General features: G+C 35.2%; 12 protein-coding genes across 17 annotated transcripts in view; 10 read left to right on the top strand and 2 right to left on the bottom strand.

Moving 5' to 3' along the window:
* LOC133284890 (amidase 1-like) overlaps positions 1–3,708 on the top strand; it is a 4,585-nt gene extending 877 nt beyond the window's left edge. For all 3 annotated transcript variants that reach the window (XM_061482021.1, XM_061482022.1, XM_061482023.1), the window contains exons 3-10: positions 1–125; positions 231–356; positions 957–1,139; positions 1,374–1,521; positions 1,640–1,808; positions 2,737–2,871; positions 2,991–3,165; positions 3,419–3,708. In XM_061482021.1, the coding sequence (XP_061338005.1) occupies positions 1–125; positions 231–356; positions 957–1,139; positions 1,374–1,521; positions 1,640–1,808; positions 2,737–2,871; positions 2,991–3,125 (1,021 nt within the window). In that variant the 3' untranslated portion in view covers positions 3,126–3,165; positions 3,419–3,708. The remainder of the gene's footprint in view (positions 126–230; positions 357–956; positions 1,140–1,373; positions 1,522–1,639; positions 1,809–2,736; positions 2,872–2,990; positions 3,166–3,418) is intronic.
* Positions 3,709–20,064: 16,356 nt separating this feature from the next.
* LOC133284900 (uncharacterized) lies at positions 20,065–25,715 on the top strand. Its single transcript, XM_061482035.1, has 9 exons — positions 20,065–20,676; positions 21,195–21,452; positions 21,552–21,866; positions 22,059–22,862; positions 22,944–23,012; positions 23,403–23,570; positions 23,829–24,045; positions 24,150–24,488; positions 25,141–25,715. Exons 1-9 carry the CDS (start codon positions 20,080–20,082, stop codon positions 25,233–25,235), a joined length of 2,862 nt encoding a protein of 953 aa, XP_061338019.1. The 5' UTR covers positions 20,065–20,079; the 3' UTR covers positions 25,236–25,715.
* Positions 25,716–27,755: 2,040 nt separating this feature from the next.
* On the top strand, positions 27,756–35,075 carry LOC133284888 (serine--tRNA ligase). 2 transcript variants are annotated; one of them, XM_061482016.1, is made up of 11 exons: positions 27,756–27,877; positions 27,968–28,040; positions 31,279–31,433; positions 31,531–31,601; positions 31,680–31,841; positions 31,921–32,026; positions 32,533–32,726; positions 33,218–33,321; positions 33,405–33,588; positions 34,037–34,216; positions 34,633–35,075. In XM_061482016.1, the coding sequence occupies exons 3-11, from the start codon at positions 31,301–31,303 to the stop codon at positions 34,840–34,842; spliced, it is 1,344 nt and encodes a 447-aa protein (XP_061338000.1). In that variant the 5' UTR covers positions 27,756–27,877; positions 27,968–28,040; positions 31,279–31,300; the 3' UTR covers positions 34,843–35,075. The 2 variants fall into 2 exon arrangements, with proteins under 2 accessions (XP_061338000.1, XP_061338001.1); XM_061482017.1 differs by lacking the exons at positions 27,756–27,877; positions 27,968–28,040 and adding an exon at positions 30,300–30,453.
* Positions 35,076–38,533: 3,458 nt separating this feature from the next.
* LOC133284930 (uncharacterized) lies at positions 38,534–41,327 on the bottom strand. Its single transcript, XM_061482067.1, has 6 exons — positions 41,255–41,327; positions 41,125–41,164; positions 40,014–40,094; positions 39,710–39,896; positions 38,986–39,253; positions 38,534–38,891 (listed from the first exon to the last, which is right to left on the bottom strand). Exons 1-6 carry the CDS (start codon positions 41,309–41,311, stop codon positions 38,685–38,687), a joined length of 840 nt encoding a protein of 279 aa, XP_061338051.1. The 5' UTR covers positions 41,312–41,327; the 3' UTR covers positions 38,534–38,684.
* Positions 41,328–56,040: 14,713 nt separating this feature from the next.
* On the top strand, positions 56,041–66,716 carry LOC133284887 (mitochondrial Rho GTPase 1-like). Of its 2 annotated transcripts, none has more exons than XM_061482014.1 (15): positions 56,041–56,169; positions 56,288–56,510; positions 57,024–57,156; positions 57,512–57,661; positions 57,782–57,958; positions 58,136–58,384; positions 61,711–61,779; positions 62,084–62,139; positions 62,453–62,534; positions 62,810–63,021; positions 63,116–63,185; positions 63,346–63,458; positions 64,094–64,244; positions 65,469–65,655; positions 66,403–66,716. In XM_061482014.1, the coding sequence occupies exons 2-15, from the start codon at positions 56,293–56,295 to the stop codon at positions 66,474–66,476; spliced, it is 1,941 nt and encodes a 646-aa protein (XP_061337998.1). In that variant the 5' UTR covers positions 56,041–56,169; positions 56,288–56,292; the 3' UTR covers positions 66,477–66,716. The 2 variants fall into 2 exon arrangements, with proteins under 2 accessions (XP_061337998.1, XP_061337999.1); XM_061482015.1 differs by having other exon boundaries at positions 56,079–56,185.
* Positions 66,717–70,039: 3,323 nt separating this feature from the next.
* LOC133284918 (putative UDP-glucuronate:xylan alpha-glucuronosyltransferase 4) lies at positions 70,040–72,412 on the top strand. Its single transcript, XM_061482053.1, has 2 exons — positions 70,040–70,796; positions 71,436–72,412. Exons 1-2 carry the CDS (start codon positions 70,040–70,042, stop codon positions 72,410–72,412), a joined length of 1,734 nt encoding a protein of 577 aa, XP_061338037.1.
* Positions 72,413–82,452: 10,040 nt separating this feature from the next.
* LOC133284901 (mannosylglycoprotein endo-beta-mannosidase-like) lies at positions 82,453–88,710 on the top strand. The gene is made up of 11 exons (XM_061482036.1): positions 82,453–82,683; positions 82,812–82,950; positions 83,264–83,491; positions 83,691–83,749; positions 84,307–84,355; positions 84,801–85,031; positions 85,432–85,601; positions 85,727–85,931; positions 86,450–87,118; positions 87,224–87,451; positions 87,705–88,710. Exons 1-11 carry the CDS (start codon positions 82,535–82,537, stop codon positions 88,506–88,508), a joined length of 2,931 nt encoding a protein of 976 aa, XP_061338020.1. The 5' UTR covers positions 82,453–82,534; the 3' UTR covers positions 88,509–88,710.
* A 397-nt stretch (positions 88,711–89,107) lies between these two features.
* Positions 89,108–93,765, bottom strand: LOC133284902 (uncharacterized). 2 transcript variants are annotated; one of them, XM_061482037.1, is made up of 9 exons: positions 93,404–93,765; positions 93,101–93,188; positions 92,498–92,611; positions 91,750–91,832; positions 91,420–91,534; positions 90,945–91,036; positions 90,173–90,238; positions 89,668–89,761; positions 89,108–89,370 (listed from the first exon to the last, which is right to left on the bottom strand). In XM_061482037.1, exons 1-9 carry the CDS (start codon positions 93,661–93,663, stop codon positions 89,266–89,268), a joined length of 1,017 nt encoding a protein of 338 aa, XP_061338021.1. In that variant the 5' UTR covers positions 93,664–93,765; the 3' UTR covers positions 89,108–89,265. The 2 variants fall into 2 exon arrangements, with proteins under 2 accessions (XP_061338021.1, XP_061338022.1); XM_061482038.1 differs by lacking the exon at positions 90,173–90,238.
* Positions 93,766–95,809: 2,044 nt separating this feature from the next.
* Positions 95,810–99,733, top strand: LOC133284917 (kinesin-like protein KIN-14S). Its single transcript, XM_061482052.1, has 13 exons — positions 95,810–95,816; positions 95,891–95,983; positions 96,136–96,278; positions 96,390–96,486; positions 96,599–96,862; positions 96,954–97,233; positions 97,558–97,719; positions 97,942–98,157; positions 98,235–98,272; positions 98,381–98,544; positions 98,634–98,747; positions 98,864–99,319; positions 99,443–99,733. The coding sequence occupies exons 1-13, from the start codon at positions 95,810–95,812 to the stop codon at positions 99,731–99,733; spliced, it is 2,325 nt and encodes a 774-aa protein (XP_061338036.1).
* Positions 99,734–101,534: 1,801 nt separating this feature from the next.
* LOC133284916 (microtubule-binding protein TANGLED) lies at positions 101,535–103,079 on the top strand. The gene is made up of 5 exons (XM_061482051.1): positions 101,535–101,615; positions 101,707–101,849; positions 101,978–102,039; positions 102,166–102,696; positions 102,859–103,079. Exons 1-5 carry the CDS (start codon positions 101,535–101,537, stop codon positions 103,077–103,079), a joined length of 1,038 nt encoding a protein of 345 aa, XP_061338035.1.
* A 5,139-nt stretch (positions 103,080–108,218) lies between these two features.
* On the top strand, positions 108,219–109,593 carry LOC133284926 (F-box protein At1g55000). The gene is made up of 2 exons (XM_061482062.1): positions 108,219–108,675; positions 108,885–109,593. Exons 1-2 carry the CDS (start codon positions 108,265–108,267, stop codon positions 109,257–109,259), a joined length of 786 nt encoding a protein of 261 aa, XP_061338046.1. The 5' UTR covers positions 108,219–108,264; the 3' UTR covers positions 109,260–109,593.
* Positions 109,594–118,254: 8,661 nt separating this feature from the next.
* On the top strand, positions 118,255–125,172 carry LOC133284931 (probable linoleate 9S-lipoxygenase 5). Its single transcript, XM_061482068.1, has 9 exons — positions 118,255–118,534; positions 120,972–121,261; positions 121,428–121,668; positions 122,297–122,635; positions 122,740–122,825; positions 122,978–123,085; positions 123,216–123,520; positions 123,721–123,984; positions 124,214–125,172. The coding sequence occupies exons 1-9, from the start codon at positions 118,342–118,344 to the stop codon at positions 124,965–124,967; spliced, it is 2,580 nt and encodes an 859-aa protein (XP_061338052.1). The 5' UTR covers positions 118,255–118,341; the 3' UTR covers positions 124,968–125,172.
* The last annotated feature ends 16,463 nt before the right edge of the window (positions 125,173–141,635 follow it).

Below are 141,635 nucleotides of genomic sequence, written 5' to 3'. Positions count from 1 at the left end.
TATAAACGGAGAAAACAAACATTATGGGACACCCAGAAATCCCTGTGCGGCAGATCGGGTTCCTGGAGGATCTTCTAGTGGCTCTGCTGTTGCAGTTGCTGCAAAGCTTGTGGATTTCTCATTAGGTGAGATATTAATCTTCCGTTCCATTACTTATTTTGGGGCACCATTATGTTAATAATTTGAAGTGTTTTTTTTCTTCTTTTATATATATATTATCTAAATGATAGGAACTGATACCGGAGGAAGTGTAAGAGTGCCTGCATCATACTGTGGGATTTTTGGTTTTCGTCCATCTTATGGTGCTATCTCAACATCAGGAGTTATTCCTATGGCACAAAGTTTTGATACTGTGGGTAATAATCCATCAGCTTGGTAGCTCTGTTAAATCCCTATTTTTGGGTGAATGCATCATAACATAAAAACAAACACATTAACATTGATGGCTATGATTATAGTACTTTTCATAATTTTAATTTTTAAAAATTTATTTTAAGTATTGTTCATAATAACATTGGAATTAGATAATCACTGGAGGAACATACAGGTTAGTTTTCAGTTTCTCTTAAACTTAACAACGCATGAGATAATTTTTTCTGCAGTCCAATGCATTGAAACTCACATATAATTAAATGTACGCATTGTCCTTCATGGTTGTAATCTGCTTGCATTGCATGTTCTTGTTCTGAATCAAATATGTATCTTAAAATTACAGTTTATGCATGAGGGAGTACTTGTTTTCTCTAGTTAACTGGTTAAAAAAGTATTTATGATCTTTAACAAGGTGCAGCTTTCTCTGAATTTCTTTTCTCCGGATTTTAGGTATGAATTTTCCATTTGCAGATTTTGTCTCCTAGTGGCATGGTGTACATCTAGTGGTCTTGAAATTATACCTTCAAAAGTTGTTAAACTCTTCTTTTGGAGATTCATTTTCTTGATTTCATCTTCACATCCAGGATGGTTTGCTAGGGATCCATTGATTTTGAGTAGAGTTGGACGTGTGCTTCTACAATTGCCAGACGTAGCACCTGTTAGACCTACTTGCATTATCATTGCGGAGGACTGTTTCCAGCTTTCAAGTATTCCATACGATCAAGTTACAGGAGCTGTCATCAAAGCAATAGACAAGTTATATGGAGGTGAACAATTGATCAGATAGATCTATTTCATCAATTTGATGTAGTTGTATGTTATTTATCAAACAGAAAATTTCAGAATTTAAATTTTAAAAGATCATGGATTCTTTTTTTCTCCCCTTTTAATATAGTTATAAATTTGTCTGTTGTTTTATCCTGATAATGATATTTGATATGTATTTGAGACTATTTGATGTTACTGAGTGAGAATTTTTTTTGTTGTATCCATCGTTGCAGGTGATGTATTAAAGCACAAAATCCTTGGTGACTATGTGAAGGCCAATGTTCCAAGTTTGAAGCATTTAATGAGTAAAGAGAATACTGACCAAGTATATAACATTGCATCACTGGCTGCACTTTCAAGTGCTATGCGATTGCTTCAGAGGTGTAGCTCACCAGTCAATCCCTGGTTTTCAGCAAAGATGACTGTAATTTTCTAGTGGGTTGTGGATTACATTGAATTGAAATTTGATTTCTTGCTTTGTGTACTATTTGAAACATAGGTATGAATTCAAGAATAACCATGGTGAATGGGTTAGTGCTGTGAAACCTGATTTAGGTCCTGGAATTTCCGAACGTGTATCAGAAGCCCTAAGGACAACAGGGGAGAACATTGATATGTGTCATTCTATAAAAGGGGAACTGCGTGATGCCCTTACTTCTCTTCTTGGGGTATTCTTTTTTCTCTTTCTCTCACAAACAGGCATGCTCGCAGGCCATACTAAGATCTTTGGAATCCCCAAAACCTATCGATAAACATTGGATTTCAAAAGATGAACATATCATAGTTATATCTTCATCAGACCATAAATATGTGATTATATGCACAAATCTTTCCTCCTAATACAGATTCTCTTCTTAGTCTTCATAAAAGGAAACCTCCTTTCTTCCTGTCCATGAAGAAATAATTTTCAAACATGCTTGTCATTTATCATCGATCAATCTCACTTATTAAGTAATTATTTGACTCTTCCCATCTGTACATTTGTTTCAGCAAGCGTTTTCATATTCAAGAAGTAACAATTAAATTATTCTCTTTTTTCATTATCTAACTTGACTATGCTTGCTTTTTAAATAATCTAATTCCATAAATGAAAATTATAGATTCTCTGAATGAATAGACTAAATATACTATTTACATGTTAAAAATAGAAGTATTGTCAATGAAGAGAATCTCATTTAATTTAGAACAGAAAAGGAACAAGTATTCTTTTAGGTTGCTGCTTAAATGGCAGTAATCTGTTTTCTTTATTTGTTGGTCATTTTTTTCCTCTGCTATCTTTCTTGCTCAGGTGCCAAATGACATTTATACTAACCATTGTAACTTCTTTTCATACAGAGAAGTCAGACTAGTAACTAGTAAGAGTGCTTCTTGTTACATAGATTTTTATTATGATTATTATTATTATTTTTGGGAGGGGTAGTGGTAGTGGTGTAAAATTGTTACCAAGATATTACTTTGTCTGGATTTGGAACAATTTGATGGCCATCTCATTTAGACTTCTGATTTGCACTTCTGGCATATTTGAAGGAACCAAATTATTTTCTCTGAGTTCGCCTTTTCTAAGTCAGTCTGACAGTTTGTGTATGAAAATTTCAGGATTTTGGTGTTCTCATGATCCCCACACTTCCAGGGCCTCCACCAAAACTGCAAACAAATACATCTGAATTAGAAATTTTTCGTGCAAGGGCTTTTAGCCTGCTGTCCATTGTTGGAGTATCTGGATTTTGCCAGGTTGTCCCCTGTGTTTGTTTTTTGTGTGATTGTGAAACACTTACTCCTATATTTTCTTTAATCAATCAAACTTCAGTTCAGAACGTTATAACAACGTGGTTTGTCATGACACTTTGCAGGTAAACATACCACTGGGGATGTATAACAATCTTCCTATATCAATTTCTCTGGTGGCCAGACATGGTGCAGATGGATTCTTGCTTCACCTTGTTGAGGTTCTTTATGACAGCATTAAAGGAGAGGAATCAGCTTAGTCAGCCTAAGTTACTTTAATCTGACTGCAAGGATGTCACTGTAAGTTATATATCCTACTCAAATCTAGGGAAAGAAATTTATGGAAATTGAGAAAGCTTCAGTGCAATACACATATTTTAGTCCCTCATCTTATGTGCATGTTATAGTAGTTAATTTTGTGACTTGTGAGCAAACAAGAAAGGCGTGTTATTTCAAAGAAGCAATCCATGATTTTTAGCACATGGAAAGGAAAGTCATAGATAAACTATATGCTTTCTGCTTCTTCATGTCTAGTCATGCTTTTCTTTTGCAGGTGTTATGAGTATGCATACTGTGCCAAAGCTAGGAGAGAAGCACAACATCAAAAGAGGGGAAATAGTGTAAAGGAAATTCTTGCTTCTCTGACGCATCCTCTTCACTCCAAACATGATAGATGACAATGAGTCATTAAGTCATACAATAGAGATTATGCTTGCTTGGTTAAGAAAACATAGAAGCCACACTGAAAGTGATAGCACTTACTTTAATACTTTGTTATATTACCAAGTGGTTTGTTAACGAATTAGATATTAAACTGTGTCGGTTACACATAAATTAGTTTTATAGGAACCTTATAGAGGGATATGTGGAAAAGCACCATCCATTTATCACTCCAACCTACTTTTCTTTTTGTATAGCAGGGCATACACTGCACTCCTACTTGCATTAATATTTTCTTTTTGTGAAAGTGGGCTTTTGCTTTTTTAAATAAAAATAAATAAACTTAACTAATGTAATTTATGTTTTTACGTGACAACTGATAAATGTTTCATTTAGGTTTTCACAATGATAGGAAAAGAGAAAAGATCATATATCCTTGAGTAAATAAGAAGTAAAATTTGAAAAAGAAAAAAAAAAGTCACCTAACTATATATATATATATGGGTCCGTCGTTTCTCATGTGACTGCTGATGAAAAAAGTTGCAGCAAATTTTTAACACTAGGATACACGTGCGGATCCTAGGATACACGTGCGGATTCTATCAAAAAAAAAAATCAGGATTCAGACGCGTATCCTGTGTTGCTGCACTTTTTCTCTTCTGCAGTCACATAAGAAGTATTTTCCCCTATATATATATATATGGAAAAAAACATATCTCAAGCTGGTTGAGATAAATTTATCTTCGGCCACTCTAAAACTACGTCGTTTTGATTATTTATTTCCTCATATGTATTGATTTACATTTGAATGGTTATGATTCTTCTTTTTTCTCTCTCTTTTCTCTCTCTCTCAATATATACAGAGAGATATAAGATCCTTTGACACCGATAATATATAATTATAATATTAAAGTTATATTTTTTTCTCTCCTGCATTACACGACAATTATATGAAAAGTTACTGAAGAGAGGGAAAAAAACAAACAAGTTCAAACAAGTGCATCTGAATTAAAAGATTTCAATGCAAAGGCTTTTAGCCTGCAGCCCGTTGCTCCATTATCTGGATGTTGCCAGGTTGTGTGTGTGTGTGTATTATGAGTGTTTATGAAACACTTAAGACTTATATTTTCCTAATCAATTAAACTTAAAAATGTTATAACAATGTGGTTTCGTGACACTGTTCAGGTTAGCATTCCTTTGAGGATGTATGATAACCTTCCCATATCAATTTCTTGGGTAGGCCTAGACATGGGGCAGATGGATTCTTACTTCCCCTTGTTGAGAGTATTTATGAACTCATTAAAGAAGAGGAAGCAACATGCCCAACGGCATAAGTTTGTTGGAAAAAGTGTGTATCATTTTAAAGGATACAAAGTTGTGTCATTCTAAGTGAGAAAAAGAAATAAATTATAAGAGAAAAAGTGAATGGAAAAATTTTTAAAGATGTGGATCTCATCTCTTTGTGAGAGTGAAAAGATGCAAGATGTGTCGTTTAAAATGACACACCTTTTTCTCAAATTTGTTACATAAAGAAAAAAGGAGATTGTAGCTTAATGCTCCAGTCGTCAATAACAAAATAAAAGGCGGGAATGAGACTATTTACACTTTGTATTATGTTTGCTCTATAATTTTTTGTGTAATAATGGCTTTTTTTAACGGAGATTTCGTTCATACAATTTATGCTTTTCTGTGATAGTGGACAAAACTTTTAAATTTAATTTATACTTCATTTAGGATTTCACAATGATAGGGAAAAAGAAAAAAGAAAAAAGATCACCTAACTTTGAGTAATTCAGATGTGAAGTTTGAAAAAGGAAAAATCAATTTCCTTAATTTTAATCTATCCCTTGTTATTTTTGAGTTATGCAATGAAATTTTACCACCCTATTCCTTTCTATCTTCGTGCCATATGATTTTCGCCGGGACTTTAGTTTAAGAACATTTGTCTTATGTAAGTTATTATTGTGCACCATTTTAATTATTAAATTTAACCTTTGAGAATTTTAAAACAGAAAAAAAAAATATAATAAAACATTAAGCATGATCTTTCCACTAAGATTTTAGAAAAGGTAGGTCATACTGGCAAATATCTCCCTGACCACATATCATTCCACTTATGGTGTAATTGTTCTTTTTCTCTGCATTGTTTGCCCAATACCCATCTTAGTAGGATAGCTTAGGGGGAATTTGACCATTTTATCTTTCATTAATTAATTAATAATTATTCTGCCCTTCGTTCAAAATTATTTACCAATCTGCTCCTCTTTAATCAATCAACTTGAAGATTTAATCGATTAAATAGTCAAAACTGACAAAAATGATTGACTTGAAGATTTAATCGATTAAATCTTCAACTTAATCGATTAAATCTCCAAAAAGTAACGAAAAGTAAATAAATAAGCTACTAAAACGCTTTTATACTCTTTTAAATGTTACGACTCAATTAGCTAAACAAAAACACAGCCAGCAGATCAACGCCTACCGGACTCAATGCCCACACTCTTCAATGTCTCAGCGGTTCGAGGACTGCAACAAATCTGACAATATGCCCGTCATTTGGCTTTTTGACCTCAAACTGACAAACTGCTTTAACTTTATAATTCCATTTAGTGTTGTCTTCAATGCCCACACTCTTCAATGTCTCAGCAGATTAGTAAGCTTATTTATTTACTTTTCGTTTCTTTTTGAAGATTTAACCGATTAAATCTTCAAGTCAATGATTTTTGTCAGTTTTGACCATTTAATCGATTAAATATTCGAGTTAATCGATTAAAAATGGATAGATTGATAGATAATTTTAAATGAGAGGCAAAATAATTATTAATTAATTAATAAAAGGTAAAAGGGTAAAAAAAAAAAAAAAAAAAACCTAGCTTAGAGGCTAAAAAAGTTTACACTATCTATGCATTCTTCTTCTCTTCTGTCGATTTTGGCCTTGCGAGTGGAATTCTAAAACTGAAGTGTTTCTTCATCAAAAAAAAAAATGAAGTGTTTTGGCATCAGTACTTCATACGAAACATATAAGATCTGACAATTCTTGTCTTTAAAAAGTAGAAACAACAAGTTAACAATTTTTTTTTTTGAAGTTTTCTTTTCATTATAATACAATTATTATGTTATATTAAAATTTTGATCTGATGTTGAAAACCAGTTTTATATTTGGATTTGGTCTATTAAATGTAAAATATAAATTTAATATGCGATAACAATATGAATTAAAAATTAAAAATATTAAAATAATAAGAAAGCTGATGATAAAGCAGACTTGGAATATGTTTGGATGAGCTTTTTTCTCTCCATAAACTGCTTTGTTTTAAGGGAAAAAAAATACTTCTCATTTAAATTCGTTTGGATGTTTAACTAAAAAAAACAGAAATGACAAAAAAAGAAGAGCCAAAAATTCACTTTTTTGAAAGCTAAAAATTATAGCTTTTACAAAAAAAAAGAAATTAAAAGTCAAATATTTTTTTTAAAAATTAAATATTTTTATAAAAATATAAATAATTTTAACTTTTGTAAAAAATACTTCTAAAATAAGAAAAAAATAAAAATTATTTTTTTTAGAAGCCCAAACAAACCGGCTGTGCCTTTAATGGAATTACCGCGTTCCTTGTTAGAAAATAAAACGAGTTTGATCTCCAAGTAAAGAAGGGCAAAAAAGAAAAAGAAATTTTTAAAACCACTATAACGATTTCCGAAAAAGGATCATATGTAGTTAAAAAATGACTGTCTGAGTTAGCAGTTTTCATTTATTTTTTATTTTTTATAATTATATTTTATAATAAATAAGATGAAATAATTTTTATGACCGAAATTGTATGCAGTTATTTCAAAATCGTAGAGAATCCAAATCCAGAGATCTTCTGTCAAATATTTGCGATATTTTTTAATTGTACGAAAAGGCAATGGTATCATTGAACAAGCTTAAATATTTACGAATGTAAATTGTGCGAAAAATAAAAGCAAAACATTAACCAATTTCGAGTCTTGAAAAGGAAAACAGAGAAGATGTTTATTGGGATGAAATGAAACCGGTAACCTTTTAAAAGTCACCATGCCTACCTTGTTCATACCACTTTTTCTAGAAGCAAAAGAATAATGGCATGGAAGTCCCTCTCTTCAGACAAGCAAGGCACCAATAAAGTGAGAAGTATCTCCCCCATGGAGGGAAGTTAATTTGCTCCCGGACCAAAAAAGATTTGGTGGGACTCATATGAGAGAAAAAGAAAAAAAAAAATTGAGGAGAGAAAAAAGAAAAAAAAATTTAATCCAGGTGTCAAATTTTAAGTGAAAGGATCATGATGGTCCTGGATCACATTAAAAAATTTCCTCCCCTGATAAGAAAGCAAGCATAAGGACTACACGTGTTAAACGAAGCAGGGCCTTTTCAGGGGTCTTAGACTCGGCTCGTGAAGGTTTGGGCTTACATGTTTAAAATTGGTTGTTGGAACTAGGTTTGAACTTGTATAAAAGCTCGTCTAATAAAAAGACATCAGGCTCTAATTTAAAAGCTCGGCTTCAAAGCCTTTTATGGCTTAGTATACTAACTTTTTTTTATTTTATTTTTTATACTATTCATAATAACTCTTTCTCTTTCCTCAACCCATTTCACCTCATTTTATTGGTTAAACAATTTTTTTTGAATGTTTTTGTTTTATATTATACTTTTTGGATATACATTGAATTTATGAATCTTTGTAAAGTTATTAGTATTGTTGATCATATATTTTGTTTGAATAAATTTTTGTTGTCTTATTTTTTTTTAACAGGCTAAATCAGGCTTTTATTTTTTATAAATAAGACAAGTCACATGCCGATAATTATATTTATAATAGGTAACAGGCTAGGTCAGATTGACACATTAACACAGACTTAGCCTTTTAAGATCAAAGTCCGGCTCGACTCGGTCCGTTAACACCCCTAATAAGGACACATCCAAGATGGACGCACACACCTTTACTTATCGTATTAATAAAATAAAAATTGTGAAAATCGAATTCATGAGATTTTGATCAATATTTTTCTACCATGCCTCGTAATGTAAAAATTCATTGGACTTCAAGAATGGACAATGCACAAGACCATTAACTTGTGCTGAGAAATTACATAATACTTAATTATTTATTAATAAAATGGAATGAAAAGAATTGAATTCTTGACATTTAGTCATAAAAATTCTAATACTGTATAAATAATGAATTCAACCTAAAATTATTAAGTGAAGGTGACAATAATAATTTTAAGGTTCGTTTTTTCTGCAGTAAGTCCAATATGACGTCGTTTTGGGAGTAAAGTCAAATAACTTATCTGCAGTAATTGCATAAATATTTTTTTGATAATTTTATACCTAAAATATCCGTTACTATTTCTTAAGGTATCTCTACAAAAATAATTTATATGAATTTACAAGTTTTGAAAATATTAAATTGTGTATTCAAAATAAAACATTTAAAATCTATATTGTTATATTTACTATTATTGAAAGGCTATTATTTCGCTTTGTATTCTTCAATTTTTTTACAAAAATATTCAACATTTTAGCACAACAAACATATTATCATTTTTGCTATTCATTTTTATTCTTACTCCATTCTCCTCGTCAATATTTCTTAATTCTTTGTAATTCTACAGTTTTCTGCTATTTCCTCCCCCGGGGTCTTGTATATATGGTGATGGTCTATAACATTCATATGAGCATATTGGTTTTGTATGAGTCTATAACAAGAGTTCTTTTTTTACCTCTTGTTGCACTCCATTAATTAAACCATGGCCTCCTTCAAAATTGGTCTCTACCTTATTGTATCTGTCTTAGCCTTCCACCTGCTTACTAGTCCAGTAATCTGTTGAGGTAATAATCCCTCTTTGCCTCCCTCCCATGTCCCAAGATACAATACAATGTCTATATATGCTTGTTTAATATTTGCCATATTTTCTCTCTTTAAATGACACTCTTTGTATTATCAAGTATGCAAATCAATTGATAAGAAATTGTTACAACTTAATTAGTGATTTCAAGTTCGAGGATATGAGAATGCAACTATGTTAAAACTTAGTAGGAAGAGCTTTAGTGCTCATATGGTCATATTTGACTCAAATTAGACTAATCGAATAACCGATAAAGGATGGTAATATATAAATAATGGGTTTTATTAATCTCATGTTAAAGGAGATAGTTATCTCATGTCATAGAGATAAATTTGTGGGCTCCACCACCTGAAAAAATAAAATAAAAGAAAAGAAAAAGGTGGCACAGTTATCGAAGGGTGTGTAGGAGAGAAAATATATCTTATGTAACATAAGAATAGTTTTTCCCATAAATAATTCTCTGTTAGTGACTAACATATATCCATTTTAGATATGATGTTATGTGCATGCTTTTGTTATCTGTGCAGAAGAGGAGAATAATCTACTTCATGACATCAACTCCTACAGAAAAGTTCTGAACCTTCCTGTCCTCGAGAAACGTGGCAAGCCATCTTGCTTAGCTGAGAAGATCGCAGATGACATAGAGGACAAGAACTGCGAAGACTTTCGTGACTACTACCCTGTGCCTGGTACCAACCCCAAAATTCCTAACTTTGAAAAGAGCGTAGAGAAATGCAAGATCAATATCAACCTATGATGCACGGACACCGACACGGGACACGACACGATACGCCGACACGTTAATTCTAAAAAATGTCATATTTGGACACGTTGAGACACGTTTTGATATTAAATAAAATTTTTAATATATAATATAATTTATATTTAATACATATAAGAGTCCATAATAAGTCATATAACCAATCAAATATTTAAATTTCATAACATAAATATAAATATAAATAATTTTTTGTACTTTGTTAATTTTTCATGTCAAATTTCATAACAGAAAAAAATTAATTTATAAATTATTTCTTTTATATTTAGGTAACAAAAAAAAATTAAAATTAAAAAAAAAAAAAACGTGTCCGAGCGTGTCCTAACGTTGACTGCGTGTCCTAAAAAGTTGACCGCGTGTCCGAAAAACGTGTCGGAGAGTTGACCGCGTGTCCGAGCGTGTCGAAGCGTGTCCGTGTCGGACATGTGTCCGACACGCAAAAAAAATTTCAAAGCGTGTGTCCGTGCTTCGGTGATATCAACACCACACAAGGTAGTGTTTGGTTGAAGGTTTATTTTGAGATTGATGGGAAAGTGTAAGTGGATATTGAAAAATATCACGTTTGGTTCAGTTTTTTCAAGAAATACTAGGCAAATAGGATAGATGGGAAAATGATTTTTGTGTTGATTTTTGGATGAAATTCCTTGTTACAGAATATTGAGATGTGGTATTTTGAGATAACTGGAGAAGTGAAAAAACAGGTGCAAAGTTTCTTCCGAACATAGATTTTGCATATTTAAATAAATTTTCCTGGTAATATTTCGGTCAACCAAACAACTTTTTTTACATTTTCCTACCAAACTCACTTTCCAACCATTTTCCTATCAATTATATTTTTCTAGTAAAAAAAAATTTCTCCCGAACCAAACACTACCCAAGAGATGGGGTCATTATGCCTGTTTGTGTGCACAAGTTGGACCCCGATGCTTTGTTTTCCAATTATACTAAATCTAATCGCTATACAAAGTATCTTAATAAATCAAAGTATAGACAATAAAAATATCATGGGTTAGGCGCGTCGACTCACACACGCGATAATTTCTCTTACGATAGGGTTTCGGATTTTTGGTTTTTTCGTGGACGGCGATGGAGGAAGCTGCTGAATCAAGTGATGAGGCGTTATCATTGGCAAGGAAGAGTACTAAAAGAACTAAGAGTGGGGAAGAGATTCCGTCGGAGGTTCGTTTGAGGGAAGCAATGAAGGATTTTCAGTCTGGAAGTCCTTTGAAAGCCAAACATCGATCATTTGCTGATGTTACTGGCGTGGAGAATGGGGTAACAGGGGATTCAAATCCATGGATGACCGAGGAAGAAGACGTAGATCTAGAGCCTCTTGACCCAAGCTTGGGTGAAATTTCTGTGTGGGGGTTTCAGACGATCTACAGGGAGGATGGCTCAGTGGAAATTAGGAGTAATAAGGAAGCAAGGGCGAGGATGAGGCAGCGGTGGAGAAATGCCCTTATAGTCAAGTTATTGGGAAGGAGAATCGAAGTGGGTTTCATGAAGAAGAAGCTTGAATCCCTTTGGGCCAAAGCTGGCAGCATAACGGTGGCGGATCTAGGAAATGAATTCTTCTCGGTGAGGTTCAGCTCCTTGGAGGATCTTAACCTGGCTATCACTGGTGACCCTTGGATCATTCTTGGGCACTATCTTGCCACTAGGAAATGGGAACCATGCTTTGATCCTGACAAAGCAAACATCCACAAGGTGGCTGCATGGGTTCGTCTCCCTGGAGTGCCTCAAGAGTACTGTGAGTTTCCTTTTCTTAATCAATTGGGTGCTGTAATAGGAAAAGTACTGAAAGTGGATAGAACTACATCAATAGGAGACAGGGCAAGGTTTGCTAGGGTGTGCATTGAAGTGGATTTGTCTAAGCCACTAAGAGGAGAATACATCCTTGATGGATGCAGGAAAAGAGTGGAGTACGAAGGTTTATTTTTAATATGTCTTAAGTGTGGGAAATATGGGCATAATGCTGACTCTTGCCCTGATTATATTAAGCCTGTCATGCTACCAAAGAGGAGGGGGTACCTGTTCCACCCATGAAGGACCAATGCACTCAAGGTATATAGGTCTTTGGATGGTGGTCCAGAGAAGAAAAAGAAACCAGCAATTTTATCAGAAAAAGGAGGCTGCCAGTGATCGAAAATTTGGAGAAGACATTTCTAACTTGAAGGAACCAGAGGAGAATGGTAGGTCTTCTAAGACTACCCAAGAAGTAAAACAAGTGAATGTCACATCAAGTCAACAAGCCAAAGACTCTACTAGGCATGATAACTGGTCTAAGGAGAATGAAGGATCAAAGAAGAGGGACAAGTCTAGTGCTAGTGGGATGAACTTTTCAGCTGCTGCATCAAGTCAGCCTAGGAAAAATACAGGAGGCAAAACTCTTGTGTCTTCAAGCAGGAAGCAAGTTCCTAAGAAAACTCTCAGTAAAGGTAAAGGGGTTCTGTCTCAATCTCCTATTATTACCTCAGCACCCAATAAGCTGGAGGGGCAGAAGCTTTCAGTTGTGCACAGCCAGACCAGTGGGGAGCAGTATAAAGGAAAGCTTTGGGGGGACCTGATGATGGCAGTTGATTCCTCAATGGAAGAGCATAGGGATGGGCTTCCCGAGGGGTTTGTTGTAGAAGAAAATGTGGATTTTGATGATCTTGTGAAAGAACCGGAGCCTCCTGATCTGGATGTGATAAAAGAGAGTAAAATAAGTGAGAACCAGTCAGGTATGGAGATTGATAGATCTTCAGGTATTCCTATTAATCATCCTTTGGTTGTTGACTGTAATATTGGTTGTAGTCAAGAAGTTTCTGCAGCTAAGGGAGTTATTTCTGTTAATCATGATTTAAGCAGCAAGTGCTTTGAAAACTTGCATATCAACCAACCTTTGATATGAATTGTATCACTTGGAACTGTAGGGGAGCTGCAAAAAAACAGTTCAAGAGCACTTTTTCTAGTTTTTGTAGAAAGCATAATGTAGGGATGGCTGCTGTTCTAGAACCTAGAGTTAGTGGGTCCAAAGCTAATAAAATTATTCATAGTTTGGGTTTTTCTAATCATATTGTTGCTGAGGCACATGGATTTTCTGGTGGAATTTGGTTGTTGTGGAATAATAGTGATGTCAAGATCACTCTCTTATCTAAGCATGAACAGTTTATTCATGTTTGGGTAGAAACCCCTGAGAGGAAAGGATTTTTCTGGACTGCAGTCTATGCTAGTCCCCTTTTTATGAATCGGCAAATGCTTTGGGAGGAACTTAAATGCATTGGCATGAACATGGATGATCCTTGGTTGGTGACTGGCGACTTTAATGAGATAGCATTGGCTTCTGAAAAAAGGGGAGGGGGTCCTGTGGATAGCAGTAGATGTCTTCAGTTTGCTAATGTGCTTAATGCTTGTGGAGTTATAGATTTGGGTGGTGGAGGCAACAGGTTTACATGGAGAGGGCCAAAATTTCTCCACCTAGAGAGAGTTTATAAAAGACTGGATAGAGCTGTGAGGAATGAGGCTTGGAGAGCTACTTATGAGGAAGCTGATGTTCTTGTTTTGCCTAGATTATTTTCGGATCATAATCCAATTCTTGTCAGATTGGTGAGAGATGATAATTGCTGGAGGGAAAGACCCTTTAGATATATGGCTGTGTGGCAGAATGATTCCAGATTTGTCCCTTTTCTGAAAGCTATTTGGATCCAGTCTAATGGGCTTCTGGATAATCTGAGTTCAATAGTTCCTCTTCTGAAGGATTGGAACAAAAATGTCTTTGGATTTACTCACTTAAGGAAAAACAGAATTATAGCTAGATTGGAGGGGATTCAAAGGAGGATCAATTCTTATAATAGCTATCAACTAGAGAAGTTGGAGGCTAAGTTGAAGAAGGAACTTTCTGATATCCTTAACAAGGAGGAGCAAATCTGGTTCCAAAAGTCTAGGGATATGTGGATAAGAGATGGAGATAGGAACACTAGATTCTATCACTCTAGTACTGTTATTCGCAGGAAAAGAAATAAAATCTTGAAACTTCAAGATGAGAGAGGCAATTGGGTGAATGAAGAGGGGAAGCTAATTAACCTTGCAAGAGATTTCTTCCTAAATCTGTTCAAGGATGATTCTGAAGGTGATAATTGGATCCAAACTATTAACACTTGGCCGAATTTGAGGGAGGATCAACTTGAGATGCTGAATTCAGGGCTAACTGTAGAGGAAGTAAAAAAGGCTTTCTTCCAAATGCCTCCTCTAAAAGCTCTTGGAGTTGATGGCTTTCCAGCTTTGTTCTTCCAAAGGAATTGGGAGATGCTAAAAGACCAAGTTTGTAGAAGCATGCAGCATTACTTGAAGTTCCCAAATAAGATTGGTGAGATGAATCATACTCTTCTGGTGGTAATTCCCAAAGTAGAAAGGCCTTGCTTGATGAAACAGTTTCGGCCTATAGCCCTTTGTAATTCCATTTATAAAGGGTTTAGCAAAATTCTGGAAAATAGAGTGAAGCCTTTTCTTGAAGATTTGGTTTCCCCCAATCAAGCTAATTTTGTGCCTAAGAGAAACATTCAGGATAACATAATTATTGTCCAAGAGCTCATTCACTCTATGCACAGATTGAAAGGTAAAAAGGGATTTTTTTTCTATCAAGATAGATCTTGAAAAGGCTTATGACAAGTTGAGCTGGAAGTTTATAAGATCAGTGTTGGGGGATTTGAATCTTCCTGGTTTTTTGGTGGAAGCTATCATGGGGTGTGTGACTAGCCCAACTCTAGAGGTGTTGTGGAATGGTGCTAGAACACCTAGTTTCTGTGCTCAGAGGGGAATTAGACAAGGGGATCCCCTGTCTCCCTACATCTTTGTTCTTTGTATGGAAAAATTAACACATCTGATTTTGGATGAAGTGGAAGGTAATTCCTGGTGCCCAATTAGAGCTGGTAGGTATGGCCCCCACATTTCACATATAATATTTGCTGATGAGATTATTTTGTTTGTTGAAGCCTCACTTGATCAACTCAGTTGCATCATTAACTGTCTTGATAAATTTTCCAAGATGTCAGGTCAATGTGTTAGCATTGAAATATCTTGTATATATTTCTCTAAAAATACTAAGCAGGAAATTGTGCAGTCAATTGCTGATGCTAGTGGTTTCAAGGTGGTTAAGAATCTTGGCAGGTACTTAGGTGCTTTGATGAGGCATGGGAGAATAAGGAGGGATCACTATGCTGAGGTCATATCCAGAGTTCAGGGAAGACTTCAGGGATGGAAATCCAAATGTCTGTCTATGGCAGGGAGGATTACCCTTGCAAAAAGTGTCATTTCGACTATTCCTTGCTATCATATGCAGAATAATATGATTCCAATTCATATCTGCAATGATATTGAAAAGATGCAAAGGAATTTTATATGGGGGGATGATGAGTCTAAGAGGAAAGCCCATTATGTGGCTTGGGAGATGATGTGTCAACCAAAGGAGTGTGGTGGATTGGGTATTATCAACTTGAGGATTCAAAATGAGGCTTTTATGCACAAGCTAGCCTGGAAGATTATTGAGGAGAAGAACAGCCTATGGGTTCAAGTATTGCTAGGAAAATATGGGAGGAATCTTGATCCTAACCGCAGTCTGGTAGCAAAGAGTAATGATTCTGCTCTTTGGAAAAACATTGTGTTGGCTAGAACCAAGTTAGATCAGAATCTGGAGTGGGTGATAGGGAATGGTAAATCCATTTTATTCTGGACAGACTTGTGGGGAGGATGGCAGGATTCCATGATGGAAAGGGCTTTGATTAAGCCTCCTATGACTGATATGGACCTCAAGGTGTGTGATGTGTATGACCTTAATCTTGAAGATTGGAATTGGAACTATCTGCATAAGTTCCTGGACTTGGCTACTTGCAGTAAGCTGAGTAAGCTAAGCATTCCTATTTCTGGTAGCAGTGAGGATAGGCTCAAGTTGAAGAATGTTGTCTCGGGTAGGTCAGTAGTGAGGAATGCCTATTGTTTGCTGCTGAAACCTATTCATGAGAAGGACAAAATTTGGGCTGCAGTGTGGCAGTGGAAGGGACCCTATAGACTAGCTGTATTTATATGGCTTGCTTGTCTTAATAAGTTACCAGTAAGAAGCATCACTTGCCTGTGGGGTGGAGGTGAGTTCCACTGCCCCACTTGTGGTCAGAATCAGGAGACCTTAATGCATATGCTTAGAGATTGTACAGCTGCTAGAAGAATTTGGGAAGTGTGGTTTTCTGGCAATATCCCCAAAAAATTCTTACAATTTGAAGGGCTGGAATGGTTCAGGTTGAATTTGTATAAGAATTTTTCTTCTCACCTTTGGCATTCATGGACAGAATTATTCTTTGTGACATGTTGGTTCATTTGGTTTTGGAGGAATTCTACCATTCATGAGGAGCTTTTCTCGAGACCTCAGGATCCTATTTTCAGAATTTTGTGCTATCTAAAGGAAATGAAGATGAGAGGAAGAGAAGATCCTGCTGCTGTGATGTCTGCCGCTTCTGTAATTCCCAGGTGGGATGGAAAGATGGGTTCTGGTGATGGGGTGAAAATCTTTGTTGATGGTGCAGTTAATTTGGCTACTCACAAAGGTGCGTGTGGTGATTTTGTTTACTCAAGTAATGGTGGCTGGTTGAGTGGTTTTTCCCTCAATATTGGAGCTTGTTCTCCTTTGGAAGCTGAGCTTATTGGTATACTTAATGGTCTTAAGATAGCAGAAAATCTTAAGGTATCCAATGTTTGGCTGGGAAGTGATTGTAAAGAGGCAATAGCTCTGTTAGAAGCTGGTAATGAAGACTGCAATTCTTTATCCTTGATAGCTAGCATCAGGAAGGCTATCAAGACTTTTAAGTTTTGTCACATGGAGTTTATTCCCAGAGCTTGTAATAGCATAGCTGATTCCTTAGCTAAGTTAGGACTTATTTGCAAGGGAGATGAGTTGAATCTGTATGCAACTCCACCTGAAAGTATAGAAGTCTTGTGGAACAGTTTTAGTTTGAATTCGCTGATAGAGCATGTGAGATTTAACATGCATCAGCTGTCTGTGTAGGTTTTGCTGGGCTAGGCCCTCCTTTTATACCAAAATAAATAAATAAATAAATCAAAGTATACAATAGCAGGGGTTGGTTCTGAGAATGACTGGATGGTTCTTATTCTCACCACCAACACATCTTCTGGAGATTTCTCTTATGCAACTTCTCTTCTTGCTCAGGTTTCGAAGGGCCACTTGTTGGTGCTGGCCTTCCTGAGTGCACTTACTGTTTTAATCAACTAAATTGATTGCTCTCTTTCTCCTATGCTTCTTAATTTTGATGGGATTTTCTTTTTCCATTTGTTCATTTCCTCTTCTTCTTTTTCGTGTAAATTTGTGCATATGGGAATGTACTACCATTTTGTCAAGTTGTTGATTCGGGATTGTCATGTGATAACATCACATTGTACCTGTAATGGATCGTGTTTATTGCGATTTGAGTGTTAATATATTTGAAAAATAAAATCTTAGCCCCTTGTGGATGATATGCATTTATCCCGGAATATTTATATAAAAAAAAAATAGAAAATCAATTTGCATCTTAAACTATGCAGAGTGTAATGTAGACCCTTTGTCTTCTTATGCTAGATCAAGTCTCTTTTCCTCGTTTTCTTCTGCAACACTTTGTCAGAATTGCTAAGAACTTTTTATTATGCTCGAAGTATCACTTGAAATGTCTGAAGGTATATTGTAAATGAGTTTTATAAGTGTTATGATGTAAGAAAAGTGATTGTGTTATATTATAGAGATTCGTTTTGCGTATGAGAGTTTTTTTTTTTTTTTTTTGGTTTCAAAAATTGCGGGCCCCACAAAATATTGTATGTGTAAAAAAATTGTTGTGGTCATGTTAAATGATAGATGCAAAACCCATTGTAAATATGATGTATTTTTTGAAATGGTCCACGTGACTTTCCATTACAGGTACTAAGTGTAAATTTGAGTCACTATAATACAAAGTTTCAACGTATGAACTTTTGTTAAGAAAGGTTGTGGTCAATTTCATCTATTCATCTATACTTTATTGAGCTTAGATTAGATATATCAGAAGTGAAAAAACTACTAACAGAAATAGATAATTTCCTTTAATGCCAAGAATCAGTTACAAGCTACCGCTTGAATGAAAACTAAATATCAACCTAGTCATTAACTCTAATCCATTACTATTCAGAGAATAATAATAATAATAATAATAATTGCAGAAAATCAAGGAAAAGTATATTGTAACAATCAAGTTGTGTTACTACCATGATTTCTCAAATTTAATACTTTATATTTATTTCCACCTTTGTATGGTTATGATTTCTCATATTTAATACTTTCACTTTAAACATAGGGAATCATAACCATACAAAGATGTAAATAAATATAACCGTTGGATCAACATAAGCAATCTAACGGTGAGATTGATTGGTAGTAACACAACTTGGTTGTTACAATATCCTTCCTCGAAAATCAATACAAAATTGTTAGGCGGGTCCAGAGGAAAGCCCGTGACGGGAGGCCACCACCAATGAGCTAAGGCTACACCAACCGTAGCAAGTAGATTCGACACCATGTCTCAACCAAAAACCTTAAGGCATTGGGTTCATGGGTCTCTTCCACTTATATGCTCTTCACTAAGCCCATTACCGACTAATGTAAGACTCATCACACTTGAATCGCAAAGTACTCGACCCGCCTCCTAGCCAATCACCAGGCTAGCTCAAGTCCAACCCGGCTCTGATACCAGAGTCAGGCGGGGGCCACCACTAATGGGTTAAGCTACTCCAAATATATCAAGTGGGTCCGACGTCATATCTCAATCCAAAACCTTAAGACATTTGGTTCATGGATCCTTCCACTTATATACTCTTCACTTAGCCCATTACCAACTAATACAAGACTCATCACATTTGAATAGCGAGTGAAAACGATGTTCTGTAGAGGAGGAAGATCAAATGTCTAGGAGCACGAAAAAAGTTAAGATGCAAAATAATTAGTAGTGTTCTTACGCTCTGTGGTTTGTTAGTTGGGCTTGATGCCCCGTTGAAAATAAAATAAAAAATAAAAAAACTCTGATCCATTATTAGAGTGTAAGAAAATTTTCATTAAATGTTGTTTCATATTTATTTATTTTAAAAGTTACGGCGTTGCAAATTTAACACTCACTTGTTCATGCTTTAGTAGTTTCACTAGGGAAAAAATTAAGCATAGTCATGATGAAATAATAAGCTTATTTACTTAATTTACTAAATTATATTATCTATCTACTCAAGTATTTTTTATAGAGAAATCTATTTCTCTTTTCAGCAACCGATTACAATTATGTAATACGGATATTACATAATTATAATTTTAAAAGTTATTTTTTTTTGTTTCTCCCTATAAGGCCATCGGCTGACGTGGCGGAGAAAGAAAAAATAATTTTAATATTACAATTATATAAATATAAAAGAATGTTATATTTACAATTTTTTTTCGTTTATAACCTCTTATAACTAAATTGTAATCATCAATTTCTGTCAATTTAATAATTTTAATTTATTGAATCATATTTATTAATTAATTATTAATTTTTAATAAATTATAAATATCAAATTACTAAAAATTAATAGTTAAAATTTGACTGTAAAAATTGGAAGTAAAAATAGATTATAAATATAATTTCTTCCAAGAATATATAATTGTAATTAATTGATACACAAAAATTTTCAAGTAGGAAGAAATTGGGGATATTCTATGATTAGCATTCATCATTCAGCTATATGTCATATATCATATAATAAATGTAGTGGTGCGATTACACGTGATAGTTGGCCTTGGCCATAACATTTTTTTTATTTTTTTTTTACAAACCGATGTTGGCACCGAAAGAAAGAACGCAATAGCCATAACAGAGACAGAGAGTCTCTCAGCTATGGCGGAGGAAGGACAGAACATCGCTGACCCGGAGTTCGGGTCTTTTCCAAATCAAACATTCGCTTCAACCTTAAAATCAAACTCAAACCACACCAATTACGTCGTCGAAGACGACGACGACGACTGGGGCGACTTCGTGAACCATTCCAATCAGATCAATGGTGGATTTTCAAAACCCTTTGAACCATTTGGGGTTTCCCCACATAAACATGCAAACGACAACAACGGCATCGCCGTTTTGGCAGAAAAGCCTCGGGGAGCTATTCCTCTTTCAATCTTTGGCGAGGAAGAGGAGGAGGAACCTGCTTCTGCCCATGTTTTCTCCAACAGTGATGCTGTGAAAAAGGGATCCGCTACGAACGGGTCCATTGGAATCAGTGATTTGATTTCGAATTTGTATTATCAGCGCCCACCTCAAATGAATTCTGACAAAAACGGATCAATTTCGATATCGAATGTTGCTGCTCCCAATCCAAACGCTGATGGACTAATGAACTCGAATGCAAGCAATTTGAATTCAGATACGGAGGATGAGGATGGATGGGAATTCAAGTCTGCAGAATGGGAAACTGGAATCAAAACCCAGAATATTAAGGTAATGGACCAGTTTTTTTTTTTTTAATGTCGTGAATGTTGAACTTGAAGCTGACGAGAATGCTGGAGTAAATATAGTATTCATTACTTGTATGCTTGATCTTTGTTTCCTTTAACTTCAAGAATGTTAATGGATCTTATCCTATAGTCCTATAGTTTTATCAATAGGAAACGAGCTTTAGGAAATGCACTGTAAGTGTTTATGTAATTATTTTCTGTAGATTCAGTTGGTGGAAATGAGAAAAGAAAGAAAGGGGGGGGGGGGTGGGGGTGGTAGGAAGAAATGCAAGTGGGTATGGATCAATTGTTACACATGCTTAACTTTTGTGCTGCTATAGTAGCATTTGTGACTTTAAGTCATTTTTTGGCATTGTCCATCTACATTAAGAGGCTTTTCTCTTGGGCGGAGATTGATTTCATCACGTAAACACGTGCTTGCTTAATATGTCATTAAAATTATACAGACTTATTTTTCATGAACGAATTTCATTTGCCTGATAATCTATCTTCTATTTGAAGGCTGAAGCGCTAAATCATGATAATGGTGCACTTGATGTTGGTGCTACGTTGGATTCATCTCCTGGGATTTCTGATAAAGCTGGCAAATGGCACTTGGGGTTTGAGTTCAGTCCAAGTTCTTCATCACAAGATCATATCGGCCCACAACTAGGTCCGAAAAGTGAGTCTAGTGAAAACGGAACTGGGTTTACTTTGTTCAATCAAAATTTTGGAGAGTTGAAGAATGTAAATTCAGGGTCAGGATCAAATCAAAATTTGGTGAGTTGTTTTAACATTATTTCCTCATTTTGTATGACATTGTTCAGATTATTGAGGTGTATGCATTAACACAATCTGATTGTGGATTTGTGGTATCAGGAAGCACCAAAGATGGCTGGCATATATCCTACTAATATAGAAGTACTCAAATTTGATGGTGGAGCTCCCCATGGCACTGTTGAACCATCTCTTGCGTCAGAATCTCATCAATCTGATGAATGGGACTTTAGCTTTAATCCCAGTTCTAGTTCTCTGGGTAAAGACAGTCATATTTCAGAGTCATACTTCAAAACCAAAAGCAAACAGGATGATAACAACAAAAACAATGCTTCCCCTACCAATACAAATGTTGATTTGGATGTCAATTTGTTTGAATCGAAGGGTGCCGTTACAGAAATTGGAACAAAACATGAGGTACTAAATCAGTTTGATGATATTTTATATATCATGTGGTATTGTCTCGGTTTAATTATTTATAAAAGGTATTCAAGACTCATGAATCAGTTTCATGAGTTTGTCATATGGCACATTGTTTTGTTTAAAAGTCAACTTAGTCTTCATTCTTTTTAAACATATTGTCCTTGTTACTATTCTTTCTATTTCCAGAAGCCCCAAATAAGCTCAGAGAATCGAAGGGAAGCCTTGCCTTTGTCAATTTTTGGTGATGAGACGCCAGATACTGATGAATATTCTGTGTCTAAAGATTTGTCTCCCTACACACCAACATCCCCAATAAGGAACAGCTTTAATAGCCCTGTTTCCAACATATCTATCAATGACTTGATATGGAATTTATATAGTCAAGCTGAAGACAAAACTTCTCCTAATGTGACGCCAAAAGCAAGTGAAAATCACATTCATGCCTCCCCTGAAGTATCGGGCTCCAATTTGGTTTCCGGTGATGATGACTTTTGGGACTTTAAGGATGCTTCACCTGGAACCAGATTTGCCCATGAATCTGCACAAAACACTTCTTTTAATCATACACCACGAGTCAACGAAAATGGGCAGTCTTCTCCAACAGTTTTAAATTCTGATTTCATAAATGATGATGATGGTTTTGAGGATGATTCATGGGAATTTAAGGATGCCAACCCTGGAACAAGAAGTCAAAATCAGGCATCTGCTATTGATCATGCACCACAAGTTAATGAAAATGGGTTGCAGTCTTCCCAAACTGTTTTAAATTCTGATTTGATCGATGGTGATGATGGTTTTGAGGATGATTCATGGGAATTTAAAGATGGCATCTCTGGAACAAGAAGTCAAGATCAGTCATCTGCTATTGAAAACAGAGATTTACCAATGCAGTTATCAACAGAATTAGAGCCAATTGATTATAGAGAGTTTTATAGCAAATTAAAGGATGAATTGTGCAATGCTGTCCTGTTCCATCTTCAGAATCTCAAGGTAGGTAACCTTTTGTGATCTTTCTTTGGTAGAAAATGCTAATACTTACTGGCATTGAAATTATTCATGAACTATTCTTAGAAAGCTCAATGTGTTGCTGCTCTTTCGGTTGAAGATGCAACAGCAAAAGCTCTTCAGGAGGAAATTCAGGTCAGTATACGAAGTTGCTTAGTGTTATCTATTTTTCCTATCTAATATTGTTGTTTTGGCTATTTATTTTTCCCTTACAATTGTAAGTGTACAACGTGGGGAAGGGGATAGGGGAATGGGATTCTATCTACCACAAGAGAAATGGTAAATCTCAAGGTAGGTCTGGATGTATTTGAGCACAAAAGTTAGCAGAACCCCTGCCCTGATGAAATGGTTTTGACTAATGTTCATTGAATCAAAGGCCCCTATCAAACATGATTGAGCCATTAGTAATATGTTATTGTGAAAATGGTTTTCTTCTGGTTGTGTATTTGTGTATGGCGTTTATCTCCTTTTTATTAAATGCATTAGTAAATAATAGTTTCAACCGTGTTCTCTTTTCTTTTACAGGAATTCTCTAAGATACTGAATCAGGATAAAATGAGCATCCCCCATGAATATCTCTCGGAAAATTATTCACCAAGAAATGTGCACTTCGATGAGCTTCGTGAAGTTCTGAAGGAACCTAAGTTCCAACCTCTTGAGTCAGAGTACAAGCTAGCATCAAGGTTGTCAATGGTATGTCTATTTCTTGAAAATGTTGAATGTTGTATTTTTCAAGTTTTATTTTCTTGCATGCGCAAATAGTACTGTGAACTACTGAAGGATTTTGATAGTTTTAAACAAAGTATATGATCATATAACTGATTTAGGTGCTTTTATCAGTAGTGTTATTTGTGATAGTTTTCCTCGAGATTAATTTGATGGAGTTTCTTAGTACGCCATTTAGCTTGACAGCACTTGTTATTGCATAATAATATTTTTGTATTTGAATAGGCCGAGAAGGATGTGAAATCTGCTATGGAACTTTTGAAAGATGCAGGATTGACATTAAGAATTCTCAAGTTGAGATCAAGAGAAGAACAACCTTATTATCATACCATATGGTCCAAAATAGCCTTTGTTTGTTCTCAAGAGCTGAAACATGGTGCTTATATTTGGAAGCAAGCAGTACAAAAGAATGTCCATGACCAGATATTATCTAACCCGAAAGGTAAGCCACGTGATTATATCATGCCTAATCAATGTGCTGCTGATGCAGATGAACTTAAGAGTCTGAGATAACCTTTTCTTTTTCTGGGTTGTGGGTTGACATAGGTGTTCAGTATATCCACGCACTCGGAGAAATTTATAGAGTGGCAAAAATTATTGAAACTTCGGCCAAGTTTTACAAACCATGGATGTTATCAGGTTCCCTAGATCCCACGAGTTTATTTGCCCTTTTGAAGGACTGTTACAGCACATGGTTGGGTTCGGGACTTGAAGAAGCTCTTTTCAGTATATCAAATAATTTTGAGCTAGATGACATTTCAAGGGAATTAATTAAATCCATTAAGTACATTCATGAGCTTGATGAGCATGCACTTCAGAGCCATGTAATCTCTGGAGAAGAATCTACTTGCCAGTTGTCAGCCTTGCCTGCTGGTTTCGTACCGGGTATGTCCACAATAATATTGGCTGTCTTTGAAATGCAAATGAAAAAATTTGAATTGAATTTTGTTTTTTCATAGAAACTTGGCCTATAATTTCTGACAAAGTATTAAGGTGTCCAAATGCTCATCATTAGGGATTAGGAAAAAAAAATCCTTTAAGCGTGAAAATTTCCATTTGTCAATTATTGATGTTTAGGAATTGGGATATCTCTACAACTTTGCTCCTTTGGCTATTTACCACCCTTCAGTGAAATCTTTTCCATGTTAGCTAAGCAGATATGATAGCAGTTGAGCAGTTGAACGCTCTCACATATTCTCAGGTGAATACTATAATGGAGAGTGGACCTGTGGGAGTAAACTACTGAAACACACCTAATCTAACCAAAAAGAAGTGAAACAAAATAAGGTGCACGTGCCTCAGGATCAATGTTGGAAATTGTCTTTCTTCATCATGTACAAGTAGTTGATATCTTTTTAACACCAATTTTTATTCTCTTTAGTATCTGTTGGATCGATAGCTTCAAGGCTATGCTTTCATTAAATGAAGTGGGAAAAGATGTGATGTTTTTCATTTAAAAGCAGAAAGTGGAAATCTCAACTACCCATCATCCAGTCCAGCCTTTTAACCTTTTTTCCGTGTGATTTTTATGAATCAGGATTAAATTTGGTGACATGGAATGGGAAGCACTACTTCGTCAAGCTTGCAAACTTGTGGGTCAATCTAATAAGTACAGATCCTCCCAATAAGTGACACCTGCCAAATTCAATTGTCTCTCTTAACAAGGAGACTCTTACATTATATTTTTCAATGTATCGATTTTTTTTTTTCTCTTCAAGAAAAATCAAATCAGTATGAGATTGTGGTAGGATCCATTTTTTTGTTAGTGGGGTGAGGCCTCTGGCTCACTTGCAGCAGCTGTTCAAGTTAAAGGAGATTGTGCATGGGTTGAAAATCATATGGTTGCACGGCTGTTGGGTCTGATCAGGCGAAGTCACTAATTAAGTAAATTCTTTCTTCAATAGGTTACCATTCTTTCGGGGGAAGCTTTAGAACGATAACCCGATGTGACAGGTGTAAGATGTATTACTAGTGATAACGAAGAATTATACTACAGAGTGGAATTCTGGACAAGATCCAGTTTTGCAGAGGGAATGATATTGCGGAGTTATCAAATGTTGTTGTAAAGTAACTGGGATTCTTCCCTTGACAATATTACACAAAAGTTTTTTTGGCATGATTTAAATTTATAAGTAATTTGATTTGAATTTGAAAATGTTGTAGCAATATTCGTGTCCAGTATGTTACTGCTCCTCAGCAGGAACCACCCCACTACTTGCCCATGACAAAGAAAATGCAAGAAGCTATGCTATGCTGCATTTGGGGATTGTTAAACAGCCTCTTATTATCTTATAGATAGATGTATATCTCAAAATAATTTGGTTTATACAAGGTTTTTACGAAGCACAAGGGACTTCAATTAATTTACGAGTCTTCAACGTTTCAACATTTGTCAAGATGCAGCTTCCGGTGCAACCATTATACCTTAGAACTAGTCAAGAACAACCACATTAACAATGGTGGATCTCCGGGAAGAAAGAGACAAGTATAGAATGTTACCCAAAAAGAAGGGATTAATAAAATTTCACGTTGCATTCGACGCATAATATTAACATATCAAACAAGAGCTCAGGTATGCCCCAGTTGTATTTAGGGTTTCTCTTTTCTCATGTCACATGAGATATCATCTCTCATGTCATAGATACAATAAGTGGTGGGGCTCACCACTTGTTAAAAAAGAAAAAAAAACAAAAAAGGACAGCACGATTTTCGATGTCTCGTAACATGAGAAAACTATCTTCTATTATATGAGAAAATGATTTCCCTTGTATTTATATAGATATCATATCCAACAATTTTTTTTTTTGGCTTAAACAAATGCAATGTACAAAATTTGATAAAACTTTCGTTTAAGCAATATTAATAGGAATAGGATATTGTGACACTCAAACACCCAGTCAATCTCACTGTTAGATTGTTTATGTTGATCCAACGGTTATATTTATTTCCATCTTTGTATGGTCATGATTTCCCAAATTTAAAGTGAAAGCATTAAATACGGGAAATCATAACCATACAAAGGTAGAAATAAATATAAAATATTAAATTTGGGAAATTATGACCATACAAAGATAAAAATAAATATAATCGTTGAATCAACATAAGCGATCTAACAGTGAGATTGACTAGGTGTCACATGGATATAACATAACTTGGGTGTCACAATATCTTATCCCATATTAATATATAAGAAAAGTCCAAATTACCTCCTCTAAGTTAAGATTATGGATACTTTAATCTTAAAAGTTAAAAATTATAACATACGAGAGAAAAACAAGTAAAGTATTAGGTGAGAGAAATTCATATGAGAGAAATCAAATAAAAATTAGAGAGCAAATTAGAGAGAAACTCAAGTCAAGAAGAAAATGGAAAAATGTGTTCAGAACAAAATCCAATTTCATTAACATGGTACTTATATATAAGATTACAAATTTAAATGATAATTATACTAGGAGAAAGGTTATGCTTACAATTTATTTTTATTTACAACATTTTATAACCATATCTTAACCTTTGATTTTCGTCAATCAATGATTATCATTTATTATCAATTAATAATTAATTAATAAATTTAATTTGCGAAGATAATAATCGTTGACTGACAGAAATTAACAATTATGATATGATCATAAAAAGTACTCTAACATAGCCATATATACCAGAATAGGATACTTATTTTCTCGTAATATTAATTTTATACATTTCGGTTTTTGTTTGATTTATAATGATAATTGCTCTACGCCTCTGACAAAAAGATTAAAATGTGGTCGTTAAAAAGTTAAAAAAAAAAAAAAAAAGTTGTTACAAAATATTGTTGGATAACTTTAATTTGTATTTTAAAACGGTAATCGTTGGCATTTATTCTCTCGTCTATTATTGTTTAATACTAGTTTAAGAGGAAATTATACTTATGTGTAGGGTTGGCAAAAACGAGCTAACTCATCAGATTAACTCGCAATTCGTCAAAAAATGAGTCAGGTTGAATTGATAAAAATGAGCTGCGAACCCGAGTTAATCCGACCTGAGCCAATTCGTGAAAAAACGAGCCAACCCGCGGGTTAAACTAGCGAGCGGGTTCAGTTTTTTTTTTAATTAAAAAAAATAAAAATAAAAGAGACAGACACACGGGCCACACCCAACCCAACCCAGCTCCGTCACTTTCATTCTTGCTTCTCACTTTTTTTGTAACCCTAATCTTCTCACATCAGCACACACACCATTATCATTTCTCCATTATCAAGTCTTTTACTGAATCAAATTGGATCAACTCAAAGGTAAAGTGAAACTATTCTTCTTCTTTCTCTTTCTCTTTCTCTTTCTCCATTATCATTTCTTTTACTGAATCGTTGAGCTTGATTTTCTAGGTTTTGAATCAAGGCTTGATCTCTTCTCTTCCTCTCATTTTCATCTGATTCTGAATCTAGCAAGGAGCACAAGGTACCTCTCGTCGTTTCCTCTCCCAATCGTTTTGCTTCAATCTCCCAACAGCAGAGAGAACTGATGTGTGTAGTGTGTTTCCTCTTGATGATAATTTTAGCTAATAAAACAGTATGAAATCTCTATTAAGAGGAAAGAAGGAAAGTTAGCTAGTTAGCAGTAACAGATGCTGATGCTTGATATAGTTGAATTGTAATTTATATCATACGTGAACTCTATCCTTCACTATATTGTTGAGAAGATATAAGGACCTGAATGCCTTTTAGGCGCTGTGAACAAGGGGAGCTAATTGATATAATTTAATTGGTTCCTGTTCTTACAATGGTAAATGTTATTCATTTTGACTTAGTCGCTTAGTGGGTTGAGTTTGATGAATATAAATAATTTATTTCTATTCGTAAAGGGGATACTTTTCCAACTGTAGGAATCTGTTGTTGCTAAGTGCTGACAAAATAAGATGATTATTATGTGTTGATTTATATTTCTCATTTTTACAGTAGTACTCTGTGATTAGTGCTTCTGTCCAATTTGTGATTTGTGCTTCTCATTTTAATCAATCTGACTTGCTACTTCATCTCAGTATCTTTTAGATGTCAAGGAATGGAGTAAAAAGTAAGTAACCACATAAGAAACAGAGTCTAATGTAGAAAGTACTTGAATGGCATTTACGAGCATCTTTGTATTAGATAATTTCAACATAATCATGTTACACATGCTTTCTTAATCTCTTGAACGATGCCATGAACATCCTTTTTTTGTTTATATAACATGCCTGGATCTTACCCATCAACGTTTCTGCTCTCTTTAGCTATTTTGGCGGATATATAGGACATGATTCTTAGATATATATATATATCAATTGATACCCTTTTGATTCACTGATTAGTAAACAAATTAAAGGGGTTTCCCCTTTAGGCCAATATCTATTTCCTTTTCCCTTTCATTTGCAGAACAGTTGATAACTTGGTGATACATCCCCTTTTGTTGTTGAGTTCTAAACAAATTTTTTTCTAGGTGATAGATAATATTACCACCCGTTAGTGTTTCATGCTCTACTATGGTCCTACCTTTAAAAATCGAGGGAATGATAATTGATGATATAAGACTAATAGTTATTTTGGCAGCTTTCAAATCCTTTGTCGGCAGGATTGCCGTGGCCCGGGACAATAGTTATTTTGAGTATGTGAATATTTTTGTTTTATAATTTTCAAATGTATTTAATTGTTATAATACTACAATGTAATGGTTAATTGTTTTAGTTAAAAGTGCATGATGATTTTTTAAAAGGGTATCTAAATACAGGGTAGTTTATAATTTGCCCAAATTTTTTCACTACTATGTGATATTAACACTACCAGTTAGTTTTTGTGATATCAATAATAGAAACAATAAAAAGAAAAAGTAACACCAACTATCTTTGGTTCAAATGATAAGGAGTTAATTTGTTTCCTTGGTTTAACATATTTGGAAAAATATACTTTGCATGACTTGGACTTATTTGAAAGGCTTGTGTTTGTATTATCTTTGTATCAAAATTATCTTCTAAATTTTTTAAATATGATTGAAGGACTAAAATCGTAACGGACTGTCATTAATAAAGATTACTATTTAAAAAAGTCAGGTGTGAAGCATTTCGATGAATAAAAAAAGACTAATAAATAAAGACTAAAAAAGTCAGAACAGTTGATAACTCGTAAATTTCCCTTTCCCTTTTATTTAGGCCAATTATCATTTGCAAATCGAGCATGTACTTATTTCAGTTTCTTGTTTGTGTTACTGCAGGGCTTAGCAACACTTCATTTGAACTTTTGATGTTTAGTTTTTGATATTGTACTGTTTGTTGTTTAAAGTTATGATGATGAGTATGAAGTGACTCATTTAGCTGGTTTGGCTACGAGAGACTCTCATAGGACAGTTTGTAATGTGTGTGTCTACTCATTTATCCTATGAACAATATGTTAGGATCTCTTAATTTATTGGCTGTGTTTTATTAGTTAATATTTGTTAAAATCTTTACCATGAGTGTTTCAATGACAATATTTTTCATTTTTCATTAGCTACTCTCTTTACCATTATCATTTGTGATTCTTACACAGAGTTTTGTTGAAGAACAGATAAGACTAGCTCCACAGCAACCCATTTTTTCGAGCCAACCTGCGAGCTGTTTTTTGAGCCAACCCGCGAGCTGTTTTTCGAGCCAACCCGCGAGCTGTTTTTTTTGAGCCAACCCGCGAGCTGTTTTTCGAGCCAACCTGCGAGCCAACCCTAACCCGGGTCGAGTTGGGTTGGGTTTTCTGCCTCGTTTTTTTTTTTCGGGCCAACCCTAAACTAGTTCGTTTTTTTCGGATTGAATACGGGTTGGGCCAGGTCGAGCCGGGTTGGCCCGTTTTGTCAACCCTACTTATACGAATAGGTTATTCTACCTACCCTTATTTTGCCTATCTTTGTCTACTCCTTTCATTATTGTTCGATTACAATCTGATCCAACGGTCAATATTTGCGAAATAAAATAAATCCTTTTTTTTCCCTTTCTTTCTCCTCACTTCCTCCCACACCCTTTCTCTCTTCCTCTACGCCATACATATATTTTTTTTTTCCTTCATCGCTGGTGTCTGCCGCTGTGGACAATTTTTTTTATTGCTTGTGTAGCTTATTTTTTTTATTACTGGTGATAAAATTCCCCGTTAATCGCTTGTGTAGCTTCTTTTTTTGGAACTTATCAGGTGTTTTTTTTGGAGATTTTGCCAAATCCAAAGTGTGCATGCACATGCCCCTTTTTTGTGTGAAATTGAAAAATTGTGGACATTCCATCCCCTTGCTGACGACGACGACGATTTTTTATTTGAAGACAGATTTAGCATTGCATATCATCTTGTGGTGACAGTTGGGATCGTAAATGTTTTGTCTTAGTTTTGTAACCGAAAAATAAATCTCAGCATACGATGTAGGCATTAATATTTAGCAAAAGCCATTAAGAAAAGTAGAAAACCATAATCCTACTATTAACGAGTGAACAGATACGTTTTGTCAAATAATAATTGAGATTTTTAATTCATTGTTTTTCAGTAGTAGTAGTACATTTTTCCAAATTGTTTAGACTTTAGAAAAGTGAGGTCAAATTGGCAAATATTACAAAACAAAAATAGTTTAGGTGTATTGCAATAAATAAAAGAAACCCTCCTTTTAAATCGCAAAACCCTCTTCTCACTGTCTCTCATTCTTTGATCCATTCATTCAGAGGTTTGTTGGCGGCGTTAGGGATGTTGGACATCAACCTATTCAGGGAGGAAAAGGGCCACAACCCTGAGCTCATCCGCGAATCCCAACGCCGTCGTTTTGCCAGCGTCGACCTAGTCGACGACGTCATCAATCTCGACAAAGAATGGCGAAAGCGTACTCTCTCTCTCTCTCTCTCTCTCCACGCAGCTACAACAATGTCATGAATCTAATCTCACATTAACGCTATTTTTTTTTTTTTACTTCTTTTCAGGTCAATTTGAGCTGGAGAATCTCCGCAAAGACTTCAACAAGATCAATAAGGAAGTCTCCAAACTCAAGCGTGTCAGTATCTTCATTTCTGATCCATTTCTCGTATACTGAATCCATTCATTTGCTAAAAGTTGTTGTTGTGTGTGTTAGGCTGGTGAAGATGCAACCAAGTTTATTAGTGAATCAGAGGAGACCAAGAAATTGATAGCAGAGAAAGAGGTTGAAGTTGGGGAAACTCTAAAACTCTTGAATTCCAAATTGGAAACAATTGGAAACCTCGTGCACGATACCGTTCCAATCAGTAAAGATGAGGTCTTTTTTTTTTTTTTTCTATTTTTTTTTTGTTTATGCTAATGCAAGTCTTAAAATCATGGGGTATTGTATGCTTTAGGCCAACAATGCTGTTGTTAGGTCGTGGGGGGAGAAAAGAGTGGAGCCTAAACTAAAGAATCATGTGGATCTAGTTGAGCTTCTCGGGATAGCAGATACAAAGAAAGGTTTGAGTTTATTCATCTGGTGTTCAAGTGATGATTTTTATTTTTATTGGAATTGAAATTTGGTGTTGTGATTTGTTTATCATGGCGATCGTCTTGTTCTTGTAATTATAATAATGCTTCTGTTTTTTTTTTTTTTTTTTCCTTCACTGCACACTCTTTCTCTTCTTTATCTACTGCCTGAACCATTTCATTTGTATGATTGGATTAGCTATTGCACTAGTACATGTTTTGCATAATGTCCTTCTGCCGCTCTCTCATTCTAGATAGTATTCAGTATTTTGATTTGTAATCTCATTTTGCTTGTGGCACAATAATCTAACATCACACAATACAAGTTTCTTTAAAGTTCGTTGTGCATGCTGATTTTCACTGTATTTTCATCTATCACTGCCTGAAGCTTTTTATGTTAATCACCAGTCAAGTACAGGGAACATTATTGCATTTCTGATGCTATCTTCTCTGAATGTATCCTAATCATTTATGTCAAGTTGCTTGATACATAATAGGAGCTGATGTAGCTGGAGGTAGAGGTTTCTATCTCAAAGGAGATGGTGTTCTTCTGAATCAAGCTCTAATCAACTTTGGGCTTGATTTTTTGGACAAAAGGGGATATACTTTATTGCATACTCCTTTCTTCATGAGAAAAGATATAATGTCAAAGTGTGCTCAGTTAGCCCAGTTTGATGAAGAACTTTATAAGGTAAAATTCTTCAATTGATTCCATGATTTGTCTGGGTGTCCATATATAATTTGTGATGTTTGGACATATTAATTATTCCTCTATATATAGTTTATATTCTTTTACAGGTAAATATGTGCGTAGGTGTTTTGCTGATTAATATGGTTAACCTTTTAGTGCCAAACTGCCAATAGCTTTATTGTAGTGTGTCATTCAAAATTGTTAATGCTTAGGGGGTGTTTGATTTGTTCTCTTTTTTCATTTTTAGTTGGTATGTCTTCATTAATAATGAAAATATTGCCAACTTGTTTTCATTTTGTTTTCCATTTTCAAAGTTTGCAAACGGTGTTATCACCATTTTCTTCACAAAACTTTAAAAACTGGAAGCACAATGAAAAAGTGAAATTTTTGTTATTATTAATGATCATACTAGCTGAAAATTAAATTAGAAAACAAACAAAAGATCACCTTAATCTTTTCCTCTGAGCATATCTAAGGAGTTATTATACTAGGTAACTGGTGAAGGAGATGACAAATATCTGATTGCAACAGCAGAGCAGCCGCTTTGTGCATATCATTTAGATGATTGGATCCACCCTTCACAGCTGCCCATAAGGTAATATGAATTTGGTGTCACTTGTTAACTTTGGAACTTCGAAGACTATGTTGGCTTTAACTCTGGAAATAAGCTTTCTGCAGATATGCTGGATATTCATCATGTTTTCGTAAAGAAGCTGGATCACATGGTCGAGATACTCTAGGAATATTCCGAGTTCACCAATTTGAGAAAGTGGAGCAGTTTTGCCTTACTAGCCCAAATGGCAATGATTCTTGGGACATGCATGAGGAAATGCTAAAGAACTCTGAGGAGTTTTACAAAGCGGTGTGATATAGTCTCTCATTGAACAACCTAGAATATGTTTAAAGCCATTCTATATGAGTTCATATTTCCAATCAATATGTAGTATATAATTTTAAAATGGTTACTGAATCCCAGGGTATCATTAAACTATGGGGATATGCATGCTTTTTCTTTGACATGCCAAACATGTCTAACCAGGGGAATGTTTAGCACATCCCTATATTTGTTTGTATTTTTTATTTTTATTTTTTTTATCTAGGACTAAGACTTCATTTTATGCTTTTTGATGATTGTCTGTGCTCTGTATTGGCCAAGTACCCATAGGTTGGTTTTATCTCATTATATTTTTTGTGGTGGTTATCATTGCTTATAGATTGTATGTATTGGTTGTTTTCCAACCTAAATTGTCTGCTTTCTTTGCCCTCTTTATATTTTCCTTCCTTATATAATTAAATTTTGTTTAATGCAGTTAAACATTCCATATCAAGTTGTTTCAATTGTATCTGGTGCTTTGAATGATGCTGCAGCAAAGAAGTGTGATCTAGAAGCATGGTTTCCATCATCTCAAGCTTACAGAGAGCTTGTTTCCTGTTCTAACTGTACAGACTATCAGGCCAGAAGATTAGAAATTCGATATGGACAGAAGAAGGTCAGTGCTGCCTAATTTCATCATTTTGATGGCTTTATTAACATTATTCAATAACTTATGATTGAAAGTTTTCATTCCATTAAAAAAAATGAGACCTCCCCCTGTATATCCAAAATCTCACAATCTGGATTTATGAAATCGACTCTACATTGAAATTATTCGTAGCATTTCTATTTAGCAGGCAAGTAATTTTTATCTTTGTTAAACATTTGGAGAATAATCATAAGTGATTCTGGTGCTTACTTGTGTTAAAGGGCCCAAGATATTCCATGGTTAAACTTAGATAGTTCAGAGTTTGTTGTTGGGATTTTGCCATGAGCAATATTTTTCTTTTAGCCTTAACTGTTTCAACCCAATTCATGAATGTACTTTCATAATTTTAACTGTTGACCTTTGCATCTATTTTACTGTTGCAGAGCAATGAGCAGATGAAGCAATATGTTCACTTGCTGAACTCTACTCTCACGGCTACTGAGAGGACCATGTGCTGCATTCTAGAGAATTATCAGAAGGATGATGGAGTCGAGATACCAGAAGTCCTCAGGCCATTCATGGGTGGGAAGACATTCCTGCCTTTCAAGAACCAACCGGTTAATGAAGCCAAAGGGAAGAAATCGAAGGCCTAATTGCATTATTTATAGTCTGAGTGATATTTTTGAAGAGCTAGTTCAGAATTGTAGGTTATGACTTGTGTTCTCCACCTTAATCTGTTTCCAAACTACCACCACTCCCAACCCAACCCCTTTCTCTCTTTTTTATATGCTTAAATAGTAAATGATCTTTAAAAACATGCCCGATTTTGTGGGGAAAGGATACACGGCATATTCTGTAACTCAGTAAACTAAAAAATTTGTGCTTTCTTCTTTGTGTTGTGTGATTTTATTCATTGCGAAAGGTTAACACCCTGGATCTGATGTCCTAGTTTTGCTTGAAAGGAATAGAAATGTCAAAACGCGTTAATTTTTGTTGCTTTCTTACTGAAGTTAGGTTAACATTGAATAGAGGTTATTGTTTGGTTCGATATACGTCTGCTCCCCTCCCTCCCTTGTAGCAGGTTTAGTTGTGAACTCGTATCTGTACTGTATTACGGGTATAAATTGTTCGCCGTATTGAGCCCATGAAATATATTGCCAAAGTTCAAGTTGAGTGTAATTCAAGTGCATGGGAATTCTGGGTCATGGGTTTAAAATTCTGAAGTGTATTATTGGTTTCTGTCTTGCAGGGCATTGAAACATGTTCAATTTAATCAAGCTGCTCATTTACTAACTTCAATTACGAATTTCATTGGAAAGAGGAATGCGGTCTGGAAAATTGGAACTAGAATATTCAACCAACTATTGTTGTAGGGAGGGACTGTGGGGTTACTTGGTAGCCGACCTTTTTGCTGGTTCTTTACAGGGTCACTAACGAATTGCGATGATAGGTTTTACCCTGTGGGTCGCCCTGCATGTTTCTGAATAATTGTAATACGATCAAAGCGGATATTTTAAAAATAGTATTTTTGGTCAGAATCTTGTATGGTTCATTTCTTTCAGTTGTTCTTGTCAAATTTGGTACTATGACGAAATATTTTAATTCTTTTATGGAGAATCACGAGAGATGGGTTGCGATTTGCAAGCAAGTTATGTTTCTGCGAATGACAAGGCCTAATTAGCCTAAATCCATGTAGTTGTGTCAACAATAAAAAACGCAAGCCATCATGGTTAATTTCCATCACCAACACACAAAATTTGAACACTTGCAGTACACAACCCACCAGACCAGGTAAGTTGAGCAACCTTACTTTTAACTTCACTAGCCAAAAGATCTGATAACTGCTGCACATACCGTGCTTTAGGAGAAATATATATATATATATATATATATATATATATATATATATATATATATATATATATATATATATATATAAAAGAACTAATAGTGCTTCCAATCATGCAAAGCAATTTTATATGGCAGAATAGCTGTTGTAACTTGTAAGGACAGTGGATTCAGTCGCTTGAAGTAACTACCTACCTGTTATGTAAGGGGTCAGGAGAGGAAGGTACTTGTCTATTAATTGTAGCATAAGAGCCCCCATCTGTTTCATGGCTGAAGTTTTTCCTCCATAATGGAAACTTATGTACATATTCTTCTTGTTTTCCATATCGAGCACCAAATACTCCTTTGTTTAAACAAGAAGTGCTAAATAGTGCAAGTATGAGTACTAAGAGACACCCAACTTGAGTCCTTGAACTTGAAACTGACATGACTTTTTCCACAATCTTCAACGACCATTACTATTCCTCTTTTAGCTTCTCTGAGCCAAAGATGGAGAATAAAGATCAAAATTCAAGACACCTCTTGATGTCTGCGTCTATAATTAGTCTGTAGCACACCCCAGAAAAGGTAAAGGGGAGATCCGAGGAGGTCTTCTAAATTAAACTGAGAAGGGAAAGGATTGAAGGTGGAATTTCCTTGTTGTAGACTTAGGAAGATTATGGCTCATTTAATATGGCAAGTTTAAAACAGGGATAGTAGATTCTCATGCTTCCATGTGTAAAAACATAGGCTTATTCATCATGAAGAAGGACCCAGGAAGTTTAGCCAACAAATGGTCAAGCTCATGTCCCAGTCAATTAGTAATTTCATACAGTATAAAATAGGTATTCAAATCAACGATTGGCAGTTGTCAGATCATGTAGGTCCTATGAAGCACCGATACGCGTTTTCGATACGTTATTCGATGATACAGGATGTAGATTACCAAACAATACGTTTTCGATACGCGTTGGAAAAAAAATTTAAGGAATATCGGTGCTTCTTAGTGTAGGTCATGTTAAAAAAGTACTTATTTTTTAAATAATATCTCTGACACATGTAATAATCACTTTGAATCGCAGTTCATGTTTACAATCTTTCGATGCCTCACCGCTAATTTTAATGTAACTAAACCAGACATATAAGGACGATTCTGGCCTTGATTGTGAAATGTGTACATTATTGGATACCAACTAACCAATCCTTTATTTTAATGACAATTCTATTAGTCAATTTAACAACTCTTAAAATAAGTCCAAAGTTAACCTAACCCTGTCCATGTATAGAATCCCCAATTTCAGGATTCCTTTAGTTTGCTCTTTTTGCGCACCAAAAAAGTGTGAAGTGTTAGTGCCTCACAAAACTAACCTATTTGGCTGTTGAAGTCTTGAAGAAGCAAGAGATTCAATAAGAGGCATCCTTTAGCTTATGTATTGTTAGGTTTAAGGTTTCGAGCAATGTATTTTAATAGGGTTTGTTTCTTCCTTTGGACTAGCCTGTGGCATCTTTGCATTCCATATCCTCCTTTAATCCTCCTTGAGTTGGTATTCGTCTTGCTTCTTTCTTTGCTCGAGCAGTTGTATAAGATCTTTGTTTTTACTCTAATAAGTTGATCTTGTGATGTGACAATGAGTCTCCTTTCCAAATAATGTATTACTGCGTTTTGAGGGAGTAAATCTTTGCTGCAATGGATATAGGTATATTTTTATCAAAAATGGAAAAAATGGGGATATGAAAGAAAATAATCATAAAAATAAAAATAATGTAAATGTATTATTTTTTTTCATATTTAGTAAAAGATATACCGATTGATTGGTAGATCTGAAAATATTTTCCTTACAGGGTTGGAATGTATCTTATTACCAAAGTTCTCTGGGGCAAATGATTGTCTACGCCTACGGTCTGTAATTATAGTTGGCATTGTGCCAAAACAAAAATGGGTGGAACAGGGGCATTATATTAATATCTTTTTAGGTAAAGTTAAATGGCATGAATCTTCAAGTTTTAAATATTACAATTAGCTTTTTTACTGTTTTTTACATTATAAAAATCTGTAACGTTATATGTATTTAAATTTCATTTATAATACAGATAAATGGAATAAGATCAACTTATACGGGTATAATAATAACAAATCTTATATCAAATCTTAACTGTTAATTTATGTATATTTAATGATTAAAATTTATTAAATTATATTAATTAATTAAATAATATGACCCAATAAATTTTAACCATTAGATGTACGAAAATTAATTACTAAAATTTTATGTAAAACTTGTTATTTTTACACTGTTGTAATTATGTTGATATTTAGTACAATCGATGCCCTTAAAATTTTATTAGAGTTACATCATCTAATGTGTTGTATTGTTTATATTTAAACTTTATTTACTTTTTTATTTACTTTTCTCTCTTTTCCTTCAAATGAGATCTCTTGGACCGATATGACAGTGTGCAAATGCCAAGACAAATGACTGTAGTCATCAAACGAACAAGCTATTTTTATTCAACTCGATGTTGCCACAAATGAATGAATGAATGATGGTTTAATCTGATAATCACATTTCAGCTACAAATTGTTTTAATGAAAACCTAAAAAGACAAAAAGCTCTATCTTCGTTATCTATATTTTATTAATGCTGATTGAAGATAATTCAATTTCCTCTCAAACTGTTATTGTGAAGAGGTAGATCTTTAGTGCAAAGGCTAGAGCCAGCTGCAATAGAAAAATGCCAGCAACAATCAGGAACCACCTTTCACCTGCTGACAAGATATGTGCCCGGAGGTTAAGTGCCACAAATGTTGCTGACATGAACCCAGCCACACCTGCAATCACCCATCTGAATATCTCCCATGGCACAACGGACATACACTGCACCAAACAAGGGTTTGAGGATACAAAGGAAGAAGAAAATGTCAAATTTCATACTTTCAAAAAAGAGAAAATTTGAATAGTAGTAACTCACCAGAGCTGGAATAAAGACAAACAGGGAATATCCATAGAGACAGAGTAGTTGGACAAGGCCCGATGGTGCAGAGAAGTATTTGAGGATTACATACAAACAAAGAGGCACAATGGTGACATAGCCGTAAAACAAACCAGCAGACCAAGTCACCAGATTTATGTCATAGTTCCATTCCTCATTCTTCAGCTTGTGCGCTATATATGTCACAAATGTGCTAATAGATGCTGCTACAAATATTAAGGTAGTGCAAATCCAGAATGGTCCATACCTGTGTACATTTATAGTGAAATCCAAATTACATGCTGCCACAAAGCTAAAGCAAAATATTAAATATATGTCAATAGTAGCATGAATCCAATATCAGCTGGGTGTGAAAACATGAAACTCCTATGTGAAATTAGAGGCTATCTCCCCTTCAGAGCCTAACTTTCTCTGCATCACAAACAAATATAACTGACCATTGCTAATGCTAACCATTAAGTTTACTCCTCCCGTTAATACTATAGAGATCAACTAGACAAAGCCTCTTGGTTATACAAAGTCATCTCTTAGATAATAGATACACAACATAAGAACTATGAAAATGATGCAACTGACAATATTTAATATGTTTGCCATCTTTTAAAAACAAAAAATGTCGGAGTGCAGAACTATAGCATTGGTAATGTAATAACCACTAACCAGTGAGTTAGATGATCAATCAGAGAGAGTGAAGTGAACTTACAAATCAGGGTTGGTAGCAGTTTTTTCAGTGAAAGTTCCTCTGAATGGAAAGAGAGAGTCTTTAATCCTCTCTATTACATCTGAAGTGTCAACATCAAAGTATGGCTTGTAAGCAGCAACGGTGAAAGTCCGAAACCAACCACTCTGCTGGGGTTCATCAGAACCAGATACCGGTTTTGAAAATGTGTCTGCACAAATCGAATAAAAAAAATTTGACAACTCTTTATCATGGAAAAATGCCGTTGCAATGCAAGTAATTACCATATAACTAGACACAAAAAGAAATAAATGAGATGATCACACACCATCAGCATCGTGTGAAGGCCTGGATGCACCAGTAATCTTGCCCTGTGCCCCAGATGGAGGAAATGTCTGAAGATTTGAACCTACAAAATTTTTAAAATAAAAATAAAAAAGAGATTTGACAAATCAAATATGATAAAATCAGTGATTAACACTGGAAATCGAAGGGAACATCAAATAGTCACTCTTTAAAAAGAAGCGATATGATATTGTAACAAATCAATCAATGTTAATACCAATCAATTTGAATGTTAGATTGATCCAACGGTTATATTTATTTTCATCTTTGTATGGTTATTGTACTCTTAATGTACATAAGATGTGTCCCATGGAAGATAAAGTATGTTGATATAGAGGGTGTCCATAGTGGTCTTGGTAGAGACCAAGCCACTAGTGAAGCTTCCCATGGTGCATAGGGGGGGTGTGCTCTACCAATGGGCAGAGTGACAGCGTAGCTAGAACATGGAGAAGAAGAAGATCCCCTCTCCATGTATTTAGAGAGGAGGGCTTGAGCTGGTCAGCCCCTGAGCTGTCTCATCAAGGTGCCCACTGTCAGTGTACAGGGGCATCAGTGCAGGGATGAGAAATGTCCCAGTGGTGAGCCTCTATGGCTTGCTATGGGTGCCCTCTAGAAGATTCTAGATATGGACTTTAAACGATTGGGCCCATCTGGTGGGCCTTAGTAAGTAGCATCCGGAACAGTTATGATTCTCCATATTTAATATTTTATATTTATTTTCATCTTTGTATAGTTATGATTTCTTAATACTTTATATTTATTTTCAGCTTTGTATGGTTATAATTTCTCATATTTAATGTTTTCACATTAAGTATGAGGACATTAAATATGGGGAATCATAACCATGCAAAGATTAAAATAAATATAACCGTTGAATCAACATAATCGATCTAACATTGAAATTGATTGGTAATAACATTGTCAGTAATTGATTTGTTACAATATCATTCCCCAAACAACAATTAAGAATCAAGTAACGTGGCTTAATGATTTTGTTTTATCGAATAGGGGAGGCAACATTACAACTCATTGAAAATATAAATGAGCGTGGGATAGAATAATGAATGAAATTGAAGGAGATTAAATAATTGGACCTGTGAAATTGACGGTGAAAGGTGGGGGATCTGGAACTGCCTGCAAGATATTGAGAACGATATGTTATATGATAATCATAGAAATAGCAATAGAAATGGAAACTGAATTGAATTGAATGGTGACACTCACACGCACAGATCCTGAAACCTTTTGGTTATCAATGGAGGTGTAATGTCCTGACATCATTTTTATTTATTTTCAGTATCTTCCCTTAACAGTTAACAGGAACACAACTCATCCTCAAGCAACTACTTAATATTTTAATGTACTCGTTGGGCCCTTTAATTATCCATAGGCCCAATTACTTTTTTTTTATATATAACTACGTCCTTTAATCGGGCCTACCCTTTTTGACATTGCCTCGATCTTGGGAAGCCCCAGCATGACCCAACTTGCCAATTTCTAAACATTTGCCATAAGTATGAACCTTTTTTTTTTTTTTTTCACCATTAGTTACAGTCATGAATTAATGCCAATAACTTGAATTAGATATGTGTGAATTTGGGCTGTCTAAGGTTTGGTTTAGGAATTTCCAAATTTAAATATGTGTAAAACAAGGAATAGTCCTTCTAGACAATTTTGGTTGATAATTGATAAAACATGTGCCAAGTTTCCCTTTTCTTGTGTTTTATGTTTGCATTGTATGTTAAATTGGAATAAATTTGGAGGTCTTTGTTTGTGCACTAATACATCAATCAAATGAAATGAATGTCATGTAGATAATTAATCTTATGATTTTGCCACGTTAGATCAAAGGATGAGAATTTGCATGAATGCAGTATGATAGTCTTTTATTTTTTTGGTAAATGGGTATAATAGTATTGGATTTGAATTTTAAAAGATTTATTTTTAGCTAAATTTTTTTATAGATTTTAAAAGACTATTTAGAATTGAAGAGACTTTAAAGACTTTTTTAAAAGATTTTTTTTACAATCAAGATTTCATAAGATTGAATTTTAAAGAATTTTAATAGAATTTATAAGATTTGAAAGGACAATATGGATTTACAAGATTTTAAAAAACTATATGAATTTTTAACAAACATTCAAAATTACAAGAGTCAATATAAAAGGGAAAGGTTATACTTACAACATATTTTTGTTTACAATATTTTACAACCATATCTTAACCGTTGATTTTCGTCAATCAACGGTTATTATTCATTGCAAATTAAATATTAATCAATGAGTTTGATTTGCGAAAATAATAACCTTTGATTGACGGAAATCAACGGTTAAGATATGGTTGTAAAAGGTTGTAAACAAAATAGGTTGTAAGTATAATCTTTCCAATAAAAAAATAACAAAGAAATGCAATGAAATTAATAAAAAAAAATAAAACATAATATAATTTTCTCAATCAGTAAAACATAATATAATTTTTAACAAACATTCAAAATTACTAGACAACAGCTTTTTACATATCTAATTGGTTGAAAATTATCTTCTTCATTTGGTATCAAAGCTATGCATATATGATTATAAGACCCAATTTTTTTTAATTATAAAAATAATTCTAAATTTGCATATAAAACCTAAAGTGTATTATAAAATTTCGTTTGGAATTTTTTGCAATTGATCTTGAAAACCTTGAAATTTTTGTTTTACGTGATGAGAGTTTTCTAACCATATATCATATGCATATTTTCATTGAATATTCTAAGAAAATTTCGAATCTGAAATTTTGGATTTAATTACATGAAAGTTTAGAAAATTTCTCAAATGTTTTTCAATCGATACATTGAAACCTTAAATTGCTTTGGGCTTTTGAGAAACAAGCTTTTAGTTATCTATTGACACAAAAATTGTTTGAAATTGTTTCCTATAGTGAAAGAATTTCGTTCATGAATGTATTGTTACGAAATATAGGGTTCATATTATGAAAGTTTCAATCTTTCTTTAAATTGATATTATTTCATTGATGTAAAACGAAAATTGGTTTGAGGATTTTAGTTCCCCTGTTATTTTTTCACTGTTTTATGTTGTTTTTAATACAAAAATCACACATTTTGTGCAATGAAAAATCGCGACCCATAACTTGAAAAATCAATTTTTAAACTTCCAAAATTTCTCAAAAATGGCTAAAAAACATGTTACTTTTGAGATAGATTATATTAAAATCTCGAGCAGTCAACCTGCCAAAAGAAGAAGAAAACACTGCAATAGACGAATCTCAAGAAATCTCAGGGGTTAGGGTGAGATTGTGAGAGAGGCATCCTATTTATATTTTTCATTAAAAAGTTTCACGAAATCCACACAATAGAAAATCTATTAAAATCGTCGAATTTTTGAATATCACGAGATCATAGTTATCAAAATCGTGTTTTATATCGTACGATTGTAAGATCCTACGATTTTTGACCCAAAAACGATCCAAATCGGATGTAAGATCGAGATGAAGTGGGAATTATGAGATCGAAGTGGAAAATCGTAAAATCGATGAGATCGTGCGATCCCACAGTTCCAGTATTTCAAAGAAAAAACAAATCCAAAAAATCTAGCAACCAAACCAGCTAGATTTCTTAAAAAACTAATTTAATAAAAGTAGAAACCCTATTTTTGCGATTTCCCTTTCGTTTGAGATTTTCATTTCGTCACCAATGTGTGACCGATCTCTGCAATATGACCTTCTCTTACTTTATGTAACCGCTAGTTCTTCGACTGGTTATGCATGTTCTGCAACCTTCAACTGAGTTCATCTTTTGTTTGGCCATCTACTGGTAAAGTGCTTTTTCAAAAGTAGGTTATGTACTTTTATTTTTTTTATTCTTTTATTCTTCCACCTCTTGGTTTATGTGGTCTAGATTCACCGTATTAGTTTTTGTTTTTTCATACTAACTCACGTGTCGTCAAAAATGCTGATTATTTTTTCATTTTTCAATACAAATTTTGACTTTCAATCTTATTATCTTTCTTTTATTGGAATTGGCAGAGTATTTTTTTTATAATTAATAATAATAATAAATTAAATTATTCTTTATAATTTGAAATTTTTAATTAAATGCTGATTTGGATTAATGGTTATTGTATATATTTGATTTAATTATTAATGTATAATTTGGATTAATTATTATCATATATATGTATAAAATATAATTTTGTATTCATGTTATTTTAATATTGTATATGTACAAATACGATCTTACGATCCGTGTCGATCTTACGATTTACGATTTTTTTATCATCTCCCGATCTTATGTAAGATCTTGATCTTAACAACATTGCACGAGATTGTGATTCTATTATTTAAAATCTTGATTGAATACCAAAAGATTTGGACAGATTCTAAAATAATCCTTTAAAATCTTAATCGAATCCCACGTGATTTTTTCTCAATCCATTAAAATCCTAATCGAATACCAACGGATTTTTTGTCCAAAAACAATCCATTAAAATTCATTGTAATCTAAATCCAATACACCCCCTTAGTGTGCCTTTTCTTTTGTTTTAAGGGTAAAATGGCAAAATTAGTTTAATTTTTAACAATATTAAAGGTGGACTTGAATAGAAAAAAATTACAGAGATAATTGATAAAATAAAAAATTATAAAAATATAACTGATAAAAAATCAAACCATGCGAGCTTTATGAACTTTTCAATTCATTTTATTTTGTACACTTTAGTTGAAGGTGTTGGACAGGTGGCTTCAATACTCAAGAGGGGGTTAATTGAGTTTTACAAAATCTTTTCGCAAAGTGCCTCCTTTGATATTTTAAAGACTATTTCTTCAATAAAGTGATTTAATAAGGAAATGTCTAATTGTAAAAGCAAGTGTAGTGATCAACAAAGTAAGCAAGCGAATATATATAAAGACAATCTAAGATGCAATTTTAATACTTAAATAAAGAGATTAAGGTTAGAGAGATTGCAAACTAGATGTATCCTGGTTCGGTCACCACCACCGTGACCTACGTCCAGACTGAAGCCACTCGATCAATTCTTTTCACTAACTATCAAGCTTGAGGGTGCTTGACAAACCACTACAACTTTTCAAGACTTCGGGCTCTTGATGCCTTAGACTTTTTCACTCCAAATTTTCTTAGGAATTTGGTGACCTTTCAAGTGTGTAGGGTTCACTCCCCTAGCTACTCAAGTAATCAAGGAAGGTGTTTAATAATGGCTAAGTACTCTCGAAGTACAAATAACACAAGTTGAAGAACAATGGTATATGACACTCTCATAAGAATAAAGCTCAAATAGAATTTATGATCAAGAAGACAAGAATAATGCAAATAGGATGAGAATTAATGAGTAATGATGATCAATAAGTGTGTGCCATCAATGGGAACAGTAGTCTCTATTTATAGAGGGCCCACGTTATTTTTGTCTCTGTACAGTAGGTAATCGATTACCATGAAGGGTAATCGATTACCAACCTGTTGAAAGGTTGGTTTTCGCCCTAAAATGGTTTTCTCTTGATTCACATCATTTTCAAATATTGTTTAAACATTTTATGAACATTGAAAAGTATGTTTTCATGTTAAGAATGTATTTGAATGTCAAACGATGATTTAATGCATGTATTTAAAAAATACTTTGAGCTTCGTTCTTGTAAAGAATCAATTTACAAATAATCCTAAGTCCTACAATATATTACTCTGAGTTTGGACTTAGAGACTTCTCTTGAAGCTTGAGTCTTGATCTTGTTTAGACTTCTTTTTTATGGTTTCACCTTGAAGCTTTCTTTCCATGTTTGTTATCATCGAAATCGTTGAACCTTTATATTCTTTTCATAGAGTGCATTGGTTCCACAATCTCCCCCTTTTTGATGATGACAAACTCAAATTGAGAAAAGGATTAGTATAGCATGTATTTAGACAAGTATAGTATTGAAACTCCCCCTTAATATATGATTGATATACAAGGTGTCATCTAATCTTCCTTTTATATTTGAATTTTATTCTCCCCCTCTTTACCTTAATATATGCTTATGATTTTCTCAATTTATGTATCTTTCTCCCCCTTTGACAACATCAAAAAGCATGAGTGGATAAATAGAAATCTTGAAATAATTCATGCAAAAAGCGAGAAGAAAACATAATAATCCACAAGAGTTCATAATAGTCCATAATCTAAGCAACTATAGTCCATAAAGCTAGAGTCCTATGGATGCAAAATATCCAAAGTAGCATAGCAAAATAGAAGCATAAGATAAGTCCAAAAGCATAAAAAATAAATAGCAGGGACTAAAAGTCATCAGAGTCATGTGGAGGCGGTAGACACGGAAGAGGAGGAATGTGAAGGTAGTCCTCAATGTGCTTCAGACGAAGCTCCATATTAGCATGCCTAGAGTTCACAGTAGCAAAGCCGGATTCCACAGTAGTGTTTAACCGATTAAGAGATGTGAGAATGGAACCCAAAGTATGATCTGCGGAGGAAGAAGAGTTAGCAGGATGATCAGCGGCTGGAGGATCAGTGTCCTCGGCAATGTCAGCAAGGGCTGCTCCGGCTTCAGGAGCAGCAGTTGTTTTACACCATATACCATTAACTTTTTTGATTTGCTTTTGGGCCAGTAAATTCATGCCAAGGCTGTGAATTTCATCAGACAGAATCTCACCATCCATAAAGAGTTGCTGATGACGCAGAATCTCAATAATTGCAGTAGCATAAGGAAGTGCAGCAGAAGAGTTTTTAGATTTAATCATTTGTGGGAGAATATAATAGGGCCAGTTGAAACTAATTCCAGAACGGATAACCCACATCAGAAAGATATCAGCATCAAGCACCCGAGAGTAGTTAGAGGGTCGCGGCGACAGCATGTGAGTGACTACATAATGTAGAATCTGGTTGTCTATAGTCAACAAAGAGACACTGAACTTTGATTGAGTAACTATGATGCCGAGTTCCACAATTGACTGCGTGAAGGTGTTTTTGTTATATTCAGCAAAATCATACACACCATACTTTTGTCCATTGTAGGCAGGACCAAATATACAAGACCATTCCTCAGGAGGTACTGAAAAGAGCTTGCCTTTGATGTCGGCCTTGAGTGTGTCATTTGCAAAGCTGACTGTGCAGTAGAAGGCCCGAACCATATCTTCTGAATATCTCTCGTTGAAGAGAGTCAAGCCGACTCCAGCATGAGTCAGGAGATCACAAATTTCAAAGCCTTCATTACTCATGAATTGTATATCCAAGCATTTTGCAGCGATGACTTGGCGGGAGGCATAATGTTCTTTGAATGTGGCATACTTAGCAGCTGTAGAGAAGTATTTTCCATGAAGACATGAACCTCGGGGTCTCTTGCGAATAGATGATGAGGCCATCAGATTAAGCCCTACAAAGCAAAGTGATATTAAGTTAGAACCCAAAGGTAGGACCGAAAGGATCAAATTCAGCATACATGGAAGTGAGTAATATGAGGCATTATAAAGAGACTTATGAAATCAGATTGAAAGAGATAAAAAAAATAGTAGATGGATATGCATCAACTTGGACTAATCGAAATGACATTCCTTTCATCCAAAAAAAAAAATTAGCATGGCATTGGTGTCAAATAGACAAAATAAGAGTCATGACAGCAAAATAAGTGAAGAATTTAGCATCCAGCATGACAACATCTACTGAAAAGGAATATGAGATCAGCATATATGAAGAATGGGTGCAGCCAATTTTGCATAATATGTCAGTCACAAATAGATGGCCTAAAAAAAATTGAGCGTGAAAAAAGCATTCGATGGATCAGAGACAGAAAGAAATGGCAGCATATCATATATTGTGAATTGGTCACATATAAGATTTTCACAGAATAGGCATAAGTACATCTGACTTCATCTTATTTTAATATTCAATACATGTTTCATAAAAACCAAATGGCCTAAGTAATAAAGCACTCGCTAGTTCTTTATTCTAATTCTGGCATCTCATTGCTAAGCATATAGAATCAGCCAATAAACCAGAAAATCGAGAGTACCAAAAGAGGGCAAAAAAAGATTGTAGAGGCGTGCAATAAGCGCAAATGAAATCAGAGGCATATTCACTTAATAAAATCAGCGTGCAATTTGATAATACCAAAGGAAAATAATCAGCCATAGTGTATTCAGAATAACAGGAACCGATTCATAATTTCACACAGAGCAATTTCAGCCAAAGCAAAAAAAGGCATACAACAATCAGTGTTCATGATTCTGAGATATGTGATAAGGGACCAGCGTTTCAAACCAGCGAGTCAGATAAAAAATGTAAGATTGGAACCAAGAGTGAAAGGGACCAAGTGTGAAACCCTAAATAGTACAACGATTTGAAAAAGAAATAACTGCCTTCAGATTCATCAAACCATCGAGAAAAGAGAAAGAAAAAAAAGTTTGGGAGTTTAAAGCAAACGATCAGAAGCGTAGAAGAGGGAGACGAACATGTGTGTTGAAAGGGAGAGGTTCTCAAATGATCATAAGCAAAGAATGGAAATTCCCAAATCGAAGGGGATATAAGCTTCGAACCGGTCCTTAATATTGAGGGGATTTGAGAGTGTGCAAGGTTCCAAAGAGAGAAGAGACCATTTTCGTTTTGAAAGTAACGAGAAGAATAGACAGAAACGGCTCTTTGTGAGACTAAAAAGCTGCTGTAACGTGTGGTAATCGATTACCATGAATTGGTAATCGATTACCCTTCTAGGTAATCAGTTACCAATGCAGTGGTAATCGATTACCAAAGGGCTATTGGGCTGATTTGAGACACGAAACAGAGAAAAGGGAAGGAAGGGGTGTCATGTGACATATAACAGATATAATTCTATGAATTTTATATATGAAAAATGCTTTTTAGACACATGTATTAAAAAAATGAGAGGATTAAATCATGAGAATAAGTGAAGTAAATGATGATGTAATCATATATATGAGGGATCAATAAGGCCAATTTCTATTCTTAAGTTATAGAATACTTCCTTTGGTAGTGGTTTGGTGAAGATGTCAGCCAATTGCTTTGAAGAATCCACAAATTCCAAGATGCAGTCACCACTTTGCACATGATCTCTTATGAAATGATGTCTAATATCAATATGTTTAGTTCTAGAGTGCATTATGGGATTCTTTGTGAGGTTTATGGCACTAGTGTTATCACACCTTATGGGGATGTGATCCAGTTCAACCCCAAAGTCCTTGAGTTGTTGTTTCATCCAAATGATTTGAGCACAACAACTACCGGCCACCACGTATTCGGCTTCGGCCGTGGACAAAGCCACACTATTTTGTTTCTTGCTATGCCAAGACACTAAAGAGCAACCAAGAAAGTGGCAAGTGCTACTAGTGCTCTTCCTATCCAATTTGCATCCCGCAAAATCAGAATCGGAATAGCTTATTAACTCACATGATGCACCCTTGGGGTACCATAGTCTCATTTGTGAAGTGCCTACAAGATATCTCAAAATTCTTTTTACGGCACTTAAGTGTGATTCCTTAGGATTAGCTTGAAATCTAGCACATATACACACACTAAACATAATGTCGGGCCTACTTGCGGTTAAGTAAAGGAGTGAGCTAATCATACCTCGATATTTAGTAATTTCTATGAATTTACCTCCTTCATCCTTGTCTAAAGAACAAGATGTACCCATGGAAGTATCAATAGCCTTGGAGTTATCCATTCCAAATTTTTTGAATAACTCCTTGCAATATTTAGCTTGATTGATGAATATCCCATCCTTTTGTTGCTTTATTTGGAGACCAAGAAAGAAGTTTAGCTCTCCCATCATAGACATCTCAAATTCGCTTTACATAAGATTAGCAAACTCTTCACAAAGATAAACGTTAGTGGCACCAAAGATAATATCATCCACATAGATTTGTGCAAATAATAGATGATCATTTGTTTTCTTTATAAAGAGAGTTGTATCCACTTTTCCTCTTGAAAAACCTTTTCCTAAAAGAAATTTGCTTAATCTTTCATACCAAGCTCTTGGAGCTTGTTTCAAACCATATAAAGCCTTTTTGAGTTTAAAAACATGGTTAGGTAAATCATGATCTTCAAAATCGAGAGGTTGATCAACATATACTTCTTCTTGAATATATCCATTTAAAAAGGCAATTTTAACATCTATTTGAAAAAGTTTAAAATCCATTATACATGCAAATGCAAGTAGCAATCTAATAGCTTCTAATCTAGCAACGGGAGCATAAGTTTCATCATAATCAATACATTCCTCTTGATTATAACCTTTAGCAACAAGTCTAGCTTTATTTCTAGTAATTATGCCATTTTCATCAAGTTTATTCCTAAAGACCCATTTGGTTCCAATTATTGGATAATCATTTGGTTTTGGCACAAGTTCCCAAACCTGATTTCTTTCAAATTGATTTAGTTTTTCTTACATTGCCAAAAGCCAATGTTCATCAATAATTGCTTCATTTATGGTCTTAGGCTCAATTTGAGAAACAAATGCTAAGTGATTACAAATATTTCTAATTGAGTTTCTAGTAGTTACCACTTTGGATATATCACCAATTACCACATCAATGGGGTGTCCTCTAGCTACTCTCCAATCTTGTGGTAGATTGTTCTCGTCATTGATTTGTTGACTTGGTGTGTCTTCATTGTTTGCTTCATCTTCTTTTTGTCTTTCATTGTTCTCTTTGCCATCCAAGTTTATGTTTTCCATGCTTTCTATAAGATCATCATCACAAGGTTCCTTTCTAGGCAAGGCATTGTTAGTCTCATTAAATACAACATGAATAGACTCTTCAATGACCATTGTTCTTTTGTTATAGATTCTATAAGCTCTACTTGTAAGTGAATATCCTAGAAATATGCCTTCATCGGCTTTAGAGTCAAATTTGCCAAGGTTTTCTTTTTAATTATTTAAAACAAAACATTTGCAACCAAAGACATGAAAATATGAAATATTGGGTTTTCTTCCTTTGTAAAGTTCATAGGGAGTTTTCTTTAAAATAGGTCTAATTAAAGCATGGTTCATAACATAACACGCGGTGCCAACGGCTTCCGCCCAAAAATATTTTGGAAGATCATTTTCATTTAACATGGTTCTAGCAAGTTCTTCCAATACACGATTTTTTCTTTCTACAACTCCATTTAGTTGTGGAGTCCTATGAGCGGAAAAATTATGTTTAATACCGTTTTCTTCACAAAACATTTCAAATTCTTGATTTTCAAATTCTCCGCCGTGATCGGTTCTAATTGAAACAATATTTGAAGATTGTTCATTTTGAATAAGCTTGGCTAGTCTCTTGAATGATTTAAAAACATTGCTTTTATATGTAAGAAACAAAGTCCAAGTGTAGCGAGAATAATCATCCACAATGACCAAGGCATAGTAATTGCCACCAAAGCTCATGGTTCTAGTTGGTCCAAAAAGATCCATATGTAAAAGTTGTAAAGGCTTTGTGGTAGAAACAATATTTTTTGATTTAAAAGAAGCCTTTACTTGTTTTCCCATTTGACAAGCGTCACAAACTTTATCTTTTTCAAATTTGAGCTTTGGTAATCCAATAACTAAGTCTAAGGATATCAATTTGCTCAATTGACCCATGCCAATGTGTGCTATTCTTCTATGCCATAACCAAGAATCATATTCCTTACTAATCAAACATTTATCATCATTTGAAGGCATACCATCTAAGTCTATCATATAAATGTTATCCACTCTATGACCAAGAAACTTAACTTGCCCATCAATTAGACTCTCAATTTTACAAGAGGTTGAGTAAAAAATAATTTTATAATTTTTATCACATAATTGACTAATGCTAAGCAAGTTATGTCTAAGGCCCTCAACAAGCAAAACATTTTCTATAGAAACGGAGGAGGAATTACCAACTTTTCCAATACCGAAAATCTTTCCTTTGTTGTTATCTTCATGGGAAACGTGTCCATGTTCTTTTTTGGTGAATGATTGGAACTTAGTCACATCTCCCGTCATGTGACTTGAGCAACCACTATCCAAGTACCATTTAGAGCTTTTAGCCTTCAAGCAAACCTACATCACAAAGTCAAGATTTAATCTTTGGTACCCAAACCTTGTTGGGTCCTTGTGTGTTAGTCTTGGGCTTAGTTCCCTTAGGAACCCACACTTTCTTTTGCCCAATAATACCATTCTTTCTAACTTTACATGTGGATGCACTATGACCTTTTCCACCACAATGAAAACATTTAATGAATGGACTACTTGTCATGTAGGATGGAGAAATGAAAAAGTTTTTATATGATTTTTCTCGTGTGCTAGTGTCAAAGCCTAAACCGGATTTGTTGAACATGCATCTTTGTTTACCAAGCAACATATTTAAGTTATCTCTTCCACATGTGAATTTGCTTAGAATTTCATTTAAATCATCAATTTCATTGTTTAGATTTTTACATGAAGTACATGATGATGAAGATGCATTATCATTTGAAGATAGGCATTTGATACAACTAGTGCTAGCATCAAGTAATTTGAAAGTTTCATTTTCATCTTTCAAATCTTTCACTTCCTTTTCTAAAGATGCAATTTGTTTTTCCAAAGAACTAATAGTTTTCCTTGATTCTCTAAGAGTTTTACATGTTTTAGTGTTTCATTATGCATTTCTTCAAACATGTCAGACAACTCATCATATGAAGGGGAAATAGTAGAGCAAGACGAGTTTACCTCGGTTTTGGATTCATTTTCGCCTCATTTGCCATGAGACATATATGTTGAGTTCCTTTACTTGATTTCTCCGGTGGTCTCCCATCTTGCATGAAGCATAGGTTTGCTTCTTCCTTGGAGTCATAATTGGAAGAACTAGATTCGTCATCCCAAACAAGATAACCCTTCTTGAAGTTCCTTCTATCATTGCCTTGCTTCTTTTCATATTTGTCTTTCTTTTGAATATTTGGACAATCCGATTTGTAGTGACCAGTTTTTCCACATTCATAGCAAGTGATGGTGAGTTGTGAGGATCCTTCATCTTTAGATCTTCTTCTACGAGGAAATGCGGATTTCTTTGAAAAATTCTTCTTAAAGAATTTTCCATACTTCTTTACGAAGAGACTCATCTCATCTTCATTAAGGCCATTTTCGAAATCTTCATCTTCTTTTCCTTCATCCTTCTCCTTGCTTGGTGTTGAGGCTTTCAAGGCAATTCCCTTACTTTTCTTGATGGCTTGTTCCTTCAAGGTTATTCTAGTTAGCTCCATTTCATACTCTTGAAGTTTGCCGAACAAGGTTGCAAGATCCACGGTTTTTAAATCTTTTGATTTCGTAATAGCCGTTAACTTGGGTTGCCATTCCCTATTGTGCACACTTCTCATCATCTTAGCAATTAACTCAATGTTAGTAAAAGATTTATCTAAAGCATTTAGATGAGTGACAAGGTGTGTGAATCTCTTTTGCATACTTTGAATACTTTCATTCTCATGAATCTCAAACATTTCAAATTCTCTAGTGAGTGCATTTAATTTTGTAAATTTAACATCACTCGTTCCTTGATGGGTTATTTGAAGAGTATCCCACATTTCCTTAGCATTCTTACAATTTGAAACACGAAAGTATTCATCACGACCTAAGGCATTTGTGATCAAGTTTTGAGCTCTAGCATTCCAATTTCCTTTCTTAATTTCATCTTCAGTGTAATTATCTATATCTTTAGGAATATCTTCATCCTTCTCATTTTTTATAGTAGGTGGTGTGTACCCTTTTTCAACTACACTCCATACTCTTAAATCATTAGATTGAAGAAATATTTTCATCCGACTCTTCCAATAAGAATAATCGACACCATTAAAAAATGGAGGTCTAGTACTAGATGATCCTTCAAGGGGCATATCATGGTTCAAAGAAGCCATCCCTTCTCTTGAAGCGGTTAAGCTCTTTACACAAGAGCTCAAGCTCTGATACCACTTGTTGGACATGTGGCTTCAATACTCAAGAGGGGGGGTGAATTGAGTTTTACAAAATCTTTTCGCAAAGTACATCCTTTGATGTTTTAAAGACTATTTCTTCAATAAAGTAATTTAATAAGGAAATGTCTAATTGTAAAAGCAAGTGTAGTGATCAACAAAGTAAGCAAGCGAATATATATAAAGACAATCTAAGATGCAATTTTAATACTTAAATAAAGAGATTAAGGTTAAAGAGATTGAAAACTAGATGTATCCTGGTTCGGTCACCACCACCGTGACCTACGTCCAGACTGAAGCCGCTCGATCAATTCTTTTCACTAACTATCAAGTTTGAGGGTGCTTGACAAACCACTACAACTTTTCAAGACTTCGGGCTCTTGATGCCTTACACTTTTTCACTCCAAATTTTTTTAGGAATTTGGTGACCTTTCAAGTGTGTAGGGTTCACTCCCCTAGCTACTCAAGTAATCAAGGAAGGTGTTTAATAATGGCTAAGTACTCTCAAAGTACAAATAACACAAGTTGAAGAACAATGATATATGACACTCTCACAAGAATAAAGCTCAAATAGAATTTATGATCAAGAAAACAAGAATAATGCAAATAGGATGAGAATTAATGAGTAATGATGATCAATAAGTGTGTGCCATCAATGGGAACAATAGTCTCTATTTATAGAGGGCCTCTATGGCCTTTTTCCTACTCATTTTCGCAAACTAGCCGTTTTATAGCCGTTATTTTTGTCTCTGAACAGTAGGTACTCGATTACCATTGAGTGGGTAATCGATTACCATGCGGGGGTGTTTGTTGCAAGTTTTTGAAGAGGATTACCGGTAATCCTTCTTTGGTAAATGTAATTACCACGTTTGGTAGAAGGAGTAAATTAGGATTCCCGGATATCCAAGGATTACCGGTAATTTGATTTATAAAGAAAAGTCACTATTTAGATTACCAAAAATAATATGGTAATTCGAAATACCAATCAGAATACCAAGTAAAGGGAAAACACAACAATAAATTTTGAGAAAAAATACACCAATACACATAAAAATCTAGACCCAATCTATCAATTACAAAAGTAAAAATAGTTTGGGGTTATTTTTGTAAAATAACCTCATATTCGAAGTCATATTTCGTTCTAAACCAAATATGGAATCAGTAATTTTTACCCAATATTTCCGGTAATATTTTGGCGAACCAAACACCTCTTTCGTAAGATTCCAAGTAAACTCAATTTCTACTGTATTCCCATTAATCATGACTCCCGGTCACCAAAAAATTTCTCTTGTACCAAACACACCCAGGGTAATCGATTACCATTGTTTGGTGATCGATTACCAACCTGTTGAAAGGTTGGTTTTCGCCTTGAAATGGTTTTCTCTTGATTCACATCATTTTCAAATATTGTTTAAACATTTTATGATCATTGAAAAATATGTTTTCATGTTAAGAATGTATTTGAATGTCAAACGATGATTTAATGCATGTATTTAAAAAATAGTTTGAGCTTCGTTCTTGTAAAGAATCAATTTACAAATAATCCTAAGTCCTACAGTATATTACTCTGAGTTTGGACTTAGAGACTTCTCTTGAAGCTTGAGTCTTGATCTTGTTTAGACTTCTTTTTTATGGTTGCACCTTGAAGCTTTCTTTCCATGTTTGTCATTATCGAAATCGTTGAACCTTTATATTCTTTTCATAGAGTGCATTGGTTCCACAGAAGGGGTAGGATATTGTAAGTTGTAACAATTAATTAGTGTTACTACTAATCGATTTCACCTTCAAATTATGTTGATTTAACAGTTATATTTATTTTCATCTTTGTATGGTTAGTGAGAATAAATATAAAGTATCATCAAATATGAAAAATCATAATCATACAAAGATAAAAATAAATATAATCGTTGAATTAATATAATCGATTTAATGTGAAATTGATTGATATTTACAATATATTTTTTCTAAGTTGAATACCAAGGGGAAAAAATAAAATTATAATACGCGGCATATAAATCTATAAACGACTAAAAAGTTAATGGAGCGTAGACGACTGTCGTTTTATGAAAGCTCAATTCTGTGGTGCCCTGGGGCGCAAGACAAGTAACAGTGCTACAAAGGAAAAGGACTCTAAAGGCTTGACGGCCACCTACTAGCACCGGCAAGGTTACACACCTAGTGTTAGGGTTTTTACTTTACGCTGCTCTCACAACACAACACAGCACAGCACAGACACAGGTACTTACACTCCAACGTAATTCATCTCTCTCTCTCTCTCTCTCTCTCTCTCTCTCTCTCTCTCTCTCTCTCTGCTTTGTAATTGGGATTTTTAGGTTTTTGCTATGCGCTTTTGCAGCATCCATGGCAAAAGCCTCTGCTGGAACCGTCAATCCACACGGCAGGACTGGAGTTCGTATTGTTGTGGCCGGAGACCAGGGCACCGGAAAATCAAGCCTCATTATTACAGCTGCCGCCGACAACTTCCCGGTGAATGTGCCACCGGTGTTGCCTCCCACGAGGCTTCCTGAAGATCTGTATCCGGATCGCGTGCCTATCACAATTATTGACACCTCTTCCCGGTATCAAACTTTAACGTTCTTATCTTTTGGTTCACGAGGCATTCATAACTGAAGTAACACCGTTTCGAAAGTGACAGTAATGGCTTTTCCTTTTCAAGGTTCGCAGGCCTTAAAAATAGATAATAAAACTAGAATGTTTTGAGTAGCAGTACCTGTTGTTGTTGTGATTCGGCGGTTTTTTTTTTTTTTTTTTACTAAATATACAACATCTTCTGGTGTTTCGGAGTTGATGTTTCGTTTTGGAGCTAAGCTAAGCCTTATCTTGTACCTGAATGTTCTCCCTTTGAAACCAGTTTGGCTGTTTGGTTTCTGAGCTCTTTGCTGATCGAGGTCATGGAATTATGTTAAGTTGTTTGACATTATGTTTATCGTGTCCTATTCGCCAAATAAGAAATTTAAAGTATAAGTATACACTCTGCAATCTCTTAGAAAAATGCTATTTCCTGCTTGTACCTTTATCTATTGTTAGGGCAATGTTTACAGTTTGCTTTATTATTATTATTATTATTGCAGTCCTGAGGATAGTGTTAAAGTTGCTGAAGAATTGCAGCGGGCTGACACAGTTGTCCTCACTTATGCATGCGATCGGCCTGAGACACTTGAAAATCTGAGTATATTTTGGCTCCCACATCTTCGCAAATTAGAGGTTCTGATCTTATAGTATTATTATTATTATTATTATTATTATTATTATTATTATTACTTTACCTCTCCAAGGACTATATGTTCAATTACAGCTCCTTTTATCTTTTAAAAGTGAAGAGGAAAAAAAAAGGAGGGAGAAAATAAATATTCCTCAAGAATGGAAAGGGAGGTCCTAATAGATTATTGTAAATTGCTAAACCCATTCTGCTCTTCTTTCTTGTAAAAACATCTTCTATTCTTGTGCACATACTTGTTTACTGTTCATCATACAGCCTAATTAGATTCACACAATATATTTGTTCTTTTTATTTTAAGTGTATATATGCATGATATGGATATTTGAACTTAATGAACAGGTAAAAGTTCCAGTTATAGTGGTTGGCTGTAAGCTTGATTTGAGAGATGAAAATCAGCAGGTGAGCCTAGAACAGGTGATGTCCCCAATAATGCAACAGTTCCGAGAGATTGAAACTTGCATTGAGTGTTCAGCATCTAGGCATATTCAGGTATATTTTATTCATACCATTGCAATCAAACTCCTTGTTTTGACATCTGATTTTAAAGTTGCTGATCAATTATATCTGGATTTTGGTTCATACAATTGTAATGAAATTTTCTTATTGAAGGTCCCTGAAGTTTTCTACTATGCACAAAAGGCTGTTCTTCATCCAACGGCTCCCTTATTTGATCAGGAGTCACAGACTCTAAAGCCTCGATGTGTGCGGGCCTTGAAGCGGATTTTTATCCTCTGTGATCATGACAGAGATGGTGCCCTGAGTGATGCTGAGCTGAATGATTTTCAGGTTGTATTCTCCCCTTTTAAGAAGAATATATTAAATATCAAAATTGAGGCCTATTTATTATCCGAGTACTATAATCTGGCACCTTAGAGCTTGATTATAAACTTGTTTCTATTATGTTATGATGGTAAGGTAATTATTGCATATGATTTGTGAAAAAACTAACAAAACTATCGACAGGTTAAATGTTTCAATGCTCCTTTGCAACCATCTGAAATTGTGGGTGTAAAGAAGGTTGTACAAGAAAAATTGCCTGAAGGTGTGAATGAACGCGGACTTACTTTGACGGGATTTCTTTTTCTTCATGCCCTTTTCATAGAAAAAGGGCGTCTTGAGACAACATGGACTGTGCTCAGGAAGTTTGGATATAATGATGATATCAAGCTTGCTGATGATCTGATTCCACCTTTGAAACGTGCTCCTGATCAGGTATTTCTTTTGAGATGAATTGTGTCCTCATGTGTATTATATATGGTATACCTTTATGTGTTATACCTGCCTGAGATCAATCTGTGAACGTGATACGATACCACCTCCAAGGGCAATTTAGGGAAAGCAATATAGCTGACTCAGCAAAACAGAATGGAAGCACGGGATAGCAAGTTAGTTACGAAGGAATTGGTTTAAATATAGAGGAAGGGGTGCTTGTAGGAGGTATCTAGAATCTTAGTGGAATTACTTGGGCCCCTTGGGGATTGGGAGAGAGTGGAGCCTCTCCAATTGCTTCACACTATCTCTTACTTTATGCATTGTATTTCCTTTCCAGTAATGTATTTCTGTTGGCTATGTAATGAGTAGTTTGAGCTGCACAACTCTGTAATCTGCCATTGCATTTGTCTGTTATTAATCCTGAGATTAATACTGCTGTAATACGGGTTCAGACCAAGTTATATACATATAGATTTGTATTTCAGTTCCTATTTCCATTTTGTTTAGTGTAATTGCTGGTTGGTCTGTATCAAATTGGTATCAGAGCTATCCGATCCGGTAGCTTTGAACCACGCTGATAAAAAAAAAAAAAAATAAAAAAAAAAATAAAAAAAAATGGAAAACAGATCTGAAAATTGGAGGAAGAGCGAGTTGCAACTGGAATATAGATTTCAAGAATGGAAGAAAAGGGAGAGTCAAGTGGAGGAAAACCATAAGAAGATACTTAAGCTTCTTGATGAACTTCTTCAGAAGACCAAGCATCACTCACACAGAAGACAACCAGACAGAAAACGAGGCGGAACCAAGGAAACAGAGCGGCTACGTTCTAGTCCAGAAATGGAAATGCAGAGGGATCTTGTGGTGGAGAAACACAAGGTGGACAGGGAGGAAATTCAGAGTGAATCTCAACAAGAGGCATTAGACGATCCTTATAAAGTGTTATACTCGCTTAAACAGAGCGGAACGATGGCTGAGTTCAAACGTGAGTTCGAGAAGGTGATCGGAGATCTGCGATTTGAGGATGAGGAGCTACTTAAAAGGGCTTGGCTCAAAGGCGTTAAGAGTAGCATCCGCGAAGAGTTGATGATGTACCCTGCCATCAGTTTGTCGGAGATGATCAAATTCTCCTTGAAGATAGAGAAGAGGAGCGTGTGGATGGAGGAAAGGCTGAGTGCAGTAGGGAAGGATGGAACGAGTGGGCTCAACAGAGGGGTTCAGGCCCAACATAGTAGCAACAGCCCATATGAGAGTAAAATTTGGGGGTTTTCTGTTTTGGGCTCTTTCAACCCAACGACATATACGCAGCCCAATTCACTTAATACTAAAAATGCTAGTTCCTATAACGTTAGGGTTGCAAATAAAGATAATTCAAAGGCGGCAGCGACGAAGGTAACCGTAAACACCGTTAATCAAGCCTACGACGGTGGTCACACATCAGATAGCCAAGTGCACAACACTCGACGGCTCTCACAGGCGGAGCTCCGAGATCGTCTGCAAGTGTTAATAGTTAAAGACGAAGACGAAGAAGGAGGAGAACAAGTGACTAGCGCAACGGTGAACGGAGGTAAAGATCAGGAGAGGAAAGAAGAAGTAGAAACAGAGGTTGAAAAGAAGTCGCATAGTAAATCTATGTTAGGGAAATGGGAGATCATGGAAAAGAGTGAGGAAACTCAAAAGGAAGCTGTCATAGGAGGAGTACGTATAATTGAAGACTTTTTGGAAGTACAAAACAGAACAGAAATGATTGGCGTTAAGGAGATGGAAGCCAAGAAGAAAATGAAAATCCAAATGGAGAGGGTGATGATAGATGGCAACCTTTCACCATGTCACGTGGTGGAGGAGCAGAAGAAAAGAATGAGAGAAGAAAAGCTTGTAATGGCCATGAAGAGACCGACTGAGCCTCCATCATTAGGACCATCGAACCCATACGCTTGCATGGCAGCTGATGGCATCCCTGTGATTGAGATGCAGGTGGAAAAAAATGTTGCACCACCTCAAATCAAAAGTAGCGGCTACAAGGAGGAAGGAGCCAGCTTAATGAGGAAATTCCATACCTTGGGTCAATTTTTTGACCTAGAGGGCCAAACCCAAATAAGGAAGAAACAAAAATGGGTGTTTGAGATGAAAGAAAATGAAAAATTGCAAAGGCTGGGCTCTTCTTTTAATAACTCAAGAGGTCAGGCCCAACACCTAATACCCATCAATTGCTACCTGTCAAAGGACTTCTTTGGTCGTACAACTATGGGTACTCAAGAATATGGAGACCACGAAGGTGAGGCAATGATTTTCAACTATGGGTACACTTCTAAGGCATTTACGAAATCGATTGAGTTTAGAGACGATATACAATTTGGAAGAAGCAAAACTGCAGTATTTTTTAAAATGCCAGGTACAAGTTTCCATACACACACAAATTATGTGATGTTGCCATGCTATTGCAAAACACGATCTGTTGCTGTTGGTTGTTTAAATAAGGATATTTCTAATAATTTTAAGCATACTAATTTGGAAGTATATGAGAAGCATGTTCAAGATTTGAAAATGAATGTTGATCAGTGGTTGGAAGGTTGGCTTGAGGAGAAAAAAAATGGGGAAATGCTACAAAGATGGGAGAGCATGAAAGAATATTTAAGAGTTGCTAAGCATCATCTTGCAGAAGTTACAAACGAATGGGATAGGATTGAAGAACAAGCATGGGATCCCGGTGGAAATTGCCAAGCTTGGTGCATATGTAAGGTCCCACAATTCAAACAGTGGGATCCAGGAGGAGGGTTTTTATGGGTTGAACTGCACCTTGAGGACAAGGTGCTTAAAAGGGGTGGAGTATTGATACGATACCACCTCCAAGGGCAATTTAGGGAAAGCAATATAGCTGACTCAGCAAAACAGAATGGAAGCACGGGATAGCAAGTTAGTTACGAAGGAATTGGTTTAAATATAGAGGAAGGGGTGCTTGTAGGAGGTATCTAGAATCTTAGTGGAATTACTTGGGCCCCTTGGGGATTGGGAGAGAGTGGAGCCTCTCCAATTGCTTCACACTATCTCTTACTTTATGCATTGTATTTCCTTTCCAGTAATGTATTTCTGTTGGCTATGTAATGAGTAGTTTGAGCTGCACAACTCTGTAATCTGCCATTGCATTTGTCTCTGTTATTAATCCTGAGATTAATACTGCTGTAATACGGGTTCAGACCAAGTTATATACATATAGATTTGTATTTCAGTTCCTATTTCCATTTTGTTTAGTGTAATTGCTGGTTGGTCTGTATCAGAACGGCAGGGAATTTTTATCTTGTTCTGATCAAGATTGGTTTTAATTTCTGCAGAGTGTGGAGCTGACAAATGAAGCACTTGATTTTTTGAAGGCAATCTTTGATGCATTTGATGGTGATGGTGTATGTCATTTGAACAAATGACCTTGAATATTTACACTTTATCATGATGTTCTTTCATGACTGAAAGGTCATGGGTTCGAATCTAGGAAACAGCCTCTTTGCAATTATGCAAGGGTAAGGCTGCATACAAGGATTACCTCCGCCCCCACACTCGCTAGTCGGGTTTAACGGGGAGTGATTTTTATCATGCTGCCCATTATGTTATTTTCTAATATTTCTCAAACGACTTCATTGTGATTTCAGTAACAAATGAAAACTTGCCTAACTCTTCTTGAAATTTGACCATATCTTTTTGTTCCTCCAGGATGGGATGTTGCGATCCCGTGAACTTGAAGAATTATTTTCTACTGCCCCAGAAAGGTAGATTGCTTTCTCACATTTTGTGCTAGATATGCTTACTTTATTATCCACCACTCCACGGTATGTAGATTGCCTTGCATTGGTTTCTTCTTGAATTGGTAATGGGGTAGAATGATGTGGAGTTTATTATATGCTGTACTTTTCAAATGTAGAAATGCTATGAGGATCTTTTTTATATTTCTAGCTTTCCTTCTTCAATGTTTTTGAAAACTCTACCCATGGCAATTTTTTCTATGTATGCCTTTCCTGAGTCTGAATATCATTAAGAACTTGTGCCAATGTTATTTGATATTTTTTGGTTTTTTATTTGCAGTCCTTGGACTGGATCTCCATATGAGGATGCTGCGGAAAAAAGTGCATTTGGAGGACTATCTCTTGATGCATTTTTGTCAGAGGTGTGCAAGTCTTCTACCTTCTTTTCTATTCTCCCATTCCTGCATTTTGCTGAATAATGTTTTTAGAAGAGCGTGAGCGTCTTTTATCACTCAATTAATTTGGAATGTGCTTTGAGAATCAAGATTGCTTGAGTTTTATGTCTGTCATTACTGATATCTTTTCCTTAATTTAAATATGTATGTATGACTTTATATGTGGTGTGTATACTTTAGCATTTTATCTCCGTTGCCATTACTTATTATTGGTTTTTTAATATATTAATTTTTCTGGACAGTGGGCACTTATGACGCTTCTGAACCCAACTTTTAGTGTGGAGAATCTGATATACATTGGTTACCCTGGTGATCCATCATCTGCTATCCGTGTAACTAGGAAGCGACGTTTGGATCGCAAGAAGCAACATTCAGAAAGAAATGTTTTGCAGTGCTTTGTTTTTGGGCCTCGGAAGGCTGGAAAATCTGCATTGTTGAATTCTTTTATTGCTGGGTATTTTCACTGTACATGTTTTCTTGAAGCTGCCTGGTAATGTGACTTAAGTTAGTGTATAATATATCTTATTGTTGTTGAATTAATATTGCAGGAAATATTCTGAAAGTTACAATCCAACCACTGAGGATCGTTATGCAGTAAATGTTGTTGATATTTCTATGGTAAATGTTACTTGATTGATATTTGACAATAGCATCTACTTACTGTGCAAAACATTTGTCTCAGCTTTTCCAGAACTAGAGTCTTCTTTTGTTGTATTCATTTATTTTTCTTGGCATTTGTTTCTTCTCTAAGTATATGTTTTATCACTTCTTTTTGCAGGAAAACAAAAAATATCTTGTACTGAGAGAGATTCCTGAAGATGGAGTTAGAAAGCTGCTGTCCAATAAGGAGTCTTTGGCCTCATGTGACATCGCAGTTTTTGTTCATGACAGGTGACAGCTGATAGTAAAGACATTATACCATAGAAGTAATGGGTTATCTGTGTGAAAAGTACTTAGGTCATATTTTTTTCTGTTTGAATTGGTTTTATTGTTTCCAATATCCCAAAACCAGAAAAAAGTACGAAATGAAATATTTTTTTTCTAGAGAACACTCAACATCTCTCTCTCTCTCTCTCTTTAATTATAATATTGGAATCAGTATAGTATAAATTTCACTATTATATAACTTATTTAAAAGCGGTTTTTATAAAGTTCCAGAAATTTCTACTCAGTTTCCTTGAATTCAAGTTTTGATTAATTTTGTGTAGTCTGTTTAAATAAATTCATAAGCAATTGGAAAAATTCTGTTGTACCCTTGGATGAGCTTCCTAAAGCAATATCTGGGTTGTTTTTATAAACTAACATTTGCAACTTACAGGCATAAGTTGAAAATAATTTAAAAATAAGATTTTCAAGTCATTTTGAATTTGCATAGTATGATTTCAAAAGTACTGACTAAATTGGCAACTCATCCATGGGCTTAAGTTAACTATCATTTCATGACCATGTGCTGTTAGGTGTAGACAACTCATATTAAGTACTTGGAAAATGTTGGTTGTATATAGCTGACTTGATATTCATTATAGGTCTGATGAGTCCTCATGGAAGACATCATCGGAACTCCTGGTAGAAATCGCTGGTCATGGAGAAGATACTGGCTTTGAGGTGCCCTGCCTTATAGTTGCAGCTAAAGATGATCTGGATTCATTTCCAATGGCTATACAAGAGTCAACTAGGGTATTTTCGACTGGCTTATTTCTTTGCAATGATCGTGTGCATAATTTAGTGTGCATATTGATGTACATAATTATTAGATGGTCGGATAAAAATTTATTTAATGTGGTGAACATGACATGTTTTGGATTTATGATTTCATCCAAACTTTCTAAATATTGATACATATCAAGTACTAGTCTCTCTCTCTGTATTTTTTGTCCTTCAGATTGAAATTTGATTTAGAAAATTAGAAGTCAGTTTCAATTACCTTGTTTCCCTTTTTATATGTATTATGTTGGGGAACTTCTTCTTTTTTGACATTTGCATTTTACTTGGATGTTTATTTTATGTCATCTTTGAATGGAACAAATGAGAGATTGAGGATCTCACTCCTTCCCTATAGCCGTTGTACTAGATTCTGTACACCTGATGTTTGGTAACATTTTTAAGGTGATGCTTACAAAAGAAATGACTTCTAAATTAAATATTATCTTTATTCCGTTTTGAATTTTTGGATTTTTATTTTCAAAAATCTATATTAGAATTGGCTCAAGAAGAAAGACAAACAAGGCATTGGTTTGATTTTCCCATACTAGTGAAGTACAAGACTGGTAGCATAAGATGTTTCGTCTATCAATGTCTAGCTGGTATGCTGAAATTTTTTTGAAAAATAAAAACTAATAAAGCTAACTTACCACCAAGATACCCATTCCAAACAGAAGTTTGATTCCTTTCACTTTATATATTATCTTCGATTGATTTAAATGTGATTACTCTGTTGAGCTGTATAATTATTTAGTTTCCACTCTTTTGTTATAAGACTTTGTTTTCTTGCACATTTTAATAAAGGGGCTAGTTTTGATATATGTTCAATTAATCTATTAGTTGCATACTTGTAGCTAGAAACTTGATATTTTTGGAGTTCATCTTCTAGCTTTGTTTGCACTTGTTTCAATTTTATTTTGAAAATTATATTTGTCAACCTTTTCTACTGACTTTGCAAGCAAGAGTGAAGACTGAAAAGCATACTGTTAGCTTTTCAATTTAGGGTCATGTCTGTGTGAGTGATGGACAGATAAACATAGCCCTGAGATCTAGAACAGATTGTCGGGAAAATATTGTATTCTGATGTCATCCTTAGCATGTGCTATGTAAAACTTGTGCTTGATGCTGAGAAATATTCAAACAACTACTTTATCCTGAATCAACTGCAATGACAATTTTGACATGCCAATGTGTTTTTAGGTTAGTCAAGATATGGGAGTCGAGGCTCCTATACCAATCAGTGTGAAATTAGGGGATTTCAACAGTCTATTTCGCCGAGTTGTAACTGCTGCTGAGCACCCTCATTTAAGCATTCCAGAAACTGAAGCTGGAAGAAGCCGCAAGCAGTATCACAGACTTATAAATCGTTCTCTTATGTTTGTTTCAGGTATGGCAGTTTTTATTAGGTTGACTCTTTCATTCCATACATTTTGTGTCTTAAAGCTGTTTGATCTCTTATGCTAACTTAAATGAGCCTATAAACTTGTCTGAATTTAGGGTGATGTGATTATCTTGATTCAGATGTTCTGTGTCCTTTGGTTGGGTAGTTGTTTATTTTGATTTTCTATACGTTGTCTTATAACCTTGAGGTGTTGTGCAACTGTGGTCCATATTGGGTTTCCATTAAGCTTGTATCTACAGTATTATTATTATTATTATTTCCCTTTTATCTGATTTTTTTTCTTCATTATTCACCCGAGTTGTTCTGTTTTATGTTCTCTTTGATTTATAGTAGGGTGGACGATGCTTGGAATTTAGGGATTAGATAGCCAATATATTATCAGAAAAATCAAATGGTAGTAAATGAATAAATAATTGGGAGTTACTAAGTTCATACATTAGAGAGCTGCCTTCTTGGGAGCCATGTACTTGTTGCATGAAACAGCCACCCTTGTTTGGGCCTACCATATTATTGGATGTTAAATCTGCTGTTCTTTCGGGTTTTTGCTTCTACTTTTGATCATTTTTGCTCTGGAGTTTGGATGACTTTTAGTTTGAGCCTTGTATAGAGTTAACAAAAAAAATATAATAGGCCTCTTTAGACAATTGATTTAACAAAGTCATCTTTTTATTTTATGCTTCTGCTATTTTTGTTTCGGTATTTAATGATTTTATTACCTTCATCATATTGCAGTTGGGGCTGCGGTGGCCGTAGTTGGACTGGCAGCTTATAGGGTATATTCTGCAAGGAAGAGTACCTCTGGTTAAAAGACGGTGGTTCTGTGAATGGAGCAAGGTCTATTACCTTATAATGGGTTATACTGTCAGGTCCAGTTAATTACTTAATTACTGGAATCTTGAAAAGAATGAAAGCATCTCCTCTGTATTGAAGATTACATTTAAGATTTTTAGCTGTGCGCGAAGTTGACCTAAAATCGTAGAAATATTTAGCTTTTAAAAAGCTTCATTTCCTTTAAAAATAAAATAAAATAAAATGGAAGCGTATTAATGAACCAACTATTTTATGCGGGTTTGTCAATATTAAGTATTTAAAATTTTAAACATGTAGGTATCACAAATCTTGGTTTGTGTATGTAATACTATATTTAAAATTGAGTTGATTATAATAATTAAGGGGAAAAAGGAAGAAGTCAATATAATTCGTGTAATTGGATTGTAAGAATAGTTTCATTTAGTTCTGATGTCGACAAGTATGGAATAATTCGTGTCATTGGATTAGTATGGCTGGGTTAGATTGTTATGGTTCATTACACACGTCGAGGATGGAATTTTGGAATTGATTGGTTAGCAGGTCACTGTCAGCAATTTTGGGCGGGGTTAATGCATGTATTTTGCTCATCCTTATTACATGATATCCGACTAGTCTCCTTAACAAACACTTATGGGAGATTTTTTTTTTTTTTTTTGGAAATATTCCAATCAGTTCATTGGTTCGCAACTAATCCGATTCGGGGCGGGTCTAGAATTAAGGCTTTAAACCCCTCCTCAGCCTCGAATCGGATTAGTTGCGAAGCAATGAACCGATTGAAATATTTTATTTTTTTTTAAAAATCTCCCATAAAATGAGAATAGTTGGTAGATAAGAATACTTATTCACAATCAAACTATAAGTGCTAGTATAGATAGAAGTATTCATATCTCAACCAAAAACTTTTAAGATGTTAGGCTTATGAATCATTTAATTTATATGCTCTTTGCTTATATTCTTACCAATCTGGAATTTTATCGCTCAAGTTAAGTCGTACAATTTGTCAATTTTCCCTGGAGCGAAAATTTCTTTGATTATTTATAGTATTATTACCAACTAAGAGTGATCAAGTCTTGAGACAATAAGTTCTGAATAACACAAACCCAAATACTAATCATCATTTAAATATTCGGCTCAATCAATTACTTGATTGACACATGTCAAATCATTGGCTTTGATTTCATTTGTTACTATAGACAAGGAGCCCGTAATAGAGGAGATCAACAACAATGTACTTAGTAAGGAATTCAACAATCAATAAGTTAGATTTCTATATCTCGATTCGAAATTTAATGACATCAAGTTTATGGGTTATTTTATTTATTAAAAAAATATTTTTGCAGTTGTGGCATAAATATTTTTTTCAGCACACTATATACTGCCGGTAGTATATAGTGTGCTGCTTTCTTTTTTATATATTAGCGGGTCTCATTTTTTGTGTAGGTGGCAAACACTTTTTTTTCTACCATAGTGTGAGAAATTTAAAGCACTTTATTTATATGTTATTAGCCTAGTTCATTCTTATCAATGTAGGATGTTATTATCTAAGTGTGAGTTCTATAATTTGTCAGCTCCCCCTTGAGTGGAAATTGCTTTGAACATTCATAAAGTTAGTGACCATCTTCTCTCCCAATCAATTACTTGGAAACATATATAGGTCTAATCACTAGTTCTGATACCACTTTCTAGTAGGCAGTGAATCAAAACAAGAAAGATCAACAAGAATATACTAAGCAAGAAATCAACAAATAATAAGTTGAGTTGACATCACATCTCAACTCAAAACCTGAACACATTAAATTTATTAAGTCATTTAACCTCCAAGGGTAGCTCAGTTGGCAGCTGAGCTCCCAAGGGATTGCTTGGTGCAGGGATCAAACCCTGCCTCAAGCAGTTTCTTGGAAAATCTTTGGAGGCTAGAGGATAAGCTAAAAAATCTTCGGTTAGGCGATTAGTCTCTGTTACAATGAGGGGCTAGCCCAAACGGGCCGTACCCCAAGGGCATGGTGCCCGGAGAAGGTTGAATGGGGATACCTCCTGGCAATGTACCAAAAAAAAAAAAAAAATTTATTAAGTCATTTAACTTATATATTACTTGTGTTGTGTAGCCCATTCCTATCCAATTGAAGATTTTATCACTTACAATTAAATTCTCAACAATAATTATATTACTTGTTTGCATTATTTTCGGCCACTATATTTATGTTTATTACCTCTATGGATCCAGTTACCCACAATCAAACTATAATACGTAACTTGTTTGCATTTTTTCCGGCCACCATATTTTTACATTTTTTTACCTCATCATTATTGAATTTATGTATGTACTACGTACCGTGTTATTAGGGAGGAAAAACTAAATATAATGTTAAAAAAAATCTACATTTTTAGGTGGCCAAATTGACTTAGCATGGACAATTTCCTATCAGCAGTTGGCAGACAATGCAGGATATATCATATCCACTTATTAGTTAGATGCTAAAGATCTCACTCAACAATATCACAATAATAAATTGCTAAAAGAATATTTACAAAGGTACGGTAATATTCATTATTTAATTTGGTCTTAGAAAGATGTTTCATGTCTTCCAATAATGATTACTTAAAATGTAAAGGTGGAAACAAAAAGTTTTGTCAACAGAGATGTTCTGTGTCGCATGGTATACTATGATTAATTTAGAACATTTCACCAAGAATATATATATATATATATATATGCACCAAGAATTCATCTTAAAATTTATATTTGTATATGTCAAATAATGATATTTGAGTACCTAAAAAAGATGATATAATATATTTTGCTTACCTTAATGAAATTCAAATCACCTCTTCCCTTATTTATTTCTCCAATTCAAAATTGACACTTGAGCAGAAAATCTTTTCTTCCTTTTAAATGCCATTATTCTGTTTAGTTTTAAATTCTTTTGCTGAGGTGTAGCTTTTTTGATTAGAAGGACTGTAAAGAAAGATAAATTATTTGATTCGGGTTCTATGATGAACTCAGAGCATATAAAAGCTGGAGTCTGCGATTGGTTAAAATAATAATTTTGTGACTTGATAAACAATTTTTAAAATAAAAAATATAAAAAAAAACTGTATGCACTATCAATGGTGGAGCTAGAGAGGGCAGTTGCCCCTTTAAATTTATATAAGCCTTTAGTTGTGAGCATCATTGTTATTATTTTTGGTCATATAAACGATAAATGTTCCCCCTTCAAATTCTTAAAAATCTTTAATTATGAAAATTATTTTTGGTTACATAAATAATTATGATTTATAAAAAAAACACAACACTTGTTATTTTGCTCCCTTCCACAAAAAATTGCTGGCTCGGCCATTGTATAATATAAATGCATGCTACCTTAATTGGGACGTTGGAGCTTTTGATAGCAGCTCCTACCTAAGAATTTTTCTCACTAATGTTGTGAGCACGTCTGGATCACGAGCGTGACAAAAGGGCACCTGATCTAACATACCGTCATGCAAAACTTCATTTTAAAACCTTATGAATATGAATATATCTATAAAAAATTTGCACAAATACAAAACTTGGAATGAAATGGCTTCCAAGTCTTTCTCCCTTTCACATTTGTGTTCTAAGCAAACAACTTTTCTCATTTTCTTGCTTGTTTCCATAACCCTAGCACTCTTTGTACTTTCGGTGAAGCCCAAAAGAGTCCCTAATATTACCATCACACTTCAGGTGGATAAAAGAAAACCTGCTTGGTTTGATGTCATAGAAAAAAACTTTGATAACAGGAGGATTATGGTAGGTCTAGTTAATATTGATACTACAAGAATGGATGCAAATCTTTATGAGCAACTAGATGAACTGCACCCACAAGTAGAGAGTTTATCTATTGATTTTGATCATGTTGATGAGAACTTGAAATGGAAAGACTTTTTTCCTGTGTGGATTGATGAAGATGAGAAATGGGGTAAGCCAAAGTGCAAGGATTTGCCAATGCCAACATGGGAGGATTACCGAGATGTGAATGTGGTGGTTGCCAGAGTTCCATGTGGGAAGGGGTCAGGGATGGAAGGGGTTAGGGATGTGTTTAGGTTGCAAGTGAATTTGGTGGTGGCTAATTTGGCAGTGGAGAGTGGAAGGGTGATGAAGTTGGATGCTTATGAACCGGTTTATGTTGTGTTTATTGGGTCATGTGGTCCCATGGTAGATATTTTCAAATGTGATGACCTATTGTTTCATCAATTAGGTGAGTATTGGGTGTACAAGCCTGATTTAAGGAGCCTCAGGCAGAAGATGCTTATGCCTGTTGGTTCTTGCCAGATTGCTCCTGGTTATGCAGAAACAGGTATATTTTCATTCCAATTAAGGAACAATAAGATATCTAATTTTTTTTATTTTTTTTTAAGTATATGTGATCAATTAGATATGTGATTTACTTGTATCCAACTATTCGTATGTCTAATAAATTAAAATAGTTAGACATAAATAGAATCAACAGTTAAAAGTATGAGTGTAATTTAAAACAGTGTAAAATGATATGAACTCTTTTTTAATACATTAAAGTAGCTAGCATACACTTTAATTAAAAATTACTTATCTTTCAAAGACATAAATTCATAGTGAATTGAGGTTTTTTTTTTTTTTTTTTGGCATTTGATCAGCATGTAGGAGAAAGAAAAGCATAATTAAAGGAATGAAGATCCTCTTCTATGTGAGAGAGGGTTATGTTTTCTTTAAGTTCCTTTTTCTATAGTGAAGCTCACCACATAGTGAAGAAATATATAGATGACTTCTAACAATAAAAGTGTAATGAAACTTGATGCAGAAATATGTTATAAAGTGGGTTTTCCTCCAAACATGGATCCAGATCAGAAATTAAGTCATTTGTCATAAAACCAACCAGTGAAGTGACATTCTGCTCTGGAGTTACCAAAAAATAAGATGAAAAAAAAAAAAAGTAACATATTTTGGTTATCATGTGCAGGTAAAGAGGTATGGAGGGCCTATATATCACAATCACCAGCGACATTGAAGTACAATTACACCATGCGTGTCCTAAGATTAGCCTATGTGACAGTCCTCCACTCTTCAGAAGCTTATGTGTGTGGTGCAATAACTTTAGCACAAAGCATTCTTCAAACAGAGAAAAGCATCCTTCAATATAACAACAACTACACAAGAGACCTACTCCTCCTTGCTGATGAATCAATTGGTCCCAAATCCATAAGAGGTTTGAAAGCTTCAGGATGGAAGATCAAACGCATTCAACGTATCTTAAACCCCTTTGCCAAAAAAGGTTCATATAATGAGTGGAACTATAGCAAGCTACGAATATGGCAACTCACCATGTATGACAAAATCATCTTCCTAGATTCTGATCTTCTAGTCCTAAAGAACATTGATGCTTTCTTCGCTTACCCTCAATTATCTGCTTCACCTAATGATTTTACTTTGTTCAACTCCGGGTTGATGGTTATTGAGCCATCCCTATGCATGTTCGAGAACTCGATGCAGAAAACTTTGAAGGTTAAACCATATAATGGTGGTGATCAAGGTTTGGTCAACGAGATTTTCACATGGTGGCACCGGTTACCAAGGAAGCTAAACTACCTTAAAAGTTTTCAACAAGGGAAAGGGAATGATGAGAAGCATGAGATTCCTGAGGACTTGTATGTGATACATTACTTGGGTTTGAAGCCATGGATGTGTTATAGAGATTATGACTGTAACTGGGACATGAAGGAACTCCATGTTTTTGCGAGTGACTTAGCTCATAAGATGTGGTGGAAGGTTTATCATAACATGCCTAAAGAGTTGCAATCATATTGTGGGCTTATAAAGAAAATGGATGAAAGGATAAAACAACGAAGAAGAAGAGCAAGGAATGCTAGTTTGTGTGATGGACATTGGAAGATTGTGGTTAAGGATCCTAGAAGGAAACATTATGAGGATTTGGATTAATTAGACTAATATATTTTATTATTATTATTGTTTGAAATATTAATTTAATTATTATTTTTATATAGATATAAAATGAATTCTCACGTGTTGTTGAGATAGATAGTCCCACATTGGTTGCATGTGCAACTAATGTGGCCTTTACAAGGCCTTGGACACTCTCACCCTTAGAGTTAGCTTTTGGAGTGATGTATCTCAAGGTTCTTTAACATGGTATCAGAGCATTCGAAATCTCGTCGCCCCCCACTTTCTCTCTCTTGTGGCGTTTCTTAGCACAGGTAGGCTGGGCCTGTTGCATTGTCCACTCTTCAAGCCCAATGGGCTCTTGTGTGAGGGAGCGTGTTGAGATAGATAGTCTCATATTGGTTGCATGTGCAACTAATGTGGCCTTTATAAGGCCTTGGGCACTCCCACCCTTAGAGCTAGCTTTTGGGGTGGTGTATCTCAAGGTTCTTTAACACGTGTCTTAATTATTTATAATTTTTAGTGACAAATTAATGTCAGCCTCATGTTAGTTATTATAAAAATAAAAAAAAGTAAACATGAAGTAAAAGGAGTTAAAAATATGTTACGTGTGGGCTAAGGACTTTGTCTCTCATATGTGAAGTTAGCCCAGCATATTAAGGAGTCTATTAGGTGTCTGTTATATAGCTGTGTAGTTGTATATTAGTATAACAGTAGGGTACATTAGTAATAGCTGATACATTACAATAGTGAGGTGGCAATTAGTTAGTTACCCATGTGTTAATTGGTTTGGAGGGATGCATGTAGTGAGTTGAAGTGCCATTGTATAAAAGTGGCATCTGTAACCGAAGAAGACTATTCTGGAATAATAAAAGTGTCTTTGTATTCTTTCAATTTCTCTTCGTGTCTCTGTTAGGGTTCATATCCCTTAACATTGGTGCTTTCATCATTGTGGACTTTGTCATTTTTTCTGCAAACAAAAAAAAATCATGTTTTCATCTCGTTGAATCTTCATCCTTGTCGAACGTAGGAAGATATTCAAGATGCAAACGCGAATGGAGCAAGGTCTCATTGAAGATCAAGCTTTGTTCTCCAATATCAAGAATCTGTTGCAGCAAATTCACGTTGCACTTCTGAGTACTGATGCCTTGACAGCAAGAGCAACACAATTTTCTTTGAATCAAAGAACTATGCACCATGCTCCCAACAACGCTGCAATCTTGGTTAGAGAAAATTGTTCAGGGGAAAATGTGGTGCTGCAAAGTTGCTTCAAGAAAATCCACCATACTCCCAAGAAGGTGTCGGTTGATGTTGTGGACTCTCTAAATTTGGTGGATCTGCCGCGGTCGACTTTCGGCGAGGGTGTTCCGACGTTCGCGGTGCTGGCGAGGGACGCAACGGGAGGAGAAAGTAAGGTGAAAGAAAATGACGAAACCAAGAATAAAATGGCTGAATCGAGGGAAAAGAATTCAGTTTCAGAGAAAGAATCACCATCTCTCTTGCAAAATTCTCGTCTCTCTGTGGAACAATCACCGCGATCTGTGCATTCTAAGCTAGTGGGTAAGCGGAAATCACCGAGACCTACCTCCTCACCACCAGATACACAAATCCCAAGAGCTACAAAGAGTTCAGTATCGCAGATTCAGTTGAATCTCTCTCAAGAAGATCTAAAGAAAGCAAAGGAGCAGAAAATACATGGTTATGCACACCAGATGTTTGCTGAAATGGCGGACCATAATGATACCTCTAACTTCAAGGTCATATTTTCCCCCTCAGATAAATGCGTGAAAAATAATGCATGTTCTTTATTTGGTTGGGTGATCTTAGATTGCATGTTCTATTGGGACCCGGGAGGATTTCTAGTTCTCTTTTCGTTTTGGTCCTTCAAGGAGTTAGTTGGCAATCGACCTTTGTCAGAATTAAGGACTGTTAATGAAGCTGTTGTAGTAAGAGATGTTGTTTCAGAGGCTACCGGTATTAAGATTGAAGGAGAGGTTTGTTCTTATGGTGTAGAAAATTCTCCTAAGCTTGTTGGGAAATTTCTGTAGTTAGTAGCAACATTCTTTGGTGGCTTTGTGATAGCTTTTATCAAATGGTGGCTTATTACTGTTGTCATGTTGTCCACTCTTCCACCTCCTTGTGTTTCTGGCGTTGCTATGGTCCTTATCATTGGAAGGACGACTTCCAAAGGTCAAAACGTGAATTCTAAAGCTACACATGTAGTTGAACAAGCAATTGGCTCAATAAGAACTGTTGCATCCTTTAGTGGGGAAACAGAAGTAGTATCTAGTTATAGAAAATTTCTTGTAGATGTTTACAAATCAGGAGTTCACAATGGTTTTGTAGCTGTCATTGGTCTTGGCATAGATATGCTAGTTATTTTCTGTGGTTATGCTTTGGCTGTATGGTTTGGAGGAAAGATGATAATGGAAAAAGGGTATGATTCGAGTGCGGTGGTCATTGTGATTGTTGATGTGTTAACTGCTTCTATGCCACTTGGCCAAGCATCTCGTTTCGTGAGTGCTTTTGCCGCAGGTTAAGCTGCAATTTATAAATTGTTTCAGACAATTGAGAGGAGGCCAGAGATAGATGTTTATGACCCAAATGGATCATCAGTGTTTGTGGAGAACACTGGACTCTTAGCTTTGACACGAGTTGGTAGCCGAAGGGCTGTTCAAATATCAGCTGGATTCATGATCTTTTTCTCCATACTTGGACAATTTGGATCTGTCTTTGCTTCAATCCCAGGGCCAATAGTTGCAGCTTTATATTGCCTTTTCTTTGCCTATGTGGGTTTTGTAGGTCTCGAATTCCTTCAGTTTTGCAATTTAAACAGCTTTAGAACTAAATCCATCTTAGGATTCTCTATTTTCATGGGCTTCTCTATACCATAATACTTCAATGAGTACACAACATTTAAGGGCTATGGTCCTGTACACACCCACGCTAGATGGTTCAACGACATGATCAATGTCCCATTCTCGTCCAAAGCATTTGGCTGGTTCATTGACACTGTTCTTGGATGCCACATTGCACAAGAATTTTATGGTGAAGAAGTGCTGAAGAGTGGTAACAAAATCTATGAGATTATGGTGAAGGAGTTAGAATCACATGTTATACAGTACAAAGTCCTAGTTCTTTCTTTTTTTTTCGTTGGGACCTTGAGGACAAGGTCCGGTTTTGAGGGGAAGGTAATGTTACGTGTGGGCTAAGGACTTTGTCTCTCATATGTGAAGTTAGCCCAGCATATTAAGGAGTCTATTAGGTGTCTGTTATATAGCTGTGTAGTTGTATATCAGTATAACAGTAGGGTACATTAGTAATAGCTGATACATTACAATAGTGAGGTGGCAATTAGTTAGTTACCCATGTGTTAATTGGTTTGGAGGGATGCATGTAGTGAGTTGAAGTGCCATTGTATAAAAGTGGCATCTGTAACCGAAGAAGACTATTCTGGAATAATAAAAGTGTCTTTGTATTCTTTCAATTTCTCTTCGTGTCTCTGTTAGGGTTCATATCCCTTAACAAAATATTTTTAAAATAAACTTAAAAGTTTTATATGTGAATTAGACAAACTTAATAAATCACAACTAATATTATATGAGAACTGAGTAGTTGGTTTTATTTCTGTTCAATCATTCTCTTCATAAATTAAATCGTCTTAAATATAATATATAATGTGAGCATAAAAAAATTGTTATTTGTTTTCATTAGAATAGTATTGAGAAAGAAAGAAAAAAGAGAAAGCTATACGAACAGTAATGGAATAAAATAGAATAATTGTATAACCGTGGTAAAGTATATTAAATTTTTCACCAGAATTTCAGTCTCAACAATTGTAAAACCAAACATGTTTATTATTATGTTCAGTCTCATCAAGTTTTAAGTTACGGTTTTATCGGTTTAGCGAAAAGTTGGTGGTCGAATCGGATGATATAATATATATATCAAGGGTTCGCTTTTTTCAGCTTCTTCATAGATAAGTTATTTAGCAGAAATTAAGATATTTTTATAATTTTAATTTGTTTCAGGGTTATAATAGTTTTTATATTTATAATTTTTTAAAATTTTAATACCAAAACGACATCATTTTGACAATAAATACAGATAATTTATCTCCAGTAACTGCAGAAATATTTTTCCCATATAACAGAGCCCAACCAAACAAAAAATATAACAAAAAGAATTTTCTCGAATTTTTTTATTATTAATCCAAGGACAAAATTTAGATCAATTTATTAAGTATTGATGATAGTTTTTTCAAATGAAAATATGACATCTGTTACTTTTAATAAATAATCAATTTATCTAAAAAGAATTTAATTATATATTATGTGAAGCTCCCTTGAACGTCTATCAATAACTTTATATTATATCTATTTAACATACGTAATACCTTAACTATTGAAATTTAAAAAAATTAAGTTAAAAAATAATTCCAATGTTATATGTTTTTATTAGAAGGAAGACAACACCATAGAAGAAAAACTATAATATAATTTTAACCTAAAAAATGGGCCGAAGTATCTTTTTAACAAATTTCAAAATGAAGGTGAATGTAATTTTATCGTATATGTAATCTTTATGATTGCACAAAATGTTAAAGTTTTTATTCACGTGCACAAATTTTTTTTATCAAAAAACTCCTAAAAAAAACAGATATATAATTACGAAAACAAAAAAACTTATGTAGCTGAAATTTAAGTCGCAAACACAAGTATTACTTGACCATATCATTCGCTATTATATATACAATACTCACATAACGGAGCTGGAGGTAGTTCTATAATTAGCTCCTCTTCATCATCACTGAAAATCTGCAATACATGAGTAGTATACATGATAATAAATCACAAATACGTTTAATCAGGATTTTAACGTTTTCTTCAAAACTAATTAAAATGAATTAAGGAGGATATGAGAAGTTGGTTAGCAGTTAGTTGCAGTGGTTGCTGATAGTGTAAGCAGCACTGCTAGTTGTTGATGCAATGTCTAAGGGATTAATAATGGGAAGGTCTAACCAGTTTCACTGCTTGCTCATACAATGCCCACGTACCCTTGTTGATAAGTAAGATTAAGTAAGTTCATCATCCTTCACACAAAATGCAATATTAACACATTACAAGCAATGGGCTTAATTCCCATTGAGGGAAGGTGAATCACATAATCATACGCAAAATTTAAAGAACCATCTCAGAAATACACTACATAAATAGAGGTCTAAACAACTCTAGAAAGGAGTAATATGTTTTTGGAGACATAAAGGGAGATGCAATGGGAAGTATCACATCAAACGAGATAGGATTGCCATCCTTGTTACGGCTACTATACCTGTACGTAGTTAAATATCTAAAAACAATTATATAATAAGAGGAACGTTATATTTATAAAATTTTTGTTTACAAACTACACTATGTCTTACCGGTAAGACACTCTTGAGTGAAGTCTTACCGGTCAGACATAGTTTTAATTTGTAAGTTTGTAAAAAAAAAATTATCAATATAATCCTTCTCATATAATAATTGACTTTTAAATTCAGTTAATTTCTTGTAGAAGAATAAATCTATCCACACATTTATAGCTCCGAGTTTCGACTTTCACTGTCAAGTGTAATTTTTTTTTTTGGAGATATTACACTCGGCTTTAAATCTCTCCCAAAGATGATATTAGAGAGAATCGAAACATATTCTTACTTTCATCTGTTCAATTTTTTGACGCCAACTGAACTGTTATTATTTGATGTCAAGTGTAAATATTTGTACTATGATAAAGTAAAAGAAGGTTATACTTACAACTTTTTTTTTACAACCTCTTACAACCATATCTTAACACTGTTGATTTTTGCCAATCAACGGTTATCATTTATTGTGAATTAATAATTAATTAATTAGTTTAATTTGCGAAAATAATAATCGTTGATTGACGAAAATCAACAGTGTTAAGATATGATTGTAGGAGGTTATAAAAAAAAAGTTGTAAGTATGACCTCCCTCGATAGAGTAATAAAAACTACTTTGATTTGGGTGGAGTTTTTTTTTAAAAATAAGTTGCTAATATTTTTGTTCAATGTTTTATAATCAGAACTATTAATAATGGAGAAGGGTTATATTCATAAAAAAAAAAAATTATAAACTTACAAATTATACTATGTCTGACCAGTAAGAATTCATTCAAAAATATTCTACCGATAAGACATAGTATAATTTATAAATAAAAAATTTATAAATATAAGTACTTTTTTATAATGTATATTGAAGAAACTTTGCGACAGAAGTAACGGAAGCCACTTACTGTCTTGCAGGCTAGCTGTATAAACTATAAAGATCTCTGATCCAACAACATCCACAGAAAAGCGAGCTTGTCTCCGAATAATCAGGGCTTGAAATTGATGATTAAAGTAGCACTAGGGGTTATTTACTTATTTTAGTCGGGGGCGCTGTAAGTATTATGATTCCATAGAAATGGATCTTCTAATGTGAAAAAAAACATGACACGATCATGTGAGAAGATCACAACTATACAAAGTTAAATTAATGGTTGATTTTGTAACTACTTATTTTATTATTTTTTCTCTTTTCTCTTTTATTACCATTGATCCACCTTTGTATGGTTATGATTTACAACTTTACCATGTCATGTGATTTTTCACATCAGAGGATCCGGATTCATGATTCCATAGCTTTCTATATGTAGTGTATCTGGATCCTCTAATGTGAAAATTTACATGACCATATAATGTGGTAAATCATAACTATACAAAGGTGGATCAATGGTAAAAAAAAGAAGAGAGAAAAAAATGATAAAATAGATAGTTACGAAATCATAACCGTTGATTTACCTTTGTATGATTGTGACATTTCCACATGACCATATCATATTTTTTTGACACATTAGAGGATCCATTTCGATATGTAGTATAAAAATTCTTTTGCTATCACGTGAACTTTTTTTTTTAAAAAAAAAAACTATTTTTTGAAAATCTGATTAATTTATTACTTTCTATAGTTTTTATTGATTTCTTATTTACCTCACTTTTTGACATTATTTAATGCCATGTCATAATATCTAAAACTCCAAGTTATAAATAATCATATAACGTCTTAGAAGAAAGCACAGTGTAAAATAAACATGAATTATCAGTAAGTACTATTAGTTTAAGGGATATAAAGTTGTGAGAATAAATTTGTTTTTTAGAAAAGTCACTCTCAAACTGAATTAGTTCGATAAATTTATATTAATGAGCACACAAAAAATATGAAATCCATTTAGATACTCTCTTTAAAAAAGTTTAACATATAGTTTTTAATTTATATAATAATAATAAATTTACATGCCGGGTATTAAAATTTTATATTTTTGATGAGTCTATACTTTTTGTATTACTCAATCTATAATATTTGACATAAAATTCATAATTAAAAAATACAATACTCTATGACTCGTATTAACTTCTTCTTTTTTTTTGGTGGGCTCATATTAACTTCTCTATGTATTTATGAATCTGTCATACAATTTATATTTATTTATCAAAAGTATATATGAGTGGAGATATTTTTTGTTTTTGAACATTCGAATAAAAGTATATTTGAGTGTGTATAAATAATATTAACTTTTTAGATTATATGTATTCATTAATATTAGTTGAAACTTGAATAAGATTACAATATTGTGTATATTTTCTTTTCATGCACATTGCCATAGCCCATATGGTCTAAATCTGAAATAAGCTTTACGAATATCACCTATCGTATAACTGATAAAATGATATATTATATTTATTATATATTGCAAGGTTAATTTATTGTCTTCTCGTTAAAAATTGATATAATTCAAATCCTTTTAAATTGGATTAGATTGAAATTTTTTTTTTTGGTATCCTGTTTGGGAATGCCAAACAAGCTAAAGATTGAAAAAATTTAATTTACGTATAAAAATTTAATAATTTATATAATTCAAGCCGTTTTAAATTAGATTGCAATGAATTAATTTAAGTTTATAACAAAGTTGATCTGATTCTAAATAATTAGTTTATGAGTTCGATTTTTCTATAGTCGTATATAACTTATTTATATTGAGCTCAAAACGACGTTGTTTTGAGACAAAAATTAAGGTATTTTTATAATTATAATTTATTTCAGAGTTATAATAATTTATTTCATTATATTTTTTTTAATTTTTCAACCCAAAATGACATGAGCGAATATAGATAATTTATCCACATTTAGTATAGAAATATTAAAGCCTTAATTTATTATGATTGGATTATTTTTTATTTTTTTTCAAATTGATCACATCTAGACCTCTATAAAAATTAGACAATCAGAACCTTTTGACAAATTAACAATTCAAATAACCTAATTCAGTAATTATTATTCAGCAATTACATTCATGTCCAACGTCTTAATTTCGCCACTTACTTTTCCTCAGTTATCTCTTTTACTGCAAAACGTTACTATCAAGTGTAATGAAAGTCTATCCATGGGTACTCTTTTTAGTGGACAGACTTTGAACTTTGGAGCATAGACTTGAAATGAATGGCTATTAATTGAAATAGAAAGAGGGACTCCTTTTCTCCGTAGTTACCAAAGCACCCTTTCTTTGGAATGTAAGTATCAGGAAGAAAATCGGAGAACAGTGACCATTTTGTCATGTTTAGACAAAAAAATTATTAGACTATTACGCTAACAGTAAATTTTGTCAAAATGTCACGCGACATAATTCGCTACACAGTGTAGCAAATTATGCATGCAAGTAATTCGCTACACAGTGTAGCGAAATATGCCACGTCAGAACAAAAAATGACAAATGTCAAATTTTAAAAATTCGCTATCCTATGTAGGGAATTTCTCAAAATTTGGGTAGCGAATTTCTTAAAATTTGACATGTGGCATTTTTGGTTCTGTACATTCTGATGTGACATATTTTGTTATACTGTGTAGCGAATTATGCCACGTGATATTTTGACAATATTTACTGTTGGTGTGACAGTTTGATAATTTTTTTTGTCCAAACGTGACACTTTGGTCACTGTCCTGAAAATAGGCATGCAATTTTTTTCCTTTGAAAAAAATACAGCTGTACCGCAAACTGATCAATATTTTGTCAATAAAAATGAACCGCACCATTATTATTTTATCGTGGGTAATAAGAATTTGTTAATTTTATATAAAAGCAGTTTGTATAGAAAAATTTTAAGTTAACGACACTGATATTTAAAAGGGAAAAAATGTGACACATTGTGTTGTTTCACTCTCATAAAGAGATAAGATTCATATCTTTAAAAATTTTCTCACCCACTCTCTCTATCTTATGATCTATCTTTCTATTTTACATAATTTTATGTCCTTCAAAATAATACATATTTTTTCCATTTAAAAGAAATTAAAAGCATACAACCCAAAAAGGAAAATAGAGCCGATAATGGTAAACACAATTAGTTAAGGATTCGACTCATATTTCATAAGATTGTGAGTTCGAATTCCACTAATAGATGTAAGGATTTTATTGATGGATGATCTGTAATTCTTTTCAAAAATCGTAAAAAAGATAGGAGGATTTGCTCCCACCTTAATAGAATACCGATATCTAATTACTAAAAAATGAATAGAAGGTAATAAAGGATTTGAAAACAACTAATGTTCCTAGATTTAATAAATCATGCTCAACCAAAACTAGAATATGGGATTTCAAGTGTGTTGAGATATATAGTTTAACATTAGTTGTATGAACAACTAACGTAGAGTTTATAAGTTTTTGGACACTCCCACCTTTTGAGCTAGCTTTTGAGATGATGTATCCCAAAATTATTGTGAAAAGGCAGTAAATTGAAGCAATCTTGTGACTAAACCAAATGGTAAATTAAGAGAGATGCAATGTATTATGTATCTTTGGCGCTGGGTAATAACTTGCGAAGTAAGATGTACGGTACTTGTGCGGCAACGTGTTCAGTTGCACAGACAAAATCCACGTGCCTCACGTAACATAATTAAATTCAGCTCTGTCTCTTGTTGTTGCTAACCAACATTAAAGTTAATCTATCTGTCTGTCTATGAGTCATAAATCACTCGGAGGGAAAACAGTAACACACAGAGAAGAGAAGATAAGAGTCATTGCATTGCATTGCTTTGAACTCTCTCTCTCTGTTTGTTTTGCATTGCATTGATGGTGGAGTCACAAGGAAAGACCACACTCGATTCGGGATGGCTGGCTGCAAGGTTCACCGATGTGCATTTCACTGGAACTCAGCTCACCACCACTCACCCTCCCTCTGGCCCCACTTCACCATGGATGCAAGCTGTCATCCCTGGAACGTAATCTCTCTCTCTCTCTCTCTCTCTCTCTCTCTATTCTGTGTGTATAGTGTAGATGCTTGAGCTTTGCTACCTTTGGAAGTGACTATCCTTTGATCCTTTAAGTGTGACCTTTTTGTTGTTGACAGTGTTCTTGCAACCTTGGTGAAGAACAAAGTTGTGCCTGATCCTTTTTATGGACTTGGAAATGAGGCCATCTTAGACATTGCTGATTCTGGAAGAGAGTATTATACTTTCTGGTTCTTTACTACCTTTCAATGTAGCCTGGTGGGAATTGTGCTCTCTCTATTTATGTTGTACAATTTTAGGTTTTGAAGTAATATGATTTTTTATTTTTATTTCTTAGTATTGGATTTCAGTCTGATATTGTTCATTTTATTGGCAAATTTTGTGAGCTGTTAATTTGAGACAGATTCAAATATGATGCTTTGAAGTCTGTGGAATTGGTTTTCATCATAAGAGAAAGATATCTCATGGCCAAATAACTAATGTTATTATGAATATTGAAATGTGGTTTTCTGGTTCGATGATTCTTGTTTTAGAGTTTGATAGACATTGCTAATTGTTCGACCCCTTGCAGTCAAAAAATCAGCACTGTGATCTGAACTTCCGTGGAATCAATTACTCTGCCGATGTGTATTTAAACGGGCACAAAATGGTCCTCCCAAAAGGAATGTTTCGGAGGCATTGTCTTGATGTCACTAATATTGTTCATCCTGATGGTAGTAACCTGCTTGCTGTTCTTGTTCACCCTCCGGATCATCCTGGGAGAATTCCTCCTGAGGGTGGACAAGGTGGTGATCACGAGGTCAGAAAATTAAATTAATAAATCCTATCCATTAGTTTTGTCCTTCTCAATTATTTAACTTGTTATGTGAAACCGTGGCAAATATCAATTCAAGTGGTTAATGACATCTTATATGTGTTTAAGTTTCAAGAGAGTAAGAGGTGAGAGAGTGATGCTTGCAGAATATTCTAAAGTCTTGCTTTTTTGTTCTTTTGTGTAGATAGGAAAGGATGTGACCACACAATATGTTCAAGGTTGGGATTGGATTGCTCCTATAAGGTGACATTACTTTTACATGTGTGCTTATTAATTTTCTGTTTTCCTTGGATGAAAAACCTACCAATTTCTTTTGGTTAGCCAGTGTCTAGGTTATAGATTATTGTATGGTAACAAACTAGCAATCTCCTCATCATTCTACTATCAGTTAAGAATTAATGAATTTGATATTTTTATGTGATCAAATATTTAGAATGTTTATTCTTCTGACAACATGGAGACAATTTTACTTTTGTCATTAATTTCCAGTCACAATGAAAGTTGATGTAAAAGAGGACATAAAGTTTGGACTGAAAAAGCAAAATTAGACATCAAATTAGTAGAAGCATACATTAGTATATCATATGGCCCTGAATTTTTTTTTAGGAAATTTTGTTAAAATTTCCTTTGTTGACTTTATGATGTCGTCCTTCTATGCACAAAAAATGAAAAGGAAAATGAAACAAGATTTTGGGCATTGTTAGTTTAAAGTCTGAGTTTTGAAGAGTTTCTGAACTATTGAGAAGCAATATAAAGCAAGCTGTATCAATAGCTAATGCAAGTGTTAAATTTGATTGCAGAGATAGGAATACTGGAATATGGGATGAGGTTTCCATCTCTATTACTGGGGTGAGTTGTATGAAATACTTTAGTTCCTTCGAAAGTCTCAAGTCATTATTTTTATTTTTTTGTGGACTTAAGGATTTGGTATTGAGTCAATTATCAAAGCCTTTTTTTCCTCTTCCTCATCCTTCTCTTTTCAATGCACTATCTTTGCCTATTACCCGAGAAGAAAAAGAGTTTTATCTTTTTATCTATTCTTCTGTAATTCATATTTAAATATTACCGAACTCCTCTAGATCCAACCATATATTGCCATTATGAGATATAATTTGGGGAATCACTGACACATCTGGGAAACAAAATCACTGTTAGTTTTGCTTTTTATGCATTCCATTAATAGTATAAATCTGATCAAGCATTCTTTAGGGTTGATTTTTTTTATAGTTGATGCCTTGATGGTACTTCCAGCTGTTCTTTGGTGGGATGATTCCAGTGTCTGTGTTTGGTGCAGCCAGTAAAAATATTTGACCCCCACTTGGTGTCATCATTTTTTGACAATTATAAGAGAGCATATCTGCATGCCACAACTGAGTTGGAAAATAGGAGCTCCTGGACTGCTGAGTGCTCTTTGAGTATCCAAGTGACAACAGAACTTGAGGGGAACATCCACTTAGTAGAGCAGCTTCAGGCTCAAAATCTTTCAATTCCTGCAAGATCACGGGTGCAATATACATTTCCTGAGGTCAGTGACAGCATTCATTTTGCTTAAGACAAAGTTTAATCTACTGTCCATATTTGTCTGTCTAGACTTTCAAAACAAGTGAAGAACTTAATCATTAATTCAAGATATCTTCATCAACAGAATACATACTTAGAGTAAGTTTTTCCTTTTTCATAGCTTATTGTCTTGGTGTGTTCACCATCTGTTGGTATTGTGATTGGTTCTTGGACTGCTTTTGTGCACACATGTTTGTATGGCTTATGTCGCTTCTCTTTTTTATTTTTTAATACGTTGAGAAAATGTGTGATCCTGGATTGGGAATCTTTTGCTGTGTTTTTTTAATATTGATCCTGATAACTTGCATAATTTGGTGTTTAAATTTTAACACTTCTTTTCAAATGCTAATGGTTTGAATTGGCAGCTCTTCTTCTACAAGCCCAATTTATGGTGGCCCAATGGAATGGGGAAGCAATCTTTGTACAATGTTGTTATTAACATTGATGTTAAAGGATATGGTGAGTCTGATTCATGGAGCCATTACTTTGGGTTCCGCAAAATTGAGAGCCATATTGATGTTGCTACTGGTGGAAGGTATGGTGGTTTCTAATATTTCTTCAATGTTATAATATTTTACTTTTTTCTTAGTAGAACTAATTCAAGATTTAAAGTGTTTTTTTTTTTTTTTAATGTTTTGCTGCATGTATTTTATTTCATAGGTTGTTCAAAGTCAATGGAGAGCCAATTTTTATACGAGGGGGTAACTGGACATTGTCTGACGGGCTCCTACGACTTTCGAAGAAGCGGTATAATACAGATATCAAGTTTCATGCAGATATGAATTTTAACATGCTTCGTTGCTGGGGTGGTGGACTGGCTGAAAGGCCAGATTTTTATCATTATTGTGACTATTATGGCCTTTTGGTAAGATGTACCACCACACTTTCATTCTTGCATACATGTGCTGCTTATTATTCTTTTTCCTTTTTACGATTTCTCATGCATTTACTGCATTAGTGCGGCTCTGCAACGTGCCTATGTAGTTTACTTGTGTTCCTTTCCTTTTTAAGTATGTTTGCATGGATGTAGCATTTTGTATTAACTTGAATGACTCCATCATCATTATTAAAAGCAGGTTAGAATTATGCAGTTCATCCTCTCTATTGAAGTTATTGGCTTGTTTTTCTGGGTTTTTTCATTATGAGATCAGGTGGTCACGATATGGGGATATCCAGAGCCTGATATATGCTTTTTTATTTTCTGAAAAGCGCTTATAAGTGCTGCTACACTAGACCAAATGATCACTGTATATTTAACTGATTTTGAACTAACACATCTTCACCAGAGATCACCTCTGGTCCCATCCAACATGTTAGTTTCTTTATGTTTAGGGGTAGCTTTGGTTTTGATAATTGATCATATTGCTGGTTTAAATCTTGCAGGTATGGCAAGAGTTCTGGATTACTGGTGATGTTGATGGACGTGGTGTCCCAGTATCTAATCCAAAAGGTCCACTGGACCATGACCTTTTCTTATTTAGTGCAAGAGACACAGTCAAGCTTCTTAGAAATCATCCTAGTCTTGCCCTCTGGGTGGGTGGAAATGAACAAATTCCACCAGATGATATAAATGCTGCTCTGAAAAATGATCTGAAACTTCATCCTTATTTTGAACATGTAAATGAAAATGGCAAACCTGTAGGTAACTTGTCCCCAACGTTGGGGGATCCTAGCCAGTATCTTGATGGCACACGGATTTACATACAAGGATCATTATGGGATGGATTTGCAGATGGGAAGGGGAACTTCACTGATGGACCTTATGAAATTCAAAATCCTGAAGATTTCTTCAAGGATAGTTTTTGCAAATATGGATTTAACCCAGAGGTTGGTTCTGTAGGAATGCCAGTTGCTGCTACCATAAGAGCAACAATGCCTTCAGAGGGATGGCAGATACCATTGTTTAAGAAACTTTCCAATGGTTATGTTGAAGAAGTTCCAAATCCCATATGGAAATACCATAAATACATTCCATATTCTAAACCAACCAAGGTTCATGATCAGATTCAGCTTTATGGCACTGCAAAAGGTCTTGATGACTTCTGTTTAAAAGTAAGAAATTTTTATCCAGGTGGTCATTCATGATATATTTTCAATCCTCCTATATTTGCTGTTCTGTTGTTGATTTTGACTTTTTTTATACTATAATCTTCTCAGGCTCAACTTGCTAACTACGTACAATATAGAGCTCTTCTGGAGGGGTGGACTTCTCACATGTGGAGCAAATATACAGGTGTATTGATTTGGAAGACACAAAATCCTTGGACTGGTCTGAGAGGTCAATTTTATGACCATCTACTTGACCAAACAGCAGGTTTCTATGGCTGTCGATCTGCTGCAGAGCCAATACACGTACAGCTTAATCTGGCTACATATTCTATAGAGGTAAGTGTTTATATTAAACCTCTATTTTTATGAGTTGGGAATAAAAATAGACACATCATTTTACAATATGAAATACTATTTTGACTCTTTGCAAAGTGAAAATTGAGATAGGAAGCCAAAAGTAGCAAATTAAAAGGATTTCAAGTGTACTGAACTGGTTAGAATTGGAATAATCCCAAACTTCTCTGCAAATTATTTGATGGTCCAGTTTCTTAAAAGGTTTTGTGTCGTTTTATATTTCTTCTTTAACCAGGTTGTTAACACTACATCAGAAGAATTGTCTAATGTAGCTATTGAAGCCTCAGTATGGGATCTCGAAGGAACATGTCCATACTACAGAGCTCATGAAAACCTCTCTTTGCTGCCAAAAAAAGTAACACCTATTGTTGAGATGAAGTATCCAAAGTCAAAAAATCCCAAGCCAGTCTACTTTCTTCTTCTCAAACTCTACCACATGTCAGATTATAGAATTTTATCTAGAAACTTTTATTGGTTGCATCTTCCTGATGGAGACTACAAGCTATTAGAGCCATATAGGAAGAAGAAAATACCTCTCAAGATAACATCCGAGGTTTTCATTGAAGGATCCACTTATAAACTTCAAATGCATGTGCATAACACATCTAAAAGACCAGACTCTAAAAGTTTAAAATTTGAGCACAGGTCAACAGCTAGACTAAGCGAAAATTGCTTTGTTGAAGACTCACCAGAAACTGTACAAAGTGGGGCTGGAAAAGAACACGAAATTGGTTGGTTGAAGAGGATACATAGATGCATTGCCGGGAAAAGTGATGGTTTGAAGGTTTCTGAAATTAATGGGCACGATATAGGTGTTGCATTCTTTCTTCATTTTTCTGTTCATGCTTCAAATAAGGACCACAAGGAGGGGGAAGACACAAGAATTCTCCCTGTTCACTACTCAGATAACTATTTTTCACTGGTGCCAGGAGAGGCCATGACTATTAAAATATCTTTTGAGGTCCCTCCAGGTGTAACACCTCGAGTTACTCTGCATGGCTGGAATTACCATGGACAAACCATCCATGAAGCTCTTTAGGGATGTCACAGGCAACCTTGTGAAACTCTCTGTATTTTAAAGGTATCAGAGAGAACTTCATGAGCTTATTTTTGTTTACCTATGCCTTCAAAAGTCAACATTTTACAACAACATTTGAGTATTCATATTTCCACTAGTAAGTCACTGATAAGACCACCTTTAGTTTGATGTTTCCGGTGCTTTATTTTCCAATCAATGCAATAAAAAGGGTGAGATTATTCAGCCATGGTAGAAATAAAAAGAGAGACTTTTTTTTAAACGTTCTTTACGTTTTTAATGGTTTCATCGTTGCTTTTAAATAGCTTTATTTGCTCAAAAAAGAGTCTCACTCATGTGGCCTTCTTCGTCTATGCTCCTCCTCTTTTAGGTTTTGCTATTTTCCCATTTAGTTTGGCACAGAAAGACTGGATATCTTTTGAAAGCTAAGGCTCTTGAGAATGGAGCGACGGTTTTGCCTCAATCATTTGATAACTTATGATAATGATATACTTTTATGTGATTTGAAAATCTCCTCAACTATTTTTAAGAGTTTCGGGAAACAAAAATGTTTCTTCTGTACAAAGTAGGGATAACTACTTAACCAGTAGCAGTCAGGCACAAAGTGAAATATGGTAATATGTATATATGCATTATAGTATATGACACAAGCAGTAAGGTTTCTAAAATTAATTTTCAAGAAGCAAACATAATTTGACATGAATCACGAATGGAAGGGGGATGTTCTAATGATGAGAACAAGTATGTAATCAATCAATCATCACATAGCCTTCATGATCCTGTTAATCGAAGAGAAGATGCCTGCCGCTTTGTCAAGCAAATTTTGGCCTTGCTCTGACTTCTGTTCTTCATTTCCAAACATAATCTGCACCATATAGGAAAGGATACTCATCAAGAGATATTAATGGATTATGTACATCAAGGCCAGTGACACTCCCTCTTTTCTTTCCTTGGGTTTGGTTCAGGGTCTTTTCATTATGGGTTATTTACCAACAAATTTGCTGTTTTCTTTTTTTCTTTTTCTTTAATGATGTATTTCCTTCTATTTAATTTTTCTTTCAAAAAAATTAACAACAGGAATAATAGGTATATCCACAATATACATAAAAAATGGTTGTATCTGTAATATCTGGCAAGGTAGTTTAGAATTGAAGCTACCAACCTCGAGATCTTCAGCGTCAGGACGGCTTATGAAATCCTTGGCAAGCAAATATCTATTTGGCCTATCCTTGTCATCACTGAACACTTTCCACAATCTGAGTGTAGTCAACAAATCAGGAACCAAAATACAACAAATCATAAATGGATTGAACTTTACAATTAAAATTTGGAGCAGGCAATTATGGCAAGCCAAAATCATTTTCCATACTGTCATCAGTATGAAATTTAACCAACTTTTATCTTCATGGAAAAAGAATGCACGATATTGAATCATTTCCATATTGCACTCAACATCTAGAAATAAAGTGAACCTAATAATCCACTTTTAAATCCAAAAGTGATTTTTCTTATGGCAAGTTTTGGGTGCTCTAAGGTTGGACTAGGCTAGAGTTAACTATGGATGCAGACAATCTCAAAAATTGGGAGATATAAAAATCAAAACAGGATGCAAACATGCCTGGTATTTTTATACAATAATCCTTATGGGAGGGAATAAAAGACCTTACCCTGGATAACACCTAAAGATTGCACCAAATGGCATAGGTCGCATGAAATAGACAGTTGTAAAAGTTCTGTACAACAAAAGATCAAAATTTAGTGTTCTGATATGATCAGAATAAATTCATTCTTCAACATAAACTGAAGCTTGAAAACACAATAGAGGAACTTAACACAGACAGTAAATTGCTGACCCTTGACGTGAATCTTAAAATTTATCTAATGCTAGCTACTCTGATTCTTAACTTCAAAGAGGGCAACAAATATAAGATTTGGCTCAAAGAGATGACATATCACACCAGAAAATAACTGTAAAGAACCAATTCAACCCAAAAGCTTAAGCTGTTGGGTGAGGTTACATTAATAATTTTATATATCTCAACACGCTCCCTCACACGAGAGCCCACTGCTTGAAGGGTGGGGGGCGGTGAGGATCGAACTCGGTACACCGAGGCTGATACCATGTAAAGAACCAATTCAACCCAAAAGCTTAATGGTTTATATATCTCAACAATAACAAAAATATATATCTCAACAATAACAAAAACCCAAGTTGATTTAGATACTATTTCTTACAGTCAGTTGAAGTTTAAGAATTACACCTAATTTGAATGAAATAGCTCAAAAAGCTGATACAAACCTTGAGAGAACCTCATCTCAAAAGCTAGCTCAAGAGGTAAGAGTGCTCAAAGTCCATATAAACCCCACATTAGTCACCCATATAACCAATGTGGGACTCCAAGTCCCATACCTTGATGTAGGATCGTAATAAAATCATACCTTAGAAAGTAACGCCTTAACCTCCGAACATTAACTCCAACCCCAACGTCCTCACTAATCAAGCGTGGATTCCACATGATAAGGGGCCTTGGCTGCCAATATGCAAAGAGTTTTGTATGAAAATCCTAAATATTATAATACAAGCATACATGCAATTTCAAAACTTAATACAAGGTGCTGAAATGGCATGGCAAAATGGATATCTTGAAGTCTACGTCTGTGGTGGGCTCTCTAGAATAACAAATATGAGAATTATCATAAGTTCTGAATCCCTTGATATTGGGGGGGATTGACTTAGAATCTAATGAATAGAGTCAGACACCCATATAAGAAGCTTCCCCATATTGCTTTCCCTCTTAATGAGTAAAGTTCATCACATTGTCCAGAAGATGGATGTTTAAATTTCAGATATCACAAGAATTGCTGACAAAAAATGATCGCATTAAAGGTAGAACAGGAGAGTTTAGTGATTTACTGGATCATTTGAGAGATTGGATGCAATTCTCTCTACATATTCTAACATCTGATAATCAGGAACAACCATGACCACAATCTCATCATCACTCTCTACAGGCTTCCGGTCATTTAAGCTGGATAAACAGAAAATGGAGCGGTACATCATATAACTAAAGCATGACTATAAATACAGAAAAAATTAAAATATTATGGATGGAATTGCAACAGCATAGCCATTGTAAGTGCAATGCAAAAGTAAGATTCAAATTGTTAAAAATACCCTATAACTATTTTGCAAGGTAAACAACAGAATAAAACACAAAACATTAACCAATGTGGTGGCAGTCACCTTGCAAATCTAAATTGAGCATCTTTCCACCGATATTTTAGAAGAGCTTCTGCACCAGCATCTGGAAAAATGGCTTTAACTCTCTAACAATCAAACTCATGAAACTTAGTAACCGAGTTACAACTTACAACATAACTACATCAACACTCACATCGTCAAACCTTAACGAATTCATCATATGAAGCACTGTAGTCATTGAACATAACATGCAAGAAAGTTGGTATTTACACATGAGCATCTATTTTGTGGATACTTATGTCATGTGTTGTAAAGTCAGTAATTATAGCACAACCATCTTTTTGTGCATCCACATGTTGAATGAATTTCTGAGGCTGCTAGCATTTTGGTATAATATATGTAAGTTCTATTTTTGACCACTTGATAACCAAAAACTAAACAATTAATGATACAAGTCAAGTGACACATTAGTTGCCTCCTGTGTTACGAAGGAGACCATGGACTTGGTAGGAGTACAAGTAGGACTCTAAAGACGGCATAAATATGCTTGTACATCCAACAGTAGAGAAAATACAATGATGGGTTATGACTCATTGATGTCTATAATGTACATTACTTGCAAAAGAAACCAAATTAATGTAGCAATGTACATAACAACACAACCAATCACATCACGAAGAAATACACAAGTAGGTCTATAGGAAATAGAGAAAGCATTTTGAATTCAGCAAATCCTTCATATCCTTAATGTTCATTAAGTTTATAACTCCTTCAAATACACCCTACTAACCTGACATTCTGTTTCTTTAATAAGTGTATCCAAAAAAATCCTTGACAATTCCCAGAGCTCCACCTGTGCGCCTTCATTATCTAAAAATTGCAGCTGGGGGATTAAAAGTTCAACCTGTAAGACGGTTAAAAAATTTTAGTGCAAGAAGCATGTGGTGCTAAGCAAATGAAAGAAAATAATTATTAACCGACTGACAAAACAAGCCACCTATGAAACTGCATTTTACTTATAGAGCAATAATTTCTAACACTAAACCGCCTTTGCTTAAACATTTCAGTTATATGACATGAAAATATTAATGAAAATTTTCCAAAATTTAGAAAGTTGTCAATCTTAACAAGGTTAAGATTGGCTAGTCTCTTTCGAAAGATTGCAATACCAAAGTGGATCTTCAACACAATGGATTTAATTCAAAAAAACCTTAATCCATCGAATATATCCTGATAGAAGCATTTACAGACATTTGGTTCTATGAAATTACTCTTAGAGAAAATATTTAGATTAAGTATCCACCTAATAGTAACATACAGTGTCAAAATATGGAATTGTTTCACCCAAAAAATTAAAAAAATAATAATAATAACATGAAATTTTGGCACATACTATGGCTCTCATCCCTCCTGAAGATACAAATAAGGCGGCAGCCTCACTTGATTGCCGCACTGCGCCTTCCAAGTCTGAAGGCAAGCAACTGAAACACAAAGCAAAAAAGTTAACATCTTTTTTATACCCAATTGGACTTCATCATTGTACCAACTTCCTATCAACATATGACCTCAAAATATAGTGTGTGACTCAAAATTGAGGGACAGACTTTAAATGGCATTAGCTTTCTGAAGAAATGAGGTTTGATTTTCCAGAACACACTTCAGAAACAAAGCTCGAATTGTAAAGTAGTAGTAATACCTGTCATCTTCCTCCTCGTCCTCAATAAAGGTTTCTATATTTTCTAGTGAGGATGAAGGCTCTGCCTCTTGGGAAGGTTCACCCTGGAATTTCTCAAACTTTGCACAAACTCTGGAGGTGGAGGTTGCAGGGTGAAGGGAAATCCCATTGCAAAGTAGAGGGTGCGGAAAAGATAAGGAAGAGCGAGTGGCTGAGGTTGGAAGGAATATAGAAGGATGGTAGTTACAGTGGAAGTTGCAAGTTATGCTTGAAGATGCCATTTATGTTGTTGGCTTTTAATCTGATCCCAAGCTATAGGCCATGGATAAATGATTCATGAATGTGCAAATTGCTTCCAACTTCGTATAAACTGGTTTTGCTCTATGTCTAAACTGCATAGGATATTTATAAGGAGTGACGGTATATGCATACTATCAATTATTTCTATTATTATTTTTATTGAGTTTAGCGTGTGTCATTTAAAAGGACACAAGTTATGTTTTTTGAGTGATTTATATAAAGTATGACCCGTCATACTTTGTGTAAATATAAAAAGTTACTTTTTTCACTTTACACGTGAGCGGTATGACTAGTGAGAGAGAAAAAAAAATTAACTTTTTAGATTTACATAATATATGACTGATCATACTTTGTATAAAACAACTAAAAACACACGAGCCACTGTAGTCTGTAGTTTAAAAGGATACTTCTTTTTCCTTATTTTTATCACCGTTAGATTTATTTTTCAAAACCAATATTTTTTGAAAAGTTTATAAAAAGAAAAAAAAAATAACTTTTAATGTATTCTATAAGGGGTTTATTAATCTCATGTTACATGAGAGTACTATCTTACGTGGGTGATACAAATATGTGGGGTCCACAATTTAAAAAGAAAAGAAAAAAGAAAAAAAAAAGATTGGCACAAAATTCTATGGGTGTATGACATGAGATAGATATCTTATGTAGCATGAGACTATCATTTCCCATTCTATAAAGTACATAATTATATTAAATAGTAGTGGATTAATAGTAAAAATAATTAGTAATATGAATATTGCGCCTTATTTATATCCGATCATTTTATCGGATTTGATTTCATAACTTTACTATTAACTAAGTCGAGTCACAATTGACGTTGCCAAAATTGAATTTCTATATAAAAATAGAAGGGGGTAGAAACGTAATTCACAAAAACAACATGAAACATAAAGGCCTATTTAATTGTGTTCTATTTTTTATGTTCTTAAAACTATTTTATAAAATAGTTAATGAAATATGTGTTTTATATGTTTTTTGTGTTTTGAAAGTTAAAAATCTAAACACAAAACAAAAATAACTTAAATATGTTCTCTAAATTTGATCCTAAAAATTAAAAAACAGTTGCAATTTTTAAAATTATTTTTATAATATAAGCCTTTATCAAACTATTTTTTTATTTTGAAAATCAAAAAACTATTTTCTGGAACACAATTCAAATAGACCTTTTTTTTACAACTTAAGGTCAACGTACAAAATTATATGCATGGAAAAAAATCATATAAGTTACTACTCAAAATTCAATTAATAACTTCATATTTAAAATATATAAGTCACATAAACTATATATAAAAACACAAAAAGAAAAGCTTGAGTTTAAAAAAATGGAAAAAATGTTTTTTTAAAAAAATTAAAAAATTTGACTTTAAGTAAAAACTTAAAAATTTGTATTTTTACCATTTTTGTGTTTCTACGTGGTATTTTTATCTATTTTTGCCAAGAAGCATTTAAATATGTTTCTACCATTTCTATATTTTTACACTAGCTTTTGACAATAATTGCATATTTAAATAAAAAATACAAATATTAACATCATATAGAGTCAATTTATAAAATATCTGAAGCAAAAATCTAAAGTTAAATAGTTATTTCAAATTTTAACATTATCTTACTTTTTAAGACATGCTGATTTTTAAATTTATATTTCAAATTTTCAATAGTTATTTTAGTATTGTTTTTTTAATGCATGTCAAACCTGTTTTGAAGCCAACTAAATGTATTTATAAAGGCGTCAATTGAGCCATGTTAAAAAAATAAAATAAAATCCCAATCTATCCTATTCAAAATAAATAAAAAAATCATACCCAAGCCAACATTCAGATTAATTTTTTAGTTTTTAGTAATTTTGTCATTTGGGCTACCCATTAACCCCCGAGTCCCTGGCCTGGCCCAATTTCAAGTCGGTGCCGTGGACGCTCCGGCGAATTTGATAATATAGCCGTTACAATTTCAAACTTTGAAATCTTATTAGGAAAAAAAAAAAATACCTACATCTATTTCTTCATCAGCAAAAGAGACTCTCTCTCTCTCTCTCTCTCTCTCTCTCTCCCCCCTATTCTCTTTTCGCTCGGAAAGATTTTGGAATTGTTTATGTTTCTTCCTCCAGAAACCATGAACGGTACTCTCTCTTTCCCCACTCGTGAATCTTTTGAATTCGTCTTATTCTTTAATGCAACTCAACGTTTCTTGCAGATCAAACCATTCAAATCCAAATGCTCGCTGAAAAATTCCACCGCTTCGTTCTTGACTGCGATCTGAAGCCACCGTCAACCGCTAACTGCTCAGGTTCTCGCACTGTCTTATGTCTAATTTTCCATTTCGAAGGATGAACAAGAAAATAAATATTAATCGCACTCGGATCATTAATTTAATATTCTCAGCCAAAATTACATTATTAATTTTTGTTGGATGGTTTATTGAATTTGGAACACCATCAGATAATATATCAAAGCAAGTGAACGAGAACTCTGATTCCATGGATGAAAACAGTTTGTCTAACGGAGTACATGAAGTTTCTACGGATCAGGGTCATACGCTTCCGATATTGAAGAAAATATTTGATCTGAGTACCAAAATTCAGGTGAATCTTGATTTTTCCAGTTTAAAACGACATTTGATTCTATCTCTTTCTTTTCCTTAAAGTTCTGGATTCTCAGTTCCTATTACCTGAATTTTATGATTCATGCATCAGGATTTGAAGCAGCAGCATGTAACCTTAAGTGATCAAGTGAAACTTACAACTGAATCCTTTCCGGGCCTTGATGTTTTGAAGTCTGTTGAGCTTCTTGGTATGGCTCTAATATGAAAATGCAAAAAAATAAAAAAATAAAAATGAATATACTCTCGTTTTCTTTTTTATGGTTTGTTATAATAGGTTTTGGGATTTTTATCTGGTACAAGGTGCTGAATATGAACTCTTGAAAAGAAAGTACCTTGAAGAGTCCTCTGAGCGTAGGCGGCTTTACAATGAAGTGGTTGAACTCAAGGGAAACATCAGAGTTTTCTGCAGATGCAGACCATTAAATGAGAGTGAAATTGCAAACGGGTCTGTATCTGTTGTCAATTTTGAGTCTTCTTCTGATAATGAGCTTCAAGTCATTGGCTCAGATTCTTCCAAGAAGCAATTTAAATTTGATCACGTATTTAGGCCCGAAGATAACCAAGGTACAACACATATTACAACTTTTGATCGTGTTGCAGTGAAGAAATATATTTTTTCACAAACGTAACGTGAGTGTATTGTTTTATCCTGCAGAGGCGGTTTTTTCACAAACTAAGCCTATTGTTACATCAGTATTGGATGGCTTTAATGTCTGCATATTTGCCTATGGGCAAACTGGAACTGGTAAAACATTTACAATGGAGGGAACACCAGAACACAGGGGAGTTAACTACAGAACCTTGGAGGAATTGTTTCGGATAACTGAGGAGAGACATGGAGTAATGAAGTATGAATTGCGAGTTAGCATGTTGGAGGTTTACAATGAGAAGATAAGAGATCTCTTGGTTGAAAATTCTACCCAACCTACTAAGAAGTGAGTTTTCATTCTTCTTACTCTAATTGGTATTGTAGTTTAGACTAAACAGCCACTTTCATATGATTGATGTTAATACTAAAAACAAGATCTGAGAATACCAGTGACGTATTGCTTTTCTGGATATAGAGTCTGAAAAAAAAAAAAAAAAAACTGACATTCATGCGACCTTCTCCTTGTGAATTGCATTGTTCCCGTTAAACTAATTACTGTAGTCTCCAGTTTTTGTTCCCTCTATACACCCACCCACATGCATGAAATTTTGATGTATAAAATGTTTCTCGAACGATATCGCTGATGAAGAGAACAAATTTTAAACTTTAGATTGGAGATAAAGCAAACGGCAGAAGGAACCCAAGAAGTCCCAGGACTTGTTGAAGCTCGTGTTTATGGAACTGAAGATGTGTGGGAAATGCTTAAGACTGGAAACCGAGTAAGATCTGTTGGATCCACCTGTGCTAATGAGCTTAGCAGCCGTTCTCATTGGTATGATTCTTACAGATAAGCTTATTTCATGTTTGTACTTTATATTTTCTAAATTCTCAAATATTTCAATCATTTTAAATAATAGTTATTTTCCTTGAATATGTCATTTTTGAAGCTGAGACTGTCACTTTCTGTGTGTTAGTAGATGTAATTGAAACTATAGGTCTAGGTAGAAGCTATTGCACATTATTGATAATGACGAAGAGATGGTTTTGCATGCAGCTTGTTGCGAGTAACCGTTATGGGGGAGAATTTAATCAATGGTCTGAAAACTAAGAGTCATCTTTGGCTTGTAGACTTGGCTGGAAGTGAGCGAGTGGGAAAAACTGAAGCTGAAGGAGAAAGACTGAAGGAATCTCAATTCATAAATAAGTCTCTTTCAGCACTCGGTGATGTTATTTCTGCCCTTGCTTCCAAATCAGCCCATGTCCCTTACAGGTAGTTCTTTTTTCTTCTCTCAAAGACATTCTTATAGAATGATCCTATTTAATATTTCTATCTTCTGTTTGAGACAGGAACTCGAAACTCACTCATTTACTGCAGAGCTCTTTGGGTGAGATTTCATTTCTGCATTATGAATTTATGATCCTTTCGAAACGACTCCTTTGTGATTTGATTCCCTGCAAAGTCTGGTAACTTAATAACTAATAACGAAATGCAGGAGGAGATTGCAAAACGTTAATGTTTGTCCAGGTTAGTCCAAGCGCAGCAGACTTGGGAGAGACACTTTGTTCCCTGAATTTTGCCACCCGTGTCCGCGGAATCGAGAGTGGCCCAGCTCGCAAGCAAGTAGAACTCACCGAGCTGTTTAAGTACAAGCAAATGGTAAGCTAGAGTATAATTGTTCTTTTTTAATAAGAATAACCATTTTTTTTAATTCCTGAAAACTCAAGAAAGTTTTGTCATTATAAAAGGCAGAAAAGCTCAAACATGACGAGAAGGAAACTAAGAAATTACAGGATAACTTGCAAACCTTGCAACTCAGACTCGCTGCAAGAGAACACCATTGTAGAAACCTTCAGGAAAAGGTATAATCTTCAAAAATGGTAACTTAGAAAAGGTGTCTTTTTTTTTCCCGTAAGTGATGTTGCTAACTTAATACATTCATATATATTTCTCATCAACTCTGAATTAATTTTGACAGGTCCGGGACCTTGAGAACCAGATAGCAGAAGAAAGAAAAACCAGACTAAAACAAGAAAGCAGATCAATTGCTGCTGTTTCAGCTCAACCTTCATCATCAAAACACACAGCAGCTCATAAGAAGCCACCACTGAATCCAACGAAACTGAGACTCCCACTGAGAAGAATAACTAATTTCTTGCCTCCACCATCTTCTCTAACATCAAAGAGATATACCACTTCCATGAATGGAAAGGAAAACTCTGCCAGAAGGACCTCAATGACAACAATTACAGAAGGCTTTGCAAAACCAAGAAGCAGGGTATCCATAGCCATGAGACCACCTGCACAATCAACAACACAGCTCCTTCAGCCAAGGAGGAGGGTCTCCATTGCTACTCTCCGTCCTGACACAATTTCTGACCTGACAACTCCACTCCGTACCTCAGCCTCTCGAATTACCGGTCGGCAATCACCTGCACAATCAACAACACAGCTCCTTCAGCCAAGGAGGAGGGTCTCCATTGCTACTTTTCGTCCTGACACAATTTCTGACCTGACAACTCCGATCCGTACCTCAACCTCTCGAGTTACCGGTCAGCAATCACTAATAAGGAGCCAAAGGAAATCTCGGTATTCAAGTTTGTTCGCACCATTGCCAGAGTTGAGAACATCAATTGAGACAACACCAATGTCTGTCAGGAGCAGCAGCAAGTTTATGGGAAGTCCAGTAGCGGCACAGGCAGATTCGCGAGTGGGGGGTAGGCATCCAACAGTTCTTGCACTACAACGGAAACCTTTAGTATGGAGTCCTCTCAAGCTCAGAGCCTTGAGAACTAATCGAAAGTCATCATCATTCTTGCCATCTCGGCCTAACTCCGAAATGCAATAAACCTTGTTTTCTCAAACAATGACAAATGCTCGTGTTTGTAACTAATTCCAACGCCTATATAAATACTTTATGCTTTGGTTTGTAAGTCATTTTTGTTTACATTCAATTAAATTTCTTTCGTTATTTCATATTAACTCTTGTTAATGTTCATTTCACTCATTTTAACTTTAGATGTCAAGAAGTTCTTTGCTTTTTTGTGATGCCGCAGGCGGTATGACATCTGATCCGTTTGAGGGCTGCAGATTCTGCCTCTGTATTAATAGCCTTATCTCTTAATACCATTGGTTTACTTTTAAATTTTTAAATTGAAAATTAGCTATTCTAATTTTTAGATGTATAAAACTTGTCTCCAAAAACACTTGGGTACAAACGCTCAAACCCTTGCTACAGTTCAGCAAGTGTAGTAAGCTGCTTGCACACGCTGTGTCCCTCAACTTCATGGAGAATTAAAGGCATGCAAGAATCATTTTCTAAGAGACGGATTCTGCTGTCAAACACTCGAAATATATTGTTGGGAATGGATGATGTGTTTAAGATTTTGAATAATTCAAAATTTTCTTGATCAATCATGCTCTTAATTACTAAATATAGGAAGCAGGGGATACTGAATGCATTTAATATTTATTTAATATTGAGTATATCCTTTGGATTCTCTGTACAAATAAATCTTTGGTGTTATTGTTACACCAAAGATTCAGTGCATTTTATCAATGAAAACATTACATGTCAGTCAAAATTCATTTTTCTCTGTGAAGTTTTTTCTCTAATACTTTTATTGATGGAACGCACTGAATCTAGGTGCAACAGATACCTAAAATTTATTCCCTCTATACAAAACACTGAATCCATATTATTCCGTTTGTTTTAAAGTACTAACGTGGGTCTTTTTTGAATTTCTAAGAATTATAATTTCAAAGAATTGGAATTTCAGAGAATCACAAGTTAGACTTTTTTTTTCCTAAAAAATTTAAATGAGTTTCATATTTTTTGTTAAGGATCAAAAGGGTATTTATTTTTTAATATTTCTTTGTTAAATATTAAAAGAATTATTTAAAATATATTTTACGAGAATATATCAAAACTCTTTACCAAATGTTGTTAGCTGATGGTTGCGAATTTCAATCACGCAATGTTTTTCTTCATTTTTTTTTTATTTTTTTTGGAAATTTTTATTCAGTTTCTCTTCATCTTTTTGGACTACGTACTACATGGTTTGGGTGACACTAAAAAAATCTGAAATGATTAGTTTCTTGCAAAAATGTGTATGAGGAGGTCATCAATAATAATTGAGATAATTTTTTATATACTTATTTTTAAAATATTTCAAAGATATATAGCGTATTTTTTGTTTTGCTTAATTTATATATGTATATTTTTTTTGAAAATACAACTCTTCAACTAAAAAATCTGCTTTATAATATTTTAACCCATATTTTAATTAGAAACTTCTTTGACTAATCGCAACACGCCTCCTTAATCAACCCGGGGCCCAAGGAAAGGAAAAAGGACTTTCCATATAGCCGTTGCATATACTCCACGAGGTAGACATACGTTACATAGATTCATTCGACCGTTGGAAAACAAACGTTACTTAGAGTTCGTGTTTGTTTGACTTCAACTTGGGTGCCAAACTTTTGGAACAGAAAGTTTTGGGGTCCGTTTGTCAGAGAGGGAGAGGGAGAGGAAGGAGAGTTCAGATTCAATCTTTGGTTTAGGTACTAGTTGGAGACATCGTTTGGGTTTGTGACTGAAAATTCTGAGACCCACCTCGTGTTTTTTTCTTTCCTCGTATATTCAAAAGATGGTTGCGAGAACCCCACCAAAGCAGAAGAAAATGTTGGCTCCTCTCAATCCTGTTCTGATAAGAGAAACACTCAACAAGGTAACCTACGTTAGTGGTAGTGATCTTCCCTATTAAAATTTTGAAGTTTTGTTCTATTCCCTGATCATTGAATTGTAACGGGTCTTTGAAGGTGGATCGGTGCATGGCTAGGCTGCAGGAACTTCAGTACACTGTGACTGGTGGAACCAAGGTGGTGTCAGGGGTTAGTCTCAGCCCTCGCAGCACCAGAGGTTATCTGAGAACAAGTCTCAGGTGCAAGCAAGAATCAGCCAGGTACATTTTTTGGTTTGCTTTAGATATTGTTTGAATTTGATGATTACCATATTTTAGCTTTAACATTTTGTTAGTTATTATTGCAAGTTGTGAACTAAAATGGTTTGTGTATCATTGCAATTCTGAAGGATCAAGAATGGTGCCCCAAGGAGATCTCCAGTGGGGAAGTTTCCCTTTCAAGCAAACACAGGTCTTGCTCTTTCTTTCTCTCTCTCTGCCATCTTGCAAAAATGAAGTCAATTTAACTGCAAACAATTATTGGCAGATCCCTTTGAGTTAATATGATCTTCCTCTTCACTTGCAAACACTTATGCAGGTGAATGGAAGCGAATGTCATTGCCAGCAATGCTTTTAGGCGAAACAATTGGAGAAATTTTACAGGCAAGTCAATTTGCCAGAGAAATAGTTTCAGCAGCTGGTAGGAAAACTGCTGCTGAGGACCCAAAAACTCCAGTGTCTCAAAGGAAAAACCAGAAAGTACAACACCATGATGAAAACACACAACTCAAGGCTAGAAGGAAGAAAGAGAAGCAAACCAAACTACAGGATGATGATGATTCACCATCACTTCAAAGGGCTCGTTCGAGAATTATATTTAAGGTTTCACCTCCAAAAGTTAGAGAATTTCATAAAGAAGATAACAGGTATTTGGCAAATAGGGTATCTCCCAGGCATAGGCCATGGGCTAGAAAGACTGTGCTATTCCCCAACCCTTTGTTCCTGTCCACTCATTCTTCAAAGTCACAACAGCAACAGTTTTGCAAGACCAGGTCCCCTATCATATCAAGAAATAGAGGAACACCACACAAGTTTTTGATTAAGTCTCCACCTTCAGCTTCCAAATTTCAAGGCAGGATCAAAAGCCCACCAACTTTGTCTATTTCACCCACAAGACCTACATGTTTGAACAGGAATTCTCCAAAGAGATCGAATGCATCTAAATTCCGACAATCTTTTTCTCCTTCAAGACTAGCAACCAGATTAGTTTCACCATTGAAGAGCAAGAAAACTGTGTCAATTTTACCCACAAGACCAACAACCTTGGGCGGGAGTTCTCCCAAGAGATCCACTGCATCTAAATTTCGACGATCTTTCTCTCCTTCAAGACTGGCGTCCAGATTAGTTTCACCATTAAAGAGCAACAAAACTGTACAAAAAAATGATGGGTTTGTAAGTGGACTGAAACAGCGCCCAGCATCAACAGTACAATTCCCTGCCCGAAGAATTTAAGGAGGAACATATACATTCTCTTTACGTTGGTTTGATGTCCATAGTTTGTATTTTCTGTGGGTTCTTTTTTTTTTCTTTCAGGCGGGGTGAGGTTTTTTCTTTATGGTGTTGTGTCCATAGCAATTTTTTCCCCATTCATTCAAGGAAAATCAAACAGTCAATGCCAACTATTCTTTGTTCTGTTCAGTATAATCTCGTTCTTTAAAGATGCAAAAGGAGGATGTCATAAATCACAAATCCAACAACAGATCAGTTGCTCAACCGAAGGTACATTTTCACAAATGCAACTGCAATTACGTTGATAAACACCACATGAAAAGAAAAAAGACGAGTGATTAATAGCCATTCTCGCGCTACATAATTCTGATTTTCAATATTCATAATACAATTTAAGCACCAACTTGAGACTGCATCCATCTCTCACTTAAGCTTTACATTAAGACTTGTCAAATGACAAAACTGTAGCAACAACTGCGTTTGCAATCCCAGACTCATGACGGCAAGATGAATGTCTTGGGAGTTGTTCCTTCTTCAATGTTCGGCTCACGCGAGGTTGGAATTTTTTATTTTTGGTGCAAGGCTCAAGGGTCATATCATTAATATCTCTCCATAAATGAAGGTATAAGGCTCAAGTAGGGGTGGCAATATGGGTTGAACCCGGCTCAATGTTCGGGAGTTGTTCCTTGGGAGTTGTTCCTTCTTCAATGTTCGGCTCACGCGAGGTTGGAATTTTTTATTTTTGGTGCAAGGCTCAAGGGTCATATCACTAATATCTCTCCATAAATGAAGGTATAAGGCTCAAGTAGGGGTGGCAATATGGGTTGAACCCGGCGGGTCAACCCGCCAAAACGGGGCGGGTTGGGTTGAGGTTTTCAATCCACTAACCCACCTCGACCCGCCCCGCCTACAAGTGGGTTAAACCGCCTACAAGTGGGTTAAAATGGATTCAACCCGCCGCGGGACGGGTTGACCGGTCGGGTTATATATTTTTTTTTCTTACAATTAGGTAGTATTTCATTAGTCCTTAAATTTTTGTGATATCCAATTTTTTTTTTATCTTAGTACTACTTAGAAAAAATTAAGAATAACAATTTTATTTATGACAAATGTTATCTATATATAAGTTCTTAGAGAATGTTTGACAAATATTAATATACATTTAAGATTGAGACTAAAAAAATATATAGAAGTGTGAAATAAAATAAAGTAATATTAGAAATATTCATAAAATATAATTTATTTTTGAATTTTAATTCTTTTTTTTTAATTGGTGGGTTGACCCGCCAACCCACCATAAAACGGGGTGGGTTCATTTTTCCAACCCATATTTTTTGGCGGGTCAACCCGCCCCGCTCCGTTTTTGGCGGGTTGGTGGCGAGGCGGGGCGGGTCAACCCAAATTGTCACCCCTAGGCTCAAGGGACACATCTTTTGAGTGATTCAATGTATAAGATCATCTCTCTCCCCTATATAAGCTTAGTGTGTGAGGTTTAGAGATATGAGAAAAAGAATTTGAATACCTCTAGAGATAAGTTAGAGTGAGACCTCTTTAGGGAAGTTTGATATTATCATCATTGTAGGTGAAGTTTGATTGTACCTCTAGTGAAAGACTATGGAAGCTTGACTATTGTAACCCATTATTCTTATAGTGGAAGTTTGATTCTGGGCTAGTATCCCGTTGGTTTTTATTTCTTCACATTATAGAAGATTTTTTCACGTTAAACAAATTGACTGTGTTCGTTTCTATCTCTCTTCTCTTGCATTTTATTTTTTCGCTTCCTCAATTGACTTGAGGGTCCGACTTGACCTAACAGTGGTATCAGAGTCCGTGTTCGATGGGTTCTGAAGGAGACAAGATGGAGACCAGTGGTGTACCATCCCGTTACGTACCAGTATTGTTAACATTGATTATGATATTAAGCTTAGTTACAATCACAACTGTTTCGCTTCCGCAATTGACTTGAGGGTCCCGACTTGACCCAACAGTGGTATCAGAGCCCGTGTTCGACGAGTTATGAAGGAGACAAGATGGAGACCAGTGGTGTAACAGCCTGTTACGTACCGGTATTGTTAACATTGATTATGATATTAAGCGCAATTACAATCACAATAATTCATTTATAAAAAATGCGAGTAAACTTTTTTCATTTCATTACGCGAACATTTAAAACAATAATAAAGCGTAATGAATAAAAGTTGTGACCGTAACTGAAAACTAATTGCGAAATAATAATATAAATTGCCTAAATATCATATAATACTTCTCTCAAATCACTAAGGGGTTCCCATAAACCTACTTAGCCAAAATTTCTTTTTTATGGTTTTAACTATCCGAACATGGTTTTGTATTATGATTACTACGGAAAATTCACTTGTCGCGCGCCTCTCATCTTTTAGTATGTTATTTTAGACTTAATTATCTTTCCAACAAGCTATCACACGCTCCAAAAAGTACTCGTTTGCTCCGGATATCACCGTTTGAAGTTGGGCAAGATAAACTGTCAGCCAACCTCAAACAGGGCTCCAAATATCCCTCACTCTTTGAACGATTCCAAACAAACCACTCCACCAATTGCTCTCAAATTTTTATACAAAAAACTAGACACCTCAAGCTTCAATTTGACATATCATGCACCTAATTTGACCAATAATTGGAGCAAGAATAATTTTCCCAAAAGCCGGTCGAGACAGCCCCAAGTACAGGGGACTCCAGGGCAGTCTATGTTCAACGACTTCTACAGGACAGAATGCTACTCCTATGGTTCTCAAATTTTGACACAAGGTAGTTGACATCTCAAGATTTAAAATGGTGTATGGTACGTCCGTATTGAACTTTTATGGAGAGAGATATGCTCTCCCAAAGTTCACTCAAAATCTGTCATTTTATAAAAATTTCGCGAGAGTCTCCTTTGTTTTTCCAACATATCCCACTTTTAAAAGTGTGTTATCTATCCTCAAATAGTACCTAATAAACATGGGTGGCACTCAAAGACCAGCAATGCCTTGGTGCTTGTTGCGAATCAAGATTTGAACTCTGACCCAATCAAATGTTTGGAAGCTCAATTGCCAACTGAGCTATCCTTGGAGTTTAATTTAAGTTTATTTGGTTGGACTACATTGGAGTTGGGACTTATTTACATATTTCAAACTCCAAAGTTTTGTATATTATAATTTAAAAAAAAAACATTTTTAAAATATTTAATAATCAAGTATGATCATAATTTGATCGTGTTAAATAAGAATGAATTAAAATAAAAGAATAAAAGACTAAAGCTAAATTTATATATTATCACATTATTATTATTTTAAAATAAATTGAAATGCTATCTAGCAACAACTGTAAAAAACCATTTCAATCCAAAATCTTAAGGTTTCGAATGAGAGCCTTTTTAATAATTTATATTATTCTCTAATACATTCTCTCATATAAGAGCCCTTGGGCTTAAAACATGAATATTACATAGGCATAATTTCTTCTTTTTTTTAAAACCTCGTGACCTTATGGTCACTGAGCTCTGATACCATGTAAAGAATCACTTTAATCCAAAACCTTAAGGGGGTGTTTGGTAGAGAATAATTTTTTTTTTACTAGAGAAATATAATAACCGGGGAAATGGTAAGAAAATCAGTTTGATGTGAAAGTTTAAAAAAAGATGTTTGGTTGATCGAAATATTACCAGAGAAATATATTTAAATTTGCAAAATTTATGTTCGGGAGAAACTTCGTACCTATTTTTTCACTTCTCCAGTTATCTCAAAATACCACATCTCAAGTGGTATTTTGTAACAGTGAATTTCATCCAAACATCAACACAAAAGTCATTTTCCCATTCATTCTATTTGTCTAGTATTTTTTTTTAAAACCTGAACCAAACGTGATATTTTTCAGTATCCACTTACACTTTTCCATCAATCCCAAAATAAAACTTCTACCAAACACTACCTAAAAGATTGTGTGAGAGTCTTTTTAATGATTTATTTTATTAGTATTTTTTCTAACTTGAAAGTTCCCCATTTAACTTTTTGTTTGCATCAATGTATAAAAAAAAAGTTAATCAAACAAAATATATTTAATGTGGGGTAACTACACATGGGATTAGTGGGACCAGGATTCCCACTTGCCCTCCTCCGTATCGATCGTGCCCTCTCTCGAGGCTCTCCTTCATAGAGGTGGCAAAGTGGCGCCCCGCCTCGCCCCACCCCGCCAAAAAATGAGTCAGCCCGTCCCGCCCTGCTTTTGAAAGTGGGCTGAAAAACTCAGTCCGCCCTACCCCCGTTTGGCGAGTTAGGCGGGTTGGCCCGCCAGTCCGAGCCTATTTTACACTGACCCGTCTCGACCCGCCTTTGCCCGCCATCAACCCGCCAAAAATGAGCCCGCTCCGCCCCGCCCCGCTTTTGAGATGAGTTGAAAAACTCAGCCCGCCCCGTCCCGTTTAGCGAGTTAGGCGGGTTGGCACGCCGAGCCGAGCCCGTTTTGACGGCTCTACTCCTTCGTAGCATCTTTAGTTATCAATCACTCTAAGAAAAATATTAATAACCCCACTATTTAATATTCTCATTATTATTAGGTGAAATCTCACTTGCTAATAAAGAATGTCCAATAATTTGTTGTTAACCTTTTTTTATATATTTGATTTTAATTTTCAAATATTTTGAAAGTTTTCATACTATCATCTAATTATATATTGACATATGGATATAATCATTTATCTATTTAAACAACTATTGTCATAGTGAAATTATTTTCCTAATTAAAAAAATACGATTAAATAAAATTTACCGTGGATGAAAACTAAAATTCTAATGCCATAGATATGAATCCGTGATTCATAAATATAACACATAAATTTTGTAGCTATATAAAATTTGTATAAATCAAAAATGAGTTTAATGTTTTTGATGCAAAAAAATTTTCTTACCCTATTTATATAAAAGTGAACGAGTTCCATTATAAAAAGAAAAGAGATAAAATATTTGTGATATCCACTAATTTTTATATGAGTATGAGAATTTTTTTTCTAACAAAAGCAAAACTATTTTTTTCATTAAAAATATATATTATTACATATATATTAATTAAATAATAAAAATAATCTTTTTAAAATATCTACATATACATGGATGATGGATGGAGGGTGAATACAAGGCATAGAAACTTGGACACATCTTTTCCCATTGCATAATCCATGGGTTGTTGTTGTGATGAAGACGATGGCGACATTCTTAGGCATCTCATGACTTCTAATTTCACTCCCGAAACCCTACCCTCTTCTTCTTCTTCTTCCACTGTAATTTCACCGATGAATTCTCATTTTTCGGCACTATCTTCCACCGACATCCTCCGAATCATCTTCGAGAAGCTTCCCGTCCCGGATCTCGCTCGGGCGAGGTGCGTATGCCGAGTCTGGAACTCGGTGGCCTCTCAAAGGGACATTGTGACTAAAGCTTTCCTTGCTCCGTTGAAATTGAAGAACGTGCTTGGAGACCCACTCTCTGGAAGCTTCTGGAGAGACAACACTTTGGGGAAATTCGCCATCTCCCATCGGGTTATGCGTGGAGACAGCGTCGCCAGTCTTGCCGTCAAGTACTCCGTTCAGGTGTGTCTGCTTCTCCGATCACATCTTAGGGTTTATGTTTCTCACCTTTCAACTCAAATGTTTTTAATTAAGTTTTTTTTTTAATTAAATTAAATTGTTGTCTTCCTTAATGTTCACTTATTGATTGAAAAAGGGAAATGCCCTGTTATAGTTGTGTGGAGTATATTTTCAAAATTTTCTTCTTTTTTTATATTTTAATGTTACGACAGGTAATGGATATAAAACGCCTGAACAACATGATGAGTGATCATGGTATATACTCAAGGGAAAGGTTATTGATCCCTATTAGTAATCCTGATATTCTTATCAACAGAACATGCTTTGTTGAGCTGGATGTGTTTGCTAAACGAGAAGTCGCAGTATTGTATCCTGATGATGTACCAGATAGAAGGAGTACATATATGGCATACAGAATGTCCTCTGAAGAAAGCAAGAAAAGGGTGTTTGATTCCTTGAAGAAAAGCATGCATGTTGATAATGACACTGCTCAATACTACTGGACTGTTTCAAACGGTGATCCACGAGCTGCCCTTGCAGAATTTTCTGCAGACCTTCAATGGGATAGGCAAGTTGGGCATGCTTAGTGTCTGGAATTTAATCTGAGGTTCATGGTTCAACCCTTGTTTGGAATGGATAATAAATAATTTAGAGGTTATGTGTCAGTCAAGTGTTTGCTTTGATATGTTTCCTCTTAAATCTATTCATTTTCCTCTGATTGATTACTGCTTGAGTTGTGAATCGACTGTAATATTTGCTCTTCTCCATCGGAGATGTGAAGTATAGAGTAAGTCACCTCTTGCTGCGTGATAGATTTCAGTCACTAAAGTGGTGAAATGCGTTGTAATCTGTTTATAAGTATACCTATATATTAAAACGATGTATTATTTTTCAAACTGCAATTGAAACTACTGGTCATTCTATGCTTAGTGAAATTAGTACAGAAATATTTGATTTTGTTTACACTTTTCAACTCCTAAGCATCCTCATATTTACCAGTACGGATCAGAATTTGTATCAATTATAGTCTGGTCAAAGAAAACAATGGGTACGAGAATGCATTATCATATCTTTTGTTGAGTGTTTTTTTTTTTAATCCCCGGTATTATATTATGAGACGCGATAGATGCTCAGGAAGATATTGGGTAGAATTTGAGCCGTTCAGAAGCTTAAGCAAGGTTATTCAGTGACTTCATTAAGAAGGATGTGTGAGGAATCAGAATGTATTTGGAAAACAAGTGTTTGATATTCTGTTCTCGTCTTTTCTTTTTGGAATAGTTCATGATTTACTGCTTTTTTGAGAATGTCTGTGGTGCTGTGCGAGAATTAGTGATATTGTTGCCTCCAATGGCAAAAAGATGATTTGATTGATTGATCTCAAGTCAGAGCCACATGCCATTCTCGTATTACTCGTTACCACAGAATGTCGATGACATGAACATTTTCTCAGGCAGCGAGTTTGGTTCAAAACTCTAAAACTTCCATCTTCTTCAATTTTTAGGCTTTGAAAATTTTGGACCTTCTCAAATTATTCATGCCATTTATTTGCAATTGAAAAGGTACAACGGTGAAGGAATAGTTTGCTTTTTCTTTTTCGCTTTTTTAGTTTTAGATACTTCAGTTTCAAAGAGAAACAGGGAAAGAGATCGAATCCCAAGCAAGAGATCTGTGAGCAGCAAGAGCAAGAGATCTATGAGCATCAAGGGAAATGCTGTAAAATTATGAGGTGTATGGTAAATGAGAAATTTTTTTATTCTCGGAAATTATGAATAGCTAAAAGTATTATCAGGAATATTAACTCAAATTTTTTGATTATATGTTTGGTTGATAGTTAAATATTGCAGAGAATGTGGTTTAATTTTACAAAATAAACCTCTATAACCCAGCTTTCAGATTTTTCAAGCACGATAAAAAATAAAAGTTTTCTATAAGCACGATTTCCAGACTTCTTCAAGCACGACATAAATTTGGGTTTTTGCAATGGTACATCTTGGTGATTTTTTGACCTCGTTGGTTTTCCTTCACCCAAAGCACCCTATATTTGAGCACCTGCTCCAAAGTTTTTCATTCTCACACGGAACTTGCTGTTAACAACGACATACAGTTGCATAGTTACAAACTCGAATACTATTACAAACTCGAATATTACATACGGAACTTGCTGTTAACAACAACACCTGCCTCGTTGGTTTTCCTTCACTGAAAGCATCCCATTTCGTCGTGGTCGTGGTATTGATGGAGAAACATGTGATGTTCGAATCGCTGAAGGGTTCAAGTTGTCAGTGTTGTTGCTATGACCCACGCTAGGGTTTTAACAATAGTATTTTTGTCCAAAAAAATTGAAAACAATTTCTCATCAGTGTGAATCCAAGAATACCACACACCTCATGGTATTCTAACTTGCGAATCCGTTTAACAAAATAAAATTATGGAAATCTCATTTTATCGAAAATTTTTACAATATTTATAGCAAACATGAGTAAATAAAATTTTTATTGTCAATTTTACGAAAATTTAAAATTTATCTCTCTACTAAAAGCTCGTTCAAAATAGTTTGATAGCTACTTTTAAATAATTAGTTAAAAGAATAAACTAATCTCATGTTAAAGGAGATAATTTTTCTTAAAAAAATTTAAGGTGGACAGAGACTTTGGTGATCCTCCTATTAAGGGAGGAACATCTGAATTTTATTTTTTTTCATCTTTTCTTTCTCCTCCGCCTCGTCCAATAAAAAGTGCTATAAGTGTACTTAAACTTTTCTCCTGGGTGACACAGAATCAAAGTAGATTCCATTTTTATTTTTATTTTTATTTGTTTTTCAGTGAATCCATATCATATTTACGTCACAATATGAGACATATTCAGATTAGTTTATCCCTTAGTTAAATTAATAAACACCAATTGAAGTGACAGTCAATACAGCGGTGAATGACATTGCGGTAGACATGGGTTCTTTCATTTATAAAGGGGAAGGGGACTGGGCGAGTTTGGAAGCCCTAGGTGCTACTCGTGTTTATACGAGTTTGAACTAGTGTGTTCTTTGTCCTACTATGATGATGTTTTTTATGTTTGTTTTCTGTTGGAACTGTAGGGGTGTGGGCAAGAAAGGCTTCATCCCCTTAATAAAAGATCCTGTTCAAAGACACAAAATAGATATTCTAGTTCTTTTATAAACCTGTTCTAGTGGTTTGAAAGCAGGTCATAAAATTAGAAGACTTGGTTTTAGTGATTACTTTTTTACTGAAGCAGTGGGTTATATAGGTGGTATTTGGTTACTTTGGAATGTTGATATTGTCCAAGTCAACATTTTAAAGCATCATCATCAGTATATTCACACCAATTTACTCTGGAAGGAAAATGGTAAGCTAGAACTTGCAACGTTCGTTTATGCAAGTCCAAGGCTGTTGGAGAGAAGAGTTCTTTGGTCGGAATTACAAAACCTTAAGGAGCAATGTAGTGGTCCTTGGATGGTGTTGGGAGATTTCAATTCTTATCTTAGCAGGGATGAAAAAGAGGGTGGTAGTGCACCGAATTGGAGGAGTATGATTGATTTCAGTGAGTGTCTGGAATATTGTGGTCTGTTTGATATTGGTGCAATGGGTCCTAGGTTCACTTGGCAGAGAGGAGCATTGAAGGAAAGACTTGATAGAGTTGTGACTAATGAGGATTGGAGTATTGGTTTTCCGAATCGTAGATTAACTCATCTTAATTTCTATGGTTCTGATCACCGTCCTTTGCTGTTATGGGATGGTCCGTTGCAGTCTAATTTGAATAGACCACATCCCTTTCGTTTTTTGGCTGCATGGTTAACTAGTGATGATTTTACTGGAATTGTTAAGGACTGTTGGGAAGCAGGTTCGAGTTGGGTGGATATGAACTCCACGTTCAGACGTCGTGTGTCTGATTGGCATCTTCAGTATTTCCAGGTTAATCAGAAAAAAAAAGCATGAGATGTATGCGAGATTGCGTGGTATTGACAATAGTTTATCTCATTCCCCGAGTAATTTTCTGGAGAGGTTACAGAAGACGCTGTGGGATGAGCTCAACACCATTTTGGCTAGGGAAGAACTTACTTGGTTTCAACGATCTAGAGCTAGATGGTTGGCGTGGGGAGATAGTAATTCCAGATTTTTCCATAGCTGTACTGTTGCTCGTAGAAGAAGAAACCGGATTGATATGTTAAAAGATGAGGACGGTAGTTGGATTGGTGATCATGAAGCTCTTGTTAACTTGGCAGCGAATTATTTTGCTAAGTTATATACGGAAGACGATGGAGTCAAGCCTCAGTTTCCTGTTAGAGGTATGTTTCCTGTTTTGGATGTTCCTCTATTATCCCGTCTCAATTTTGTCCCATCTGCAGAAGAAGTGAAGGCTGTTATGTTTGGGATGGGATGGGAGTTAGTGAAGGATGCAATTTTGGAGCTAGTCTATGGTATCTTTGCTAATCCACAGAAAGTTAGATCCATTAATCAAACACTGTTATGCCTTATTCCTAAAATTGACAGGCCTGAGATGATTTCCCAGTTTCGTCCTATAAGCCTGTGCAATGTGGTGTATAAATGTGTTACGAAGATTGTTGCAAATAGGCTTAGAGAGGTAATGGGGAAGCTTACTATGCCTAACCAGTGTAGTTTTGTTCCTGGGAGACAAGGTACTGATAATATCATTGTGGCTCAAGAAATTATGCACTCTATGCGACAGAAGAAAGGGGTTAAAAGGTGGATGATTCTAAAGGTTGATCTGGAGAAGGCTTATGACAGAATTTCCTGGGAGTTTCTTCGTGATACGTTATCTGATGCAGGTTTTCCAGATTCTCTTATAAATCTGGTTATGTGTTGTGTTACAACAGCATCAATGAATGTGCTTTGGAACGGTAGCATGACTCGTGAGTTTACTCCTTCTCGTGGTATCCGTCAAGGTGATCCTCTTTCGCCTTATCTCTTTGTTCTTTGCATGGAGCGGCTAGGACAAATGATTAATCTTGCGATGGAAGGGAAGACTTGGAAGCCTGTGGTATTGCGAAGGAATGGGCCACCAATCTCTCATCTCTTCTTCGCTGATGACCTTCTTCTGTTTGCTGAGGCCTCAATGGAGCAAGCTAGAATAATTCCAGCTATTCTAGATTGTTTTTGTAAGGCTTCTGGTCAACGAGTGAATAGGGAGAAGTCGAAGATTTTTTTCTCGAGGAATGTCAGTCACATTCGGTCCACTGAGATAAGTAATGAGACGAGTTTTTCCCTAACTATGGATCTTGGAAAATATCTTGGTATTCCATTGCACCATGGAAGAATTTCTAAGAGTTCTTATGATCATGTGATGAAGAGGATTAATCAGCGTCTGAATGGTTGGAAGCAATCTACCTTATCTCTTGCAGGTAGGATTGTTTTAGCCAAATCAGTTTTAAGCACTATTCTTACTTATTCCATGCAGACAGGATTAATTCCCATGAATGTTTGTCAGGAGGTTGAGAAGAAAACTAGAGCTTTTATTTGGGGAGCTAGACCAGATCAAAGGAAGATGGCATTGGTTGCCTGGGATAATGTGTGCTTACCATAGGCAGACGATGGTCTTGGATTTAGAAATATGAGACAATTTAATAAAGCTTTCATTATGAAGCTTGGGCATGCTTTGATGACGCAACCAGATGCTTTGTGGGTTAGATTGTTGAGGAATAAATATAGAGTTCCTCAGTATCTAATTCCGGATATTACAGCTCCTACCAACTCTTCTCCTCTTTGGAGGGCTATTTGTAACTCTTGGCATAATGTGGTGCATGGATCTCGTATTATAATTGGTGCAGGAGATGCCACGTTATTCTGGAAGGATAAATGGGTGCCACACTTTGATCCTCTAATCAATTTTGTCTTGCAGGTTGTCCCAGATGAGGAAATTGATTGCTCACCTCTTCAGTATGTTACGGAGGAAGGGTCCTGGAATTGGTCTAGATTTGTTCATCTTCTTCCCCCTGAGGTTTGCATGCACATTGCAAATATTCACCCTCCATATCCTCTTGGTGGTAGTGACCGTGTGATATGGGCTTTGACTGCTGATGGTAGATTTACGGTACGTTCTGCTTACTTATTTTTAAATGACCAGTCTTTACGTCTCCAGCAGCGGTATATTCAAGGGTTGAGAGTTTGCTCCTGGGACAAAGTGTGGGGTTGGAATGGGCCACCTAGAGTTAAAACTTTTCTTTGGTTGCTGTTGGGGAATAACATTTTGACTAATGCTCAACGCTTGCGTCGTCACTTTTCTGATAATAGTTTGTGTTCTCGGTGTATCTATGGTCACGAGGATTGTATTCATGTGGTTAGAGATTGTTGGAAGGTTCGGGAAATATGGTGTCATCTGATTCCTCATCATAAGTGGCAATCCTTCTTTGCGCAAGATCTGGGTGAGTGGCTACATTTTAATCTCTCAACTGATTACATGGAGCAGGTGTCTGGGAATTGGTCAACTCTTTTTGGTATTATGTGCTGGTTAATTTGGAAAGCAAGAAATGAATGGATTTTTAAGCATTTGGAGACTGATCCTTCTAGCATTATTCGTTCAGCTTTTCTTTTGAGAGATAATTACTTCCAAGCTCAATTGCTGCTGAATCAAGGCGGTCTTCGGTTGCAATCACCTAGGATTCAAACTTTCATTAATTGGAAGTTTCCTTTGGAAGGGTGGATAAAGATTAATACAGATGGTTTTTGTGCTCAAGGTGGACTACATTCTGGATGTGGAGGGGTTATAAGAGATTGTAGAGGTGATTGGTTAGTTGGTTTCTCAAAGAATTTGGGGCATAGTTCATCGGTTGCTGCTGAGATTTGGGGTTCTTATTTGGGTCTTCAAATAGCTTGGGAATGTGGTTATAGAAAGGTGTGGCTTGAAGGTGACTCTACAATTGCAATTAATTTATTTTCCAATCAAAATACTGAGATACATCCTTTACATGGACTGATTTTACGTATCAAGGAATTATTGGGGAGAAGCTGGCAGGTTTATGTCTCTCATACTTATAGAGAAGCGAATGGTGTAGCTGATTGGTTAGCTACGCATGCTTTTTCTGCAAACTGGGATATTCAGTTTTTTTGACACACCTCCTGTAGGTTGCAAAGATAGATTTCTTCAAGATTATAGGGGAGTAGCTTTCCCTCGCTTTGTTTTAGCCTAGTTTATTTTCTCTATGTATTACCAAAAAAAACAAAGATATATGGGTTTTGGGTAATATTTAGGTGATGAAAAAAGTATAGTAAAAGGTTAATTTAGAATACAGTAAAAAATTCGCCGATTTATGGAATGCATTCTATATCTTGATTTTTATTTTTATTTCTTGAAAGTGATTTAAAGAATTTCTTAAAATATGCCTCATATATTTTCTTTTTATATTTAAGTGGATTGAATGGATTCATGAACCTTCAAGGGTCAAGCTACGAATGTGAGCTCACATATATGTTAAAAATATAAAAGTCACATGTAAATCGATTTGGTCTTCCTTAGGTCGGTTACTACGGGCATGATTTCATCCAGTAAGCCATTATGGGATATGTGAAGTTGATTTATATTTTAATGTCAATGATCATTTTAGAAGATTTCTTTCAAGTTTTAACTACTCCATAATTAATGTAAACAGTTTTTTAGATTAACTTACTCAAAAAGTAACAATAATCAATGAAATGAAAAAGCCTATATAATTAGGAGGTTCAATCTTTCGGGTTAAAATGAGTTAATATAGTGACAAAAAAAATGCAACCAATAACCATCTGATGCAGAGAGAGCATAGGAGACGTGGTAGAAAGCACACCGTACAACATAATTTAAACCCCCCACAAGGTAAAAAATGATCTGAATGGCATAGCGTTAAGAAATTAGAATTTAATTCCAGTATTAATTCCACTAGGTAAAGAATATTGTTAAAGAGCATGGAACATTGTAAAGTGCAAAGTGCACTACTGTATAACAAATTAAAAATAAAAGGTGTCACAAGAGAATATTGTAAAGCTAACCTTGATCCTGTAGAGCCAAGCCTGGGATATCGTAAAGTGCTAACATCAATTCAATACGTGGAATAAAGGTAACAAAAGTTAAAGATTAGAGAGTTACAAAAATGTACCACATGAGAACATTGTAAAGAGCCAAGCCTGGGATATGGTGAAGTGCCAACATCAATACATGAAATAGTAATAGAGGAACCTCAGACAAAATATTAAAAAGTTCCGAAAAAAGTAGAAGAACAAAATTAATATGCGGTTTCAGTCGGGCCCAAATTTACATTTTTTTTTTCCTTCAAACATATTCACGCGCAGTAGATTGAATACTAAGTGAGTAATATTTTTTGAGGTACTCTCTCAGTAAATAATACTTATACAAAGTATTTATATTCAAATAATTAATGCAACATATAATTTTTTATATAAGATTTTGTATTATAGTATAACAATAAAATATATTTATTCAGTAAATATTTATGCATATATTTTAAAATATTTTTATCTTTGCTTTTATTAGATCGCTCTATAAAATATTTTATTTTGATACTTTTTAGAAAATTAACTGTCGTTATTAAAAAAAAAAGTTTTAAATGTACGTGCATCTCCGTCACCGAATATATCCCGAGCCAACCAACCAGGAATTATCTTCTTAAAAATGTACTTGCTCAGAAATTCAAGATTTGGGATATGCATGTGTAATAATTGATCATATTCTGGACCACACTGGCATTAATGGTTAAAAAAAACACACATCAGAACCGTCCTATGAACAGTTGATACATTTATGACCCCTTTAGGAGGGAAATGGAATATGTAAGAATTTCCATTAAAGCAATCCGAGCAAAAAACATCATACCAAATTAAGGAGAGTATCATTCACATATATTTTTTCTTTTAATACCGAGTATCATTCACATATTAAATAGGCCTAAAGCAATAAATCCATAATAATCCAAAATTTTTAAATATTTAATTTATAATTTGTTCTATTTATATCTACCATGCTTAGTCCATTCATTTTCAACTAATGGCTGATTTGCATCACCTTTGTTTTTGTTTTTGCTTTTTTTTTTTTTTGAAAAAATGTGTATCTTTTTTAAAGAATATAAAATTAGATCTTTTTAATAGAGAGAAAAGTGGGATCCACATATTTATTTTTATTTTTACAATAAAACTCACACATTTTTATGTTTATCTCTTTTTAAAAAAAATCTAAATTTGTGTTTTTTAAAAGAACACATAATTTTTTCTCTCTCTCTTCCTTTTTAATTTGTGTCTTTTTTTATAGCGGATAAAACATTTCTCTCTCTCTCTTTTTCTAACATAAGAAAGATTCTTGTTTAGATTAATTAGCAATTTGTATATTTTAAATGAATAAAATGACACAACATTATTTTATGTGTAAAATAAACGTTTACTATACAAAATTATACGAAATAATGAATTTGTAAATATTTATATGAAATGATTAATATTTCTTTGAATTAGTCAACTCGAAGGTAAACGAAGTAAAATTTGTGATACAAAGTTGGGTTAATTTCTTCCATTCTATCTATAAAAGGCAGAGACCATTGTGTTGCTTCTTCTCAATTCACATCACAAACATTTAACAGCGTTAAACATTTAACAGCGTTACCCTCTTGTTACTCTGCCAAAGTGCTAAGTCTACTGCTTCTGCTGCTTTTCTCTCAAGATGTTACGGAACATCATGAACGCTTTCACCGGAGACGACAATAAACACCCGAGAGTTAAAGGGACGGTGGTGTTGATGAAGAAGAATGTGCTGGACTTTAACGATTTCAGTGCCTCAGTTCTTGATCGTCTTCATGAGTTTGTGGGTGAACGAGTTTCTTTCCAGTTGATAAGCTCTGTCAACGTTGACCCTGGTCAGTTCTTTCCTTCCTTCATTTTCCTCTCTGTCTGTTTGTGTTTCTGCGATGGTTCGTGCTCTCTGTCTTAGTATATGTTTTCTGTGTCCAAGAAAAAGGAAAAAGAAAATTAAATCATGACTTCTAATTTTGATGATTTTTTTTCTTTAAATCTTTACTCTCTAACTCTATATGGTCAAAATAATCTTCTAAAATTTTCTCTTCCAATCCTTTTATGAAAAGCTTGAAGGGTTCCCTTCCAAGTTAGAATTTATACTTTGATGGGAATTAAGTGTAAGTGATAATTGTTATCAAAAAAAAAAAAAAAAAGTGTAAGTGATAATTAAACAAGAAATATATAAGTGAAATATTTTTTTAATATTTTTTTCTTTCAAATTCGATGAGATAAAACATGCAAGTAAGGATTCGGATTGTCTATATACACGATCTCAACCTTTAAAAGTGTTTTATTTACTATAAAATATACATTATAAAATTTACAAAACAAATGACAACCGATAAAAATGGTTAGTTGCATTTGTTTTTGGGAATGTTGATGATCCTTCTCCGTACAATATTTTATGGTTTTATTAATATTATGTCATAGAGACAAATTTATGAGCTCTATCACTTGAAAAAAAAATGATACAATTATTGTAAAAGAATGTGTAAGACTAAAAATTTATTTCACGTAGAATAAGAATAGTTTTTTTTTTCGTGAGAATCATTCCTAGTACGAGTCAACTTGCTGTAGTCTTCAGCCAGTGGTTTTACAAAACAATTCATGACGTGATTAATAATACGACAAATTATAGAGTCATATTCGATCACAGTTCACACTAGCAGATTTAGCAAAATATATTATATTGCTAAGTCAGACATATTATAATAACAGTTCACACTTGGGAAACAGCATGAAAATAAATATAGAATTAAGTGTACTCAGGAGTTGTCAATTTTACGAGTTTAAAATGGATGCATTTGCAACTCTGCATCTATTTTTGTGGCCTAGAAAAAAATGATTATCCTTTTTCGATCCGCAAGGAAAAACAGTCTAGCCTTATCAGATGAAGAAAATAGAAAACAGATAGTGAAGTTGTCCTCAAAATTAAATTTATAGCGAGTAGAATATAATTTTGAAAGGTAAATTTATTTATTTATTTTTCTTTCCATGTGTGGAATTTAATTTTACGGTAAGTTCCTCACTACTTTTTTTTTTGTATAACTTTTCGTATACTTTATCTAAATTTCTATTGGATGCTTTATGCTAAGTAATATCTATTCTGTTATACTATAGTGGTTTTCATCTTTTGTCATGATGGGGTCAATAGTCAAGACCAGTGCTCTGGAAAATGACTTCCACCGACCCTCAACTACGAGTCTACGACTCAAATTTTTTTAATATTTTTTTTTTTTTTTTTCTAAGATTAAGCAGCCTGATTGGAAATTATCTATGTTATTAAATTTACATGGACTTCTTAGGAAGAAAACTTCAACTATGGCATCTGAAATCTGCATGTTATTGAACTATTCGTGCCTGTTTTTTTTTTTGGCAAACTATTCTTGCCTATTTTTAAGTGTAGTTAAAATATAAATTAAAAGAAACAATATTTAAGAGATAAAATGTTTAAAGTAATAAATGAGATATGTATTATTATTAATTTAAGTAAAAAAAAAAAGAAATTAGAAAAAATATTTAAAATGATAAAAAAATTGCGTATAATTAATTCAAAGAATTTAAATTTAAAAAATAAAGAATGTCATATATAGTTATTTCATTATTTGACGAAGAGTAGACTAAGAAATTTAACCATTCTCGAAATTTTATTTATCCTTATAGTATAAAACATAGTCCTCATGTTTGAAAATGAGATAATCTTTTTTTTTTTTCTCAAAACACTTGACTTCATAATTATCATTTTTTAATGATTTCAAAAAACTCTAAAGATATTATTTTTTTAAAATTTTATTTTTATATTAAAATCTCTTATTTCTTCTCAAAACTCAATTATTTATACTCTCAAAATAATAATTTTCATTTCGAAATCTTAACTGTTTATATTCTTAATTTTTTTATATCAAGATTTTCTGTTTGAACTAATCCGGTTTTATTTATAAAATTAGAGTATATTATCTTCAGAGTTAAGAGATACACACAAAATTTTATTTACCAAAAAAAAAAAAAAAAAAAAAAAAAAAGAAGAAAGAGATACACACAAAATTTTAAGATAACAACATCATATACATGAGATAATTTATCCATCCTTTTAATTTTTTTTCTTAAATAATGACATATATCATTCTTAACCTCTTTTATTTTAAATTTTAAGTTCAATTTTTTTAATCAATTACTCATGTCTTCTTTATAATGTAAAATTTTTTAATATATAGTTCTTAGATTATATCTTGACATAATGGATAATAAAGTTTGAATATTATTTGTTAATATTTGTAGGGAATGGCTTGAAGGGGAAACTTGGGAAGCCTGCATATCTAGAAGATTGGATTACCACAATCACATCTTTGACAGCAGGAGAATCAGCATTCAGGGTTACATTTGATTGGGATGATGAGATAGGAACACCAGGAGCATTCTTAATAAAGAATAATCATCACAGTGAGTTCTATCTCAGAAGCCTGACACTAGAAGATGTTCCAGGGCAAGGTGTCATTCGCTTTGTTTGCAACTCTTGGGTGTACCCTTCAGATAAGTATGAAAAAGATCGCATTTTCTTCTCCAACAAGGTATAATAATATAACTGCAAACACAGCTATCGTGCATGTACTTTAAGTAACATTGACTATATTTTCACATTTTATTCTTAGTTAATATTTGTAGTTCATTCTGAGACTTGATGGAAGGAGCTTTTGCACTGTATGCTACAAGTTATATATTTTGCATTAATTGCAGACATACCTTTCAAGTGAAACACCAGTGCCACTACTTAAGTACAGAGAAGAAGAACTGCAGAATTTAAGAGGAGATGGAAAGGGACAGCTCCAAGAGTGGGATAGGGTCTATGATTATGCATGCTACAATGATTTGGGAAATCCGGATAAGGGTCCACAACATGCTCGTCCTGTTCTTGGAGGTTCTACCAAATATCCCTACCCTCGTAGGGGAAGAACTGGTAGACAACCCGCAAAGTCAGGTTAGGCTTTTATATTTGTGGTTTAGCTATTCATTCATGTCTGTTTTGTTTTGAAAATTAAGTTTCAGTTCTTTTCTGTTTCCTGTTGAATGTTGATGTGGCAAGAACATTTTATAACTTACTAGAGTAAAAAGAAAATGTGAAATTCCATAGTTGAGATGTTTGTTCAACTTAAAACTTAAAGTGTGGCTTTCTAGGATCTCTTGAAGTCAAGGGTAATGGGTAGAAGACATATATTAGTATAATTTCTATTTCCATTTTCATGTTATGTTGAAAGCTTCTCTTAATAATTGAGCCTATGTGGTGTTTGTTAATAACTTAGCAAATCAATACAGGGCAATACAGCTTGAACCATATGGTTAATTGTTCAACCTCTGTCATGTCAAATGGATCACATGTAGCACTTTTATGCCTCCCACAACCCCAGTTAGAGGAAAATAATATAATTTTATGAGATATGTATTGTTATTTTTGAATTTGACCAATATCATATTAAGTTTTGCTTCAGGTCAAGTTAAGTCAAAAGCTTAAATTGTCCTTTTGAGCTTAAGCTTAAACTGCTCTTTTTGTTGTAAATTTGGAATATTTTAGATGGAGTTGTTAATTTATTTTGTCGTCATCTTGGCAGATCCTAATTCTGAGAGTAGGCTGAATCTTGCCATAAGCCTAGACATCTATGTTCCAAGGGATGAAAGATTTGGTCACTTGAAATTGGCAGATTTTCTTGCCTATGCACTGAAATCCATAGTTCAAGTTTTCAAACCTGAGCTGGAAGCTCTATTTCACAACACCCACAATGAGTTTGACAGCTTTGAAGATATACTTAAACTCTATGAAGGTGGGATTCAGGTGCCTGAGGGTATTTTGGAGGATGTAAGGGATCACATCCCTGCAGAAATGCTTAAGGAAATTTTCAGGACTGATGGTGAAAAGTTCCTCAAATTTCCCATGCCTCCAGTGATTGCAGGTATTGTAGATAAGGACATGGGTAACTCATGATGTTATTTTGCTTGCAAGAACATAGAAAGTCATGCATTTTGGAAACCATTCCTGTTTTGGATTTTGGTGCAGAGGATAAATCTGCATGGAGAACAGATGAAGAATTTGCTAGGGAGATGCTGGCTGGTATAAACCCTGTCATGCTTTGTTGTCTCCAAGTAAGTCTAAGTGCTATTGATTAATTGTTAACAATTGGATTAAACTAAAGAATAGGATCTATGTTCTAATTGTTAAATTTACCTTAACTATAATTTTATGTTCTATTTGTCTATGATTTCTTTACCCTCGCATTCATCCTAAATAACTGCAGGAGTTCCCACCAGCAAGCAAGCTTGATCATAAATTTTATGGTGATCAAACCAGTACAATAGCCAAAGAACACATTGAAAGTAACCTGGATGGGCTCACGATTGATGAGGTAATTTTCAAGATTGATAGGATGCTGTGTTTTCACAATAAAATTTTGTGAAATCTTCATATCAGGAGTCAGTTATTTTCTTATACCTGAAGTTGAGATACATACTATTTATTTGTATTTGATTGAATAGGCAATTAGAGAAAAGAAGTTGTTCATATTGGATCATCATGATGCACTGATGCCATACTTGAGGAGGATAAACTCCACCTCTACAAAAACATATGCCAGCAGGACAGTTCTATTCTTGCAAAATAGTGGGATCCTAAAGCCACTAGCCATTGAGTTGAGTTTGCCACATCCTGAGGGAGATGAATATGGTGCCATTAGTAAAGTTTACATGCCTGTGGAACAAGGTGTTGAAAATTCCATCTGGCAACTGGCCAAAGCTTATGTAGGGGTAGTCGACTCAGGCTATCATCAACTTGTCAGCCACTGGTATAACTCTATCAGAGAAGCACAATCTTATTTCATGTTTGGTTAAGCATTTTTTTAGGAAAATAATCATTTTTTCCTTCTCAAAACAAAAGCTCTCTCAGAAAGCTGGAAAAAAAGAAGAAGTTTTTTTCCACCCAAATCCAAATATGCTAGTTTATCTATTGTTGAAATTCACTTTTGATATCTTACATGTGTCACAGGTTGCATACTCATGCAGTCATTGAACCATTCATTATAGCTGCAAATAGGCAGCTTAGTGTGCTTCACCCTATTCATAAGCTATTGCATCCTCACTTCCGTGACACCATGAATATAAATGCACTTGGACGGCAGATCCTCATCAATGCAGGTGGTGCTCTAGAGTCAACAGTTTGTCCATCCAAATATTCTATGGAGTTTTCATCAATGCTTTATAAGGATTGGGTTTTCCCTGAGCAAGCACTGCCTGAAGATCTTGTCAAGAGGTAAACCATACAAGCAAAAGACCATTGTTAAACTATCTATATCTATATCTATGTTTGTTTTTTTTTCTTGTTTGTTTTTTTCTGAATACAGTTAAATTCTATAGAACATATAGTGTGAACTTGTCCAAATTGGATAAGTATAACCATACTAACTTGGATGATATCATATTGAAATAGAAATGAGAGGAATTTTCCTGTTAATCAGTTTCTGCATCTTTGTTTCTTTCAGAGGAATGGCTGTTAAGGACTCAACTTCCCCATATGGCCTTAGACTATTGATTGAGGATTACCCTTATGCAGTTGATGGACTGGAGATTTGGTTTGCTATCAAGACATGGGTTCAGGATTACTGCTCCTTTTACTACAAGGAGGATGACTCAGTGAAGAAAGACACAGAACTGCAATCTTGGTGGAAAGAAATAAGAGAGGAGGGTCATGGTGACAAGAAAGATGAACCTTGGTGGCCAAAGATGCAGACACGTGAAGAGCTGATTGAAAGTTGCACTATTATTATATGGATTGCTTCAGCTCTCCATGCTGCAATTAACTTTGGCCAATACCCATATGGAGGCTACCCACCAAGCCGTCCATCTATGAGCCGGCGATTCATGCCGGAAAAGGGAACTCCAGAATACAATGAACTTGTGACAAATCCTGAGAAGGCTTTTCTGAAAACAATTACTGCACAGTTTCAGGCTGTTCTTGGCATTTCACTTGTAGAAGTCTTGTCTAGACATTCTACTGATGAGGTCTATCTTGGACAAAGAGACAGTCCATATTGGACTTCTGATGCAGAACCATTGGAAGCCTTTGAGAAGTTTGGCAATAAACTTGCAGATATTGAGGAAAGGATCTTGAGAATGAACAATGATGAGAAACTTAGAAACAGGGTTGGTCCAGTTAAGATGCCATACACCTTGCTTTATCCTACAAGTGAAGGTGGACTAACTGGCAAGGGGATTCCTAATAGTGTCTCAATTTAAAGGGCCTGTAGGGTCTTCTCTTTAGTGTGGATTGTCTGTGTTTTCTTTTTTAAATAGTGGCCGTAGGGGCCTTATCTACTTTTCTCTCTTTTCATTGTAGTGTGCAAACTTGCTCTATAGACTGTTGTGCCATTTGCTTTACCTTTATGGACTTATTGACTTATTTTGGGTTTAAGTCAAACTTCATGCACAAGAATGAAAGAAAAGATAATTCCCTAAAGAAATGATCCTAAAATGTAACCATATAGAAATATAAGAATCATGTTGCAGGAATGACACTGTTCATTCCTGCAACAAGAATCCGGCAACGTATTTTGAGTATACGGTGTCGTATCCTAATTTTGGTTTGACTTTTTTTTTTAAGCGTGGGACCTACACTTGATTTGTGTGTGCAGGAAAAATAGTCTTGTCATGTGACATAACAAAAAGCGAACCCATGTATGAAAGCAAGCTAGTTTTATTATAGATATGCAGCTATATCCTAAAACTCATATATTTCATTGTATCATCAAGATGAAAACTATCTTCAGCTGGCCTGTAGGCAATGCGGAGCCAAAATTTTGTTGAGAGGGCGAAATGTATATGTTTTAAAATTCATAATTAAAATAAAAAATTACATAATTTAATATAAAAAAATACTTATAATACATAAGTTACAATATAATATAGCACAATATAAATAAAATTGTTTACAATTCAAATTAACATAATATAAAAAACTAGAAATAATTTTATTACAAAAATTAAGATTACTTCATTATTTTTTTTTTATAATAAGATCACTTCATTTAAATCTTGCTCAATATTAAAAAAGTTCTATTTATTTATTATATATTTATAATTTACACAGATTATATGTATATATATTAAATCATTTGAGATTGACTAAAAATCAAAACCTATTTTAATATATTTTAATTTTAAAATTTTAAATTTATTTCTCATCTCTTATTTATTTATTTATTATATATTAATATTTACATAAATATCAAATTTATTTGAGATTGACAGAAAATATAATTAATTTTATTATGTTTAAATCTTTATTCAAATTCATTTTATCTATATCCTTTCTTTTTTTTTGAAAACTGATGGAATTTAAAAACAGCAACTACGAACTACAAAATCTGGGGCTAGCTATGCCCATGCTATCCCTCCTAAGTAGGCTCCTGCACTCTATCGGTGGTACATGCAAGACATGCAGGTCCCAATCACCATAACGGTGACCCAAATCTGCCAATTTATCCGCGACCATATTGGCCTCACGATAGACATGGCTAATCCTAATTTCCCATTGTCTATACATCAGGTCTCTCACTCTATTAACAATAGGAGTTAGAGGATGATGCTTATCACACCCTTTATTACTCAGGGCAATTTCCACTTGTGAGTCACCTTCGATCCAAAGCTTTCTAATGCTCGCATCCCACGCGATCTCTATGCCAAGAAAGAGTCCCCACAACTCAGCTCTAGTAGAAGAGCCACTCCCAAGATTACGGCAGAAACCACATAACCATCTTCCATTCTCATCCCTTATCGCCCTTCCACAACTGGACTTTTTACCACCTTGACAGCTAGAGCCGTCAACGTTCAGCTTGCACTAACCCGTAAAAGGAAACTCCTATCGTATGAGCTTTTCCTCTCTCGCCAGCGTAGTAAGACCATGGGTACTAAAAATCCTTTGAGCTTCATATATATGCTCCATGAATATTCTTGCTTCTCTAATCACAGCCCCCTGAGAGGAAGTCTTGTTCTCAAACACTAGTTTATTTCGAGTTTTCTAAATGCTCCAACACAGCACTCCGAAAAAATCCTTCCAAGTAAGGTTCTACACTTTTTCCTTGCAACTGAGATTCTTAACTACCCATGTCTGAAGAGGTGTGTTGAAAAAGTCCAGCCACTGGTTGTTAGGAATTATTCCCGCCTATAACTCCTGGCTCCACCTGCAGTCTATCAAAAGGTGCAAGGTATCCTCGCAGAAGGCATTACATCTAGGACATAAATCAGTATCCGAAAGGTGTCTCTCTTTTCTCTTCGAATTGGTCAGAAGGTAACTGTTATAAGTCATCCAAAGAAACGTTTGGATTTTTTTCGGGCCCTACCAAGACCATCCGATATCCCAGTTGTGCAATTCTTCCTGATCAGCGTGTTCCGTAATCATGCCATAGGTTGATTTAACGGAGAAAATTCCATCGTTAGTAAGACTCTAAACAACGAAATCAGGACCATTATCTGGGATAAGAGCCATGATGTTGGCAATACGTGCACAAGTCTCCTGGTCCACCACTTGATTCAAAACTCTCCAATCCCATTGTCCTTGAGAGTTGACCATCATATTCACTGACCAACTGAGACACTCATCGGATAGAGAGATATCTTGCTTACTTGCCACCTTATAATTGTTAGGCAACCACTTGTCCCTCCAAAAACTCGTTTGCCTTCCATTCCCAACTTGCACCCGAGATCCTTGGACTACATTTGGCCAAACAAGCATGATACCCCTCCACAGGTTTGAAGCCTTAGCAGTCTGTTTCAGGGAGGGGATCAAATCCTCATCCACTCCATACTTATTCCTTAACACCTTTACCCAAAGACTATCCCTCTTCGTGAGCATTCCATGCCCCAGCTTCATAAGAAACGCATGATTAGTTTCCCTTATCCTCTTCAACCGGATACCTCCACTTTTCCTTGGTTGGCAAATTTTATCCCAAGCCACTAAGTGAATCTTCCTCTTCTCAGACGTGGAACCCCATAAAAAGTCTCTAGACTTCCTTTCGATACTTGCACATGAGCTTGCAGGAAGATAGCAAGACTGCATCATGTATGATGGGGTAGCAGAAATGACAGATTGAATGAGTGTGGATCTCCCCGCAAAAGATAGACAGTTTTTTTTCAGCTGTTGAGCTTCTTATCAATTCTTTCCATAATATAATGGAAATGCATAGGCCTTACTCTGTCATTCAGCATAGGTATCCCAAGATACTTGCCCAGGTTCGAAGCAATAGGGAAATTCATTTCCCGCGCTATCTCCAAGGATTTGTTATGATTCACATTTTTTGAGAAAAAGATCCTAGTCTTCTCAGTGCTAACTCTTTTCCCAGAAGCCTCTCCAAAGCACTTCAAAACATCACTGATAATCCTAGCCTGGTCAAGAGAGGCTTCAGCGAACAACAACAGATCGTCAACGAAGAACAGGTGGGTAATAGGAAGGCCTTTCCTCTTCAAAATCACAGGTTTCCACTTCTTCTGGTTTGTAGCTTCTAGGATTAGGTGGGCCAGTTGTTCGATGCACAAAACATTTAAATAAGGGGATAGAGGATCCCTCTGCCTGATTCCTCTAGTCGAAGTAAATTCATCCATTGCACATCTTTCCCATAACACACTCATACATGTTGAAGTCATTCCTTCCATAATCAACTCCACTGCGCTGCTGTTCATCCCAGCTTCTTCGAGTGTTTGACGCAAGAAACACCAGTTTACTCTATCATACGCCTTCTCAAGGTCCACCTTGATCGCCATCCAACCTACCTTGCCTTTCTTAATCTTCATCGAATGTAGGATTTCCTGTACTATAACTATATTATCGCTATTGTGCCTCCCTTTAATGAAGCTACATTGATTTGGCATAATCAAGGCTTCAAGATGGGACCTTAGCCGATTAGCCATAATCTTAGATATAGCTTTAAAACTTACATTACACAAACTAATCGGTCTGAGCTTCTTTATAGAATCAAGATTTTCCTCCTTGGAAATGAGGCAAATATGAGCTTGATTAATCTGTCTTATCTTCTTAGGATTCTGGAATATCTCCTACACCAGATTCATAATAGAATTCCCCACGGTCTGCCACTGTGTTTGATAGAAGATAGCATGGAGACCGTCTGGCCCAGGAGCCTTATATTCGTCCATACTAAATAAAACACATCTGATTTCCTCAAGAGAGGGAACAACATGCATACGAGAGAAAGACGTGCTGCTAATTTTCGGAAAGCATCCCCTTAAAGGAAAGGAAGCTAGCCTGACCCCATCATCCTTGAAAATTTTCTGGAAGTAACTAGCCACCATTGCTTTTAGCTCATCTGGATCCGCAATCCAACGATCATCTTCATCTTTCAGCGTAAGGATCTTATTCCTTCTCCTTCTCATAACAGTTGAAGTATGGTAGAACCTGGTATTCCTGACCCCATCCTTTATCCACCTACTTCTAGACCTTTGGAACCAGTTAATCTCTTCTTTGACATATATACTATTAAGCTCAGCCCACAGGCTTTTGTACAAACCTTCAAGCGTGCTATTTCTGTGATAATTTAACTCGGCATCAATCCCTTCAATACGAGCAATGAGGCAGTGCTTCAGATGGATGCTCTTCTTGTACGTGGTTTGGTGCCACTTGGTAGCTTCTTGCTGGAACAACTGACTACCAACTTCCCATCTAGTATCACCGTTCCAGCAGTTGCGAACAAGCTCATCAAAACCCTCACAGAGGAGCCAGGACGCGAGAAACTTAAAAGGAAGCCTCCTCCACTCGTCTCTGTTTTGCGATCCTTCCCACAGCAGTAAAGGTCTGTGGTCCGAACTAAAGTATGGGAGATGAAGAATGAATCTTTGGGGATAGGTCATCACCCAATAGGGATTAGCAACAGCCCTGTCTAAGCGTTCAACAAGGCTGCCACGCTTCCAGGTGAACGAAGGTCCCTTAAACCCGATATCGGATAGATCACAACCATTGAGTCAATCATTGAACTCTCTCATACTGCCCTGACAGGCCTCCCCACCACCGTATTTCTCAAAATTCTGGCTAATTGTATTGAAATCTCCCACAACCAGCCAAAGTTTGCCAACATCCTCACTAGTTCTGGTTAACTCGTCCCATAATAGTCTTCTACCACTTCTTCTTGGACAACCATAGACTAACGTGACCACCTCCTCCAAATTCGTGGCAGTCCATCTGATGTTAACATAGATGAATTGATTATGGGAAGCTAGTAACCAAATATCAGCCTCCGACTTGTCCCACATGACCCAGATACCTCCGAAAAAACCAAGAGCATCTTGTTTAAAATGATTACTAATTAAAGCCTAGTTGCCTTATCTTTCTGTCAGCATCCGTACCACTAATACGCACCTCAGTAAGCACGAGGACTTTGATATTATATTTCTTAATCATATCCTTAACTAATAAACAGAAACCCCTCTTGTTCGCACCTCTACAATTCCAAATACAAATATTCATAAAAAATAGTCAAAGGAAGAGAGGTATTACGCAGGCACCTGGCCCGTCATCGCAGGTAGAGACTCCCAGACAAGATGGCTTCATCAGCCGTACGAGCCTTTTCTGCATCCACAGGCTTTCTCTCAATCCCAGAATCATGTAGCTCAAGGACACCATCCTCACAAATTGAAACGTTGGACGTAGAACCCTCTGTATGGACAGTTTCTATTTGCTTGCTACACATGTTGGGCCCCACCTCCCCAAAGGTTGTTGTGTCCCTTATATATCCCTTTTGAATTGTCACATGACCCTTTTGTTCCCCTGTTCATTTGTTCAGACTTATACCACCCTCTCTCATCCTACCTTCCTCCGAGGATTTTCCTTTCTGATGATTGAGCTTTTGTCTGTCTTCCAAAGTCAACTTAGACATATTACTCTTAATATGTCTCTTCTGAAACCCTACTTTCTGGGGTCTGGTCCCTTTCGATATTCCTTCAGCAACCCTACTTACGTGTAGGTCACTTTCCTCGGGTATTGTAACAGCAACAGATCTTCCACAACTGCGGCCACCGCTTGCCATGGCCGGAGCGCCACCCCTTGTCTCCTTATTCGTGGAAACCTGTGTTACACCACCTGATTTGCGTCCCTTCCTTTTGATAACCATCCATTCTCCAAAGGCATCCAGGGTCTTTTTCTTCTTCTCCTCAACCATCACAGTGTCTGTTGCACCTTCCTTTTGGTAAACTGGCCCATCCTAATTTATCCCTCATTGCACCGTCATAAGGTTCGCCCCAGAGTTTGGTCTTTCCTTCGCATAATCAAGCCCACCATTGCAATCCTCCTTCTTGTGTCCATACCGTCCGTAAGCAAAACATATCATGTGTAGCCCCTCGTAACCCACATTCAGATGAACGAACTCCTGTTGAATGAAGTCCCATATTTTGAATCTTGAAACAAAGCTTCTTCTGAGGTCCACTTCAACACATATTCTTGCAAACCTTGCTCTATCAGTTATTTCTCCTTCTACGTCTTCCACCCTTCTCAATGAAGTTTTATCCACTTTAAGGGTCCTTTCTAGCATGTTCCCAATCCTCCAAAGATGCGGCATCGTGTAGAACTTCATTGGTAGACCGGGAATCCTCAGCCATACAGCTAGTTTCTTGACTTGCTCATCGTATGGATTGAAAAACGGTCTTCACCTTTGAACTATGACATAATGGTCAGCAACTAACCAAGGTCCTTCATGCAGTACATGAAGATAATCCTTCTCATTTTTAAAATTTATACGCAGATGCCCATTATCCAAATCTGTCAACTCATATGTCCCTACTAGATTCCATAATCGTTGTAATCTAGCCATCAAGAACCTTGAAGCCAATCTCTTCCCCATGAATTTGATAATAAGTGCGTTCCTCCACTCTTCCTTATGTTGCTTCCTTGAGAACACGTAAGTTGGGCATAAAGGGTCATCTTCCTCCCCTGATCCCATCTCATCAGGCATGTCATTCTCCTCTTTCCTTCTTTGAATCGATATCCAATCCTCCTCCTCATCATCTGGGGTATTACCCTCACCGTTAAGACATAACACTTTGTCCATGTAGGACACCATCTTCCTGCCCCTACCAACATGGTTTAGCTTGTCTGTTTTATACTGTAACCCCTCCATCTTCTATTTCAGAAGAATGTCATCCTCATGAACCGGCTCCTTCTCATCCATTATGTCGTCCATGTCTGCGTCCACCACCCCATTATCTCCTTTAGGTTTTTTTACACTGCGTTCTCTAGAGTCTTCCTCCTCTGCACGAGGATTCTTCTCCAGAGTTCTCGTTATTTTCTCTCCAGAGGATATCATTCCTCCGCTGGTTTCTCTTTCTAAACCTGAGGATTGGGTGTTGAATATTTCTTTGAATATATCCTTTCTATATATTTCATACTTTGTTTTTTGGTGGGGAAAGGGGGCAAGGCCCAAACAAACAAAATAAAAAAAGGTTATGTTTATCTCATTTTACATGAGATAAATAACTCTCCTATACACACAAAAAAGGGTTGGGTCCCACCATTCTTTTTTCTCTCTCCTCTTACCTGTGGTACCCACTTATAATTTTATTTCTACAACATGAGATAAGGATTTTCCTACAACATAAGAAAAGTATTTCCCATAAAAAAACTACAAAGCAAAGATTTGGCACGACCTGCTAATCGATGCTAGGTTTGCATTAAAAAGAAAACTAATCCTGTTTATCAAAAAAAAGAAAACTAATCCCAAAAGGGGGAGAATTAAAATGATGCAAGTCCTCTAACTCCAAGTGGTGTAGCAAGAAGTTTGAGAGCCAGTGGCAGTTAACGCAGTAATTCCCTTCTTTGTAAGTATGAGTAAGTTGGATGTTCCACTATTGTGCTAATAGGGCTCGTATACGATTCAGAAGGCATGACTCACGAGCTGTGTCACCTTGTTTGGTGAGTATAGTGATAGCCATACTGGACTCACTTTCAACAATGACATTTCTCCAATCTCCAATCTTTACTGCTTAATCCCTGCAGGACCTAGACCTTTGGCCGCTTCATTCGTGTTTACTTTTAGTTTTACCCAATTACTCTCAGGTGGGCCCAAATGATCCAAAATGATCCAAGTAGTAACACTTTGGTATATCCTTTAAATTAGATAAATCTTTTAGCAAAATTAGGGAAAAATATAATCCACGATTTTTGTAACAATTGATGGGTGGTTGTCAAGCATTGCTACTCAAACAATGATGACTTTGGGTGTGCATGACAATCATTCTGTTTTTTGGCATTATTTCTGAAAAGAAATATTTTTTTATTTCTGTGTCTTAAAATAGTTTCTGAGAAAAAAAATTATGTTTGATAACATATTCTATTTGTATTCTAAGAATGAGAATTAAGTTTGATAACACAATAAATAATATAATAAAAAATAATTCCTATTAAGCGTAAAAAAAATTTGAATCATCATTTTACTTTGAATGTGGTGTGGTGGCGGCAGCGTGGTGATGGTATGTAGTGTTGGTAATGGTGGCTATAGTTGTGGAGTGGTAGTGGCGGTAGTGGTGGTGGCATGGTGGCGGCGATAGTGATGATGACATAGTGGTAGTGGTAACAACAATGACTGCGACGGTGGTGGTGGCGGTTGTAACACCTCGTGTATACCCGGTTTGTTAACATGTCATCGTATTAAGCCACGCTTAATTAAATTTGCGGAATGACTTTTTACTTTCAATTATGACGTCATTATCATTACCAACTTGAATTACTTAATTCATTTCAAAACATTGTCTGTATGTAAATTGCAAAAGACCACAATCTACACTGAATAACCTCATATATATAAGTCATTAACTGTGTCTCTAGTCATGACACTACAACACGTAGGCTGGACCAACCCTGATAGTTTATACAACTCAAGTCTAAACAACGATACATAATCAAATGTGACATGGACAATCTCCATTATCGCCAAATAAGGCAACAAGGCCCAAAAGAGTCTCAACAATCAGAGGAATAATAAAGCTAATAACATAATAGCAACAGGCATAATCCAGTATCCAACATAATCAACATAACATCATATAAATCAGCTAAGCTCTAACCTCCTTCGCTAGAGGTCTCAACCCCGCATTACCTGAACCTGAAAATGGTGCCCCAAACGTGGGGTGAGATCTCTAAACAAAAATCTCAATAAGACAAGGGGTCCTCAATGATCTTCCACCCTAAGCTCACTTACATGTGCAATATAAGTTCTAAAACAGTAATTCAATATCAGTTCCAAAATCAGTGCAATGCAGCAGATAATCATGTCATGTGTGTTATAAATAATCTACTGGCCGTAAAAATGCAGGAATACGTCTATTACCCACACAATACGCGTCCATGTCGTACCTGCCCACAGGAGCGCCATCCCGTCTAGCGAACACCACATACATATCATAGGGCATTTGCACTTAACAACTCAAAAGCATTTCAATAAATCAATACATGAAAACACATCATGCATATAAACCATCCCCTCATGGGATCTGGTGGAACAAACAATGGCTAAACCGAGGACACGAAAGCTTACCTTGCAAGCTAACTATCCAAGCCAAGAGTCCACACACAGCAAAATCACAATCTGTTTTGGACCAGCAATCATATCAATATTCAAACATACAAGCATATGACATAAAGATAACGCCTCTCTTTTACGTTTTATGTCTTTAGGCTTCTCACAAAGTCATAAGCCCTTAATCACTTAGATTCTGACTTAGATATCCATTACAAAAGTTCAACTTCATCAATCTAGGGTCCACAAACCCCACACACAGTTATGTATGAACAATACATACACTGTCACGAAATTATCAGAATATCCGGATATCACAAGACCCCATATCCGGATATTTCGCGACAGAATACAGTTTCTGCATTTCGCGAGATATCACTTCCAAGGTTTCATTTTTAACACTTCTAAACAAGGTTGTTAGTATCGCACGATACGCGATACGTATCGTGCGATACGATACGATACACTAGAAAAACGATCCCAATCGCATCCCTGAATCGTTTATGGTCAAAATCGGAACAAAGAATCGTTTAAATCGTATGATCCAGTTGTGAATCGTGAATCGCTACAAATTTGCGATTCAGGTTTTAAAAAAAAAACCAACGGTCGCTGAAGTTGAAATGATTAAAAACGTAATCCGAAGAGTTGTTTTGCTTCAGAAAAATTTGGATTTAAAATCCCATTTGAATCTCATATAATAACAAACAACAAAACTGAGAAAGAACAAAAAGGAAAACAAAACAAAAAATAGAGAGGATGAGAGTTTTTATATAGAAGATCAAGAAGAGGCTTTGAAGGTTCTTGAAGGTGGGAGACTCCTCGTTGCAGAGAGTTGAAATCGGAGAAGAAGCGCAGTTGGAGACTCCTCGTTGCAGAGCCAGAGAGTTGAAGGCCGAAAGCTGAAAACGGAGAGTAGAGTACGGTATTCTTTTAAAACTCTTCGGTCTGCACTATTTCAGCTTCTCATCTATAAGAATTTCAGCTTTTCACTATTTCAGCTTTTAAAACTCTTCGGTCTTTCAAATATATTAAAATATTACAAAATGTCTTTGGGCAGCTGTCGTGTTGTGGCTGTGGGTATGATAATGTGTCATGTAAATCAGTAAATGTGTAATACATGTCTCTCATAAGAAGATTTTTAGAATATATAAAATCTAAGCTTTAGTGGTGTCTTGTCAACTTTGGGTAATGGGTATACGTATATTATTATATTATATTATATATCAATGTCATCTCATTTGTATTGTGGTAAAGCTATTGCACTTGCACATCATCAGATCTGAACGTGTTGGTTCCCATGTAAAGTGAATAATTTTTTTTTGAAGTACAGTAAAATGAATATATAAAATTGTAAACTAAATACTAAATAGCAATAATGTGGGATATAACGTGGCTCCAAAGAAGCAACAAAAGGATATTTAAATAGCTATGAAGTAAACTGAATATTTAAATAGCTATAAAGTGAATTAGTGAAATATATTTAAATAGCTATACAATATACTAGACCTAGTGCATTTTTTAGCTATACGTATACTATTATATTATATTATACATTTTTTAGTTATTTTTTTTTAGTTATTTTTAATATGTTTCTGAATCTTACGATTCGATACGATTCACGATACTAAAAGACAGCCGAACGATTCACGATACGAATTGTGATTCAACAACCTTGCTTCTAAACGTTAAAGCATGCATCTTTAATCCTATTTAGGTTCATATACTGGTTGGTTGCCCATTTAACTCATTAACATGCCAAGACTCAAGCTTTAACCATAAAAATCATGATCAAAGGTTCAAGAACATACCCAATACTTCAAAACAGAAATGGATGATGCTCTTAGAGCTCACTTGAAGCTCCCAAAGTCAGGCTAAACACAACCCACGAAAATGGTGGTCAAGAGTGGTACTTTCTCTTCAAAGGTCATTCCTTGGAGCTCAAAATGTTAGAATAAAGCTCCTACAACTCAACTCCCAAAGTTCAGCCCCCAACACTCACTCTATTAGAGTATATATGTATAGCATAGCTTGCTGGTTGTATTCAATCCTTTCTTGTATTAGTTACAGCTGTTTTCTTTCTTGTATAAGCTGTTACAGCTGTCAACATTTTAGGTGTTTAGCGTGTGAACTTGCTGACTCATCATTGAGTTGTTACCTACTCTATATATAGAGTTACGGTCTTCTCTCTCTGTAGATATAATTCATTTTCTCAAATATCAGTAAATAAAATGTTCTCTCTTCAGATCCTTTTCTCTCATCTCTCTCTCTCTACCTTTCTAATATGGTATCAGAGCCTTCTTTCTGAAGGCCTGATCCATTTAGATCTCAACCATGTCTTCTGCTTCCAACTCTGATTCAAATGCATCTGATGGTTCAAATGCATCACAACCTAGATCCAGATCTCAACGTAGATCCAGATCTCAACGCAATCGATCTACTTCGATGAAAGTTAAGACAGCTTCTCTCTTTAATCTTCTGATCTCAGCAAAACTCACTGAAGATAATTATCTCTTCTGGAACCAGATCATTGAACCAGTGATTACTTCACATCAGTTGCATCGTTTTCTGGTTCATTCAAAGATTCCGCTCAAGTTCGCGTCAGACGAAGATCGAGAAAGTGATATTCTGAGCTCAGATTATATTGAATGGCTTAATCAAGATCAGATGCTACTTACGTGGCTCCTGTCAACAATTTCTGAATCTATTGTGAACGATATACTACCAGTAAAGCATTCCTTTGAGGCTTGGGAGAATATACATAAGCTCTTTCATGGAGTCATGAAATCTCGTGTTCGTCAGCTCAGATCTGAGCTGAAAACCATGAAGAAAGGCTCTAAATCTATTAAGGAATACTTAGCACGAATCAAAACTCTGTGCGACTCACTTAAGTCGATTGGTAAACCTATTTCTGTTGAGGAACACACTGAAACTATTCTTGAAGGATTACCTTCAGAATACACTTCCTTTGTTATGATGATCCATGGACGTGAACGAGACAACACTATTGCAGATCTTACAGTGGAGTTGATGGCTCATGAACAATTGTTACTCAAGCAAAATGATACTCTATTGACTGAAGAAGTATCCATAAATCTCACTCAATGCTCTCACAGCTCAAATACAGAAGTTACAGATGAAGAAGATGACTTTGGATCTGAAACCAGAAAACAGAGTCGAACAGAGCATCCAATTTTCATTCCATCTACTACCTCCAGTAGTCCAAACAGAGGAAGAGGACGTGCAGGTGGAAGGTATAATCGTGGAAGAGGACGAGGATCTCGAACAAATGTTCATTGTCAACTTTGCTACAAGTTTGGACATAATGTGAAAGATTGCTGGCATAGATTTGAAGAGAACTTTGTTCCGAATCTACCACCACCACAACATACTTCCTATCCTCAATACTTTGTTCATCAGCAATATCAACCTATGAGGTCCTTCCAGTACACCAGACCACCAAGTCAGCCTCAAGCTTACATTACTGCTCCCTCCAGTCAATGTTCTACGTTCAGTTCTCCTCCTTTAGGTGAATGGTTACCAGATTCTGGAGCATCAAATCATGTTACTGGTACATCTCAAAATATTATGCAAGGCCAGCAACTTGGTGGTACAGATCATGTTCTTATTGGCAATGGCCAAGGTCTTCCTATAACTGCTATTGGCTCCTCATCCTTTCAATCTCCCTTCGATTCTAACACTCACTTGCACCTCAAAAATTTACTTTTGGTTCCATCAATTACCAAAAATCTTATCAGTGTTAGCAAATTTGCAAAAGACAACTCAGTTTTCTTCGAATTTCATTCTAACGTGTGCTTTGTGAAATGCCAGGTTTCACATAAAGTCCTTCTTCAAGGTGCAGTAGGCCCTGATGGTTTATACTACTTTCCAGATTTGAAGCTCTCCAACAGCCATAATTCAACATCAAGTAACATCTGTTCTAGTTCACATGTGTCCTCGAATATCACCAAGTCTGTTAATGTTGTTAGTCCAAGTATTCAACCTACTAGCCATTGTTCCAACACTGTTTCTGGTTCTCAAAATAGCATAGATAACCCTTCTAGTTCGTTGTCAACTTTGTGGCATTATAGGCTGGGACATCCCCATTTTAATTCTCTCAAAAGTGTACTCAAGTCTTGTAATATACATATCAATAATAATATGGCTGAATTCTGTTCTTCTTGTTGTTGTGCAAAGTTACATCGACAACACTCTTTACCCTCTCATACTGAATACAAGGAGCCATTTACTCTTGTTTTTAGTGACCTATGGGGACCCTCACCCCTTAAATCTTCCCTGGGTAATGCTTATTATATCTCATTTGTTGATGCTTGCACTCGGTACACTTGGCTTTATCCAATTAAACAAAAATCAGATGCAATCCTCATTTTCAAACAGTTTCATGCCATGGTGACAAATCAATTCCAACTTCCTTTAAAAGCTTTACAAACAGATTGGGGTGGAGAATTTAGAGCTTTTACACAATATCTGAACTTGCAAGGAATAACCCATAGAATTACTTGTCCACACACTTCCCACCAAAATGGTGTTGTTGAACGAAAGCACAGGCATGTTGTGGAGACTGGTCTAGCTCTTTTAGCCCATTCATCACTCCCAATGGAATTTTGGGACTATGCATTTACCACAGCCACTTACCTCATAAACAGACTTCCTTCCTCAGCCATCCAATTTGACATACCTCATGTCAAGTTACACAATCAACAGCCTGATTATAAATTTCTTAAAACATTTGGTTGTGCATGTTTCCCTTTCTTACGGCCTTATAACAAACACAAGCTTGAGTTCAGATCCCGTGAGTGCATTTTTCTTGGTTACTCCTCTAATCATAAGGGTTATTTATGCTTGAGTCCAGAAAACAGGATATTCATATCCAAAGATGTATTATTCAATGAATATAAGTTTCCTTACAAAGAATGGCTTGCAAATAAAACTCTCTCTACTTCTCAAAAGCCCACCCCCACATCTAAGTCTATTCCTCTATCCATTTTCCTTCCACAAACCTGTCCAGCTCCTCCCAATGACATGTCTCCTTCAGTGTCTGCCATTGGTTCACCCTCTAACTCTCTGCCAGTGAATACTATTTCCCAGAATGACCATCAGTCCACTTTAAACACTAACTCTTCTTCACACACATCTTTCTCTAATTCCTCTTCCCCATCACCTGATGTTCATTCATCTAATGTCTCGAGTTCTTCCACCAACTCTAGCTCTAGTCCAGCATCTTCCCATTCAGAATATGAACCATCAAGTCCTCTGCACTCTCCCTCTCCAGCACACTCTGTTGTCACCAGATCTAAAGCTTTGGCCAGAAACCTTGTTCTTCTCACTCACTCAGAGCCTACATCAGTTAAGGAAGCCTTGATCAGCCCTCACTGGCTCAAGGCAATGCAATTAGAATATGAAGCTTTGCAAAATAACAAAACTTGGTCTCTTGTTGCTTTACCGCATGGCAGGAAGGCTATTGGGTGTAAGTGGATTTTTCGCATCAAGGAAAATCCTGATGGAACAATAAATAAATACAAAGCGAGGCTTGTTGCCAAAGGTTTTCATCAGCAGCAAGGGTATGATTATAATGAAACTTTCTCACCAGTGGTGAAGCCTACTACAATCAGAATTATACTTACTCTAGCTCTCTCTTATGGCTGGCCCTTAAAACAACTTGATGTTAACAATGCCTTCCTTAATGGAGAGCTTGTTGAAGAAGTTTATATGACACAGCCACCTGGTTTTGAAACCAAAAACAAGGATCTGGTATGCAGACTAAATAAAGCTCTCTATGGGCTAAAACAAGCCCCTCGAGCATGGTTTGATAAGTTTGGTAGCACACTTCGACACCTTGGTTTTTGCTCAAGCAAGTGCGATCCATCTCTCTTCATTCTTCAATCTAATGGGAGCTGCATCTATGTTTTGGTCTACGTGGATGACATCATCATCACAGGAAACAACTCCACTCTAATTCAACAGCTCACTAATCAATTGAACTCCTCATTTGCTCTAAAACAGTTAGGAACCTTAGATTATTTTCTGGGTATTGAAGTCAAGCCCCTATCTCATGGGAGACTTTTGTTGTCTCAAGGTAAATATATCCGAGACTTGTTAAACAGGGCTGGAATGTCTAATGCCAAAGGCATCTCTACTCCTATGCCTAGTGGGTGCAAATTGAGCAAGCATGGAGCAAACTATGTTGCTGATCCCTTTCTTTATAGATCCATTGTTGGTGCTCTGCAGTATGTTACCTTAACAAGGCCAGAAATTGCTTTCACCGTAAATAAGGTTTGTCAGTTCATGTCCCAACCATTGGAAGAACATTGGAAAATTGTAAAAAGAATTCTGCGTTATCTTAAGGGAACATTGTCCCATGGTCTTGTGTTTCATCCAGCCTCACCACATCAGCCTCTCCCTCTTGTGAGTTTCTGTGATGCAGATTGGGGGTCTGACCCTGATGATCGAAGGTCAACATCAGGTGCTTGCTTATTCCTTGGATCTAATCCCATTTCCTGGTGGTCCAAGAAGCAATCAGTGGTGGCAAGATCTAGCGCTGAGGCTGAATATCGCAGCCTAGCCCTCGCAGCTGCAGAAATCTTGTGGGTTCAGACACTGCTGCAAGAACTGCATGTGTCCAGCAAACCCCCCCATCATTTACTGTGACAATCAAAGTACAGTGGCCTTGGCTCACAATCCTATCTTACACTCACGAACAAAACACATGGAACTTGATCTGTTTTTTGTTCGAGAAAAAGTCTTGGCCAAGTCTCTACTTGTTCTTCACATACCTTCTCCTCTTCAAGTTGCTGATACATTTACCAAACCTCTTTCTACTGCACGGTTTGCAGAATTGAAAGACAAACTTAAAGTTTTGGATCATGCTCTACTGATCCAACCCACTTAAGTTTGAAGGGGGAATATTAGAGTATATATGTATAGCATAGCTTGCTGGTTGTATTCAATCCTTTCTTGTATTAGTTACAACTGTTTTCTTTCTTGTATAAGCTGTTACAGCTGTCAACATTTTAGGTGTTTAGCGTGTGAACTTGCTGACTCATGGTACGCATTTATACCGAGGAGCAGAACTGGTATCTGCACTTTTCGTCAGAAAAGCGATTTTCAGTATTCTTAATCACTTACTATAATTATTTAAGTCTTCTCATAATTATTTGGGTCAATTATGAAATTATTTCCTAATTCTCATATTTATTTATTTAATTTCCTAATTTAACGGTGCGGGTTCTTACAGCGGTGGTTGGTGGCGATGACGTGAAGATGGTAGTGGTGATTGTGACGACAGTGGTTGCGATAGTAGTGGTGGTGGTGATTTGTGACGGTGGTGGAGATGTCGGCGGTGGTGGCATGTGATGGTGGTGACTGTAGTGGTTGCGAT

The sequence above is a fragment of the Gastrolobium bilobum genome, unplaced genomic scaffold (assembly GCF_033153095.1).
Source record: "Gastrolobium bilobum isolate Gb01-03AN ecotype WA unplaced genomic scaffold, APGP_CSIRO_Gbil_v1 utg15403, whole genome shotgun sequence".
NCBI lineage: Eukaryota > Viridiplantae > Streptophyta > Magnoliopsida > Fabales > Fabaceae > Gastrolobium > Gastrolobium bilobum.
This window is presented reverse-complemented; position numbering and strand designations above follow the sequence as displayed.

Excerpts from the sequence above, each read along its gene's own strand:
- LOC133284917 (XM_061482052.1), top strand. Across the intron at positions 96,279-96,389 it reads ATCTGAGTACCAAAATTCAG|GATTTGAAGCAGCAGCATGT; the intron begins GTGAATCTTGAT and ends TTCATGCATCAG. Across the intron at positions 98,545-98,633 it reads TGTTTAAGTACAAGCAAATG|GCAGAAAAGCTCAAACATGA; the intron begins GTAAGCTAGAGT and ends TCATTATAAAAG.
- LOC133284902 (XM_061482037.1), bottom strand. The coding sequence starts at position 93,663 with ATGGCATCTTCAAGCATAACTTGCAACTTCCACTGTAACTACCATCCT. Across the intron at positions 91,833-92,497 it reads TTAAAGAAACAGAATGTCAG|AGAGTTAAAGCCATTTTTCC; the intron begins GTTAGTAGGGTG and ends TTTGATTGTTAG. Across the intron at positions 91,037-91,419 it reads CCAATCTCTCAAATGATCCA|CCAAGGCCCCTTATCATGTG; the intron begins GTAAATCACTAA and ends GCATATTGGCAG.
- LOC133284888 (XM_061482016.1), top strand. The coding sequence starts at position 31,301 with ATGTTGGACATCAACCTATTCAGGGAGGAAAAGGGCCACAACCCTGAG. Across the intron at positions 31,434-31,530 it reads CGACAAAGAATGGCGAAAGC|GTCAATTTGAGCTGGAGAAT; the intron begins GTACTCTCTCTC and ends ACTTCTTTTCAG. Across the intron at positions 33,322-33,404 it reads CCTTCACAGCTGCCCATAAG|ATATGCTGGATATTCATCAT; the intron begins GTAATATGAATT and ends AGCTTTCTGCAG.
- LOC133284918 (XM_061482053.1), top strand. The coding sequence starts at position 70,040 with ATGGCTTCCAAGTCTTTCTCCCTTTCACATTTGTGTTCTAAGCAAACA. Across the intron at positions 70,797-71,435 it reads TCCTGGTTATGCAGAAACAG|GTAAAGAGGTATGGAGGGCC; the intron begins GTATATTTTCAT and ends TATCATGTGCAG.
- LOC133284900 (XM_061482035.1), top strand. The coding sequence starts at position 20,080 with ATGGCGGAGGAAGGACAGAACATCGCTGACCCGGAGTTCGGGTCTTTT. Across the intron at positions 23,013-23,402 it reads CTCTTCAGGAGGAAATTCAG|GAATTCTCTAAGATACTGAA; the intron begins GTCAGTATACGA and ends TTTCTTTTACAG. Across the intron at positions 24,489-25,140 it reads GCCTGCTGGTTTCGTACCGG|GATTAAATTTGGTGACATGG; the intron begins GTATGTCCACAA and ends TTTATGAATCAG.
- LOC133284930 (XM_061482067.1), bottom strand. The coding sequence starts at position 41,311 with ATGATGTCAGGACATTACACCTCCATTGATAACCAAAAGGTTTCAGGA. Across the intron at positions 40,095-41,124 it reads TTTCACCGTCAATTTCACAG|GTTCAAATCTTCAGACATTT; the intron begins GTCCAATTATTT and ends AAAATTTTGTAG. Across the intron at positions 39,254-39,709 it reads ACTGCTACCAACCCTGATTT|GTATGGACCATTCTGGATTT; the intron begins GTAAGTTCACTT and ends AAATGTACACAG.
- LOC133284916 (XM_061482051.1), top strand. The coding sequence starts at position 101,535 with ATGGTTGCGAGAACCCCACCAAAGCAGAAGAAAATGTTGGCTCCTCTC. Across the intron at positions 101,850-101,977 it reads TGCAAGCAAGAATCAGCCAG|GATCAAGAATGGTGCCCCAA; the intron begins GTACATTTTTTG and ends GCAATTCTGAAG. Across the intron at positions 102,697-102,858 it reads ACCTTCAGCTTCCAAATTTC|CTGTGTCAATTTTACCCACA; the intron begins AAGGCAGGATCA and ends AGAGCAAGAAAA.
- LOC133284926 (XM_061482062.1), top strand. The coding sequence starts at position 108,265 with ATGGGTTGTTGTTGTGATGAAGACGATGGCGACATTCTTAGGCATCTC. Across the intron at positions 108,676-108,884 it reads CCGTCAAGTACTCCGTTCAG|GTAATGGATATAAAACGCCT; the intron begins GTGTGTCTGCTT and ends ATGTTACGACAG.
- LOC133284901 (XM_061482036.1), top strand. The coding sequence starts at position 82,535 with ATGGTGGAGTCACAAGGAAAGACCACACTCGATTCGGGATGGCTGGCT. Across the intron at positions 85,032-85,431 it reads TGCAATATACATTTCCTGAG|CTCTTCTTCTACAAGCCCAA; the intron begins GTCAGTGACAGC and ends TTGAATTGGCAG. Across the intron at positions 87,452-87,704 it reads TGGCTACATATTCTATAGAG|GTTGTTAACACTACATCAGA; the intron begins GTAAGTGTTTAT and ends TTCTTTAACCAG.
- LOC133284931 (XM_061482068.1), top strand. The coding sequence starts at position 118,342 with ATGTTACGGAACATCATGAACGCTTTCACCGGAGACGACAATAAACAC. Across the intron at positions 121,669-122,296 it reads TAGACAACCCGCAAAGTCAG|ATCCTAATTCTGAGAGTAGG; the intron begins GTTAGGCTTTTA and ends TCATCTTGGCAG. Across the intron at positions 122,636-122,739 it reads CATGCCTCCAGTGATTGCAG|AGGATAAATCTGCATGGAGA; the intron begins GTATTGTAGATA and ends ATTTTGGTGCAG.
- LOC133284887 (XM_061482014.1), top strand. The coding sequence starts at position 56,293 with ATGGCAAAAGCCTCTGCTGGAACCGTCAATCCACACGGCAGGACTGGA. Across the intron at positions 57,157-57,511 it reads CACATCTTCGCAAATTAGAG|GTAAAAGTTCCAGTTATAGT; the intron begins GTTCTGATCTTA and ends CTTAATGAACAG. Across the intron at positions 61,780-62,083 it reads ATGCATTTGATGGTGATGGT|GATGGGATGTTGCGATCCCG; the intron begins GTATGTCATTTG and ends TTGTTCCTCCAG.